General features: G+C 40.5%; 1 protein-coding gene, 2 long non-coding RNA genes and 1 other non-coding gene across 4 annotated transcripts; 1 reads left to right on the plus strand and 3 right to left on the minus strand.

The window, feature by feature from the left end:
- Positions 1-8116: 8116 nt before the first annotated feature.
- Positions 8117-71338, minus strand: LOC131240069 (phosphoglycolate phosphatase 1A, chloroplastic-like). The gene is made up of 11 exons (XM_058238090.1): positions 70952-71338; positions 54792-54859; positions 53487-53579; positions 53336-53407; positions 51577-51648; positions 50538-50597; positions 50342-50394; positions 48884-48981; positions 33965-34064; positions 8520-8623; positions 8117-8433 (listed from the first exon to the last, which is right to left on the minus strand). Exons 1-11 carry the CDS (start codon positions 71223-71225, stop codon positions 8327-8329), a joined length of 1101 nt encoding a protein of 366 aa, XP_058094073.1. The 5' UTR covers positions 71226-71338; the 3' UTR covers positions 8117-8326.
- On the minus strand, positions 31689-33943 carry LOC131240070 (uncharacterized). The gene is made up of 2 exons (XR_009168607.1): positions 32630-33943; positions 31689-32599 (listed from the first exon to the last, which is right to left on the minus strand). It is a non-coding gene; the product is annotated as an uncharacterized LOC131240070 (long non-coding RNA).
- Positions 71339-82350: 11012 nt separating the features above from the next.
- Positions 82351-82457, minus strand: LOC131241878 (small nucleolar RNA R71). The gene has a single exon (XR_009169444.1). It is a non-coding gene; the product is annotated as a small nucleolar RNA R71 (small nucleolar RNA).
- Positions 82458-110690: 28233 nt separating this feature from the next.
- On the plus strand, positions 110691-111270 carry LOC131238580 (uncharacterized). Its single transcript, XR_009167945.1, has 2 exons — positions 110691-110754; positions 110994-111270. It is a non-coding gene; the product is annotated as an uncharacterized LOC131238580 (long non-coding RNA).
- The last annotated feature ends 32846 nt before the right edge of the window (positions 111271-144116 follow it).

A 144116-nucleotide genomic window follows, 5' to 3' on the forward strand; every position in this document is an offset into this window, starting at 1 on the left:
TATAAGGTGGAGGATTTACAATGGAAGAATTTCTCTCGCACATGGCTTCTCCGGACGCTGTAACAGCGTGCAAAAGTTTTGAAAACTTTCAACTCGGTTAGGAGGGACAGGTGAGTTCCACTGTGGTGATTTCTCAGAAAATTCACTCCCTTCCTCAGTTTCGTAGGGTCACATTAGGCCATATGCCAAAAGATGGAGTTGATCGAAGATTTATCTTGAAAGTACTCCTAGTGGGTGCCAAAACGGACTTGTTCTTAATTAACAGTCGATATTCTATGATCGGGGCCCAATTTAGTGAGAAATGTATAGTCAAGATAGGTGAATAGTTGGACAAAATTTGGTGGTTGATCGATGGTGGGAGAAGCCTACATTTGAAATTTCACCCTTTGTGCCAAAAGGAAGGAATTGGCTTTAACGTTCAACGGTGTAGGATCATCAATCGGGATCTAAATTTTGCATAATGTTATAGTCATATGAAGCCAAAGTGTAGTCCAAATTTAATTTGCGATGGACGGCAGGAACTGGTTAGATTGGAAGATCCAGATTTATATAGAGTTGATAAGCCTTGTAAGGATAACTTCCCGCCAAGGAAAATGCTACCAAAGTGGGGTCTTCCTATTTCACACTTGTATATATGATGGGTAATTCAAGTCGTTCATATGAATAGAAATATCCTACTACGACTACCTATGAGCTTTTCTCAGTCGATGGACACCAAAATCAACGATTAAGGAACTGATTTGTCAATTGGGACACTTTTACAATGATATAATGGCTTAAATTCGACATGTATGGTTAATTTATGATACAAAGGAATGGTATGAAATTTCACCTCAAACGGATCTTGAGAACTATGTGATCTAGAATTCAATGGTCTAGGTTAATGGCAATTTTGTAATTATTGATGATCTAAGAGTTTTGAGAAATCTAATGGTTTTACATGGTTATAGGCACGTTTTAAAGAAATTCTTACAAAAGAACTTATATCTAAATCATTATGAATAAAGAGTTATTCACCCAATTAACTAAGAGACTGTACATATATCAAACCAAATAATGGATGGTCCTGTCTTGAAATTGACGGTCGGGTGGCTTGATCTATGGGTGAAGATTATTCCTAACGGTCAGATTCATGTTGGAGAATAGATGTAAGGTTAGGATAGCTAGATTGGTATCATACATATGTACATACTAAGTTAAGTTTTATGGTAACACTCGAGAACTTTCAATACTCGGGTATTGAAAAGTTTGAGGTGTTACACTGAGTCTGGGATCTGGAACTCAGACCTGATTCCAGCCAGATTGGCCTCTCTCAATATCGACCTAGCAGAACCGGCGACATCAATTTACTGCTCATCGGAGGCCTGAGCAGCCTCTCTCTCTCTCTCAGGAAACAGGCTCCATTGCCTGACTGTGGCCTAAAGGTACTGGAGACGGAGGATCGAATGAAGCCTTCAACCTAGAATCTACACTCTCTAGGTCCGAGTGTCCCCGAAATGCATAGATCTTGGGCCCTTGATCCAAAATATCAGACATTCCAAGTTGAGAAAAAAGATAACGGAGGGAAAGAAGAAGCTAAAAGCACCAGAGAAGATTATTTCCGACTTACCGGAAATCGCCAAGACTGGGAGCGTGAGAGGGCGGCAAGAGCAAATGACTTCGAACGCTGGAGCCTTCTCCCTTTTCATAGGAAGTAGGATCATAAGCAATGATTGCCCACATTAAATGCGGAAGTTGAAGAACCTCCTCAGCACGCGCACGCAGACACGCGGAAGTCCCCTACTCGCCCAACGATGCGGCTCCCCAGTCATCACCATGTGTTCACACCCCATAAGCTGGAGAGCAAAAAGGCGATCTGCTAGCACACGACTCGTCAAATGCGTCGTACCATGATTGCATATCTCCCTCGATCTCTGTGCCCACAGCCTATCTCCACATTAATGATGAACTGACTCAACCTTCTCCATGTCCAACCTCATCACACCAACTTACTTGCTGAGCTCATCTCAGTTAGCTCAAAAGTAGTAGGCTTTTGTTATGGGTTTAAATGAGTTGGGCAGAAATGCAAGGTTAGCTCGGATGCCTGTGATGAGTCACACAGCCGACCAGTGCCACTGAGGACCAAGACGACTCTAAATGATCAAAGTAACACTTGCCTCTAGATAGTGCAGAGCCCCACAAGAATGGTACAACTCCCAAGGCATGAGGTCAACCATGCCCTGCTCGTGAGGCTTTCGGAAGAACCCTAACACCGAAGAACAAGATGAAGAAAGACCAAAGGAAGGAACACGTCCTGCTTGGCCTCGGACATGACCTCAGCCCGGCAAGATGGCAATCTGCCCAATGTTAAGGGAAAGACCAACCACGGCTCGGGAGGAAGGGTAGGTCGGTACACTATTCCACGGGATGGCTGCTCGGTCCACCTTGAACCTTCTACTTGGCCTTAGCATTCGACCGCATATTACTTCTAATTCCAACTACTCGAATAATATTAAAAAGATTAGTTTGAGATCTCAGCCGAAGATCTCGGATGATATCTGCGACATGTCCGGGATCCCGAATCTTTCTATATTACGCTCATACTAAACGGGAAGATCGCAATCTACGACACCACCCGCTCCTCACATATAAATGGAAGCAACCCTAATTGTGAAAGGTACGCACAATCTCAAGCCTAAAACCCATTTACGATCAGACTCAGATTCCTTAATTGAATTAGGCATCGGAGGGTCCCTTGAGATAGCCAGGGTCTCCTTTGTCCATTCATTGTGCATGTACTTGAAGGTCCAAGGAAGGTTGCCCAGATATCTGCATCAACAAAAATGATGAAATTCCAAGTCTCGGATGAGCTACAAGCAAAGGATCACATCCGAGTGACTAACCAATGATTTTTAACCATTGATTTACATCGATAATGTTTCGATCGCATCCGAGTGACTAGCCAATGATTTTTAACCGTTGATTTACATCAATAATGTTTCGACGATCCATATTATCCTATTAAAGTAATTATAGTGATGTAGTTGATAATCTAATTATTTTTAGATATCATATATATTAGTAGCCTAGTGAAAAGCATGTTACTTATGCACCCCTCCCAAGGATTTTAGAAGTAATCCAAGTTCTTATCTTGAATTTCAAACCCCCTCTTTGAGTGGATTTGAAATTATCTGAATTTGAAATCCCTTTGTTATTTTTTTGTGCCAAACATGTAAAGGGATTTAAATCTCCTCAATCCCTCCAAATTTGTGATGCCAAACTACCATTAAAATGAAAAGGAAAAACAGATAAATAATATGATATACAAAAAATACTTCAAGGTAAGCCCAAACAGATGATATGATATACAAAAAAATACTTTAAGGTAAGCCCAAACAGTTAAGCTAACAGCTAATCTGTTATAATAGGAGTGATTGAACCCCACTATTAAACGCTAGTGACTGCCACGTGTAATGTTTACATGCCATTCAGCCTGCGCGGATTGGGTACTACGCTACCAATACCCAGCTAGAGACCGACGGATTTATAAGGGGCACTGTGAGGCCATTGTGATGTGTATGTTTTATCCATGCCATCCATCCATTTTTACGGATCATTTTAGATTATGGCCTAAGAAACGAGGTAGATTGAAGGCTCAAGTGGACCACACCACAGTAACTAGTGGGGATTGAAAACTTATCGTTAAAAACTTCTTTGGGTGGGGGAGGGTGTCATGGATGAAGCTGATATTTATATTTTCTCTTCACCCCGGTCTATTAGGATGGCAAATAAACAAATAAACATCATGGTGTACGCTCAGAAAGTTTTCAACGACAAGAATTCATTCCCTACTATTTCCTGTGGTGTGGTCCACTTGAGCCTTGAATCTGCTTTCTTTTTGGGCTCGTGCCCTAAAATGATCTGTCAGAATTAATGGACTGCGTGCATAAAGCATATACATCACTGGGGGCCCCACAAATACCTGATAGGACCGTCCTCTCTAGCTAGGTCCTAATGGGGATGGGCTTACTACCCATTTCCCGGCCATAAAATGCCACTGCCCCACCTAATCCGCGCCCTTTATCTAAGTTATCTTGAGGGTGGAACGTATCGTTTTCACTTTTCATGTATATGTACACAAAGGAGCGGATTTCGTACTGAGTAAACTAAGTAAACTTTTTGGGGTCCACCGTGATTTATGTATTTTATCCACTCCGTCCATCCATTTTACCGGATAATTTTAGAGATTGAGCCCACAAATAAAGTATATCCAAACCTCAGTTGGACCACACCACATGAAACAGTGTGAATTGAGCATCTACTGTTGAAAATTTCTTGGGGGCCACAGAAGCTTTGGATCAAGCTTGTATTTGTGTTTTCAGTTCATCCATGTTTGTTTGATCTTATGAACAGGTTGGATGAGAAATAAACATCACTGTGGGCCCTATAAAGGTTTCAACGGTGGAAATCATTATTCCAACTTTTTTTGTGTATGGTCCACTTGATCTTTGGGTATGTTTAAATTTTTGTCTCAACCTCTAAAATAAGAAGAAAAAATGGATGGACGGCGTGGATAGACCAAATACAATCACGGTGGGCCCAATAGAGTTTACTCTCTACCATAAGAGCCAAGAGAGTTACTCAGTACCCTTTTAATCGTACTGAGTATACTTTTTTGGGCGTACTGTGAATGTACGTTACTTATCCACGTCGTCATTCTTTCTAAGTCATTTTAGTTTATTCCCACTGTTTCTTGACAACACCACAAGAACGAATAATGATTTCTATTGTCTACACCTTCATAGGGTCCATGGTAATGTTTATTTGTCATCCAACCTCTTCATAATATCACACGCACATGGATGAAGAGAATACATAGTTTGATCCAAAGTTTCTAGGGTCCTCAAGAATTTTTCAATTGTAGTCTATTATTTAACACAGTTATCTATAGTGTGGCCCATTTGAGATTTGGATATAATTAATTTTTAGAATCAGGCCTTAAAATTATCCGGTAAAATGGACAATCAAAGTGGATAAACTACATAAATCAAGGCGGGCCAGTGATCCTGCCAGTAGCTGATGGGTAGTGATGGCCCAGTAATGATGTGTATGTTTCATCACACTATCTATTCATTTTCTAGATCATTTCATGTTATGAGCTTAAAAATAAAGTAGATCTAAATCTTAAGTGGATCACATCACATAAAACTTCAAAAGTTTGAATCAAGCTTATGTTTGTTTTTTCTCTTCATCTATATTTCTATTATCTAATCAACAGCTTAGACATCAAATAAACATTACAAATTAATTTACCGTGGGCCCTGAGAGGTTCTTAATGGTGGACATTTAAGCCCTAAAATGATCCGGATAATGGATGAACGATGTTGATAAATAAATAAATAAATAAAAGCATAAATTATATTAGAGCCCACGGAGCACCGATCATTAGCCACCTGGCTAGTGGCAGCGTCACTAGACAAACCACGTCCGGGAAAAACGTACCGTACCACTAGTCGTGGGTACCTTGCCTGGATGTGTCGAAATCAGTGCTGCTTTCAACGTAAAGGAGATGGGACGGAGGAGCCGGTCAAAATGGCAGAGCAGATGGGACGATCATATCAATCCAACCCCTCGTCGGACGCGGATTGCGTGGTGAACCCAACACCAACCTGTGGGCCCTACCGATCCACGCCGTCCATACGTTTCGCCAGCTCACTTGAGGGGCACGAACCGAAAATTGAAGTATATTCATAATTAAAGTCGACTAGACCACAGGAGAGAGTGGGGATAATGACGTAGTCCATTGAAACTTTCATACGGCCGACGGTTATAGTGATATTTATTTGCCATAACAAAGACCTGTTGTATGGAGGGAAAACACAGATATCAGTTTCATCCAAAACTTCTGTGTCCCCAAAGAAGTTTTCAACTGTGGTTGTTCACTCCCCCCTGTTTCCTCTGGTGTGGTCCAATTAAGCTTGGATATTCTTAAATTTTGATTTCAAACTGTGAAATGATCTGTAAAAACGGATGGACGGCATGGATAAAACACATAATTCACGGTGGGCCCCATAGAATCCTTACACCAAATAGCTACGGGATGTTGGATTCACTACGCAATACACGTCCGTGGTTCCTGTCTGTCTGGCATTTCTGAAAGGATTTTCTTTAATCCACGCTCGCATGGCACCTTGCATTCTGGCCCAATTCCACACCAGGTGGCACGCATCTAAGGAGATCTGGGCCATCCATTAGGTAATCTGCACTATGAACATGACACACAACAAATTTAACTCATCAAATGAGCCACGTGTATGTTGAATTGGACCGACTTCTTTTTTAACCGCCCATATTTCTCGTGCAAGTTTGACCCACCTGATCAGCAGACATTCATTATTATTTTTTATCCATGGTATGTTAACAGTCCATCCTACCTGATGAATGGCCCGGATCTTTGTTATGTTTACTGTATTGCAATAGATCCAACAGCAATTTTCACAACCTTTCTTAAAAATAAAACCCTACCGACAACCATTTAAATCGCTTTTAAATAGTCTACACTCAAGATATCTGCAAATGAAGTCAGGTGGAACGATCCAGGCCATAAGAATGACATATTTCTAGGATAGAAGATATCTACCAATGAAGTCGGGTGGGCCGTTCTAACCCATCAACTTATTTCTAATATCATGGCACAGCTACTGAATGTACCACCTTTATCTTTGAGCAGTAAGATCTACATGGAGAAGTCCAACTGATGGATGGCTTGGATATTTCACACGTTTGTCATGTTGCCATATGTGGCAACGTGTGTAATAGCTGATGGTTTGCGGTAGTTTGAAGCTGGATATTATCCATCAGACTCTGCTAGAGTATCAAAGTATTTCTTATTAATGCAAATCTTAAATATGAGTCGGTTTCACCACACTTCAATGAATTTAGATGACTGATGTTTCACCATACTTCAATGAATTTAGATGACTTGATGTTTTGCGGTAGTTTAAAGCTGTTGTATCTGTCATTGAATTTTCTACCTGTTTGGTACCCAAAATAAATAAATATTTCATATCAGTTTGACTTCAATGATTGACATTTTGGATCGAGGGGGCACTTTGCCATCAGATGGGTGGAAGAGAAGTAAAAAGAGAGAGAGAGAGAGAGAGAGAGAGAGAGAGAGAGAGAGAGAGAGAGAAGATGGCTTGCAGAGAATGCCTCATTGATGCTTTTCAAACAAAGTTTTTTTTTTTTTTTTCCAGAAAATTCACCATCTGCTTTCTTTGGTGTTGATGGGGATAGACAAATGCTGCGAAGCAAGATTACGAGGCTGATAAACTGTCAACTTTTAGGAGTGAATTGCAACTAGGATTACATTTTGGAATATCTAAGAGAAATACTAGGGAGGGAGACCACTGCAATCCTGGCTGTTCATCTAAAGGGTTCCACGTAGATGGGACAAATGAGAGAAATCTCACTGATTGGAGATCCTTAACAGTCCATAATGTTGAGCTATAAAATACAAGTCCATATTTCAACGCCTATATGTGGATGGTGAGGATTTTTAATCAGCAGGCTTTTTTGCATTTATAGCGGAGCGGGCTCTAAAAGGTTGGTGCTCCCAGCAAACCTCACATACAAATAATCATATTTGCTGGCAGCACATGCACCTTTACACAGAGCACACCTTCCATACTGATAAGTGCATAGAAAATCTGAGCAGTCTATAAGGTGGGCCATGCTGTGTACACTGAAAAATGGGATGGTTCACTCATTAGGCGGGTCACCCTGTACGAAAGAATGGACACTTATGAAAAAATGCCAACACATGCTTGTGTCCCACCTGATGAGTGGATTGCCCTGATTTGTGTACATTCATCTTCATAGTGACGGCCACTTATACCCCACTCAGATGTCGCACAAACTGATGTGTACTGTCTATAAAGCTGTTTGTGGAGGGGTGCATGTTGGGCTAGCAAATATCACAGATTATAAACTTTGATTATTTTTTTCTTTTCCAATTGAAGTTAATGAAATTTATCTTTAAAAAGAAAAAGAAAAACAGGACTATCCGTTGCAAATCTTCGGTAAGAGATGGTATGAAACTTGTCACATGGCATACATCTGTACTACATTGCATGTGTCCAAAGCCATTTATAATTATAGGACTATCATTAACAAATGGGCACTGCTTAAAGCGTAGGAACGTATCATTCGCATTTACATTAAAAACAAAGTTGAGAATCTCCACAGCCTCAGTATATACATTTCATGCTGAAACAATAGGAGAATGGCTGTTATAAATAATATAAATAAGCCTAGGCGTAACAAGAATGCAAAATGCTTGAAATGCTCAAACAGTAGCAGCTTTGAGGGAAAGGAAATCTGAAATCTTGTTGGTGTAGAAATCTGGTTGTATGGAGTTGTTGGGACTTTGAAGCATGGAGAGACTAGTGACACCTACAAAGGAGAAAAACCCCCTTGAGTTCCTTTCTCATGAATGTCAGGAGATGAAAGAGAGATGGGTGGGTTAATACTTCAATTACCTGAAAGTACAAGGAGGGTCTTGCAGCCACCATTTTGGCCGAATAAAATGTCAGTATCCAATCTGTCTCCCACCATGCATATTTGAGACTTGAGGATGCCGAATCTGTTAGCAGTGATAAACAAGAAACTGATATTAGAGAACATTATCCAGGCACCTATCCAACTTATATTGTTAATATATCATCACTGTCATCATCGTCATCTTAGCCTCTCTTCCATCATTTTGGGTTTGCTTTTAAATGTGAGACTGGCTAAATGTTCTATTATGATACACTGCCCACCAGACATCAAAGATCCTCTTTTACCCAGGCTCTTGGAATCGGCCATGCAAGAGGCTCACATCGAAACCACTCATATGCCAACACGGTCCTGCCCGGTATTGACACCCAGCTGAACTATTGCATCCACATCCCGAAAGAAATAGAGGCTTGGAAGGTCAGTCACCAAGCAAACCGCTGAGCATGGGCACCCTGATACATGAATGATCATGTCGAGAAGTTGGCTCCACAATGTAACAGGGAACCATTGATACATGATACTCAACATGACTTACATGCTAATAGACTCATGCCCCGCATGACACCTTAGCACAATTGACACACTACCAACAAAGGGAATTTCCCAGTAGCTGATGTCCAGAGCATGAAGTGCTAGACAAGCCCGCTGAGCAAGCAAATTAGTACCCAACACGTGTAACCTCCACTACAAAAGAAAAATCATCACCATCATCATCATCTGAGCCTTATCCCAACTAATCGGGGTCAGCTACACGAATCCTGTTATGCCATTCCACTATATCAAGGGCCAGACCTCAAAACATAGGTCATCAAGTCTTTTCTTACTATCTTCATCCATATCCTTTTGGGCCTTCCCCTTGCCCTTTCAGAGCATTCAACTTGTACCAACCAATGTTTTCCTTATTGGCATCGACAGATGTATTGCACCCTTGGGATACGGAAGCATATCAATTATCGCATGAGAAATATGTATCGCATAATGTATGATTGTTTTTCGGAAGAATTAGGAAATTGGTTGAATTTTTCAATGAAAAATCAGGGGATTCTAAAAAAGACATCATTATACACTTGGAACTCGTAATATTACAAGAAACAAGAATGAATAATATATTTCCTTTGCATAGGGTCATAAGCTGTACGCCATTTGACAGAACACAAAAGTGATGCGGTTATATCGAAAATATGTTCATCTCATTCAAATATCCTATAACTAATTCAGATTAAACCATCCAAATTACAGGTCCCAATTTAGATGTATGGTGAACAAAAAACTTACGCTTATTTATTTATCTGACAATTAGATAAGTGGGCTAAGAATCTGGATGATCCAAAATGCCGTACAACTATGCCACACATATGATCAAAGAGTTACCGCCATTTTTATACAATGCTAAACTAACATGGCAGTTTATTCTAAATGAGAAAACAGAAAAACTTTGATACTCTAGCAGAGTGTGATGGATAATATGCAGGCACATAGAAATTGCAGATGTGGCATTCAAGTAGTCAAATGAAACCATCCAAATTATAGTAGCCAATGTGGATGTATCATTAACCAAAAGTTAAGCGTTTTTTATTTTCTGATTAACAGATTAGAGACATTTATTGGACGGGTAAAAGTGAAATATATCCAATGGTCTTATTTCCACAAGCAAGTATGCATGAATTAGAGGTTAGGATTATTCAACCAATCTTATCTTTGGGTTGTGATTTGGCAACAGTGGGCTGCACAAACTAGTCAGTTTTATTTGAGTTAATATATGCCACGTGTACAATGTGAGAGTGCATATCATATAACTCATGAGAACAACTTTGATACTCTATCAGAATGTGATGGACAATACATGGCCATTTAGAAATTACTTAAAAATTCCAAAAGTGGCATACAAGTATTAACCTGTCCAGATTAATCTTTTGTAGTTTAGATGTACCATAACCCAAAAGGTACGCTTATTTCATCACCTGACAATCAAATGGTGGACATTTATTGGATGGTTAACAATGAAAATATCCAATGGTTTTGTATCAACAAGAAAGTGTCCATGAATAGAGCTGGGCATTTCATACCCGAACCGGTGAATCCGGCCCGATCAGACCCGATCCGACCCGATTCGAATAGAACCGATGGTCAGGATTGGTCAGGATCGGGTAGCGTAATTCAGATCTGAATTATTTTCGGGTCGAATCCGGGTAAGCCCTGTTCCGAACTGACTCGATCCGATTGGATCTGATTCGGACCGACCCGATCCGGACCGTGTGTGTGTGTGTGTGTGTGTGTGTGTGTGTGTGTGTGTGTGTGTATAATATAATATAAAACTTTTACTGCCTATACTTTAGGTTCGGCGCCAAAAAATTCCGCCCAATGTATTCTCTATCTCTCTCTCTCTCTCCATATCTTTGATTCTCTCTCTGCATGTCTCTCTATTTCTGTTGAAGAAGAAGACAAGAAGAAGGTTTTGGAGCTTGGATATCTCCGCTGGAGAGAAATATATTGAGAAATGATATTGTGTATGGAAGAGAGAAAGAGGGAAAGAGAAAGAGAGTAGCAGGTATGTTTTATATCCAAACTGTCCATCTATTTGGCAAGCTCATTTTAAGGCTTTGGATATTCATCAATTTTAGGTTCAACTACTAAAATGATATGGAAAAATGAATGGACGGCGTGGATAAATCACATACATTCAGGGTGGGCCCCAATAGAGATTACTCACTACAATAAGAGGATTCGCCGGTGTACCACGAAACGGATTGGCAACTCCCCTGACACCAGACAATGGCTGGTGGTCGGTGCTCTGTGGGCCCCACCATGATGTATTTGTTTCATCCATGTCGTCCATATATTTTTAAAGATCATTTTAAGGCCTGAGACCAAAGATGAGGTATATCTCAATCTCAAGTGGACTACATTAGAGGAAACAGTTTTGAATGAGTATCGACCATTCAAAACATTTTTGGGGCCATAAAAGTTTTGGATCAAGCTGATTTTTGTTTTTTACCTTTATCTGAGCCTGTATGACCTAATCAACAAATTGGATGTCAAATAAACAGTACAGTGGGCCTTAGGAGGATTTTAATGGTGGATATCCAATCACAATTGTTTTCATGTGGTGTAGTCCACCTGAGATTTATATCCCTCTCATTTTGTTGATCAAGTCTAAAATGATTTGTAAAAATGGATGAACGGAATGGATGTAAGACATACATCATGGTGGGGCCCACAGAGCACTGACCACAGCCACCTGGCTGGTGGCAGGGGGAGTAGCCCATCCGTTTCCGTGTACCACCACACAAGCTAGCTATAGCTAGCTGTAGGTACGATGACGTGTCGTGCCAAGACGAACGCGGATTTCCTACGAAAGGAAGTTCATGCGCTGGGAACCCATGTGGGACCCACTGCGATGTTTGTGCGAAATCCTCCCCGTCCATACGTTTTGTGAGTTCATTTCAGTACATGAGGCTAAAAATGAACCGTATCCAATGCGCAAGTGGGCCGAAAAAGTGATAATTGAACGTCCACAGTTGAAATATTCGTAGGGCCACGGACGTTTTGAATCATGCTAATATTTGTTTTTACAGTTCATCCCAGTAGGAATGACGTTATTAACGGTATGGATGTCATGTAAAGATCACCGTCGAACCCAGGGAGGTTTCAACGGTAGGAATTTACCTAACCACCTTTTCCTTTAATACGGCCCACTTAAGTCTTGGATGTTGCTCACTTTTGGTCTCATGTTCTAAAATGATCTCAAAAAACGGATGAACAGAGTGGATTCCTGAAAAACATCACGGTGGGCCCCACCTACGATCCCAGCACACGAACTTTATGTTTCGCAGGAAATCCGCGTCCCTGTAGCGTGCCGTGCACGTCAATACGGCCAGTTGTATTCTCGAGCTCCGAGTTGTACGAACGGCTCAAATGAGATCCATGTTACATGGGCCCCACAATGATGTATTTAATATATCCATACCGTTTATCCATTTTTTATGATAATTTTAAAACATTTGGAAAAAAAAATGAATCATATTTAAAGCTCAAATGGACCACACCGAAAATAGTAGCGAGGATAATGATTTTCACCGTTGAAAAATTCGATCCTTAGCCAATCCGATCCGACTTGGTTTCCTTGACCGAGTCGGACTCAGTTCGGATTAGGCCAAGCATGTAACGGATCTGTTCGAGTAGGGTCTTCTGGACTCGGTCGCGGATCGGGTCGGATTCGGATCAGTCCAGACATCTTTCGGACCATACCGAGTTGGACCAAATCCGATCCGAATCGGTCCGATGCCCAGCTCTATCATGAATCACAGGTTTTGGATTGGTCAAACAATCTTATTTTGGGACAATGACTCAGTGATAGTGGGTTCCACAACTTAATCGGTTTATTATGGGTTTTTTGCTTCTTTTTTTATACACATACACCCCACATCGGCACTCGAACCGATGATCTCAGTGTTGAAACGCAGTGTGTCTATGACTAAGGCATGCATTGAGACCCCAGTTTATTATGAGTTAATATATATGCCACGTATACAATTTCTGGCCAGTGTATCAAGCATCACACGCTGCCTGAGTATCAAACAATTCCTTTCTAATGATGACAATAGCAAAGCCTTTTTAGGCTCATTTATTTAAAATGAGAGAGAGAGAGAGAGAGAGAGAGAGAGAGAGAGAGAGGCAAGAGTTTTTACAAGTATGTGGTGTTTTTTGTTTCCTTTGGTTTTTAGTTTTTTTTTTTTTTTTTGGTTAGCTTGTTAGTACACCCATTGTCAGTTCACACTTCACTGTTAGCCACCCCCACTAGGGATTGATACCAAGACATCAAGTGTTGAAACGAGGTATCTTTCACTCAGTCTACCACTTGAGCTATGGATCAGGGTGTTCCTTCGGTTTTTAGTTTTTTTACCGATTTATTCAGAAAATGGGTCTCAATTTCCGCAAAATCTGGATGAGATTAGAAGTGGAAGAAAATATAAAAAAGGATAACTTTTTGGCTTTATCAAATTTTTTGGGAATGGGCCATCAGTATCGCACAGTATCAAAATGAATCGATGGTATTGTCATCAGTGCCTGGAACATTTATGAAGGGGTTGTGCCGATATATTAATATGTATCGCGATATTGGCAATAAATTGCAATATCCTGTGATACAATCACCGATATTAGGAAAAACGGCAACCATATGGGGGTATTATATCGCTGCCTTGTGATACCGATAATATCGGCTGATATTATCAATACAGTAAACACTAGTACCAACTCACTCCTAATTGGCGCAGTCTTGGTCTCCATTGCACATGACCAAACCATCCAAGTCTACTTTCCCTCATTTTACCTATTGGTGCTACTCTAAGCTCCCTCAAATGCATTCATTTCTAATTCTATCCTTATCTTGCCTCTCATCCATCTCAACATTCTCATTTCAGCTACACATCCCATGAACATGTTTTTCGTCAACTGCCAACATTTTGTTCCTTAACCGCTAGAAAAGAAAAATTATCTCATGTCCAAATTTAAAGGGCCCAGTCACAACCATGTTCAAATTAACCATGTCAAGTGAAAGCACAATGGTAATCCATCTACTAAAAACATATAAAAGACCAAAATTTTGGCCATCTTGAAGTGAAAGGAATACCATCTGCAGGGATTCATTAATAAGTCTAACCTATATTCTCAACCATTTCCAAATTTAGATGAATAAAGTAGCTTCAACTGAGTCATTCCAAAATTCAGAGACCAACAAAGATCTTCTTCATACTGTTTTTTTTTTTTTTTTAAAGATCTTTGCATTAAGGGAAAATGAATTCCTTGATAGAGGTGGCACAAATTTATCTATAACATCATGATGATTATAACTGGGCCATGAAACGCAAGAGGTGAAGCAAGTCCTTATTTGGAGTAAAGAAAGCAACATGATCTATTTAAGTCTCACAAATATGTACGATCTAGAAATTTTTGTAGCATTGACAATGCTTAAAAAGTAAATTATAAAACTATGTACGGCTTCAAACAAGTCAAGCCAGACCAACAATCCTTGGCCTGTACTTATATGCCTTGACATCAGACGTGGATTTTGACCAATCAATAAACATCAAGCAAAATCAACAAGATGCAACTTAAAAGCTTATCTTGTCTGTGTCTTTAGCTTGTGAGACAAATTCTAGCAAAGCCTTGTGCTCGGTGCTTGCATGCCTAAGCCCATTTGTACACCCCTAGAATTATGTTAATTAGTATCAATGTATTAAAGAGGATATGGTCCTTGATAGAGTGGAATGGTGGAACGGGAATCATGTAGCTGACTGAAATTGGTTGGGTTAAGGCAATGATGATAAGTATGTATGAACTAAAAAGAAGGCTTACATAGCCTGCCCAACTATCAAGTTCAATAAGTAGCTATGCCAATGCATGTTAATACATGCAGAAATCTTCTTGTTAGAGTGCTAGCATTGCTTTGGAATCTTATAATTATTGTTGCTCCCAATCCCTCATTTCCACATGCTTTTGGTGCCCAAGGGCTTGTTTGATGCAAACATCAGTGGTGCACCCTTTAGAGTGTACCAGAGGAGGAGGCGTCGCCGACAAAGTACCGGAGTGGAGGACTTGATGTGGATGGATGCTGGGTCCATCAGACCCATTTTCTAACGCGCTATGAGTGTAGGAGCAACATGACTGCCTCCTAACCGCAGGCCCATGGGGCGGATTTCATACCCTGTCATGCGGGTATTTTTAGTTTTAAGCAAATTTTTTTTTTGTTCTTTTCCTTGTTTCCAGGGGCTTTAGTGCACTTTTTACTTTTTTCGTCTTTTTTGTTATTTTCCCTATTTTCAGGGGCTTCGATGCAGGATATGAAATTTAAGTATGAGATGCAAGAATTCAGGCTTAGATCATACCAATTCAGAAATAGTTACACAAATTCCACATCCCACATGACAATCCAAATCATTCAATTAAAAAGGGGAATCTATGCGGGTCCAGGCCGACACAGGCTAGGACTGGACCAATAAAAATTATAAACCAAACGATGTCAAAGGGAAGTAGAAATCAACCACACATGCATAAAAATCAGTCCCCAATCCAAGGGATTCCCCAATTTCAATTCAAGGAACCCTAGGGTAAAAAAAAGGGCAAATAAATTAGGGCTAATGCAAACTAAGGCTAAGGTTTAGGAAATATGAATGAAAAGAGGAAAACCTGAGGAAAACCTGACTCGGAGAAAGCTCCTGTATGCAGATAGTGACCCGGGGCTAACGCACGTGCATGGTGGGCTGGCTGCACGTGTGATGGAAGCCCCTCCCTAAAGTGACATCTACGCCTTAGTCGGCCCTCCAAGTTTGATGACCATCCGACGTAAGGTCGAGGCGTAGTGCTTCGCCGAAGTTTCAGCCCTCCTACGGGTCCAGATTTTGGAAATTGGCTGTAGGGGGATAAATAACTGCAAAAGTTGGGAAATTTAAAGCAATAATGATGATAGAAGATGAGAGATATAGATGGAAGAGGGTAGGGGCGGATGGGGATAGATATGGCTTCGCATCACGGTAGTTAGCCCTTCGAAGAAGGGAGGGCTTCACACCCACTTTTGAATTCTTCTACAACTCATGAAGAGAGCATAAAAATAAACTAGGAATTTTTATTAAACTTGAATGAATGAAAAGAACTACAAGGGGTACCTATTTATATGGAAAACCCTAAACCCCAAAAACTCGCACCATGTGCGTAACCTATTACTTGGCGATGAAGTAAACTAAAATAAAAGCCAAACAAAGAAATCTAAAGTGTTCACGATATTCTAAATAATAGCAATAAGCAAAACCTAAAATATGAAATCAATCCGACGAGTAGGCCACGATCATGAGATCCCATGATGGGCTTTTCTTGACTATCGGGCCCACTTTTTTGAACCAAAACTTGTCTTCTAGCTAGGAGGCCCTCCCTGGACGTCGTCATTGAGCTAGATCGATGGTGGGGTCATCCTTCTGCGTACGTACGTGTGTAGGGGTGGTGGTGTGCGTGCGCGTGTAGGCGGCGTGCGGGTGTGCGTGTGCACGATGTCTTCATCAACTCTCCCCGGCTGCAAAGATTTCGCCACTAGCGAAATAAAACTCCTGAACCGCTCTAGGATGTCAGAATTAAGTCTCTGAAGCTCTTCTTCAGTGAGTCACGTGCTGTCTGAAGCTGGGCGTGACTTCCATTTAACTAGGTACTTCTGAAACCCGCCATCCGACATAGAAATTATCTCATGGTCCAGGATATCCTCTATTTCCTCTCTAGGTGTGTGAAGGCTAGGTATGGGAGACAGAGGCTGGGATGAAAGGTCAGGAAGAGGCCATGGATCAAAGGGTAAATTTGGGGAATCAGGATGGGTGGGCGAAGGGCCTGGCAAAGTATCAGTGGGTCCCTGAAAAGCAACTAGATCCTCCACATTGAATGTGGAACTAATTCCCATGGAATGTGGAAGATCTACCTCATACGCATTGAGACCGTTTCACTTTATAATTTTGAAGGGCCGAGCGCTACGCGCCTGTAACTTACGAACGGCCCTTGGAGGGTACCGCTGGAGCCTGATGCGGACCATCACAGAGTCCCCAATATTGAACTCTTTGAAACGTTCAGTGTTCGAGTTGTCGGTATCGCTACAAGTTTCGCTGGCCGGAGATAAAGATATAATATCGTTATCGCCGATAATATCACTGATAATCGGAAATGTAGGGAAAAGGGGGGAAACATGGAGAAAATGGTGGAATTTTTTAGTAAAACTTCAGGACATGCCTAAATACACATATTTACATATCCAGGAATGAAAAATTTACAAAATAATGCATTAAATAATAAGTTTCCATTTAATGGGGGCCAAAAGGCATACGTTGTCGTAAGAAATCACTCAAATAGTAATCAAAATGAGTTTATATAATACAAATGCAAACTTACAAGAATAATTAGATAAATTTAAAGTTCAAGTGGACCCACTACAAAAAACTGTGGGATCAGTCAACCCATCGTTGAAACATTTATAGGGCCCACCATGATGTATTTTTTAGATCCAGCCTATTCAGTTGAAACATTTATAGGGCTCACCATGATGTGTTTTTTAGATCCAGCCTATTCACAAGTTAACATAGAGATAGATGAAGCGAAAAGAAAAATATAAGCTTGATTGGAAACTTCTGTGGCCCCTTAAGAAGTTTTGAACGGTGGATGTCACTGTCTCCACTGTTTTCTACAGTGGGATCCACTTAAGCTTTATATCTGCCTTATTATTTTTCTCATGTGTTAAAATAATCTCTCCAAATGGATGGATGGTATGGATACAACACATGTATCATGGTTGTACGGAGGTGCGCAAAGCGGAAGTGGATTGGCTGGTGTACCACACACCAACTATATAGCTGTTGTACGTATGTGTCATGCGAAGATGAGCACTGACGCTCCTCTTGTACGGACGGTTCAAAGTAGATCAAAGTTACATGGGCCTACAGTGATGTATTTATTATATGTATACCGTTCATCTATTTTTATAGATTATTTTAGAGCATTATCCAAAAAATGAATCATATCCAAAGATCATCTGGTCCACACCACAAATAGCAGCAAAGATAATGATTTTCACCGTTAAACAATTCATAGGGCCTGCCATAACATTTATTTTCCATCTAATCTGTCCATAAGATCACAAAGGACAGAATGAAGAGGAAAAACAAATTTCATATTGATCCAAAACTTCTGTGACCCCAAAAACGGGTTTCAATGGTAGACGTTTAATCTCCCACTGCTTTTTTTTTTTTTTTTTTCAGTGTGGTCTACTTGATAGCTAGATTTATCTTATTTTTCGTCTCAAGCCTTAAGACGAGCACGCCAAATAGATGGATGGTTTGGATATAACACATACCTCGTGATCAGATCCAAAGAACTTGTTGACGTCAATGCGCCAGATAGATAGCTGGTGTGAGGTACACCAGTACCGGAACCGGATTGCTTACTGAGTTATTCAATAACCTTAGTGCACTGAGTAAACACTGTGGGGTCCACCATTATTTATTTATTTATTTTATCCACTTTGTTCATCCATTTTAATACATAATTTTATGGCTTTACCACAAAACGAAAGAATATAAAACGCTCAAGTGGATCACATCACAGGAAACAATGTGATTGAACCTCTACCATTGAAAAATTCGTGGAGGCCACAAAAGCTTTTCCTCAAATTGATATTCGTGTTTTTGCTTCATCGAGGTCCGTTCAACCTTATGAACAGGTTGGATGACAAATAAACATAATCGTGGGCCCTAACAAGGTTTCAATGGTGGAAATCATTATTCCACACTGTTTCCCATGGTATGGTCCATTTGAGCTTTGGATTTACTTAAATTTTGGGATCAACCACTAAAATTAGCAGAAAAAATGAATAGAAGGTGTGGATAAATCACATGCATTAACAGTGGGCCCAAATGAATTGACTCACTACCATAAAAGCGTATTGAGTAGCTCAGTACGCAGTCCGATTTAAAGCCTCGCCACTGGTCCATGCTCTGTGGTCCCACCATGATGCATATGTTTAATCCATTCCATTGGTCCATTTTTCTAGATCATTTTATGATAACCATCCAAAAATGAGATGGATCAAAATCTCAAGTGGACCACACAATGTTGATTGAACGTATTCGGTCTACAATTAAAAACTTCTTGCGGGCTACGAAAGTTTTGGATTAAGCTGATATTTCTTTTTTCCCTTCACCCAGGTATTTAAGACCTAATCAACAGCTTGGATATCAAATAAACATTACAGTGGGCCCCAAGAGGTTTTAAATGGTGGACATTTAATGACTACTGTTTTCCCGTGGTGTGGTCCACCTGAGTTTTAGATCTACCTATTTTTTTGTATCAAGCTTTAAAATTATATTTAAAAATTAATGGACAGAATGGATACAACAAATGCATCATGGTGGGGCCCACGGAGCACCGACCTGCACCGTCAAAACCCAAACCCCCGATTTAAAATGAAATCCCATCCCCAATTTCCGTAAAAACCCTGAAAATCCTCTCCTTCCCACCAAAATCTCTGGATTTTCAACACAAAAATCCCTCTCCCTCATCCCAAATTTTAAAAAAAAAACACTTTATTTTCCAACAAAAACTTGAGATTTTCACAACCCGCAAGCCGATTTTTTCTTGGGAAGCTGCCGGAGGATTTTTCAATGGAAAAGCCGATTTTTTTGGGTTGAATCTTACTGGAAAGTTGCCGATCCGCACTCAACAACCGTGAAGCTGTTGAAATTCGTGTTTTCAACTAGATCCGGCGAAAAACAGGTATTTTCTTGCGATTTTTGTTTTTGATTTCGACGATTTTATCGCCGAAAACATCTCTCGTTGGCTACAGTTCCCACCCTTCCAAAATATCGGTGATATTTCGAAAATATCGGCGATATCTGGCAGCAATTCGAATAAATGGGTTTTCGGTATTGCTAAGCCTGCGATACCGATATTATCGGCGACAATTCGATATTGTCACCGATAATTTAAACACTGGAAACGTCTATGTTGGTCTGCAGAAAATTTGTAATGTTCATTACTAGTAGTGATCTTTCACCTGATTTCTTGATGTAATGAATGTATGTGATGTGCAAAAGACTTTGCAGACTTTGATGGCCTATGGGACCTGACATGGGGATAAAATTAATAGGCTTCCTAGGTTTGTAACCAGTAACGACTTCAAAAGGACTTAGACCTGTGGACTTATTGACAGAACTATTGTATGCAAACTCAGCTATGGGTAGTACGGCATCCCATGTCCTGGTATGCTCCCCCACTAAACATCGAAGTAAACTCCCTAGACTCCTATTAACCACCTCAGTCTGGCCATCGGTCTGAGGGTGGTAGGCAGAAGAAAATTGGAGCCTAATATTCATCATGTGCCAGTGTCTTCCAAAAGTAACTCATGAATCTCACGTCACGGTCAGACACTGGTTTTTGGTAACCCATGCAGTTTGATGACCTCACTAAAGAACAGCTTGGCAACATGAGATACGTCAGATTTCTTAGAACAAGGAATGAAGTGGACCATTTTAGAGAAACGGTCCACGACAACAAATATGGAGTCATGCTTCCGAATAGTTTTGGAAAGTCCAAGCACGAAGTCCATACTGATGTCTTGCCAAGGGATGAATGAGACTAGCAAAGGTGTATATAATCCTGTATTTTGTTTCCTTTGCTTTGCCAGTTAACAAGTACGACATTGTCCTATAATTTTGGCCACGTCCCGCTTGAGACTTGACCAATGAAATTTATCCTCCACTAAGGCAATGGTCTTGTCATGACCGAAATGACCCGCAACCCCTCCTGGATGTAACTCCCAGACAAGAAAATCGCGAAAGGAGGTGCATGGTATGCACAAGCGCTCACTCCTAAACAAATATCCGTGCAAAATCAAATACTCACTGTTAGCTCCTGACAGACTCTCTAATAAAGACGCATACACAATCCCAAAATCTGGACACTCAGAATACTCTTCTTTGATGCGCTCAAGGCTCGTAACTTCAACGCTTATTGAGTTGAGTAATGCAACTCAACGACTCAATGCGTCGGTAGGCTTATTCTCTACACCGGCCTTGTGCTTAAGCACAAAAGTATACTCTCGAAGAAATTGAACCCAATTGGCGTGCCTGGGGCTTAATTTCTTCTGAGAGTTCAAGTATCTCAAGGCCTCGTGATCTGAGAACAAGAGGAATTCTTACGGTACTAGGTAATATCGACAATGGCGTAGTGATTGCACTACCGCGTAGAATTCCTTGTTATAGGTGGAATATCTTTGTTTCGCCTCATTCAGTTTCTCACTAAAAAAGACGACAGGGTGCCCTTCCTGGCTAAGTACTCCTCTTATGCCGACTCCTGACGCGTTACATGCGACTTCAAAAACTTTTGAAAAATCTGGAAGTCGCGTGACTTGAGCTTCAGTCATCTTGACTTTTATCTCCTTGAAGGCCTTCGAGGCGGCCTTTGTCCATTGAAACTCTTTTTTTTTTTTTTAATGCAGTCCGTGATGGGAGCCACAATGAAATTGAGGCTTCGAATGAACCGCCTATAAAAAGTGGCTAAGCCATGAAAGCTACGCACCTCATGAATATTGCGGGGTTCAGGCCAATTAACGATGGCCTTGACCTTCTCGGGATCCGCCGATACGCCCTCAGCTGACACAATAAAACCTAAGAAGATCACACTACTAGACAAGAACGCACACTTTTTTAGGTTGGCGTACAACTTCTCGGCCCTAAGGATCCCACAAACCCGCCTCAAATGGTTGAGGTGTTGCTCTTTAGTCATGTTAAAAATCAAAATATCATCAAAGTATACGACCAGGAACTTCCCCATGAAGGGTCTCAACACTTGTGTCATCACACGCATGAAAATGTTTGGGGTATTAGTTAACCCAAAAGGCATAACTAGCCACTCATATAGCCCATCCTTCGTCTTGAAGGCCATCTTCCACTCATCACCAGGGCGTATACGGATTTGGTGATACCCACTTTTGAGGTCAATTTTTGAGAAGATAGTAGCATTGGCCATCATATCTAGCATGTCATCAAGACGCGGTATGGGAAACCGATACTTGACTGTGATTTTGTTAATGACCCTACTACCAACACACATCCTCTATGTGCCATCCTTCTTAGGTGTAAGAAGGGTGGGCACGGCACACGGACTCACGCTCTCTCGAATGAAACCCTTCTCTAGGAGTTCATCAATCCGCCTCTTCAACTCAGCGTGCTCCTTTGGGTTCATTCTGTAATGCGGGAGGTTTGGTAGAGTCATCCCAGGAATTAAATCAATGGCATGCTGTATATCCTTCATAGGAGGAAGCTCATTCGGTAGATCATCAGGAAAGACATCACGAAACTCATGTACTACCTGAATGGCCTCAGTGGGTAACTCTACGCTAGTTTCTGGTACACTCTCCCTAGCCACAAGAGCGTATATCATCGAGTCCGCCTCCGTCTCTCGCTCAAAGTCTTTGGCATTCAAAATATGGAGTGGTTTGGACTTGGACTTTGACTCCTTCACTTCTTTTGGGCCGCTCACACCACTCTGTGTGGTGAACTCTTTTCCAATTGTATTCTTGGGTGGCAGAGGATTTACCTTGACCTTCTTGCCCTCAAACCAGAACGTACACACATTTGAACAACCAAATATGGTAACATCCATGTCATAGAGCCACGGCTTACCCAGAATGATATGGCCCACATCCAGAGGAACAACATCACACCAAATTGAGTCTTTATATGATCCGAACTGAATAGGGATAAGACAGCGGTGCAAGACAGGAATGGATGTTTCATCAACCCGGGAGACTCTATAGGGCTGAGGATGGGTTTCCAGCTTCAAGCCCAAGCGACTCACAGTACTAGTCGATGCCACGTTGGCACAACTAACACTATCCACGATCATCTTACAACTCTTTTCCCCACATTTTGCATAAGCCTAGAAGATAGTGTTGTAGTGCCAGTCATCAGCGTTCTTGGCTTGAGTCAGGGCGCAACGCATAATTGCGAGGGTCATAGACTCTTGTGCTCCCTCTTTCTCATCACTAGGGGTTTTGACTGGCTCATATTCCTCCTCCTATCACTCTTTGGGGGCACTACTTCTATTTGCCCATCAATAAGGAGTACTTTGGTGCCCTCTCTCGTGCCACACTGGTGAGCAAAATGACAAAACCCCTGACATCTAAAACACCTAGTGGCCCCACTTCCACGTGAACTAGACTCGACAATCTCTTTACCCTTATCATCCTTAGGTCTGGGCTGAACATTAGGGGAAGGTTTGTTTTGGAATCCCGTGTTAGGTCTAGCCCCAGAGGGGTTGGCCTTAGCACCGGATTCGCGAAAGTCAAACCGCCTTCCCACAGATGCTTTAAGGTATTGCTCGACATCTAACATTACTTGGTACAATTGTTCAATAGTGTCTATCTCTTTGGTGAGCAATTCTCTCCTGATGTCAGGACGGAGGCCCGTTTTGAAACGAGCAAGGTTAAGTACTAGGTTCTCATCAACCTCACAGCAGGTTGAGTATTCTTCAAACTTCTCGATATAGTCCGCAACACTCACGGAATCCTATCGAAGAGACTACCACTCCTCAATCAATCGTAAGCGATAAGAGAAAAGGAGGTACTTTTCTTTAAGCGTTTCTTTCATCTCCACCCAATGAACTATTGAGAGTTCCCTCGTTCTTTCTTTCTTTCGCTCAACCGTCGCCCAAAACCTCTTTGCTTGACCCACAAGCGTCATCTTGGCGAATCGGACTCGTCGAGCAACATATCCGCTAGCTAATCTAGAAAGGCTTTAGGGTCCAAGTGGCCATCAAATGTAGGGGCATCTACCCTAACTCCCTTGAGGAGTTGTGCATCTAGGTCATATTGATCATGATGTCTCTCACGGGGTGGGTGCACAGGTATGCGCCCATGACCAACTCCTTGGCCGCCTCTATGGTCTAACCTCCTGACCAACTGCCTGAGATTGGGCATCCTCCCCAGTGGTGGGGTTTGCCCTGAAGGAGGCCTCTATTTATTCAAGACATTTATCTATGCGTTGTTCCAAGTGCTTATTCAAGGACTTAACCTGCTGGGCTAACTTGGCCACTGTTTCTTGCAGTTGCTCCATGTTTAGTGTGGGGTGCAAACACTGACTTGCTCAACCTAAGGACCTGCTATGGCAACTATATGCGTCTAAAAATTAAATGACCCTACGAGACTCTATATGAAGGAGACAACACACTGTTACTAAAATTCAGCTATATATGATGGACTAAATGCATGAAGGACTTAAACAAACTAAACCCTAAATATGTAGTGAATTCCCCTACAAGAACCCTAGGCTCTGATACCAAATTTGATGCAGGACATGAAATTTAAGTATGAGATGCAAGAATTTAGGCTTAGATCATACCAATTCAGAAACAGTTACACAAATTCCACATCCCACGTGACAATCCAAATCATTCAATTAAAAAGAGGAATCTAGGTAGGTCCAGGCCGACACAGGCTAGGACTGGACCAATAAAAATTATAAACCAAACGATGTCAAAGGGAAATAGAAATCAACCACACATGCATAAAAATCAGTCCCTAATCTAAGGGATTCCCCAATTTCAATTCAAAGAACCCTAGGGTGAAAAAAATGGCAAATAAATTAGGGCTAATGCAAACTGAGTCTGGGGTTTAGGAAATATGAATGAAAAGAGGAAAACTTGACTCAGAGAAAGCTCCTGCGTGCGGATAGTGACTCGGGGCTGACGCACGTGCGCGGGTGGGCTGGCCGCACATGTGATGAAAGCCCACCTCCCCAAAGTGACATCTAAGCCTTGGTCGTCCAGGGGAGACCTCCATTCCCTCCAAGTTTGACGACGATCCGACGTAAGGTCGAGGTGTAGTGCTTCGCCAAAGTTTCGGCCCTTCCACAAGTCCAGATTTTGGAAACTGGCCGTAGGGGGATGAATAGCTGCAAAAGTTGAAAAATTCAAAGCAATAATGATGATAGAAGATGAGAGATATTGATGGAAGAGGGTAGGGGCGGATGGGAATAGATGTGGCTTCGCACCACGGTAGTTGGCCCTTCGAAGAAGGGATGACTTCCCACCCACTTTTGAATTCTTCCACAACTCACGAAGAGAGCAGAAAAAAAAAGCAGGAATTTTTATTAAACTTAAATGAATGAAAAGAACTATAAGAGGTGCCTATTTATATGGAAAACCCTATACCCTAAAAACTCGTACCATGTGCACAACCTATTACTTGGCGATAAAGTAAACTAAAATAAAAATCAAACAAAGAAATCTAAAGTGTTTACGATATTCTAAATAATAACAATAAGCAAAACCTAAAATATGAAATCAATCTGACGAGTGGGCCACGATCATGAGATCCCATGATGGGCTTTTCTTGACTATTAGGCCCACTTTTTTAACCAAAACTTGTCTTCTAGCTAGGAGGCCCTCCTTAGACGTCGTCATCGAGCCAGATCGATGGTGGGGTCATCCTTCTGCGTACGTACGTGCGCAGGGGTGGTGGTGTGCGTGCGCGTGCAGGCGCTGTGCGGGCGTGCATGTGCACGATATCCTCATCAGGCTTAAGTGAACTTTTACATTTTCCATGGCTTATACATTGTGAGAAACCCTATTTTATTATTATTGAATGAATAGAAATTTGCATGTTTTCTTCCTTTTTTATCAAGAGATTAGGGTTTCAGGATTGACCCTCGGGTGTTGAGGATTCCACCCCAGTTTCAAGTTTCTTTCTTTCTAGATCTTCGAGGTGCAAGAAAAGATAAGTATCAACCGTCTTTTTCTTTGATGCCCTAGAATTCTTACTCCCTCTCATCTCGAACCCACCTCTCTTCTTCATCCATTTCGTTCCTCTCTAGATATACCCTTTTAGTTTGAACAGAAAAGAGGGATGGTTAGTCAGGAGAATTAAATCCAAACTTGACTGTGGGTTGACTTATGCTAGATCTGGGATATCCTCATATCCCTAAGTCATCCTTTTTTACTGTTTACATGATTTTATGCTAAGAGGCATGATCCTGACAAAATGATCTCATCTATGTGTTGAGATTTGCAAAATTCCTTTGATTGAAAACAGTTAGTTGATTAATTAATTTATTTGAATCTCTTCATCCTGATCATACATGCATCTAGGGTTAGGTCATCACATGTCCCTGCATTAGTTTTGGTATCAAAGCCTAGATTTTAGCGTAGGTCAGTTTATCGACAATCCGTCTTTTTGATGAAAAATTTCTAAAAAACCACTTTGCCAAAATCGAAAAAAATCATAGAGCTTTCGGGCGCTCCACCCCGAGCCCCGAGCAGGGATGCGCAACCCCCTGCACCCTTGGCAAGCTACCTGCGTACTGACTTTGCAGAAGGGACATTTTGTTGAGTTCAGTTAGCCCTTTTTCCTAGGTTTTATTAAGTCTTCGTATAGATCTAGGCCATATAGGGTAGTTGTATTGCATTGGTATCATTGTTTTTACCCCTTCTCACACATAGATCTAAGACCATTCACTTGTTATTCCTGGTGTATGCCCACGCGCACTGGTCGAGGATTTGGTCTCCATTACACCATGGACTCTGATCAATTTGCCAAGGCCATCGAGGGCCTAACTACGAGAATGGATCAACAGTTTTGAACCTTGAGAGATGATATCGCGCAGCAGTTTGCGGATCAGGATGGTAGGTTCACACGTCCAGAGGAGAGAGTTACACGTCTAGAGGCTGGTATTCCAATCGCCATTGTAGGTGGTGCCCAAGTGACCCCCGACACCAAGGTTGTCGATCAGTCCCAAGTTGTGGGCCCTGATCCGCCTAGGGATGGTTTGGGCGCAGGCCAGGCCCACGCGGACATAATGGGGTATATCCATTACCACCCACACACAATCGTGGTCCTGTTCTTCCCGCCTAATGGGAGGGCCATGGTGAGGTGAGTCATCAGCAACCCCAGAGATATCATGAGCACGAAGACCCTGTTGTTAGGGTCATGAAGGGCATTAAGGTTAACGCCCCCAGCTTTGATGGGAGATTGGACCCCAAAGTTTTTTCTCACTAGTTAGCAGACATGGACCACTTCTTTGAGTGGCACAGTCTACCAGACCCACAATAGGTCGGGTTCACCAAGATGAAATTGGTGTGCCAGGCAAAACTATATTGGGGAAATGTGGAGTGTCGCCGCGAGCGATCTTGAGAGGGGTCAGTTCTCTTTTAGATTAAAATGAAAGAGTAGTTGCGAGAGAAGTATGTTCCCCTTTCTTATAGGCAAAAGTTGTTGGATCAATGACACATTTTGTGCTAAGGATCCATGACGGTGACGGAATACATCACCAAGTTCGATGAATATATGATGAGCTGCGATGTGGATGAAGACCCTGTTGTGGTTCTCTCCCATTTTCGTATCAGCCTCAGGCCTGAGCTTCAGCGAGAGCTCATGCTTCACATGGTTACCAATCTGGAACATGCTTACCAAGTAGTGCGGGAAGTGGAGCACTGTGTGCGCCAGTCCAATGTGAGAGGGATTGATTTTCGACCTACTATGCCTAGAGTAGCTCTGCAGGGAGCGAGACCCTAGGTCGGAAATCAACCCAGAGCTCAACCTGGTGCCTAGTCAGTCAACAGAAATCGAAGGAACAACATGGCTGGACCAAGTACTAGGCCCGCGATGCCAAGGCAGTGCTACCGCTGTGGTGGCATGGGTCACATTGCTACCGAGGGTTCAAATAAGGGTGGGCGCATGCATTGCCTTTATTTCCAAACACCCCACAGAAGAAGTGGCAGATAAAATTGATGGTGACCAGATAATGAGGAGATCATTATCCCCTCCCTTGAACCGGCTAGTGATGCCGAGGATGATACTGCAGAGACTATCCCACTTGTAATGGTGAGGTGCGCCTTGAACCAGATGAAGGAAAGCGAAGATTGGCGCAGAACCACCGTTTTCCACACTTACGTCAAGTGCGGAGAAAAGAGCTACAAAGTGATCATAGACAGTGAGAGTTGTGAGAATGTAGTTTCCCCAGTTACTTTGAGTCGCCTGGGGTTAAAGCCAATCCCTCACCCCAGCCCATACAGAGTTTCTTGGGTGCATGCGACATCCCTCCTTATAACCCAACAATGCCTTGTTCCGATTGACTTTGGACCATACAAGGACAAGTTGAGGTGTGATGTAGTCACAATGGACATTGGTCATATCATCTTGGGAAGGCCATGGCTCTATGACAAAGATGTCACAATATTCAGGCGTACGAATAATTATGTGTTTAAGCATGAAGGAAAGAAGCTTGTCTTGAGCCTGCTCCCTCCCAAATTGTCCACAGGAGCGAAAGATGTTGCGTCCCTAGGGGTCCTAAGAGTCAAAGGGTGCCTCAATCGAAGTCTCTCCACATCATAGATGCTAAGGAGTTTGAGAGAGTGACCAAGGTAGAGATTATGGTGTACGGCCTATTAGCTAGGGAGAGTACACCCGAGGTTGATATGGGGATACCCTAAGAGGCTCGTCCGGTCCTAGAGGAGTTTCGAGATGTCTTCCCTAAGGACCTTCCAGACGAGCTTCCACCGATGCAAGACATTCAGCATGCAATAGATCTCGTCCGAGGGGCGACCTTACCAAACCTCCCTCACTGCAGAATGAACCCCACAGTCCACAGAGCATGCTGAGTTGAAGAGGCGAGTGGATGAATTGCTTAAAAAGGGATTCATTCGTGAGAGTCTGAGCCCATGCGTCGTGTCTGCGCTTCTTACGCCCAAGAAAGACGGCACGTGGCACATGTGTGTTGATAGTAGAGCCATAAACAAGATCATTGTCAAGTATCGGTTTCCCATCCTGAGGGTTGATGACATGCTTGACATGATGGCCACCTCTACTATCTTTTCGAAAATGGACCTCAAGAGTGGTTATCACCAAATTTGTGTTCGCCTGGGAGATGAATGGAAGACTGCCTTCAAGACAAAGGACAAGCTGTACGAGTGGCTGGTTATGCCCTTCGGGTCAACCAATGCCCCAAGTACGTTTATGAGCGTGATGTCCCAGGTGTTGAGGCCCTTTATGGGCAAGTTTTTAGTTGTGTACTTCGATGATATCCTCATCTATAGTACATCCCCTAGCCCGCACATGAGCACTTGAGGCAAGTCTGCAACGCCCTGTGTGCAGAAAAGCTCTATGCGAACCTCAAGAAGTGTTCCTTCTTAACCTCCCGAGTTATCTTCTTAGGGTTCGCCATATCGTCAGAGAATGTCTGCAGACCCAGAGAAAGTCAAGGCCATTGTTAATTGGCCTAAGCCGCGTACCATACACGACGTGCGATGCTTTCACGACCTAGCTATGTTCTATCGGTGGTTCATCCGTGGATTTAGCTCAATTATGGCTCCCATCACAGATTGCATATGAAAATGGGAGTTTTGATGGACTAAAGTCGCGGCACAGGCTTTCTCAAAAATTAAGAAGAAGATGACGGAAGCATCAGTCATGCGTCTACTTGACTTTACCAAAGTCTTTGAGGTAGCATGTGACATGTCAGGAATTGCCATAGGCGGAGTGTTAAGCCAAGAGGGACATCTTGTGGCCTTTTTCAGTGGGAAGTTGAACAAGACTAAACAATGCTACTCCACTTATGACAAGGAATTCTATGTGGTTGTACAATCATTGCGCCATTGGTGGCATTATTTATTACCGCAAGAATTCGTCTTGTTCTCTGATCATGAGGCCTTGAAATATTTGAGCTCTCAAAAGAAGTTGAGCCCTAGGCATGCCAAGTGGGCACGGTTTCTTCAAGAGTACACGTTTGTGCTTAAGCACAAGGCCGGAAAAGAGAATCAGGTTGCTGACACGCCTAGCCGTCGTATCATGACGCTGTGGTCCATGAGCATTTAAGTTACAGGCTTTGAGCAACTCAAGGGTGAGTACTCAAACTATCTTGATTTTGGGATCATTTATGTGTCATTGTCTAGTGACCCGCCCTTGAGGAGTGCGGAGTTCGTCCTTACAGATGGATATCTTTTTAGAGGGGACAAGCTCTGTATCCCATGCATATCCCTCTGTGATTTTCTAGTTTGGGAGCTGCATGCTGGAGGGATGGCAAGTCACTTTGGTTGAGATAAAACAATTGCCCTAATGTCTGATCGTTTTTATTGGCCTAATCTCCAGCGAGATGTGGCTAAGATTGTAGGGCAGTGTCAAACATGTCAACTAGCGAAGCAGAGGAAGCAAAATACAGGTTTATATACTCATTTGCCAGTTCCACATGGCCCATGACAAGATGTCAGTATGGACTTCGTGCTTGGGCCTCCCAAGACTATTCATAAAAACGACTCCATACTCGTGGTTGTTGATCGATTTTCTAAGATGTCCCATTTACTACCCTGTTATAAGACCTCAGATGCCTCCCACGTTGCTAAGTTATTCTTTCAGGAGGTTGTGCGACTTCATGGAGTACCCAGATCCATCGTGTTTGACAAAGGTACTAGGTTCATTAGTTATTTTTGGAAGACTCTTTAGCATCTTTTGGGTAAGAGGCTCCAGTTTTCTTCAGCATATCATCCCCAGTTGGATGGTCAAACAGAGGTAGTGAACCGTAGCCTAGGGAATTTATTGAGATGTCTGGTTGGAGACCACCACAGGACCTAGGATACTGTTCTTCCCAAAGCAGAGTTCGTGTATAACTCTTCAGTGAGCAGGTCCACAAGAATGAGCCCGTTTGAAATTGTTTTAGGTCTTAGACCCCAAGCACCATAGATTTTATCCCTATGGCTACCCCACAGCATCCTTTAGAGTTAGGAGAGTCCTTCATCTAGCATATACATGCATTGCATAGTGAGATCAGGAGGAAGATTAATTTAAGTAATGAACATTATAAACTTTCTACTAACACTCACAGGAGATTTAGGGAATTTTAACTTGGAGATGACGTCATGATTCGTATTAGGTCTGATCGGTTTCCACCTGGATTCATGAAGAAGCTTCATGCCCGTAGCATAGGCCCACATAAAATTTTAAAAAGGTCGGGGTTTAATGCTTATGTTGTTGATATCCCTGTTATCATGGGCATCAGTTCCACATTTAATGTGGAAGATTTATTTCCCTATCACGAGCCATTACCTCTATCTACTGGTTCCCTTGTTTCTTCTCAGAACCCCCCTATATATGGACCTTGGCCACAACCTGACCTTCCTGTACCTATCTTACATTCTCTTCCACCTGCACCAAGAAGAGACGAGATAGAGGAAATTTTGGACTCCGAGGCAGTTTCCACTCGCTCCGGGTGTTTTCAGAAATTCCTAGTCAAATGGAGGAAAAGGCCCTTACAGATAAGTATTGGATAACAGAGAAAGAGCTACAGCACATCGACCCCGATTTGCTCGAGAGATACGGGAGTTTACTTTCGCCAGTGGCGAATTCTTCCTACTCGAGGAGAATTGATGCAGACATCAGTGGTGCACCCTTTAGAGTGTACTAGAGGAGGAGGCGTCGCCGACAAAGTACCAGAATGGAGAATTTGATGTGGATAGACGTCAGGTCCATCGAACCCATTTTCTAACGCACTATGAGTGCAAGAGCGGCATGACTGTACCCTAAGCGCAGGCCCATGGGGCAGATTTCACACCCTGTTGTGTGGGTGTTTTTAGTTTTAGGCTTCTTTTTTTTTCCAGAGGTTTTAGTGTAGTTTTTACTTTTTTCGTCTTTTTTGTTATGTTCCTTGTTTTCAGGGGCTTTAGTGCACTTTTACTTTTTCCGTGGCTTATATATACATTGTGAGAAACCCTATTTTAGTATTATTGAATGAATAGAAATTCGCATGTTTTCTACCTCTTTTATCATGAGATTAGGGTTTCAGGATTGACCCTTGGGTGTTTTGAGGATTCTGCCCCGGTTTCAAGTTTCCTTCTTTCTAGATCTTCGAGGTGCAGGAAAAGGTAAGTATCAATCGTCTTTTTCTTTGATGACCTAGAATTCGTACTCCCTCTCATCTCGAACCCACCTCTCTTCTTCATCCCTTTCGTTCCTCTCTGGATATACCCTTTTAGTTTGAACGGAAAAGAGGGATTGTTAGTCAGGAGAATCAGATCCAAACTTGACTGTGGGTTGACTTATGCTAGATCTGGGATATCATCATATCCCTAGGTCCTCCATTTTTAATGTTTACGTGATTTTATGCTAAGGGGCATGATCCTGACGGAATGATCTCATCTATGTGTTGAGATTTGCCTAATTCCTTTGAATGAAAACAGTTAGTTGATTAATTTATTTATTTGAATCTCTTCATTTTGATCATACATGCATCTAGGGTTAGGCCATCACATGTCCGTGCATCATTGTTTGGATGTCCCCGCAGACCACGATTGGTTCATTTTTTTTCCCGGCACAATGGATTCCGTGAGGAAAGAAAGGTTCTTCAGAAAATGAAAACCATCTTAGATGGGATCCCAAGTTTCCGATTTTTCACCTTAACTAATCAAGTTGAAGAAGTAGCAATCTCAATGCATGTTAATACAAGCAGAAATTTTTTTGCTAGAGTGTCAGCACTGCTTTGAAATAGCTTATTTGCTGATTTGTTGCTCTGTCTCTTATTTCCACCTGATTTGTTGCTTCCAATCTCTTAATGCTTTTGGTGACTGAGGGCCTATTTGGATTCTGCTCATAATGGATTCCATGAGAAAGGTTCCTCTTCTACTTCGCCGCCAGATTGTAAGTTTCTGCTTTTTGGCATAATGGATTCCATGAGAACCATATTAGATGGGTTCCTTGAATTAACCACTTGCTCTAAAAGCTCGAACTGTTAGAACATGGCGAATCAATCCCTTTATCTCATAGCCCAGGCTCCACATCTCATGGGTTAGGACCTCGGCCGAACCCCCCTCGTGGGCCCCAAATCACATGGGTATCACCTCACACGAGCCACCCACCTCACACGGGTGGGGCCCATCTCTCACGAGCCACCCACCTCACACGGGCTGCCCACCCCAAGTGTGTCCCCGCATCCCACGGGCTACCCCACTCAAGCCCGGTGTGAAAATGCCCCTACATTATTCCCACCCAAGTTTCTTCTTCTTCTTCTTCAAGATTATGCTTTTCGGCATAATGGATTCCATGAGGAAAGAAAGGTTTTGCAGGATATGAGAACCGTATTAGATGGGTGGGATCCAAGTTTCTTCTTGTTCTTCTTCTTCAAGCTTCCACTCTTCAACATAATGGATTTCATGAGGAAAGAAAGGTTCTCCAGGAAATGAGAACCATTTTAGATGGGTTCCCACCCAAGTTTCTTCTTCTTATCTCACATTCGATTTGAGCAGAGCCATTTTTCCCAAGAACATTTAAACTTAGGGACCTAAGTTTAATCCCTATACCAATCTCCTCAGTTTGAAACAAAAACAGCAGTTTTGAATGTCCACCCAACTATATCTCTGAAAGAAAGGACTGTGCTGTGTATGTACGAACTGCAAGATTTTAACAGTATAGATTTGAGTAGACCACTTGATGTCATCTGCACCTAGGACAACCCAAGTAAAACACGTCACCCAATGAGCTTGCTGATTAATCAATGTTCAAAGCCTCAACAAATGAATCCCACTTTCAAATTCCAAGTTCAACTGGCCCAATTGATAATCACCTGGACCATGTTTTCCTTTTAATTAAATCGATGTTTGGAGATGATACTTGGAGCATGGGTGAACTGACAACTAGAATGATTTTATATATAAAAATAAAAAAAATAAAAAAAAATCGTTTATTTTCAGAATTTAGAATCATCATTAATTTCAGTTCCAGACTCAACTAGACATGATTAAAAAAATCGTTTACTTTCAGAATTTAGATTCGTCATTAATTTCAGTTCCAGACAAAGTAAAATGATGAGATGTTAAGAACATGATAAGAACAGATAATAAGAAAGAATCAGTTTTGGAATCATACTTATTTGATAAGTAGTCCATCATAAAAGTTGAAGGCTTCCCCACAACAAGAGGTTCCTGTTTAGTTGACCCAAAAATTGCACCAACCATTGAACCACCCCCTGAAATCGAGTATACAAGTCCAAAAGTACCAAATTATGTATTTCCTTCAAAAATATTTAAGAAAACTAGAAAACAGACAACAGTTTCATTGGTGTAGAGAGAGATCCAAAGATAACAAAGTCCAATAGATCAACTAAGTCACACTATAACTAAGTGAAAAATGAAGTGAGAGGAGGGTAAAGGCAAAATGCCATCTCAACAATCACACCATGGTGCAAACTGATGTGTTGTTCACCACTTGAAAAAATGTGAGCCCATCATTATCATACTTGTGTTGTTCACCACTAGAAAAAATGTAGGAATTGATAGATTGATAAATAAAACTATGTAAAAATAACAGTCCACAAATTATTTTCACATGACACAGTTATCATATTGGGGGCAAACCTATCTGGAATGGCTACGGGATTATACTTGTGCCTGAGAATCCTGCCACAGGCCAACTAGCAAAACTCCAAACATTTAGGTGCTAAATTTCTTGTTCATGAGTGCTTACAAATTTACAATGAATGAATTAGAGTAACTGTTAAGATGCATTTATAGTCACTGAAACCTTCCAATAGAGATTTGGAAGTGTGGGAGATATTAGGTTATTTTGGTTGACAACGTTATTCAAAAAGATTGTAAGATGGAAGAAAATGCCAGATGAATGGAGGAAAAGTACCGTGGTACCTATTTAAAATAAAGGAGAAATACAAAACTGCACTACCTATCATGGAATTAGACTTCTGATCCATGCTATGAAACATTGGGAGAGGGAGATTGAGCAAAAGACTAAGGCATGAAACTAATGTATCAGAAAATCAGTTTGGTCTCACGCCTGGGAGGTGCACAACTAAAGCCATTTTCCTCCTCAGACAATTGATGGAGAAATATAGGGAGAGGAGGAAGGATCTCCACATGGTATTTGTTGACTTGGAGAAAGTATACAATAGGGTCCCTAGAGAGTTAATCTCGTGGGTGTTGGGAAAGAAAAGGAGTCTCAAGAGGATGTATTGACATAATTAAGGATATGTATGAGGGAGCTATGACAAATGTGAGGGTCACCAGTGGAGAGACAGGTGAGTTCCCAATTACTGAAGGCTCATACCAAGAATCAGCATTGAGCCCATACATTTTCGCATTTGTTATAGACGAGTTTAATGAGGCATTTGTAGGAAGAGATCCCATGGTGTATGTTGTTTACAAATAACATAGTTTTGATAGACAAGCAAGGGAAGGTGTAAACACAAAGCTAAGTTTATGAAGCAGTGCTTTAAAATCTAAAGGATTAAAATTAGTCGAACTAAAACAGAGTATATGGAATGCAATTTTAGTAATAATAGGAGTGGGAAACGAGGAATTAGTTAAGATCGTGGACCAAGAAGTTCCCCAAAATGACCCCTTTCGATACCTATGGTCGATAATTCACGAGAGAGGAGAGATTGGGAAGGATTTTGCTAATAGAATTCAAGCTAGGTGGAAGAAATGGAGATGTGCCTATGGAGTTTTATGTCATCATCGTGTACCACTCTAAATGAAAGAGAAATTTACAGGATAGCTATAGGACCAACCATGCTTTATGGGACAAAATGTGATGCAGGACATGAAAATTAAATATGATATGTGAGATTTCAAGCTTAAGATCACATTAGTTCAGAAACAATTACATAAATTCCATATCCCACATGAAAGTCCAAACATTCAATTAAGGGGAATCTATGCGGGTCCAGGCCTACACATGCTAGGGCTGGATCAATAAAAATTATGAACCAAACAATACTCAAAAATAAAAAATAATCATCCACGCATGCATAGTAATCAGTCCCTAATCCAAGGGATTCAAAAATTCCAATTCGGGGAACCCTAGGGTAAGAAAATTGGCAATTAACTTAGGGAAAACGTAATCTAGGGCTAGAATTCATGAAAAACGGTTATGAGAGGATAAAAGAGGATAAAAACCTGAGCCAAAAGACGATCCCGCGTGTGGACAACAACAATGGCCAGATGGACATGCGTGTGATTCCGGCCCTAGTCGGCCAGGGATGGTCTCCAAAACCCCCAAATCTCAGCTCGATCCGATGTACGGTTTGTGCGTGGTGCTCCGCCGAAGTTTCAGCTCACTTGCGGGCTGAAATCTGGAAACCTGCTGTAATGAAGAAATCTGATGCAACAAAAGGACGAATTCGAAGTACGAATGGTGGGGGAAGGTGGAAAAAAAAAGATGATGGAGGACGGGGGTGAATCGGGATCAATGTGGCTTCGCACTACGGTAGTTAGCCCTTCGAAAAGGGAGGACTTCGCACCCACTTTTGAATTCTTCCACAACTCATGAAGAGAGCAGAAAAATAAAGCAGGAATTTTTTTATTAACTTCAATGAATCAAAAGAACTACAAGGGGTGCCTATTTATAGGGAAAATCCTATACCCCAAAACTCGCACCATGTGCGCAACCTATTACTTGGCGATGAAGTAAACTAAAATAAAAACCAAACAGAGAAATCTAAAGCATTCACAATGTTCTAAATAATAACAATAAACAAAACCTAAAATATGAAATCAAACCGACGAGTGGGCCACAATCATGAGATCCCATGATGGGCTTTTCTTGACTATCAGGCCCACTTTTCTAAACCAAAACTTGTCTTCTAGCTAGGAGGCCCTCCCTGGACGTCATCATCGAGCCAGATCGATGGTGGGGTCCTCTTTTTGCGTACGTACGTGCGTAGGGGTGGTGGTGTGCGTGCGCGTATGCGCGAGATGTCCCCATCAAAATGTTGGGCAGTTAAAGAACAACATGCTCATAGGATGAGTTTAATTGAAATGAAGATATTTAGATGGATGAGAGGCAAGACGAGGAAGGATAGAATTAGAAATGAATGCATTCGAGGGTACCTAGGAGTGGTACCGATAGGTAATAAGATTTTTTTATTTTTATTTTTGAAAGGTGACACTACCAGGGATTAAACCCTGGATCACTCACACACACTACACTCTCTATTAGCTCATCTAATGAGTAGGAGAATGAGTTAGATGGTTTCGGCCATGTGCAACAAAGATCAAGAATTGCGTTGATTAGGAGTGACTTGCTACAAGTTGAAGGCTCTAAAATGGTAGGGGCAAGGCCTAAAAGCACATGGATAGAGGTAGTTAAAAAAGACTTGATGACCTATGGTCTAATTGAAGGTCTGGCCCTTGATAGAGTGGAATAACGAAACAGGATTTAATTTGGATAAGGTTTAGATGATGATTTTTTTTAAATTTTTTTTTTATTTATTTTTTATTTTTTTGAGAAGTTAGATGATGATGATGAATGAATGAAGATTTATTAGGAAAAGCGAGTGAAGAGAAGACAACCAAAAATGACTAAGGATGCTCAATACCAAGGCTTAACTTTAAAACTCAAACTCTAGCATTTCTATGTAACAAAATTGGCTCCTGTGCTTATATTATTTAATGAATGCTTAATCCAGAGGCAATATTATGAATATCATTATAGAACTATTCCATGCTTCAGTCCTAGTCACAACGTCCCAGTGGATGATGTTCTTCCGATCACCTCCACATTGAGGCGAAGCAAGAACCTTGAGGCCTTTGTTAACAACAAGGGTCCTTACTCTTACTACGGTGGTAGACTCTTAAGAGTTTCAACACCTGGTCGAGGGTTTGAGTACCCATAGGTGGTGAAATTCCACTCCGGCGTGAGTGTGTGGTGGTGTGTACGTGTGTGTAAAATATATATATATATATATATATATATAAAGAGGCCTTTGTTAACACTAAGGCTTCCACCAGAGTCGATATCTTTATTTTCTAGCTAGCCTGAACAAAAACTCTGCTTCCTCACACGCCTGATATATGATTTTGAGTTTTCCATATTAAAGCTTGGATTGAAATCCTTTGATAGTGACAGGTGAACCATGACTTGAAAGAAACAATAGTATAATGATAGAAACAATAAAGAATTTATTAGTTGCCTCCAATTGGATAGCACAACTACTTATGACGCATACTCTTCCTAGGTGTGACCACTGACCCTAGGTCAAGTCTCCATGGGCTTCCTATGAGGTGAGGTGTCACGCCCTAGACTCGGTAACCGGATTCACAAGGAACCCGATGGCCGGTTCTGGCCGCAACAGCCTCCGTAGTACCCCATTCTCAGCTCCTGAAGCAGGTTCCGATCCTGGGATCCTATAATGAGAATTTCCATAACAATATAACCATTTCCAATACGAGCACACCCAAGATCATAACAAGTAAATCTGAGAATAAAAAAGGCACATATCACAAAATTCACTATGAATTTGAACTTTTACAAGTTTACATAAGGTCCAAAAGGACATACATAAGATAATAGAAGAAAGAAAGGAAGGATGCAATACAGGGTCCTCAAGCTCAGCTCTAATCCAAACTCTGCCACTGCGACACTTGCCTAGGATCTCCTGCACGCATCAATCGTGCATAAGCTTATAGAAGCTTAGAGGGTGGTGTAAGTGTGTGATAATAGTGCACAGAAGAATAATAGGAGATACAAGAAGGAGACATGTTCAATGAGAATATCACTAGCCTTACCAAGGCTTATCATGAATATGATGCAATGAGTACTGGACGCCATACCAAGGCAATGCATGAAGGGGCTTACATAACTAATACTAATGCGATGCAAGTAATGCCAGTGCTCATAACCAAACCGTATGTCAAGTATATTTCCAATCATAAGGAAATCACCGGGGTCCATTACACTGCTGGATGACTGCCGCTCTACAGACCCCGCACAGTCAAACGAGCGTAAGAGACCTCACTACCCGCCTGTGGACAACCAATCACTAGCAAGGCCTGACGGTAGCGGACCCATTCCGAGCTGGTCAGACTCAGCCTAGCAATGCCCTCTTACATCAGGCGAGTAAGGCCACACCCCTATCCAACCGACTACACGACAGTGGGAGTCGCGGCCTAATGGTATAAGGCCCTCGTGCGCTCATATATTCCACCCGGTCACGGCGTTGGAGCAGATCCTTGGTACCATGGAAGTTTTGGAAATTTCACCCATGGGCATCCTATGCACCCGGTATGCTCAAGTAACATTTCCGGTGTCCAAACATGGCCATCCACGACGTATCTGTGGAGGCTACAACCCTGATGAAGCAAGGGTGATAATGCTCATATATTATGCAATGCCAGATGCATGAATCACACAATCAACTATGCATCAATTCCAAGCATCCAACATGCTCAAGAGGGAATATTACGTCCCTCGAGAAGACAGCATGCAATGCCCAATGGCACAATCATAACCACACACACAGTGTCATCCAAGCATACAATGATGCACATGGGCCATGAAGATGGGTCTAGGCGCATCATGCGGCGATATACAAAGTAAATTACATTCCTCCTATCCAAGAAGGAACCAAGACTAGGTACTTAGACAATATCCATAAGGAATTCCACCTCTAGTGGGGGCCCATTTACCTGGGGTAGCCCACGAGACTAAGCATACAACTACGGGTCTAAGTAATATAGAAATGAGCCTAGCAACTGTCTAAGATAAGTATCCAATCACTCTTAAATACAACCGGACCTAGAAGGGTCCATAATGGGGACATTTAACCACCATTCTCCAAAAAGGCATATCAACCATGAACTATATGGATAAAAGGCCCAAGGCCTACATTTAAAATAAAAATAAAAGTAACCACATACATATATTGCTCATAATAGGCCATAAAAAGATATAATACCACTTTTAACAACATGAGCTCTAAGAGGGGAATTAAGGCCTAAGGCCCAATTCCCAATGGCCATAGAATCCATACATTAAGTTGGACTTGGTGGGCAGCCCGCATACACAATATACGGCCCAAAAAATAGGTTTAAGTTTGGATGAAATGGGCCCCACTACATCAGCCCAATAACTAACAATTTAAGTAGGTAACCGAGGGCCCAATACTATCCTTACCTCAGCCCACAAGTCCATCAAAATGGTGGAAGTCGGCCCAATGTATGGTTGGGCCAAGCTGGGATGTCCCTGCCCAATCTGGGCTCACTGGATGTCCCAAAATTCTGATCTTAAGATGGGGTCCTCATAAGATCACTAAAAGTGACCCAAAAGAATGCACTGATTAAGCCCAAAGATTATAAGAAAGCATAAGCATGTAACACGTACACAAGTTCTCAATATGGTGAGCCCCACAGCCAAATAAAGTTGTAACCATAAAATTATACATCGAAGGCCCTTTGATAAACTTTTGGCCTGTTTGACTTCCTGGGCCTGCTAAGGTCCAAAAATTAGTTGAGTATGTGCAAATAATCTCATGAAGGCCAACTATACTCACTGGGGGCCCCCACCAGATGGAGAGTGTGTATATATCATGAAAAGATCAAGTGGGCCTGCTACTGGATTGTGAGTCCAGCAGCAACCCAAGGCAGAGAGTGCTTCCACAATCGGGCGATCCAAGGCTTGGACGGCCTGGACCAAACATGCATTAAGGTAGGTTCCACATACATGCACATTGAGCCTTAAATAAATGGCCTAAGGTCTATGGTGGGCCTTTAACCACCCATAGATAAACCTATGAGCTTACCTTAGGATCACCCAGGAGGACATCCAACCTCAACTGGTTTCCAAGAGGTAACTCGCCACTACCCATATAATGAAAGATCTAAGGCCTAAGCAATGTGTGGACTAGTAGGCCATACACCAAGCCCAACTCATAGGCCATATAGTGGGCCCTCAAGTAAGGTTTGGGCCCAACCACAAAGGACATAATTCCACATATTGTGGTGGGCTTCATGGGCAGCCCAGTAATTCATTTACTTGGGCTAGTTTCACATTTAACATAAGTGAGTTGGGCCTCACTTTTGGCCTAAGTACAGGGTCAGTTTAGTGGGCAGCCAAGGGCCCGACTTCTTGTGTATCATTGCCCCTAAGCCCATCACAATAGAGAGGAGAGTATAAGCCCAAGATCAATGGGCCTATCCAAAAGAACTGAGTCCACAAGGCCTGCTTGCTAACACAAACATGCATATACTATATCACATAATGGGCACTAAAGAAATGGCCCAAAACAAAAGTCATCCAATTCATGCATTATGGTGGGCTTGAGGGCAGCCCATAAACCCAAGAATACACATAGGCAAGGCCTATACTGACAGTGTGAGCCTTGCCACATTAGCCCAAAGACTTAGCAAGGCCCTCTACAATATACATTTATGTGGGCCCCGCAGGTCAGCCCATAATTAAGCATTTCATGAGGGCATCACGGCTAATAAATACACACGGTCAGCCTGTAGACGGCCCGTTGGGCCCATGAAACAATAAGGTCAGGCCCTGCATGATCTTGGGCTCAAGAAATAGGTTTCCAGCCCGTTGGGCCTATAAACTACCAAAAATCTGGTTAAAGCTAACCCCCACATCACCACAAAGGTGAGCCTTAAGAGCCACTAATTACGCCCAAAAATATCTAAGGAAATAAGGCAAGAAGTGTGTGCAATACTCCCTTAAATCTGGTGGGCCACAATAGCTTCAAAAAAATCAACTATGGAGCAACTTTGGGCCCCTTACTGGAATTCCAGCCCACCCACTTCCTGGGCCTGCTGGAATCCAGAAATTTATGTAATTCAGATGAGTTACTAGCCCATGGTGACCCACACATATCACAGTGGGTCCCATCGGATGAGAGGGGAATGCACAACACACATTAGAAGTGGGTCATGCCGCTGGAATACAGGCCCACCAACAGCCCAAGGTAGGGGCGTCCCGTGGTGGGTAGTCCTATGGGCCTGAGTATCTGGCCCAAAACTGACCCAAGTTTGCAGGCCACACCACGGTCAGTACAGGGGCCCGATGGCATGAAAATTTACAAGATGGTCCTCCCATAGGTGGACCAAGAATCCTCAAAATTTTGTGATTTTTGGACGGTCAGAAGTATTTTAATTAATTTAAATAAAACAGACCATCAAGAAAATCTGGTGAATCGAGACACCTGAACGTGGTGAGCCAGTCCAGCACTTGCCACGGTGTGCACGGGGCTCCATTGGCCCCAAAAATTTGTAGGTGAGTCCCACCATGGGTGGACCACCTCCCTGTAAATTTTCATGATTTTAGGATACTCAGAAGTATTTAAATTAATTTAAAGAATACAATCTATCCAGGGTGAAATATTGCTGGAATATAACTGTCCTGAATTTAGGCCATCCAATGGGTGGGTTCTGGGCCTCCAAAATTCCTGAAATTTGGACCCAAGGTCCGTCATTAAGCCTAAAACAAGGTGGGATCCAGAAATATGGCCCACCTTCTTAGAAATTATTTTTTTAATATTATTTTTATGGGACTATGCTGCTGGACTGCACAGCAGAAATTTCTGGCAGTCCAGTATGTTGGCCCACCCTTTTGGATGCCCAAATAAGATTCCTTGGCCCTGAAATTGTGTGGATAGGTCCTACCATGGGTGGGACACCTCCCTATAAAAATTTAAGATTTTTGGGATAGTAAAAATATTTTATTTAACTCATGCAATTTATGGACAGCAAGGTCCAGATTTTTATTTTCCTGCTGCAGCAATGCTGCTGTCCCTGACTTTAGCACCCCATTTGAGTGGGCCCAGGTCTATGTAAATTTGGAAAAATGCAAGGCCAACCTTCCTATACAAGTATACAGTAAGGTGGGGTCCACAAAGGTGGCTCACCATTTCAAAATCAGGCTGATATTTATGATTTTCCAGCAAACAGTGTGGCTGGACAGTCCAGAAAAATCTGGACCGTCCACCCTCCTTGGCCCACCCTTTTGGGCGATCAAATAGGGACATTTGAAGGTGAGGTTTAGCATACTTTTAGGTGGGGTCCACACCTCAAAGAAAAGTCTAAGAAATTAGGAAAAGGAGACCACAAACAAGGCTTACAACCCATACATTACAGCATAAAAAAAATTCCAGCAATCTGGACAGCAACATGTTGCTGTCTAGATCAGCCCAAAAAAAATTAATAAATGGAAAATAAATCATAGATTCCATAAGGTGGGGTCCACCCTGATGTGTCACACAACTCCCAGGCCCAGCCCCTCCCCAAGAAAATCCATAAAATCAAGCCCAAAGGCTTTCCAAATCAAGCAGCAAAACTAGGCAGCACAGTTGGGCCTGGGTGTCCAACAACTTGGGCCTGGATGTTCCAAAAATTTAAAAATTCTGGTTGCATGGCACATCAGGTGGGCCACATAATCATTACATCCAAACCACAGAAGGGGGAGAAGAGAAGAAGAAATGAAATCTCATCAAGATGGGGTCCATGGAGAATGGCCCCATCAAGATCACATGCATGCAAGTGATGGCTAAAAAAAAACCTTATCCAAGGAGTGGTGGACCTTCACCATTGATGTGGTGAGTCCTACACTCTCCATATGAAGCAACAAAAGATCTATGAAAATAAGAACCATGCAATCTATCCTACATGCTCACCCACTTGTTGGATCTTCAAGATTCTTCAACCACCATGCTCCTTAAGCTTCAAGGAAGGAGGTTCAATGGTGATGATGGATCTTTGATGGTTAGATCTAAGGGGAAAGAAGAGGAAAGAGGGCTGGAAAAGTTTAGCAATGGAGGACATTGGAGGGCATTTGCAAAGAGGAGAAGAGAGAAATGAAGAAAGAGAGAGGGAGATGAGAGAGTTTTTTAAGTTGAAATGATTACTTTCTAGAAAAAGATGAGTTTTTGAAAAGAGAAAATAATCATTGCTCATGGGATAGGGTGGCTCATCATTGCCTAAAGAAGCTAATCTCATCATGGTTTTCTTGAGATAAGAAGCCATCATTGCTAGGCTAAAGGTGGCTTACATGGGGAATAGTGCACATGGGGAAATGTGCAATCAGGTGGGTCCCACCAAAAATGCAATCAACGGTCCAAATAATGCGTGGCTTATAACTTTTGATGGACACGCCGGATTTACGCATGAGATGCGGAGCTGGAACCGCGGCGACGATGCGGTCGCAATGGCATAGGTCTTAGGTCAATCCGAGTCGGGTCTACGTGACCAAACTCAAGGGTGACCGCAATCATTATCCGAAGGTCGCGGGTCGCCGAAATTTGACCAGTAGGACCGCGGGACCAAAATACACGAGATGCATGTTTACACACACACATGCACACATGCGAACTCGGGTCAGGTCTCACATGAGGCCTCGTAAAAGAATTTTATTATTCATCTAGTCATTTTGAAAGGGATTTTCATGGAGTTTTGAGTTTGTAATTGATTAGAAATTGGAGCTCAACACCAATGAGAGGGAGCAGAAGATCAATTTCTAGATGGTGAGGATGATGAAGCCTCTAGTTGGGTTCTTGAGATCAATTTCTACAGTAGCTTATGTGGACATATAGGCCCTTTCGGTATTTGTGTGGTCTTCAAAAAATGACAAAGGGAAACAAAAGGAGGGGTGCAAATGGGTCGGGTCAACCTGACGGGTCATTGGACCCTCCCCGACAATTAGTGAGTCGATCCAAAATTTAGACCCATAGAGTGGGTTTAAGTCCAAAAGTTTAACCTGTAGTACTAAATGGGACGAGTCTAGGTTCTCTAGGAATCAACCCAACCCGACCCGACCCAACCCAAACCCTTTTTTTAATGGGTCCAATCAATGTTTTAAATATCGACGATATTGGCTAATGTATCCCACGATATATCTTGTATCCCACTTGTGCGAAACGAAATGCATAGGTAGTGCCAATATATCCCACATGATTGATCTAGTGAGCATTTTCAATTTCCGATCCTTTTTTTTTTTGTTTTTTTAAAGTTATGTTAAATCAGTATCAAATGGTTATAAATCCATTGGTTCTTCATGTTTTACATGAAAAATCATGGAGTTAGAGCTTTGATTTTGATATCCATTGGTTCTTCATGTTCTCCACGTTTTTTTCAAAATTTTCCTTTAACTAGCTATCAATTGAGACTAATTTCGAAATATTTAAGAGTATTTGATGAAATGATCATTACATACACACTAATTTTAAAATTTAAGTGTAGGTGGTTTGATTTGGGAAAAATTAGGTAAAATTCAAAATTACCCCAATTTCTCCCAAATTGCGTGCAATGTTGCACTCCAAACATGAAATCAAGCATGTATAAGGGTTGGTCTACTGATTTGTTAAGTCCTTGTCAATTTTTGGAAAATAAAATTTATTTTAATCAAAATTTATTAAAATATCAATTTGAATATAGTTGCATTAGTTCAGGAGTGTTTAGGAGTGTTTGATGAAATGATCATCACATACACTCTAAATATTATGCATTCTATTTGAATATAGTTGCATTAATTCAGTCAGACAACGCATATCTAAAGACCCTATACAAAGGAAACCTATTATGTGCACTTCTTTTTTGAAATGTTATGATTTAAAAGTGTGTATTAAGGTCCTTTTTAACCATTTTCATTGAAAATTTCAATGAAGTTTCATTGAAAAATTCAACCATTTTCCCAATGTTTCCCCATGTTTCCCAAAAAATGCTATAAATTACTCGATACAGATGATATATCCCATGTGATAACCGATACGCATCTGTATCCCAAGGATGCAATACATAACGCGATACCAATATTTCAAACACTGGGTCCCATTTGGGTAAATACTAAAATGGATCCAATCCAGACCTAGCCAAAACCAAAAGAAAATTAGTTAAGCATATGAGGTCTTTTCCCCCCTTTTGGGCTAGACTACAATGATGATTCACTACCTTTTTTACCTTTCTAAAACGTGGTTACCTATCCACTACTTGAGAAAATATAGACTATGTAAATTGTGTGCAAATCATGGGCTTATTGTTGATGGAGATACACCAAAAATCATACAAATTGGACTCACCTAACCATCTAATTTTTACATGTTGAATTTGGACTGACATTTTATTCTTTACATCAAAATTGATAGCCATCATCAATTGGATGGTTTAGAACATCAGTTGTGCGATGCTCAATTGTAATTTTTCACCCAACCTAGACTCGACCCATTTGATAAATGGGTTGGGTCTTGGTCCTCCAATTATTTTTTTAGTTGGATTTGGACCAAACCTAACCCAAATTTTAATAGATGGGGTCTGTGTCCAAAATTTTGACAATTGTTAAATGGATCGAGTAACTCATTGATTGTAATCTACCCATGTATTATATGCCTGATTGTAAATTTGCAATCAACCTATATAATAGTCTATTACATTACGCTTGTTGTAGTATTGTTCTCTCATTGTTGACCCTGAACCTGAATAAAGAAGGGTTCCATTAGGTTGGCAGCCGGTGTCAAACTTATGCCATAACTTCCATCATGAATCTGAACAATTAATTAGGATATGGCTTAGATGACAATGAAGGTGGGTCAAGCCAACCTAGACTCGACCCATCTGATAAATGGGTTGGGTCTCAGTCCCCCAATTTTATTTTTTTTTACTTGGATCCGGACCAAACCTAACCCAAAATTTAATAGATGGGGTCTATGTCCAAAATTTTGACAATTGTTAAATGGGTCGAGTAACTCATTGATTCTAATCTACCCATGTATTAGATGCATGATTGTAAATTTGCAATCAACTTGTATAATAGTCTATTACATTGCACTTGTTGGAGTATTGTTCTCTCATTGTTGACCCCAAGCCCGAATAAAGAAGGGTTCTCTTAGGTTGGCAGCCGGTGTCAAACTTATGCCATAACTTCCATCATGAATCTGAACAATTAATTAGAATAAGGCTTAGATGACGATGATGGTGGGTTGAGCCAGATGCCCCCCCACCCCCCCCAAAAAAAAAAAGCATTTGCACTCCTAAACATAAGTGGCTTGTTTTTCAGGGTTGATTAGCGTAGAAGATTCTAATGAAAAAAAAAAAGAAAAAAAAAAGGGATTTGGTAGGGGCAACTTGTCAATGAAAAAGTACAATTAATTCACTCCCAGTTACTTGTATAGATAAATGCTTCCTGCATATGGTGCACCTATTTTTGTAAAATAGATGTTTTTATTCTTGGGATAATTATAAACACCTCCCCTCCATTTTAGGACAATTGTGAACACCTCCTTCCTGTTTTGGATTATTACAAATACTTCCACTGTTTCAAAGATACATTGTGGATTCCCTCACGGAAGGAAACAACATTGTGATCTTTTAGCAATTGACTGTTTTACCCCTATCTCAGAAGTTAACTAGTTGTAAACATGTGGGCCCACCGTAGTGCGTGCATGTCATCCAACCCATTCAGCATGGTCATTCCACCATGAAAATGGGACACCCCAAAAATTAAGTCGATCCCACTATCTGGCCCCTCCACATGAATTTGGCAGTTTTTGGGTGGGTGGCCATTGTTTTCTATGGCATGCCCCACCCGATGATTGGATTAGCCTATTCTTTTGCCCAATTTTATGGTACATAACAGTGGGCCTCATAAACACAAAAAGCAAACTCCTCAAACAAGGGTATTTTTGTCATTTCATATAGATTCCTCTAATGTTTCAAACAAAGGGGAAGTGTTTTTTCTTTTCTTGTGTGTGTGTGTGTGTGTGGTGGGGGGAGGAGAGGGTGTTGTCATAAAGCAGAGGTGAGGTATTTACAATTATCCCTTTTATTGTTTCAAGCAAAACTTACGAACATGTTAATGTCTGAGAGGTATTTACATTTGTAATAAAGCAAATGGGAGACGTTTGCAATTATCCCTTTATTGTTCTAAACATGCATATGAATACTCATGAACATGATAATTACGCTAACATCTTACTATTGCATGAATATGGTGTCTGAGTTATCATAACAAAACCCTAATTTCTACATTCTAAACATCTGAAACAATTCGGATTCATCACTAAGGGATATAAAATGCAATATGGTGTCTGAGTTATCATAGTGTACATTTTTGGGTGGCCTCTTCTTAAAGGTAAAACTCAGTGTTTTAAAACTGGACTGGACCTCGGTTTCAAACTTTGAACAAGGTTGGACTAGAGTTTGCAATGCAACCAGTCCAGTTAGGTCAAACAGCTGGTGAAATTAGAGAACTGTTCAAATTGTTGCAAACCTGTACAAACCAGCAGTTGAACTGTTTTGGCTGACACATTATTTCTAAAACAAATTACAAATCACACGTGACGACATCACAGTTGAAGCTGATATGGATTGGTAGTCAAACCGGTTCGAATCCAACTGCCGAGCTCACAGGTTTAGCCCCAGGTTCAGTCTTTAAAACGTTGGTTTAGTTTCTTTGTGGTCATGGTGTGGACTGATTTTGGTTTGAAGAAGATCCTTCTAATATAGTTCTGTTCACTTGTACGATAATAAATAGGAAAGAATTGACAGAAAGCAGCCCTTTTACTCAGAAGGTATGAAAGTAATAAATATCTAAATAGTGATCAGAGGTTTTTTTTTTTTTTTTTTTTTTTTTTTTAAGGAAAACGAATTCAAACTCATAATGCTGATAAAACTCATTCAGAATGAAGTTTTACTAGCCGGCCATTGAAAGTTAGGCCATACACACCAACAATCATATTTATCCTTAATGGTTTTATCTCCTCATATTAATCTGGTATTAATTATCATAAAACAAAGGGAGGAAATGCAGAGAGTAGCCCTTTTACTCAGAAGGTATGAAATAAATAAATATGTAAATAACAATCAGAGTTTTTTTTTTTTTTGAAGGAAAAACGAATTCAAGCTTTTTTTAAAAGGAAAAACGAATTCAAGCTAAAGTGCCGACCATTGAAACTTAGGCCATACACACTAACAATCATATTTATCCTTAATGGCTTAATCTCCTCATATTAAACTGGTATTAATTATCATAAAAAAAAAGGGAGGAAATGCAGTAAAGATTGGAGAAGTTAACCTGCCCATTCTTGTGCATCTGTGAGATGAGTGACAGCATCTCGATTAGTTGCAATGAAAAGACAGCCGGGGTTTTCACGTATGCAAAGTGTGCCATACCTAACAGTTGAGAAAAAAAAAAAAAAACCATCATGAAAGGCTGCAGAATTATTGAGTTACACAAACTAGAAGCAAGCTGTTGTTACAGTGAAGTAATTCACCGTCTATCTGAAATGAAACAATAAGTGCATACTCGAAGCTAGCTTATTGGCGTCAAAGGGAGAAGTTGACTTAGCGTATGATAGAATTTCAAATTTCTTCCCAGTCTAGGTTTATTGAGTGGTCTGAAGCAAAGATATAATATGGATATTCAGGCAAAGGTTATTACAAAAGAGTAGAAAACATACAACAATCATAAGAGATAAAAGTTACAAAGTGAAAATATGTCCACAGCAAAATCCAACAAGGCACTGATTTATACATGAAAATGACAAAAAGCATGTGAACTAAATCACCATATAAAATAGTCCCAAGAACAAAATCTGTGGTTTTGGCCAACTGTTGTTGTCAAATATGTCTAATTCTCAATTTCAGTTCAAAACATATATAAACCAATAGTTGAAGATTACATCAATGGGCTTGCTGCACATTGCGGATCTTATTGGGCATGTATTTCTTTTTGTGGTTAGATGAATTCACTTTTCAAAAAAGAAAAAAAGAGAGGCTTGGGGCATCAAAATCCAAGATTTTAACTACTATTTGAAGGAGACCCTGAAGCAGGGACAGAGAAGTATACATACTACTGAGAATTTAAGATGAAAAGAACCATTGTTTGATACCCTAAAGCTCCACCTAAATCGGAGCTTGAAAGCCAATCCAGGACCTGCGAGTATGGGTAGTGCAGTCAGAAATGATAGAGGCATATTGATAAATACTGCTTATTCAGTCTTCTGTATCTGGTGATTCCTACTGCTTATTCAGTCTTCTGTATCTGGTGATTCCCACTGCTTATTCAGTCTTCTGTATCTGGTGATTCCCACTGCTTATTCAGTCTTCTGTATGATTCCTACTGCTTATTCAGTCTTCTGTATCTGGTAGCAGGAGTAACTATACTTTGCATTCTCTTTTAAACTTGAAGAAAACTACTCTTGCCAGGCATACTGACCATTTAGAAGTAACAAATCTGATAAATAGAATCGTATTACCAGTAATTGATGAAAGTTAAAACAAATTCAATTTCTTTAATGACCCCAATGTTGGTCATGGAAGCATATATATTTTTATGATGAGTATATTCATGGAACTAGCATGGATATAACAACACACACCATGTTCCTCTTATTTCTCTGACAGAACTGTGAGAAAGGTTGAGGTGAATAAATTCAGTGGAAATAGTTGAATTTTGCATACTGCCAACTGATCATTTTAAAAAATAGTCAAATAGAGTCAACAGGTTGGGAAGAAAAAATCGAAAACTTACTGAATTTTGTAGTAGTTGAAATAACGATCAAATCCGACCACAACAGCCCCAACCTAAATAAAGATGAGCAACATTTGGGAATATAAGAATTGGGGAGGTATAAGGAACTGTTGGTTCTTACTTCATTCTAAGCACCAGAAAAATAAAGAAACCCAGAAAGTGTTATGTTAGGAGCAAGAAAATTATAGAAGCGTACACTCTCATCATGCTCCATTAGGAAACCTGGTTTCAGCTCTATCTTTTTCTCACCATCTTCCTGAAAAAAAAATAAACGCATGCATAGCAATAATTGTCCAAATTTCCATGTCTTCTGATATATTATACGAATGAACAATTCACTAGACATTCTTCCACATTCATGGTTATACCTTTACCCATGGTCGATGTTGTCAAAATCATTATCGTATTGCAAATAGTAATAGGGGTTTAATCATATCAAATCGCAGACTGTATCGTAAATCATAATATTTTTAATGATTTTCTTAAAATTTTGAAAAATATACCAAAAATATAAATAAATTAGAAAAAATTTAAAACTCAACAATCATCCTTTTGCCATTAATATGCACCAAGTAATACCATGTCATGATAATGTTAAAGGATTCTCATATTACCTTCTTTTTCTTTTTCTTTTGTCTTTCATGATATTTTCCTTAAAACCCATAAAAGGATCCTTTAATAATTTATGTTCAAGTTACCTTCTTGAATGTAGAATCATGTTGGGGAAAAAAAAGAAAGAAGAAGATATTTTGATTTCTAACTATCATTCCACAATACATATAAGTCAACATGATCATAACCATCCATAAAACATTACAAGTCACACATCAATTTGGTGTTTTGACCAGTTAAGAAGTAAGAAATCATGAAGAAAAAGCTCTACCATTTAATGTTGAAGAGAATACATATCATTTAATCTCTTATAAAGAATAAAATAAAATAATTTACCTTTTCTAAATGATTAGTATTATTTTATTTTATTTGTTTTGAAAAGGTTTTTTTTCTAAACGATTCTTAAAGCCCCCACCAATTTAAAAACATAAAATGAAAGCCAAGTGAAGCTTAAAATAAAAGAGAACAACTATAATTTGAATCGTAAATCATAAGATTCATATAAAAAGGGATTCAAAGGTGGGATTCAAATCATTTTGCTTAAGATTCGACTCAAATCATAAATCGTAGGATTTTGACAATACTGCCCATGGTGCACCTATACTAATGGAGTATAAACATACCGGACCACCAAGGTACTGAAATCCAGCAAGCTCTAGCTCCTTCAGAATGCCATCCTCACCAATTACATAAACCTGAATTACAGTGAAGAACAGTTCAGAGAAGTATGGTGATTATCCCTTTTCATAATTTATATGTTGGACATCCACTTTCGGTAAATGTATTCAACCAGATTACAGTCCATAAGAAATGTAGTAATGCACAATTCCTTTTTTATTTTTATCTTTTCCATTGGCTAGAAGGCAGCATTTGATGATGTACAGATTGAAAAGCTTGAAATTATGAAAATTGCACACATCAGTAACCCAAAGTTAGAAAGATGATCTCTACAGACTATTTCCTCCAATAGAAAAACATTGTAAAAATGAAATCTCAAAAGTGTAATGCATTTTAGATTTTCTGAACATGTTAACTCACATTACAGTTCTTAGTGTGATTAGAAACGAAGGTAGAGGGATAGATATCTATCACCCATCTCATAGAAACAACAACAATATATATTCTTAATCTATCACAGAGGTCCAACTGCCCAAAAAAAAAAAAAAAAACTTATGGCCAACATTGGGTGACATGAATAAGGTTAAGAGATGCCATCATGAATAGGCAAGTGTTATTAGAAAGCAAGGCATAATACGGTTAAAGCATCCATAATGTATAACTTGATCTCGCCTGCTAAAGATGGTCAACATCATTCAGAAAACAATGCACGATGCAAATAGCATAGTGTAGGAGAAGAGAACTGGCAGGATATGCCACTAAACCACACAAAGTAGACAGCAGATTTCAGCATTGTGAATTCTATCAAATGAAAACAAAAGAACTCTTACAATGAAAATGAGGATAGATTGCACTAATGCCATAATGAAGAAAATTGATGTCTCATCAAGGCTATCTGAGTGGGAAGCTGGTGAGTGTTGATTACATCACAGATGTGGAGTAAACTTGGTGATACTTAAACCATACATACATCTTATAATGCATATTGCATGCCATATTAATCATGCAACCTGGTTATGAGTATACACATGTAATGGGTTAATTGGGTTTTCATAGGAGTGGAGCTGTCAACTGGATCCTTGGATTCCCGAAGTATCTGATCCAATTTAATTGGATCTGGATCCAGATTTTGGGCCAGGTTAATAATTTGATCTGATTCAGGTTCAGCAACTGAGATTCAATTAGAAAAAGGCAACACATTGGGTACCCAAATATATGATTTTCTTTTATCCTTTATAATATTATAATTATTAGTTAAAAACCGTACAGAAGGTATGTTTCTGGTATGAATTTTAGACCAGATTAGAATGCAAGTTCCATTCTGAATCCTAATTCATGTTTGAAATTAGACCCGACAGAACCCGATGGGATATCTGAATACAATCAGACATGGTCCAGTACCACATACAAAGTACCAGAATTCAAACCAAATTTGATCCTCTTAGTCAGGTCCGAGTACAGGTATCCCAGTATCCATCCCGAACCTGACCTGTTGACATCCCTAAATAGGAGACCATTGGCTAGAGTAGCCATAGGAAGCAATAATGCAGTCTCAATTATAATATTCCAAATGCTTGGAAAGCAAAGAGAACATGTAACCAAACCAATAACAGAGTATCCAATTCACACATTATAGATTCCAACTGACCACTAACTGAAACTGGGGATTTCTGGTGTGTACGTATTCACAAAGCCATTCCTTTTTTTAAGAGAGAACAAGAATTTTTATTAGACAGCTACCAAGAGAACGAGGTGATGCCATACCTTTTTATCTTTTGGGAAATTAATGGACTTCAAATAGGCAGCTGCAGCAAATGATGACGCAAAAATTTCCTCCTGAGATAAGTCAATCAAAATTAAACATGTGCAAAGACAAACATAAATGATTCTTGGAAATAACAATTATTGAGCTAACCTCATTCACGCTAAGACCTAGCGACTCAAATTTTTTCCCATATTGTTTCCGGGACTTTGTTGAGTTGTTTGTAACAAATACTAGTCTCTTGCCCTGAAAGAAAACAAGAAACTGGCACATAAGAACCAAAAATCCATATTTTAAAATCAACAGGCTACTGTAAATGGGAGTGACAGCTGACAAAGGTTCACTTTCACTACTCACTCAAGGAAGAGAATACACGGTGGTTTACGTTCATGGCAATCTCTAACAAAATGACCAACAAGACAAACAGTACGTGAAACATCTGTTTGTCCTAAGTTCTTTCAGAAGGAATATGATGAAACTGTAGTTGTCATAGAAAAATATGAAGGCTAGGGAACTAGCTGAAAAAAAAATGTTGTCATTACACTTCTTCATGCCTGAATTATAATATTCCTGTTGCCCTGCTTTGGATATTTTTTGCACTCCTTTCATTTATTAGTAGATCTAAAGTTATTATTACTCACACTTTTGAATCATCTAAGTACCTTAGGGCCTGTTTGGTTTTCCAATTTCCTATGAAATGCAAAGTAAATGAGCCATCATTATCATTTCCTAGTGTTTGTTTAAACAAGAATTATGGCTCAAAAATCAAGAGTCAAATACACTTGTAAAGGAAGTAGGTAAAGTAAATTGTAATCATTACATTTTCACATTAAAAACTACATTTTTACAGTGATTTCTGGGTAAAACAATGTAGCAAAATCATCATTGCAGTCAAATGTAAGTGATATCACCACCCAATTACAAGAGTAAAAATCATTACCCATTTACAGCCATTTACCATTGAAATTGTAAAACCAAACGGACCATTGAAATTGGAAAACCAAACGGGCCCTTAATCGAGAGATGGCATTTGCAACTGAAAGCTTGAAGTGTGGAACCCTGATAAGGGAACTCGCACATCTGAACTTGCCATAATTATTAGCCACACATGCCAACATGGAACATGCGTCAACATCAAGGCCTTTCATTAGGCAATCCCTACTTGCGATATGATCTGTTCCAAAACTTGGGCATATGCAGTCATCATGTGCAGAAGTGGTTCGTCAGAAAACAGGGCCAACTGTCCACATTAGATGCACACTTTTACCCTCCTGATGGGTGGACCAGCCTGACATATATAATACACAAACATGTATACAAACAGATGCATACATGCGTTTTATATAAATCTACACCTAAAGCAGAATACATGTAAAATATTCATTAGCCAATTTAACATTTCAACATCATACTATCAGTATAAATAAATCAACACCGATAATTCCAACCGATACTAACCCTTGAACGGAGCATGTCCAAAGTTTCGGGCACACCATCAATCAGACTATCCCCTTTCCATATCACCCCTGCGTAAGATCGGATGAATCAGATAAAAGACTCAAATTAATCAGAGATGATTTCCAAATTACAAAACTCCATCAGTCCTTTCAGCTTCATCCACTGATAAGAAATTCTGATACAAAAGATATTGACAACTTGATCAAGGAAGCAACTGAAGTAGCAAACAGAAATCTTGAACATGCTGAAATTAAATTCTAGAAGTGGACACATATATTATTTGCTTGAGCAATTTGCTTGGCCCAACAAACCATACATTTGAGCTCACCCTTTGCTGATCCAAACCATTCATATGGTGGTAAGCATAATGACTCACGAGTAAGAAAATCCCCCCATCGGATGATCGAACCATCTGATGGGCCCCCGTTAATTGTGAACTGTCAGCCATAATTGTTCCATTTGCAAGCCACCAATTGGATGGCTATTATAATCTGACATGGGAGGTACTGGAGCATGCCCTGTCCCATGGAGGACCCCACCAGCAACAGATTAGATTACCGAAAGGTGGGCTCCACCTCTACCATTGCTTTGTTGGACCTCTAGTCAAACATCATATAATCTACCTCATTCTATAATTGGATGAGGTATTATATGATGCTCAGGCTAAGGGTTTGTACAATATGCTTAGGTTTTCATTTTGTACAGGTAAGGCCCATGGTTATGGTTCAAACAGCTGATACAATGGGCCTCACTGTGGATGGCCCATGCATGTTGAATCTTGGCTCTCATACCATGTTACTTTGAGAATGGTTGGATTAGAGAGAAGAGCTCTCCCACACCATCTTTATTAGTATGAAAACACTAATATGAAACTAGGCCCAAGCCCTAGAACACAGGCCCACTAGACCAAAGCCCAAAGAGACAATACCCAACAATCTAACAAGGTAATCCTGGTCATACAATATTTGGTCTTTCTTTTTGGTTGAAAAGGGACTGATGTTGTATTTTATTTATTGACCATCAATATGTTACTACCAATTGAATTCTGAGGACTTCCCCTTCTAGGAGATTGTTGTTGCATAGCACCAATATAGGGCCAGAAAATATCAACAGTTCAGATATCTAAACCAAGGGCACACTGTACAAACTGAAAACCGGAGCTTACTGTTCAAAATTGTTGACCAAGCATTGCGTAATAGGTCCCCATTGGAATATCATCATCATCACCACCACCACCACCACCATCACCATCATCATCATCATGAGAAATTTTATGATACATATCCCACATCTTTGCACAGTATACAAGAGATTTTAGTTCTAACAAGTGGGGCCCATGACCTAGTGATCCAAACCATTGGTACACTATGCCCAACCATGGATGGGCTACTTAAAATTCTCGTTGATTGGAAAATCTTAAACCTTTGATCCATGTCAAGAAATACAGGGTACTTATATTGGTCTCTAGAATCTTTCAACCTGGTAGACTTTTGGATCATGCTCCATCCACATTGTGAAAAAAGAAACCAATGGGAAGGATTATTAGATCATGCACACAACTTGTCAAACTTGAGAACCAGAGTATACTAATGTTGGTGTATGTTACCAAAATCAATGTCACGTGTATTTAGTCCTTTCAGTGTGTTATAATTTGTAATATTGTTATGGAGTAGGGGTTTGTGTATGTGTACACCTTTGGAGGGTATTTTAAACACTTCATTCATTAATCGTTATTGTTATAAAGGGCGAGTTATATTGGGTTGAAGGGTGAAAAACAAGATGGGGTTTCGTAAGAGTGTGAGAGAGAAAAGGGTGACGTGAGAAAGGTTTTTCTTCTTGGTTGAATCCTAATAGCCAAGTGATCTCCAAAGCCATCTTCCGGCCGGTGAAGATGGCGATATAAGAGTTTCATAGGGTTTGTTTAAGAGAAGATGCTAGAACACGGTATCAAGTCCAAAAGATCTTGACACCCGAATCAAAAAGAAATGGACAAGAGTACACTCACAAGAATATTTGAGTAGAGAAGTGGTGCAAGCCGGTTATCGAGTCAATGAGATCTCGATACTCAAATTGCAAGAAATTAAATTTAAAAAAAAAAAAAAAAAAAAAACTTCAAGAAGAACCACACTTAGAAAATTTTCAGAATTAACTAACTCCTACACCACCACCACCCTTTTATAGATCTTAAAGAAATCTTTAATTGAAATCTCTACAACTAAGAGAATCAATCACAATTTATTACAAATTAATCTAATCTTTCTTCATATGGCAAAATTCTAATGAAAAGCAAGCATGGAAAGCAATTAAATATTTAAATCCAGCCCATATCTTCAATCATATCAATTACACCCTCACCACATCTTTAAATCAGTCCCCCATATCTCCAAAAATAGTAGATTATAATCTTTTATTTAGGCCCCTCTGTAGATAATCAGCCCAAAAATTAGCACAGGTTGGGCTATAGGCCTACTTCTTGCCCGGCCCTACAGTGGGCCTTGATGGTTCGTGGCCTAGGTGGGTTGCGGACTTGCATCAATTCTCCCCAGCTTCGAAGGAACTTGTCATCGAGTTGGAAACCAATCTCAACCTTTAGACTTGTAATACCTCTACGATGAATCATATTTTTCTATGGTGGAAGTTGATGGTGTAACCCTAAGCACTGGCTCGACACAACTTTTGTTGGAATCAACTGTAAATGATGCCTTTTTCACCTATGTTTTTGTGGGTGCAAACTTGTTTGTTGTAACTTTAAAACTCTTCATTGATCCTGAAATATTTTCCTCATTTTTCGTGCCACAGTCTTCTTTTGCAAAGGCGTTTCAATTTGAGTATTGAGACCTACTTGCATGTTTATCATTGTGATTGTCACTATCATTGGATCGATCAATTGATCCATTGGTGAATTCAAGGGTATGTCCAACGTTAATGTTTCAATCACTTCGGTTGCCAACTTTTCCTTTAACTCAGTGGATCTTTTCATCATTTCTAGAATTTTTGCTTTAATTATGGGTTCTTCGTCATGTTCTAACAAACGAAGGATTTGATCATTGGCATCTTCATAAGCTAGGGCCACCCGTTGTTGGTTAGGACTTTAGTAGGGGCCTTCCCCTACATGTCCACATGCTCCAACTTTAGTCTCCGGATTCCCTCCACGTTGGAGCTCCCTCACTTGATTAGCAAGGTTCCATACCCCATACGTGAGTTAATCTACCCGCTCTGCGAGTGTGCGGATCAATTGAGCTACTTGCGCGAACTCTTCCTATGCCACCTCTTTCGATGCCATTAGGAGATGACGTAGAGTCAAAAAATCCCCAAAGACGACCCACTCTGATACCAAAATAGTATAACCCAATTATCAAGTCAATGAGATCTCGATACCCAAATTGCAAGAAATTAAACAAAGAATACTCACAAGAACAATGGAGTAGAGAGGGAGAGAATTTTTATTGATATCAACATTTTGTCTTACAAAAAACTTCAAGAAAAAACACACTTAGAAAACTACTCGAATTACTAACTCCTACACTACCACCACCCTTTTATAGATCCTAAATGAATCCTTAATTGAAATCTCTACAACTAAGAGAATCAATCACAATTTATTACAAACTAATCTAATCTTTCTTCATATGTCAAAATTCTAATGAAAAGCAAGCATGAGAAGCAATTAAACCTCTAAATCCAGCCCATATCTTCAATCATCTCAATTACATCATCATCACATCTTTAAATCGGCCCATTATATCTCCCAAAAATAATAAATTATAATCTTTTATTTAGGCCCCCAAATCTATAGATAACAGCCTAAAAATCAGCACATGTTGGGCTCTACGGTGGGCTATGGGCCTACTTCTTGCCAGGCCCTACAGTGGGCCTAGGTGGGTTGCGGGCCTGCATCAAGAAGGAGAAATACTTTATTAATATCAAACTTCTTCTTACAATACTTAAGAAAAAGTCACAGTCAGAAAATTTTGGAATGCTTACCACCTAACCTCAACAAGGATCCTTCCAACTAAGATTTCAAATTAATCATAGTTGATTTCAAATCAATCTAATCTACCTAAAATGGTAAAAGCCCAATAACAGTAAAAGCAAATCTAGGAAATAATCCTCAAAACCTTCAATCACATCCTTAAATCAGCCCCACATCATCCATCGCATTCTCCCATATCTCCCACAAATAGTAAATTGTATCTCTTGATATTTAGAACCCAAATCTATAAATAAGTAGTAAAAATCAGCACATGTAGGGCCCTACGGTGGGTCGTGGGCCTGCATTAGAAGAAGAGGTAACTCATGCCACCCTTGTAATCTCCTTTTGATAATGGATTCATTTGATTTGCCATTTTGCCTATGGATATAGCGTGTCATGGTGAACTAGGTAAATCTTGCATCTCTTGTAAATTGTGATTATGTGCTGGTGCATTTTTCTCCAATTTATTTTCCTTCATTTTTTCACGGATGATTTTTGGCAGAATTGGTGGGTGTTGGTTGTGCATACAATCTGCGTGTGTGGGTTCGCTTGAATCGATGATCAGTTTTGAGTGATAGTCACGTGTTTTGTCAAATTATTTTATCACATGGGCCCAAAAATGAGGTAGATCCAAAGCTCAAGTGGGCCACACAACAGAAAACAATGGAGATTGTACACCCAGAGTTGAAACATTCATAGGGTTGTAGAAGCTTTGGATCAGGCTAATATTTTTATTCTTTCAATTCATCCTCATGGTAAGGAGTTTATGAGCATTTGGGCCACTTTATGAACAGTTTGGATTGCATATAAACATCACAATGGAGCCTGGAAAAGTTTAAATGGTAGGCAATTACTTTCCACTATTTCTAGTCGTGTGGTCCACTTGAGTTTCAAATCTGTCCAATTTTTTGTCTCATGTCTGAAAATTATCTTCCAAAATGAATGGATGGAATGGATTTTCCACAAATATCGCGGTGGGCCCAACATAGCTTATGGTGGTATAAACCACCTGGAAAAAGCTTTTCCCTCGAAATCAACATCAATGTAAACGCGTCAATATAATGTGACGTGACGCGGGTAGGGTAATCGGACCTATGTAAAGATGGATGGTTTTATTGGGCCCATTGTGATGTATATATTTTATCAACACCGTCCATTCATTTTGAAAGATCATTTTAAGGAATGAGCCCAAAAATGAGGCATATGATGCAAGACACATGATTTAATGCTAGCATGCAATGTGGAGATTATGAAAGAGTCCATAAAGTAATTCAATTAACAAAAGATGCTAACCTACCAAGTAATTAAGAGTAAACAATGGGAAATAAAATCTAATTTAATCTAAATCACATGCCCGCATGCTAAGAAATCACATAAATCAATTAAAACTAAGCTCGATGAAAGGATAGAACTTCCAATTTAGCATAGGCATGTTCCACACTCAAGGGAATGACTAGTAGGTTTTATGATTAGGGTTGGGAAGGGGACAATTTGAAATTTGGAAAATTAGGGTTCATGGGAATTGAGGATTTTGGAATTAGGGTTTTTAGAAATTGGGGAAAATAGGAAATTGAAGATCTAGGGTTTAAAATGTTGTAATGGAAGGGAAAAGAGGAAGACAAGAGAAGAAGAATACCTTTCGAAGAAGAGAGAGTAAGGATGTAAGACGAAAAATACCTTTCGAAGAAGTGGAAGATGAAGGATGTACCTTAGGGTTTTTAATAATAAAAAAATAAAAATAAAAACTCTAGAAAATAAGGACGAAAATTCTTTCACACAAGAGAGCTTCTCTCTTTTTCTTTCTTCTCAATAACACCACTAGGGTTGGAATGCAACTCCCCTTGTGGTTTTATAATTAAAAAATTCGAAATTAAAATTCAGCATAATTACAACTATGCCACTCACTTAAGTAAAGTGGTCCATCATCCAAAATAAGAAAACTAAAATATATATTATTAATTTCAACCATCAAATAACTCCTAAAAATAACAAAAATCATAAAGAAAGCAAGATCATAGTCCAAGGGGCCCAGATCTAAAAAGATTTGGTGGCCCGATGGCCTGATCGACAAGATTCAATGGTCGGATCGACACGAAATAGAAATCCTATAACTAAAATAATCTCCTAAGCAGCCCACATGCATCATCCCAAGGTGGGGTCTTCCTGATGCACGTCCAATGCATGTGAGGTCTTTAAAATAGCCTAGCAGGCCCCATTTGGAACTCATCTCCCATCCACAAAGAAAGTTGCGCTGACGTGGGTGGTCGTCTCCGTCTCTGGTACACCCGAGTAGGTCCTTTGATGTTCCCATCAGCATATCAAAGGGTCATGTGGACAACACCATAGAAAGCAGTGAAATTGAAAACCTTTTGGGGGGCCATAAATTTTTTGGATGTAACTCATTTTTTGGCCCATGACATTAAATTAAATTCTAAATCCAATGGATGGATTGGATTCGACACATAAATCACGACAGGACCCACAACCCTTATAAAATGACAACCTCGGCCCTTACTATGTAACAACCACGACCTCGACACATCACATGAAAACTTCAACCCATATAACATGACAAACACGACCCATGACAACCACGACCCATATAACATGACAACCATGACCCATGACAACCACGACCTCAACCATTTCCACATTACAACCACAACCTCGACCCTTATAACAAGACAACCTCAAACCTTACCACATTACAACCACGACCTCGACCCTTATAACACACAACCACGACCTCGTCCCATATAACATGACAACCTCAACCTCGAACTCAACCCTTATAACATGACAACCTCGACCCTTACTACATTACAACCATGGTACCAATGGCTACTGACTAAAACATTCTTTCACTACGGATTTAATCCGTAGCCTTTGATCCATTTTTGGTAGTGTAGGCAGTGAACAAATGACAATCTCAACCCTTAAGGTTGTCATGTGTTAAGGGTCGAGGTTGTGAGGGCCGAGGTTATCATGTGTTAAGGGTCGGGGTTGGGAGGGTCGGGGTTATCGTGTGTTAAGGGTCGGGTTGTCATGTGTTAATGGTCGGGGTTGTGATGTGTTAAGGGTCATGGTTGTCATATATTCACTTCCTTTACTCACCGAATGAAAGGCTAACCATTGGTACCATAGCCTAAGGCCCACAATGGAGGGATCCATTCCATCCACCTTGTTGGCCAGCTCGCCGTGGTCCCAAGAAGTCCTGACTTGGGCAGTGTCCACTTCCAACAAACATCACAGTGAGCTTGAAAAGTTTCAACAGTGGGTGACACTTTCACCATTATTTTCTATTATGTGGCCCACACGAGCTCTGGATTAGGCTAATATTTGAGCCATAGCCTTAAAATGACACGACAAAAAGGATAGGCGGCGTGGATTATACACATACATCAATGTGGGCCTCACGAGTTGGGCCTTGTGTAAGATCTCTATGAGGTGGGCCTCATCGATCAAAGGTCCAGACTATCCTAAAGGTTGGATGATGTAAACGGGTATACCAGTGGACCCCACTGCGTTATGATTTTAGATTAATATGCGTAAGGGGTTGGAATGCCATAGCTGCGATACGAAGGTAGCTGTTTGAATACTAGTAGGATTGTAATGTGTGCAGCCATGGGAATAGAGTTGTGATGGGTTTCAAAATCTCTTCATCCCACTAACTATATAATAAGGCAGGTTGGGTCCCCGATCCTACACCGAGTGAAGAGATAAGCTCAGTCCCATCAATTTCTTCTATAAGGGTGTGATGGAGAGGAAGATCCTGGTATTATATTTCTGGTGTTCAACTATGGCGTCTCAGATAGGTAAGCCATCTAAACCCTTTGATCTCTATGTCCTATGCACAGTTAGATTCTAGAGATTTCCGCATTAAGATAATGGAACACTTGGTATCAGAGCCACTGTGCATAGGTATGGATGATCGGATTCAGCTATTACGGATTCAAATTCCAAATTCAAGTAATTAGGGTTTTCCAATTCGAAACCCATATCAGTAATTAGGGTTTTCCAATTCGAAACCCATATCAGTAATTGGGGGATTTCCAATTCGAATCCAAATTCTATAATTAGGGATTTCTGATTCCAATTCCCTAAAACATGAAATTAGGGATTTCGAATCCCAGACCCAGTAATTGGGGATTTTAGAACCAGAACCCCAAATCCAGATCCAACGTTAGGGTTTTTCATATCTGACTGGGGAATTACGGATCCCATAACCCCAATTGGCCCTTAGGGACTTGTAAACCTCAAATCCGGTATAAATTAGGATTTTAATCCTGTCAGATCTTAACAATCTTATTACTTACCTTGATCTGTTGGACCGATAGCCATTGTCGAACCTCGAATATGCAAACGAAGGAGATGGCTCACCACTTCTTCTTTTTTCTTCCACCACCAAGAGCCATTCCGACATCTCGAGCTTCCATCTTCATCAATGGCAGCAGTAGGTGTAACCACTGTTTCCATTGATATCTACAGCGATAGTTAAATCTACTAGAGATCCAGCTGATGAGAGAAGTTGGATCTCTTCTCGTCGCATCGGGCGGACAGCGAGAGCGGCTCACCTCTCTCTCTCTCCCTCTCTCTCTCGCAATCCGAAATTTTTTTGGAATGACGCCTTTACCTGTTTAGGGTTATAGTCAGGTATGCAGACCCAACTTACATCAGTTCAGATCTGCGGATCCAACCTCCTGTCATTCGGGTCTGCCTTATACACCCATCAACCAATTCTCTTGGACCCATATTTGTAGGGCCTGACCGTGTATGTAGGCCCATTATGTATGTCCTGGTCATTCAACCATAGTTCTCATGCAGCCAGTGGGACCCATTCTTTCGGACCATTATATATACATTCAATTGAGATTAGTTGTAGGCCGAATGACTGCATCTCTTGAGTTATTCATGAAGGCCTCCTTTGAGACATTTTGAGATTTATATCCTAGATCTGGGTCATCTGTTTAGTTCATAATAAGCGTACAATCTGGCTCACTCACTAGATAAATAATAAAGACCATAACCTTCATTTAATGAATATTAAGATTATGGATTGATCCGTCCATCTTATGGACACCCATGGATGGATCTACACATCAAATTATAAAGTTTAATACTATTTATATTTTGTGAGTGTCAGGAGCTAGATAAGTAATGCTCATTAAAACATGTACTGATCATATAGAGTCTTGATTCGGCTCAGTTATGAGCCCATTACCCACCTTTAGGAATTGATATAGAACATTGGAACATAGAGAGCGAAACATATTCGTCTATTTCTCTCTAAGGTTCCTCTATTTTCCAATAATCAATATCAATGACCTTGTGGTCCATATCAGACTGATTTGGATATAATCCGTTGAGGGTAGGATTATGATCGCAATCCTAAGTCCAAAATTCATGAGATTGAATCTGGTTGTGTTAGCCACCATAGTAACCTCAATCAGTGAAAATTTTCACAAATTCAGACTTGTAATATTGGGATTCAGTTAAAGGATTGCATGTAGTTGTATTCACGTTTCATGCATACGATGACGAAAACATAGACGATTACCGTTTGACAGGAACATGAATGGGTGAAATAAATGGTGCTGATGATGTAAAACTGAAAGACTCATCTTACCCACAGGTATTGAGTGTCTCAGATTTACATAATTGACATCGTTTAGCTTCATGTTCAGGAGGACCACTGACATATTATCATTACCTCCCACAGGAGGAATGATGATGATGCAACAGATCCTTTGTAACAGATCCTCGCCAGGATGTGATGGTTGGGCCCATCTTCACCTTGAATAATTCAGTTAATGCCTCCCTCAGCAACTAAATTGATTAACTTTGCCTGATATTCATTTCTATTAATGAACTGTTTTATGTAATAATGCACTAATGTGAGTACATATCTCTTCCATTTCAGTCTCAATTCCAACTAACACACATCACGTTCCTGCCCTGACCGGATCTAATTATGCTCATTGGAAGGAATCCATTGAAGTTGTCCTGAGTTGCCTTCAATTAGACCTTGCCCTAGTGAAACCAGAACCTCTTATACCATCTGATGATACCTCTGAATCAGAGATTAATCGTTACGAGGAATAGTTTATATCAAATGAAACGTGCCTAAAAATCATAAAGTATTTGATTTCTGAGTCCATGAGAGGTGTCATGCCTAAAGTGGATAAGGCCAAAGCCTTCCTGACCAAAATGGGAAACCGATTCAAGAAATCGGATAAAGTTGAAGTGGGTTTTCTTTTGAATAAATTAGCCCGCTCATCCTACGATGGTAAAGGAATTATCCGTGAATACATTATAGAGAAGATCGAAGTTGTATCTAAGATCCGCTCTCTAGGTCTTGTACTTACAAATAATCATCTGATTCACTTGATCATGAACAACCTACCTCCTCAATACAGTACATTCCTTGTAAACTATAACACTCTGAAGGACACGTGGACATTGGACGAACTGATTTCTCAGTGCGTTCAAGAGGATAGGATTAGGCAGTCAGGCACAGTACAAAATATAAATATAGTGACCTCAGGACAAGGGCATGGACATGGGCAAAAGGGGAAAAGGAAAAGGAACCAAAGTTCTAATAATGAATTCTCAAGAAACAATGGGAATCAATCTAGAAATGGATCGAACCGCAAATGGGCTAAAAGCAGTAAATGCTTCTTTTGCAAAAGGGTGGGCCATCAAAAGAAAGACTACGAAAAGTATAAGAAATGGCTCATAAAGAAAGGTAATCATTTTGTTCTCGTCTGTTTTGAATCTAATCTAACCAATGTGTCAGCAGATTCCTGGTGGATAGATTCGGGAACTACTATTCACATATGTACTTCTATGCAGGAATTACTACAGGTTAGGCCACCATCTGATGCAGAGCGCTCGGTATACGTAGGCAATGGTGTCAAGGTCGACGTAGAGGCAATTGGAGTCTATAGGCTTAAGTTAGAGTCTGGTCATTTTTTGAATTTAGTAGATACATTTTGTGTGCCTCTATAAGGCGTAATCTAGTTTCTATTTCTCAACTGGCAGACTGAGTAGATATACCTCGTTTCAACACTTGAGGCCTTGGTATCGATCCCTAGGGGGGGTGGCTAACATGGAGTGTGTGTACTGACATGGGTGTGTACTAACAAGCTAACCCAAAAATAAATAAATAAAATCTAGTTTCTATTTCTCGTTTGGATAAATTAGGATATTCATTTCAATTTGAGAATAAAGGATTCACTATTTACTTTAATTAGATTATAGTTGGCACCAGCTCTATGGTAAATAACTTATATCGGTTAGACTTGATTGCCTCACACGTCTATAATGTTAATGCCTTGCATGGAAATAAAGTAGGATCTAAGCAAAAACTAGACTATAAGAATTCCTCCATGTCGTGGCACAGGTGACTATGTCATATATCTCGTGGGAGATTGGACAGGCTTGTGCGAGAAGGAATTCTTCATTCTCTAGACTTCTCTGACTATAAAGTGTACATTGATTGCGTAAAACGAAAACAGATCAGAACTAGAAAGAAAAGTGCAACAAGAAGTGTAGGACTTTTAGAGGTGATATATACGGACATTTGTGGACCATTCCCTACAACTTCCTGGAGTGGACACAAATATTTTATTACCTTTATAGATGACTACTCTCTTTTCAGGTACCTCTACCTTATCAGTGAGAAATCAGATGCCATTAATGCTTATAAAATCTATAACGCCGAAGTTGAAAATCAACTCGATAAAAGGATTAAAGTTGTCAGATCTGACCGTGGTGGTGAATACTATGGTAGATATGACGAATCAGGTCGCAATCCAAGGCCATTTGCTAGATACCTACAAGATTGTGGCATTGTCGCCCAGTACACTATGCCTGGTACTCCAAAGTAGAATGGTGTGGCTGAAAGACGTAATCACACCCTTATGGATATGGTGTGAAGCATGGTTAGCAATTCGACATTGCCAGAATCTCTATGGGGTGATGCAATCAAAACCACAGTTCATATACTTAACAGGGTCCCCAGCAAAGCAGTAAGCAAAACCGCTTTTGAGTTGTGTAATGGGAGAAAACCAAGTCTCCGATATTTATATGTTTGGGACTGTCCTGCTGAGGCCAAAACTTATAACCCGCATGAAAAGAAGCTCGATCCCAGAACCATAAGTTGTTTCTTTATTGGATATCTAGAAAGGTCAAAGGGCTTTCGATTCTACTGTCATTCCCACTCTATCAGGATTATTGAGACTAGGAATGCCAGATTCATTGAGAACACTGAAAACAGTGGGAGCACGAACATTAGAAAATTTGTATTTGAGGAAGAAAGGACTGTGACTCCGATCATAATCACTCAAGATCACATGGATGTAAATGCTGCAGTTGACCCTGCAATCACTGTAGAACACCACGTTAAACCTCAGATACAACCCACTCATGAGGAAAATCAAAATCACACCCAAGAGGCTGAGCCATTAAGAAGATCCGAAAGAGAGAGAAGACCTGTAAATTGAGACGATTACATCGTATACTTATAGGAGCACGATTTTGACGTAAGGGTGGAAAAGGATCCTGAATCCTTTGTACAGGTCAAATAAAGTGCTGATCCTTCTCGTTAGTATGATGCCATGAAAGATGAGTTGAAATCCATGAGGGATAATAAAGTATGGGATCTTGTTGAGTTACCCCATGGAATAAGGCCGATTGGTTGTAAATGGATATTTAAAACCAAGCGGGACTCTAAGGGTAATGTCGAAAGATATAAAGTCAGACTTGTTGCCAAAGGTTTTAACCAGTGTGAGGGCATTGACTTTAAGGAGACTTTCTCACCAGTATCAAAAAAAGACTCATTCAAGATAATAATGGCTCTTGTAGCTCATATGGACTTAGAGTTACATCGGATGGATGTAAAGACAACATTTCTCAATAGGGATCTGAATGAGAATGTATACATGTTACAACCCCAAGGTTTTGTAGCCCATGGCTCAGAACATTTGGTTTATAAACTAAAGAAATCCATCTATGGGTTGAAACAGGCATCACGACAGTAGTTTCATGAAGTAATATCCTCATATGGTTTTGTGAAAAACACTGCAGATGAAAGTGGGAGTAAGTTCGTTATGATGATTTTGTATGTCGATGAGATTCTGTTGGCTAGCAATGATATCAAGATGTTGAGCGACACTAAGAAATTCTTATCTCAAATATTTGAAATGAAGAATCTTAGTGACATCTCTTATGTCATCGGCATTGAGATTCGCTATGACAAATCACGTGGACTGCTCAACCTGTCACGGAAGGCCTATATTACCAAGGTACTCGAAAGGTATGGCATGCAACATTGTACTTCCAGACAGTCGCCCATTGTAAAGAGCAACAAATTTGACCTATTTCAGTGTCCAAAGAATGATTTGGAAAAGAATCGAATGAAAGAATTTCCGTACGCATCAGTAGGAGGGAGCATCATGTATGCTCAAGTCTGTACGCGACCGGATATTGCATTTGTTGTTAGAATGTTAGGCAGATACCTATCTAATCCAGGAATGCAACATTGGATAGCTGCAAAGAAAGTATTGCGATATCTACAAAGAACGAAGGACTTCGGACTCACATACAGAAGATCTGATCATTTAGAGTTGATTAGATATTCAGACGCAGATTTTGCAGGCTGCGTTAACATTAAGAAGTCCACCATAGGATACATCTTCATGATGGTTGGAGGAGCTATCTTGGAAAAGCGTGAAATAGTCTACCACAACCTCGTCCACCATGGAAGCTGAATTCATTGCTTGTCATGAGGTATCTAATCAAGCTTTATGATTACAGAGTTTCTTCTCAGGTTTGCAGGTACTGGAGCATATCCCGAAACCATTGAGAATATTTTGCGATAATTTAGATGCGATTTCCTTCTCTAGTAACAACAAGCATTAATCAAGGTCGAGGCATATCGACATCAAATATCTTGTTGTAAAGGAAAAAGTTCAGAATCGTCAGGTGTCTGTGAAGTTCATCGGCACTAAACAGATAATTGTAGATTCGCTCACTAAAAGGCTCCCTATCATGCCATTTTAGGAGCATGTAACATCCATGTGAGTCATTAATCCCACAGATGTTTTTAGTTAGTGGGACTTGAGCATACTTTGATTCTCATAGACATTCAAGAGATCTCATTTGATAAAGTTTTGATAATTTTGATATAAAGTTTAATTTCTACTTCTCATTAAGTATACGCAATCTAATTTAACTAAGTAGAACTAGAGTCATGCCTCATTGGAGACATTTAAAAGCTTCAGGACCTCTTAAGGATAGACACCAGTGTTTCGAATAGCGCTCATAGCGTAGCATGGCCGTAATGCTATGTAGCGTCCCAAATAGCATAAATCCCCTATAGCATACGCTACAGGGGTTGTAGCGTCCCAAATAGCATAAATCCCCTATAGCATACGCTACAGGGGTTGTAGCGTATGCTACAGGGGTTGTAGCGTACGCTACAGCTAGGTAGCGCATAGCGTCCGTAGCGTAAGCTACAATGTATTTTTTTTACTATTTTATTTTTTTCACATTTTCTTTGTTTTTAATGTTGAGGAATGTGACACTTGTATTATACTTGATACTTTTAACCTATGGAATTTTTATTTCTTTTCATAATTGTGACTTGTAGTTTCAATTAGACATTACTAATTAAAGTGGTTTGCTTAGAAAGTTGTTGATGTGATAATTATTTGATTTGGCTTATGTATGTGGATTGGCTTTTGATAAATGATAACTAATAACTTTTTTGAACATGCTTATAATTGATAAAATGAATCATCTTTTATGCATTTTTATATTTTTTTCCTTTTTTTTCCAATATTTATTATATTGGTCTTATTTTTAAATTAAAAAATAAAAGTATCGTGTAGCTTACGCTACACACTACATATTTATGCTACACGTTATAGAGGGTTGAGCACTACGCATCACGCTACTGCTATTTAAAACACTGATAGACACACATTATCACACTACGTGTGTAATCCTTATACCACACTTCCTAATTTCTGATTTATGTCATTAAGATTGAATGCATTCGTGATCACGCTTAGCCTCACTTCGCCTAGATTAAATGTGGTGGTGACTACCACGATTCGTCGCTGATAATCTTAATGGACTAGATTGAATGGCATTACCCGTATTATCCTCTAATTTCGTTGGTTAACCATTTGGATGTTTTCTCAAAACAAATATTTTTAAAACATTTTCAAAAGATTAATCATTGACATTTATCAATGTGGCCCAAGTGGGAGAATGTAAGATCTCTATAAGGTGGGCCTCATCGATCAATGGTCCAGATTATCCTAAAGGCTGGATGATGTAAACGGGTATACCAGTGGACCCCACTGCGTTGTAATTTCAGATTAATATGTGTAAGGGGTTGGAATGCCATAGCCGTGATACAAAGGTAGCTGTTTGAATAGTACTAAGATTGTAATGTGTGGAGCCGTGGGAAGAGAGTTGTGATGGGTTTCAAACTCTTTTCATCCCACTAACTATATAATAAGGCAGACTGCGTCCCCGATCCTACACCAAGTGAAGAGATAAGCTCAATCCCATCAATTTCTTCTATAAGGGTGTGAAGGAGAGGAAGATCCTGGTATTATATTTCTGGCGTTCTGTTTCTTCGACTATAGCGTCTCAGATAGGTAAGCTATCTAAACCCTTTGATCTCTGTCCTATGCACAGTTAGATCCTGAAATTTCCGCATTAAGATAATACAACCCTTGCTCAGGCCCAAAAGTGCTTCCGTCCACGTCACTTTCTCAACTTTGAATATGACGTAACTTCTTATTCACTCAAAAACCGTACAACTATGAACCAAGGACAGGGGTAATTTGGTCAAAAAATCTTCTCAAGACCTGTCAGATGGCTACCTTCGGAATATTTGAAACTTTCTGCCATTTCTAGAATTTGACCATACTACAATACTGGTATGGTCAAAATCCCGATAGAGAACAGTCCGCTTTGCATAATATATCTTCTGATCAGATTCAATATATAGCATCCAGAAAAAATGTTAACATTCCAACAAAATTAAGCTGAAAACAATCAAAGAATGAGAATGTGAGAGAGAGAGAGAGAGAGAGAGAGAGAGAATAGTCGGCGATAATATATATATATATATAACCAATTTCAAAATTCTACAGAATCATCTGCTCACCATCGCAGTCAAAGATGAAGGTTTCAACGGAGTCGATGAGTTCGTCAGCGTTCTTGAGCTGCTGAGCCGAGGCTCTGACGCTGAAATTCACAGCTGGAGAAATCGACATTCTAGAATTCCATGATTTTCTCGCAGTTGCTGCAGAGTAGAAAGGGTTTTGAATTCCAAGGAAGGAGATCTTCCGACTCTGCCCTAGAAAACGAGAAGAAGAATTCGTGAAAAACGGAGGGGAGAGAGATAGAATCGAATGAGAGATTTTGCCGCTACTAAGCATCTCTCCCTTCTTCTCTCTCTTCACCTATTTATTGTTTACACACAGGATTTTCTGTTTTCCTTTTTAGCGAGTTTGCTGGCTCTCGAGTTGCTTTATGCTGACGTGGATTATTTTATTGGTTCGTATGGAGGTAATAAAATAGGTGGAAATTTCAATGGACGTGGAGCTTTATCCATCCAGGACGCGGCTTGTCTGGTGAGGAATGAGGGCCGGTTAGGTGCGACCCCGGCCTCACCCAATACGCTGCCGGCCTTACCGTGACGCTGATATATTTATTCTATATCCAGTCTCTATATCCGTTTTTCCATATCATTTTAGGGTCTGATCCCGAAACAAGAGAAGATTCAAATCTCACGTCGACCATACTATAGAAAAATGTGGTTTTTAACCATTAAAATTTTATTACGGACAACAAAAGTTTTGGATAAATTTGATATTTGTTTTTTCCCTTAGTCCAGGTTTATTTCACCTTATTAACAGGTTGCAAACCCGTACTGGTGGAGCGTTCAATCACCACTATTTCCATAGTATGATTTACCTCAGATCCGGATCTGCTTATTTCTCTTACCATGTCCTGAGATTATCTGTAAAAACGAATGAACGACATGGTTATATAATGCATGCACAAGGACTAAGGAGGGCCCCACGGTAAAGGGGACTTAGGTGACGCCGGGCTTCACGGGAGCTCACCAAGCTGTGAGTAAACTCTGTCAGTCCCACTGATGCTTGTGTTTTATCCTACTGTCCATCTATTTTTCCATCTCATTTCATAGCATGTGTTCAAATTTAAAGCATATCCAAAGCTTTAGTGAATCACATATGAAAATAGTGGGAATGGAACGGCTACTATTGAAAACTAATTGGGAGCTCTGGAAGTTTTTTATCAAGCTGGTATTTGTGTCATCCTTTCGTCCATGTTTGTGTTTGTGTGGCTTTATTAACAGGTTGGATGACAAACAAATATCACTGTGGGGCCTAGGAAGGTTTCAACAGTCGACATTATATCCCCGTCATGTTCCGTGGTGTGGTACACTTGGGCTTTGTATATGCTTTGATTTTGGGTTTAAGTCATTAAATATATTGAAAAATGGATTGATGGTGTGAGTAATGATACGTAGATCAAGGTGGGCCACAACGATGGGGTTTCTTATTTGATGCTTTGGTTGCGCTTAATGGTTGATTCGTTGGCACTCAGAAATTATACACGTCGTTTATATTCACTCAAAGTGAACCTTAAATTGTGGACCCATTGTAAATAGATCAAAAGACCCAAATCAGATTGATTGAATATTTTTGTCAACTTGATCAGTTGATACTTGTTTGCTGAAATAAGACCATCTGATTTTTTATTTCAACCGTCTAATAAATGCCAGCTATGATTCAACTGGTGTAATTTCTTTCTATTTAAGAAAGTTATAAATGGGACATAATTTATTATTTCAATTTGAAATAGTTGTACTTAGAGCTAGGCATCGAGTCGAATCAGACCGAGTTATGGAACTGACCCAATCTGGTTTTGAAATATACCTGACCCAAACTCAACCTGACTCATTACCGAGTACAACATGCTTGACCCGATCTAAGTCTAGGTTTGGCCTAGATTAATCCGGATCGAGCTCGACCCAGTCAAAATGATCAAGTCGGGTTGGGTCAGCACTGAGTCGAGTCGAGTCGAGTCAGGTCAAGTTGAGCTTTTTTCCCATCTTTTTTTTCTACTTAAGTTGAGTTGTTTAGAATAAATATTGTTAAAGACTCATAAGTAATATATATATATAACCCAAACAAACAAACAAAGTAATATAAACATTGTCAAAAATCAAAAGTATGTTTAGAATCTCAGATGGAGTTATACATACAAACCAAAAACTCATTTATTCATTCAACATCCTCGGTATGATGAATGTCACTTGCAACGTATAACCTGAGTAACCTTGTCTGTAATAGTAGCCCCCTCCTCCACTGTCCTCGCTGGAATTATCCTTTGGTTCTCTTTTTACAGCTTGAACTGCGAGAGAACTCTGGGCTAAGTCCAAGCTAAATGTGTTTAAAAGATGCTTGTTTACTTCTTCTGAAGCGGGTGGTAGAGATGTCATTCCATCGTCTTCATTCATAAATTTACACAAGTTTTTTCAATATATTTTTTTGATCCAATTTGTATGAGATTCTCAACTGCTTATAAAATGTTGCAAGACTTTTAAGAAACTTTGATGATTTATTACTTGACTTATATCCCGTACTCATGCCTACTTCGGTATAATATTGTCTTGGAAGGAGTTAATGTTGTTTGGTCCTGGATGCTAATTTCAAACTTTGTTTTACAGCTTCTTTATAATTTCGTTCATCTTCTTCTCTTAATAGTTTGTTTTCTTCTTCTCTACTAACCATGGGGGTAGTTCCTTTGCTTGACCCTTCTTCAATTATAATAAGCCCACTTCTATAACTTTTGTAGTTGTTATATTGGTTGTATAGGAAGGGGTGGTGGAAGCCGTTGTATTTGAGTCGAGAATTGCTCGAAATAAATTTCAAACTTCTAGATGAGCTTTGCTATATGGGTAGTGTATCCTCCCTGACAAGCCAAATGTAATTTTAACCAATTTGTTTTGTTTACAAATTATTTTTCACGCAACTTGCATTTCAACTTTATCTTTTCATCCTATAAGTAGACTTGAGCTCCATAATCCTAAATATCTGCCGATGGATCATCTTCCGATGACATATCTATAAGTGTGAGTTTTGAAAGAAAAAATATTTGGTTAGGTTGAGGTAACATAAATAATTAAGGAATGAAGATAAACAAATACAACCATCTAACCATATAAAATTTAAGCAACATTAAGTCATCTAAAAACATAAATGAAAAGAAAAAAATACAAAAATAAACATTAAAATATATAAGTGATAAGTGTTCACGAACCCGAGTGCAAGGTTATGATGTAGTAATAACTCAGTGAGACTAAGGTTGAATTCACAGGGAATGAGGAACACGGCCTATAACTAATATAGGTCTAATGATTTGTCTTGGTTTTTAATCCAGTAAGAGAAAAAAAGATTTTTAACAAGAAGAAAATGTACCAAGATCTAGGAATCCACTTATAACAATCACAATATCTATGTTACTGATTCAACAATTATAACTCAATTGGAAATGAAGCATATCATATCTAATCAGAAGATAGAGTGGTTAAATCATCATTCATATACTTCAAAATAGATTTGATCTTCATTAAATTGGTTCCCTCATAAAACCTCAACATATTGATCGTTGGGAATTCAAAGCATCTATCATGCCCGGAGTCAATAATAGATCAATGAATTTTACAGATCCAATAATTGCAAAACATGCAAGATAATATCAATAGTCTCCTAAGCATCCAATGTGCCCGAAGTTGATAATGGATTAAAGTAAATTGAAAATACTTATTTATTCAAACAAAAAAATCAATGAATTGTTTAACATGAAAACCAAATAACTTAAATTAAAGTAAAATAAACATTAAAAAGAACCACGAGCTTCATCCCTTAGCCTTAGCTAAGAGATTAGCCTGACATGGCCAAACTATAATTGAGAAGTTGAAGAAGAAGAACGGCTTTGTAGAGACTCTTCTAACCCTTGGTCTCTCTCTCTCAACCTATAATTCGTATCTAAAACAACTAAGAAAACTCATTTAAATAGTAAAAGCTCACACCGACTTTCAACCAACTTCAATTTTCATACTTTTATTACACTTCAATCGCACCAAATTTCATCTAAAAAATCTATGCAGAATATGTCTAACTTAGGTCTCACCTAAGCTGTCTTAAGTGGGAATGAAGTTGGCTTCAGTCGGACCGAAGTCAAGTCGAAGGTCGAGCCGAATTAATTATGAAAATCATAATTTCTTGCTGGACTATTTTATGCAATTTCGGTGGGACCGAACCAACCTTAAGTGGGACTGAACAGTTTGTTGTTTATGTTGTGGGACTTGTGATTTCGCCAATCTTTTCTCATCATTTGTACTTGATTTTCTTGGATCATTAACATGTGAATTATTCATTAATAACTTCAAAATCTCCAATTCTTTATTATCTTCTTTTGAGCTCTAAATCCATCATTTTTGGCACATATTCATCTTTAGGTCCAAAACCACCTCGCATGATGAAAACATATATGATTTTATTGGATTAATACTTGAATGCCAGGAAAGCTAATGTAATTAATGGGATCAATATGCAATATTTAGGTCTCAACAATAAAATTATAAAATATCCATCCACCCATCAAATATTACAATTCAAGTTCACAAATAATAACTATCAAATTGTCGTAAGCAAATGTAAGGACAATAAAATGCAGTGTCTTATCACACTTCATGCAATTGTTACAGGTATTATCTCATCCAACTTCTCACTCTCCTATTCCTTGAACTCCTCATCAACAAAGTTTTTTTTCCCCAAATTGGTCACAACCAATCTTGTGTACAAATGAGCGCTTCAACTAGTTCCTGTGTAAGTTTTGATACTTGTTCACAACCCTACTCCCTGTGCTAAAAGTAGATTCCGACACTATAGTTGAAATTGGAATTGATAAGATGTCTCGTAACATCAACGAGATCATAGGTATTATGATTCACGAGCTTTCGACTTCCAGCAGTTTATAAGTATCAAATTCTTCGCCTTTGTACTTTACAAGTGGCTCCTTGAGATAGTGGTCAAATTTTTTTTGTCTCAAATTGTACCATGAAATATATGAAATCGTCGACCGTGTTTCATTGTGCAGTAACACCAGAACTAAAACCCACATGAGGAGTATGACATGCGATATTGTCTTTTACGGCTCTAAAGTTTCCAAATAGAAATTGTACAAATCTTTAACTGCATCACGAATCTTATCGACCTCAATAGCACTCTTCTCACCATACAATTTTTTTTAAAAAATAAATATATAACCATGAACATCTTATATTGAGGATCAAGAACGACTGCAACAACCATTACCAGACTGTACTTAGACCACTACTTATCAAAATTTAATTGCATATCTGTAGTCATTAATTGTACAAAGTTTGGGCCACCACAACTTATACAAAATATCTTTTACTCTCTAAAGCTCTGATATAAATATATCTGTTGTTGGATACTTGCTTTTTGAAAAAATCTTCCCTATGTCATAAAAAACTGTAAGGAATTTGTGAAATGCTTCAACTCTTGTCCAATCATCACCAGAAGGCAACCATTGATACATACTATTACGCTCTGTATAATGAGAGAATGCATTTCTAAAAGCTAATGTGGAATCCAACATTTCATAAGTTGAATTCTAATATGTCATGACATCCAACTTCATCGTTCTTTAAAATGAAAATTTTAAATGTTTCATGATCTCATTCCATGTATTTAATCCTGAAGGTGACCCTCGTTTGTACTTCACACTCTCTCTTATATTCTTAATTGTTGACTCAATTGTTTTAAGCTCATCTTGTATAATCAAGTTTATGATGTAGGCACAACACCTAAAATGAAATATTTTTCTATTAAAATACAAGTCATCGATGGCCCTAAATTAGTTTTGCAAATTTGTTATCACGCTATCGTTTGCAGAGACATTGTCTAAAGTTATCGAGGAGATTTTCCTCTTAATGCTCCACTCTACAAGGCATATGTAGATGCAGTCTGAAACTATCAAACTAGTGCGAGGAGGCACAAGATAATGGAAGTTTATAACGCTTTTACAGAGCCTCCATTTGGCATTAACGTATTAGGCAGTTAATGACATACACCCCTTACGTTGATTGAATGCCATCCACAAATCTGATGTCATGCTAATTCAAGAAACTGATGCCAATTGTCCTTTCAATTTGACCTTCTCGCTTGCATATATCTTCATGCACACTCTCTTTATTGTTATTCGGGAGACATTCTCTTATCTAGGGTTAAGGCCTCTAGCTAATTCGATAAAAGATAGACTCTCTACCATATGAAATGGTTTTTCATTTAAAATAATAAATTTGATCGTCAACTCATTCACATGTTCCCTATTATACTTATAGGTGGACAAGGTACCTTGCTACAGATCCACCAAAGATTGGGTAAATGAAAGTGTTTATTGGCCTGAGGTCTAGTTTCACGCTTTTTCATGACACTTCAATAGGTGCTTCTTTAGAGTTGTGGTCGGTGAATCTATTTGTTTAGCATATTGAGTCTTGTAGTACTTGCATTATATCTTAGACATACCGTTCTTTAGGGTTCTTCAAAATCTTCCTACACTATCGATCTTTTTTTCCTTTTACTGAACTCTGTGACTGTGAGGTACTAATCTCAATGGGCACCTCTTCATCTTGTAAATATAATCCTTCATCCAAGATCGTCGACGAAGTAACAAATAAATCGCTGGGGTATTGGGAATTTCCTCACTAGTCATCTACTAATTGAAATATACTAAATCAAATTAATACTATAATGTCTTAAAAGTTTATACTAAACCCTAAATTAGTTACATATCCAAGGTTGGATAGATTATAATACTTTCATATTCCTATTTAAAGCCCATGCCAAAATTCCAACAACATCTCATCATGCGTCTCTAGACAAGTTGATCTTTCATTTCATTCTCATGCTAAATATTTAAGTGATGTGTGTTGAGCCATAAAAAAAAAATTCTATCTTTCTCTATCTCTGTTGTATGTCCCTCCTCTTGAAGAAAGCCTTGTGTGCTATCTAGTATGAAGGAGAAAGTGGTTGTGTGCTGCCTGGTATGAAGGAGAAAGTGGTTGTACACTGTCTGGTATGATGGAGGAGTGGATGTGCATCACCTTAGAAAGAAGAAGTTTATGGAGGTTGTCTTGTACAGAAGAATGGATGGGCGTTGTCTTGTACAGAAGAATGCCTTATGGGCCACCTGGTATGAAGGATGGATGTGCTTTCTCTTACGGAAAGGAGAAATGGAAGTTGCCTTGTATTAAGGAAGGATTGGTTGAACACCACTATTTAAAGAAGAAGTTGGTGAATACCACTGGTTAAGGGAGAAGGTTGGGAGTTGTATAAAGGCAGAAGTGGTGGTGATCACCACTGTTTAAGGAAGGGAGGAACCTGGGAGGCCTATAAATACCCCTCCTTACTCCTCATTTGGACAAGAGAGAAGGAGGAGAGAAGTTGGAGACAAGAAAGTTGGAGAGAGCATCCTCTCGTGGTGTTGTGCGCTAGATGGAGTGTGGGGCGCACAACCTATGTGGTGCACAACGCCCACTTCCACGTTCAAAGGGTTGTGCGCCACTTCTTGTGGGAGGTTGTCCACATTCAAAGCTTTTGTCCGCCACTTCTTGTGGCTTCATGTCTTGAAGGTCTCCATTGTGCGCCACTTCTTGTGGCTTCATGTCTTGAAGACAGTCTTTGCGCACAACCACCTTCAAAAGGACTTGCGCACAATGTTCTTCCAAAGGGACTTTGTCCCAGCGCCATCTCCCTCCCTCCCTCACCATCTCTCTCTCTCTCTCTCTTGTCTTGAAGATAGCCTTTGTGCACACTTCCCTTGTGCGACATCTCTCTCTCTCTCTCTCTTGTCTTGAAGATAGCCTTTGTGTGCACTTCCCTTGTGCGACATCTCTCTCTCTCTCTCTCTCTCTCTCTCTCTCTCTCTTGTCTTGAAGATAGCCTTTGTGTGAACTTCCCTTGTGTGACATCTCTCTCTCTCTCTCTCTCTCTCTCTCTGTTGTCTTAACACCAGCGCACAACGCCACTTTTCAAGGAGAAGCCTTGTGCGCAATCTTCTCCAACGCCATTTCATATGGGACTTTGTCTTAACTCCAAGCTTTGTGTGTCCTCTCTTGTGCGCCACTTCAAGTGGGCAGTTGTCCTAACACTAGCCTTGTGCGCCACTTCAAAGGGGAAGTTGTCCTAACACTAGCCTTCTGCGCCACTTCAAAGGGGGCCTTGTCCTGATTCCAAGCTTGTGCGTTAACCCTTGTTCTGATACCAAGCCTTGTGCGTCAACTCTTGAAACCAGACTCCCTGCGCCACTTATAAAGGATCTTTGTGCGCTCATATCTTAAAGAGAGAATCCTTGCGCCACCTTTGAAGGAGGATGTGCACTCCTTGTCTGAAAGCTAGCCTTCTACTCCACTTTATATAGGAAAAGTGTTGTGTGCTTGTCTAAAGGAAACTTTGGTGTGCCCTCCCTCCTTATAGTCTAGTTGTGCGCTCCCTCTTCATAGGGTATTGTGCGCTCTTGCTGAGAGAAGTATTGTGTGTTCATGAGAATGAAAGATGAGCTGTACACATGTCTGAGATGGCCTCTACATGAAAGAGAGAAGCAAGAAAGAGAAGTAAGAGAAGATAGAAGTTGGAGAGTCTCAAAGAGCTTCCAGAACAAGAGAAAAGTAAAGTAAAAAAATAGAAAACCCGCACAACTCAAGTTCGTGAAGATTGCGCACCAGTATTCTTGCCCAAAATACCCCTTCCTTGATCAAGGGCGACAGTTGCTGGATTTATAAAGGGAAGGTAAAGGAAATATGAAGCACAAGGGGAGAGAGAGAGATCCAAAAGAAAGAAAAGTCCGTTCTTTGCGATGAACATCAAAAGCGTCGAAATGCTGCTGAAATTGCCATTAAACCACTGCTTTCTCTTTCATTCATTGTGCCTATTCATTGTAATCTATCTTAGAATTAAGAAAAATGCGAGGATGTAAATGAACTCAGAATGAATAAAATATCTTGTAATCATTGTTCTCTCATCCTTTCTTTGTTATCATTGAATGAAATCCCCTAAATCGAATGCAGTTGTTTCTTGTCGAAACAATGTGAAGGTATTTGACATGAGAAATAAAAAGAAAGAAACATATCCAAAAAGAAATGGGAAGATGGAGCGCAAAACAGGCATGTGCATTTAAATAGGTTGTATGTGTTGAGTGTCAAATAATGCATATTCTCCCCTATTTATATCTTGATTTTATGAACATGATGATGCTTAAAGGTATATTTTATACATGTTTGTGTTGCAAGGTGAATCTGAGAGCTTAGAATGTAAAGAATACTAAAAGCATGGATTTTATGATCAAGAATCACCAAGGAAAAAGATGGATCTTAGGAGGTGAAGATTGAAGAATTCACATGCCAAAGATCCAAGAAAATGAAGTGAGGAATGAAGAAAATCGAAGATTTGAAGTGAAAAAAAAAAAAGAATACGCGAAAAGTTTGACTATCCTAAGCTCTGGCTCGACTAGCTCAAGCTCTGCTTCAACTAGCCCAAGCTCTGCCTCGACTAGCCCAGGTTCTGCTTCGATCAGCTCAAGAAAGTTCAGCTCGAACTCCAACAACATTATCTTTAAAATTCACGTGACCTTCAACTAGTCGAAGATTCCACTCGACTAGTCGAAGATGACCTTCAACCAGTCGAAGATTGCCCTCGACTAGTTGAAGGTTACGCAGATTTTGCGCGAACTGTATAAATTTGAGGCAGTTTCCTGACTTTTCCAACTCAGTGCGAAAGTTGAAGTTCCCTAACTATAAATAAGAGTTCCTAAGATACTCCAAAGCATCTTTTAGGGTTTCAAGAGTGGAGCAAAAAGGTGGAGAGCCGCCGCCAAGAGTTTTCTTCTTCTTCTTCCTTAGTTTGTTTTTATGCTTTCCTTAAGATATTTTTGTTAAATCATGTCTATGATTAACTAAACCTCTTAGGGAGGGCTAAGAGGTGAAGCTTGTAGTGTGATTGGGATGTTTATTTTGCTTTGATTCTTATTTATGTTGAACTTCATTGATTTCTAGTTTGATTTTAAGGAATATTTTCAGTTTTCTATGGTTTATTGTGACTCAAATTACAATAGACGCTGCGATAGCTTTGAATATTTTTTTTTCCTATTTGAGATCGTGTGATTGGTAAATCTTGTTGTTCATCATTGTCTCCTGGGCATGGTAGGGTGATGGAATCCCTTCTAATTCTCATAATCCTCATTCATTGAAAATTAGGTCAATGAAAGTTAAGATTTGATTTAATTGCTATATGTTCCATTTGGATAGGATATGACTCCAATTCCAGTTGTGTCTCTTGAATCAAGTACGGTAGAATCTTAATTGCTACAAGTGGATCCTTGGCACCTAGTTCCCACCTTTAAATTCACAAGTTTCAATTACAAAACTCACAATTACTCTCTTTATTATTTCACATTTAGATATATATCTTCTTCTAGTTCTAGTTTTAGTTACTTTCAGAAACGTACAAGATTAGTCCCTGTGGATTCGACCTCGGTCTCACCAAGATTATTACTACATCGCGACCCTACACTTGGGGTTGTAAACAAATTTTTGGCGCCGTTGCCGGGGACTACGCTGCATTTTTCTGAATTTAATTAATATTAGAATTAGGTTAAGATAAGATTAACTTTTTGTTTTGTTTTTTTTCTAGTTTAAGATTTTTTCTGAACTTGTTTTTAGAATCTTAGTTTTCTGTTTTGTAGGATTCTAACATAGCAATTTCCAATCTGGTAACCTCTTTCTAATTCTCTCTTATTATTATTTTTAGATCTCTTATTTGTTTTAGTTTCCCTAGTTTTATTTCTTATGTTTAAGTTTAATTACTTAAAGGCTATGAGTGTTTCATGCCCAAGTGGGTTCGTGACAACACTCGACATCTCTTGAGTGAAGGAGGATTAGTCGAAGGGCTGCCTATCCATCATCAGATTAGACACCACTTGAGATCCTTAGAGTCGATAGAAGTGATGGTTGTAAATCAACCTACAAATCAACCTCAACCTCCAGTTGAGGAAATTCAGGATGAGAATGAGGTACACAATGCACCCCCACCTCATACTTTACGAGATTTCTTACAACCGGCGGAGGTGAGTACACCTTCCTGTATGATTTTTTCAAAAAATACAGAGAATATAGATATCAAGCCAGGGGTGATCCAACTCCTTCCAAAGTTTCATGGACTTGAATCTGAAAGTTCATATCTACACATGAAAGAGTTTGATGAGATAATAGTCGCTTTATACTTTCCTAATGTGTCTGAGGATACGATCAGGCTGAAACTCTTTCCCTTCTCCTCAAAAGAAAAAGTTAAGACGTGGTTGCATTCACTACGTCCATGATCCATTGGCAGATGGAATGACATGACAAGGGAGTTCATAAAGAAATTCTTCCCATACCATAAGACAAACACCATCAGGAAGTCGATCATGAACTTCACCTAAAAGGAAGATGAAACATTCTTCCAATGTTGGGATCGGTTCAAGTATATTGTCAGTTCATGCCCACAACATGGCTTTGAAACATGGCGTATAAAAAATTTCTCCTACAATGAACTGTTAACTTCCATGTGCCAATTGGTTGAGACAATGTGTAATGGAGAATTTATGAACAAAGATGTCGATGATGTATGGGATTACTTTGACAAACTTGCTGAAAATGCACAATTATGGGACATCTCCTCAAGTCCAAGCACCTCTTTTAAGCCTACTCAATCAAAGAGAGAGGTGGAATATATATATATATATATATATATATATATATTGAAAGAGGAAGATGATATAAATGCTAAAGTGGCTAACCTCATAAGGAAGATAAAGGCCATGGAACTTAAAAAGGATAAGGCTAAGGAAACTGTTTGCGGTATTTGTGCTTGCAATGTACATACAACTGAAAATTGCCCAACCATACCTGCTTTTTAAGAGGTACTGAATGAGCAATCGAATGCTGTGAATAATTACCAAAGACCTTTTAGTGGACCCAACTCAAATACATATAATCCCAGCTGGAGGATTCATCCCAACTTCAGTTGGAGGAATGGATAAACTACTACTCCTCAAAGATTCCCTAACCAACTCTTAAATCAAGGGAAACCTTAAGAGGATTAGGTCCTAAAACACATTAAAAAACCAAGAGCCATTCAACCAGAATACGACATAAATATTCTAGGATCTCAAAACAACAATGGGAATGCTTGCATTGTCTATTCAACGGATGGAGTCACACTTAATGAATAGGGAGAAAGGGAAGCTTCCAGCCCAACCTTAAAAAATCCAAAACTGCAATGTGAAATTAGTAACCCAAGCTCTTTAAATCAAATGGAGCAAGTCAAGTCTATCACCACTCTTAGAAGTGGAAAAATAATTGACAAATCTATTCCGGTAAGGGCTGAAAAGTTTAAGGACCTGAAAGAAGACACAAATGATAGACCTAACACTACACATGGATTAGAACCAGAACCTCTGAGCAAGTCGATTGCTCCATTCCCCTAGCGGTTGATTGCACTAAAACCTCTAGTTAACTCAGAGGATATTCTGGAGGTGTTGAAACAAGTGAAGGTCAACATCCCTCTTCTGGATGTTACGAAACAAATTCCTTCATATGCCAAATTTCTAAAAGACTTATGCACGACCAAGAGGCAGCAAAGTATCAAAAAGAAAATTTTCTTGATATAAAAAGTGAGTACCATCCTCAAGCAAAGTGTGCCATAAAAATACAAAGATCCTGGTAGCCCAATTATTACCTGTATAATTAGGAATCACCAAATTGAAAACACACTTCTTGACTTGGGGGCGAGCGTAAATCTGATCCCTTACTTGGTTTACGAACAACTTAGCTAAGAATGGGGTCATGAATTCGTCATTTGAAAATATGACATTGGAGCTCAATATCTTCTTTAACATGAGCAGACAGGCAGAGGATGATGACGGGGCCCACAACATAAACATGATAGACTCATTTGTAGAAGATAGAGCCCTGAAAACCTTATCCTCTGACCCTTTAGAGACGTGCTTGGCACACTCCCTTAATTTGGATGATGACACGATTAGGGGGATGGATGACATGCATGATACAACACCGGTACTTAAAGTTACCAGTGGAGGCCACAATTTGAGAAATTGCCCCAAACCGACATAGTGCGTCTACCGTTTAACCTTAAAGCACCAAAGCTTGACCTAAAACTATTTCCCACTGATCTTAAATATGTTTACTTAGGTCAAGATGAGACATACCTAGTGGTGATTTCTTGCCACCTTGAGCATGAATAGGAGAGTATACTTATCGCTACTCTCATTGAACACAAATGAGCCCTTGGATGGTCGATTGTGGACCTCAAGGGAATTGACCCTTTAATTTGTACTCACCGCGTTCATCTTGAGGATAATGCGAAGACCTCCCGGCAACCACAATGTAAATTAAATCTAAACATGAAAGAAGTGGTTAAGGCTGAGGTACTTAAGTTATTGGATTTAGGTATTATATACCCCATATTCGATAGCCAATGGGTGAGTCCAACCCAAGTGGTTCCTAAGAAGTCTGGAATCACCATCGTAGCCAATGCCAATAATGAACTCGTGCTAACTAGAGTTATTACTGGTTGGAGAATGTGCATTGATTACAGAAAGTTGAATACCGTCACAAGGAAGGACCATTTTCCTTTGCCCTTCATTGATCAAATCTTGGAAAGGCTAGATGGTCACTCTTACTATTGTTTCCTTAACGGATATTCAAGATACAATCAGATAGAGATAGCCCTTGAAGATCAAGAGAAAACAATGTTCACATGTCCTTATGACACCTTTGCTTATTGAAGGATGTCATTCGGACCGTGTAATGCTCTTGCCACTTTTTAGCGATGCATGTTGAGTATATTTTCTAACATGGTAGGGGAATATTTAGAGGTATTCATGGATGACTTCTCTGTCTTTGGTCCGTCCTTCAGCGAGTGTTTAGAGAATCTGAAAAATGTGTTGAAGCGATGCGAGGAAAAGAATTTGGTACTAAATTAGGAGAAGTGTCATTTCATAGTTTCTAAGGGAACAGTTATTGGACATATAATTTCATCCAAGGGAATTGAGGTGTACAAGGCTAAAATTCACCTTATCTTTAACCTATCTCCACCTAAGAACATACGTGACGTGCGATCCTTCTTAGGACACACAGGTTTTTATAGACGATTCATAAAGGACTTTAGTCACCTCTCTTATCTTTTATGCAATCTACTTCAAAAGGATGTACCATATGAGTAGACTAAGCAATGATAGGAAGCTTTTTCTAAAATCAAAGGCATGTTGACCACCGCACCTATTATACAGCCACTCGACTAGAGCATTCCTTTAGAAATTATGTGTGACGTGTCTGACTATGCTATTGGGGCAGTGTTAGGCCAGAGAAAAGAAAAGAAGCCCTATGTTATTCATTATGCAAGTAGAACTTTAAATCCTGCCCAAGTGAATTACTCTGCTACGGAGAAGGAACTCTTAGCCATAATATTCTCTTTGGACAAATTTAGGTCCTACTTGATTGGATCTAAAATCATCATCTACACTGATCATGTGGCACTTAAGTACCTTCTTTCTAAGAATGATGTTAAGCCCCGCTTAATAAGATGGATCCTCTTACTTCGAGAATTTAATTTAGAAATACGAGACAAAAAGGGAGTAGAGAATGTAGTGGTTGACCATCTTTCAAGACTTGACCTCCCTTATTCCCTTGAGATGACACTTATAAACGACATGTTCCCTGATGAACAACCGTTTAAACTCTCTCACTTACCTTGGTTTGCTGATATTGTTAATTATCTTACCACAAGTTTCATGGCAACATATTAGATTGTGTAAGATAAGAAAAAAAATTCTTTGCGGAGGTTCGTAAGTTCTTCTGGGATGTGTGTCAAACAATGAACACCAAAGTGTCATTTCCTTCTGTCACTCTCAGGCCTATGGTGGTCACTTTTCTGCTAAAAAGACCACGGCTAAAATTCTGCAGTGCGACTTCTATTGGCCCACTATGTTCAAGGACACTCATGAGTTATGCAAAGCTTGTGAGCATTGTCAGAAATTGGGAGCGTTGTCCCGTGGAAATATGATGCCTCTGAATCCCATACTGATCATTGAAGTATTTGACTGCTGGGGCATCAATTTCATGGGACCATTCCCCTAATCCTTTGGAAATTTATACATTTTACTAGCAGTAGACTATGTCACTAAATGGGTTGAAGCGATGTCGGAACATCATCGAATGATCATTAAATTCTTAAAAGAAAACATCTTTTTCCAGTTCGGAATGCCTCGGGCCATCATTAGTGATGAAGCTTTACACTTCTATAATAGGCCATTTGAAAGCTTAATGAAAAAAATATAGCATCTCTTATAAGGTGAGCACTCCATACTACCTACAGACAAGTGGGCAAGTTGAGATTTCTAACAGAGAAATTAAACACATTCTGGAGAAAATGGTTAACCCTGATCACAAGGATTGGTCAATCCGCTTGATCGATGCTTTATGGGCCTACAATACTACCTTCAAGACCCCAATTGGAATGTCTCCCTTTAGACTCGTCTATGGGAAAGCTTGTTATTTACCCGTGGAATTGGAACATAGAGCCTACTAGGCTATCAAAAACCTGAATTTTAACCTGGACATTGCTGACTTGCAATGCAAACTTAGTTAAATGAACTCGAGAAAATCCGGAATGATGCATACGAGAACTCAAGAATTTACAAGGACAGGATAAATGTGTTCCATGACAAGAACATCCTTCGAAAATCATTCTTGACTGGTCAAAAAGTCCTTTTATACAATTCTTGGATACATCTTTTTTCGAGTAAACTCCAATCTCATTGGACTGACCCTTTCACTATTACTAATGTCTATCCTCATGAGGCCATTGAGAAAAAGAATCCGAACAATGACAATGCTTTTAAAGTGAATGGACATCGTTTAAAGCCATTTGTTGAGAAATTTAATTCAAAGGACACATCCATACCTCTGATTGATCATGTTTACCAGGATTGACCTCCTAGTCTGATGAACGTGTAGTTAGGTTTATTGCTTTCATAGAATTTAGGATTAGGATAGTTTGCTTTCTGTTTGTTTAGTCTTTGTGCTAACCCATCTTTACATTGAGATCCTTTGAAAAAGCCTCAAAATTCCTTCTTCAGGTACTACATTTTCATTACTTCTCATTTCTTTTCATTGCCTCTTTTGCATTGCATGATTATTTCTTTTACATTGAGGACATTGTAGATTTTAGGTTAGGGGTGTGGATTAGGTAAACTAATTAGTGATTTCTTAGTCGTTGAGCAAAAAGTCTGAAAATTTTCAATTTTTCAAAGTAAAATCTTATTTTGAAATCGATAGTTTGTGCTCTTAAGAATGTTTTGAGTATAACGATAAGATAGAAATTGAATTTTGAATTGTTGGAGTTTGATCAACTAAGTATTCTATCACTTATAGTTCTTGAACTCAATTGATTAAGAGGAAGTATGAATATCATATTAATCTAATTCACAAGACACGTTCAAGCTACTTTCTATGTGTTGTGCTAGAATTTCTAATTGTTAGAATGAGAATCATTAATAGATGTTGAGAATTGAGTCTGGAGAATTTTATCCACCTTAAAAAGATGAAAAGAACCAGTTAAAAAACAGCAGATTGACAAAAAGGTCATGAATAATGAAAAGACTAGATTGAAAAAGAAAGAAAATGAAAAAATGTACAATTTGAAAAAGAAAAAAAGGGTCGTCGATATAAAATAAAAAACTGAAAAATGAGGAGAAGGGGATAAATTCGGAATCAGTACTTGAGTTATTAACTACTCTTAATATGATGAACATGGCTAACGTTATGAAATGATAGTATTCTCATGTGAAGTAATTTGATTTTCACTGAGCACATTGAAAAACTTGCTATAGGAACTTATGCACTGAAGAAATTGATAAAGAACAGATTTGATTGATTGCTTATATGATTTGGCTCTAGGTTTTCAAAGTCCCATTTTCTCATATTAATTCTACTTATTCATACTCAATTGTATAAAAGATTGTTTTTTGAAAAACGTTTGAACATTGAAATTGAGGTTCATTTCATGCATGTTTTGCTCGGGAGTACCAAAATGCTGGTTGGGGAGTGTATTGAGTATTAAATATTGCATATTCTCCCCTATTTATATCTTGATTTTATGAACATGATGATGCTTAAAGGTATATTTTATACATGTTTGTGTTGCAAGGTGAATCTGAGAGCTTGGAATGCAAAGAATGTTAAAAGCATGGATTTGATGCTCAAGAATTACCAAGGCAAAAGATGGATCTTAGGAGGCCAAGATTGAAGAATTCACATGTCAAACATCTAAGGAAATTAAGTGAGGAATGAAGAGAATAGAAGATTTGAAGTGAAGAAAAGGAATACGTGTGAAGTTCGACTAGCCTAAGCTCTAGCTTGACTAGACCAAGCTTTGCTTCGACTAGCCTAAGCTCTAGCTTGACTAGACCAAGCTCTGCTTCGACTAGCCCAAGCTGTGCCTCGACTAGCCCAAGTTCTACTTCGATCAACCCAAGAAATTTCGGCTCAAACTCCAGCAATATTATCTTTCAAATTCATGTGACCTTCTACCAATTGAAGATTCCACTCGACTAGTTGAAGATGACCTTTGACCAGTCAAAGATTGCCCTCGACTAGTCGACGGTTACGCAGATTTTGCACGGACTGCGTAAATTTGAGACGGTTTCTGGACTTTTCCAACTCAATGTGAAAGTTAGAGTTCCCCAACTATAAATAAGAGTTCCTATGATGCTCCAAAGCATAAGGATTGGAGAAAAAGGGTGGAGAGCCGCCGTTAAGAGTTTTCTTCTTCTTCCTTAGTTTGTTTTTATGCTTTCCTTAAGAGATTTTTGTTTTATCATGTCTATGGTTAACTAAACCTCTTAGATAGGGCTAAGAGGTGACGCTCGTAGCGTAATTGGGATATTTACTTTGCTTTAATTCTTATTTATGTTGAACTTCATTGATTTCTTATTTGATTTTAAGGAATATTTTCAGTTTTCTATGGTTTGTTGTGACTCAAATTACAATAAACGCTGTATTAGCTTTGAATATCTTTTTTTTTTCTATTTGAGATTGTGGGATTGGTAAATCTTGTTATTCACCATCATCTCCTGGGCATGGTAACATGATGGAATCCCTTTCAATCCTCACAATTCTCATCCATTGAAAATTAGGTCAATGAAAGTTCAGATTTGATTTAATTGCTATATTTTCCAATTGGATAGGATAGGACTCCAATTCCAGTTGTGTCTCTTGTATCAAATAAGGTGGCATTTTAATTGCTACAAGTGGATCCTTAGCACCCTAGTTCCCACCTTTAAATTCACAAGTTTCAATTACAAAACTCATAATTACTTTCTCTATTATTTCAGATTTAAATATAGATCTTCTTCTAGTTCTAGTTTTAGTTACTTTCAGAATCGTACATGGATTAGTCCCTGTGGATTCGACCTCGGCCTCACCGAGATTATTACTACATCGCAACCCTACACTTGGGGTTGTGAACAATATGAAAGCATATTATATATCTAACCTTGAACTGTTCAAAATGGGACAATTTGAGCAATTTCTATGCTACCAAAAACACATTATATCTATGTTTGGCTACATAGAAATCCTTAAATGGACAACTAGTTTTCTAATTCATAAAAAAAAAAAAACAACTACATTAGGCTAATAGTCTAATGCCCAATAATAAGTTAAGCAATAAGCAATGTGATCCATAATTCATAAAAATAACTCATAATGTAATCCATAATTCAAAAACCACTAGCCATTTAGGGATTAGGGTTTAGGTTTTAGGTTTAGGGATTATGTTCAAGGTTTAGGGATTAGGTTTAGGGTTTAGGTTTTAGGGTTTCGGAATTTAATTTTAGGTTTAGGGATTAGGGTTTAGGTATAGGGTTAGGGTTTATGGTTTAGGGTTCAAGGATTAGGTTTTGGGTTTAGGGTAGGGTTTAGTTTAGGGTCGAGGGATTAAGGTTTGGGTTTAGGGTTTAAGTTTATGGTTTAGGGTTTAGGGTTTAGTGATTGAGTTTAAGGTTTAGAGTTTAGGTTTAGGGTTTAGAAATGGCTCAACCTGAGGCAGCCTGGATGCACCATAGCTAGCCCGTCCACACCTGAACCAGCCCAAGCACACCACAGCTAGCCCAACCACACCCAAGCCAGACCGGATGCACCACACAATCCACGCCCAACCTGAACACACCACAATCACCCCAGCCGCACCCGAGCCAGCCAGGATGCACACCACAACCAGCTCGAATGCACCCAATTTCAATCATACATGACCCCAAATTCAAAAATCCTCTAAATTAGAAAGTAATAAAATAAAACTATAAAAATTAGTAAATTACCTTGATTAGGTAGAGTCAGGTGGTCGGGTGGGTGCAGATCGTCTGGACGAGCTACTACGACGCTGTCTGAGTCGAGACGAGCTGTTGTAGAGCTCGAGAGATGTAGGGAGTGGAGAGGAGAGAGAGGAGGAGGAGGGTGGCCTGGTGGATGGTTGTGGTGTGTGGCTGTCGGGCTTGGGAGAGGAGGAGGAGGGAGGGAGAGAGATTAGGGCGGGTGCGGTAGTGCGGCGAGTAGGGTTTAAACTTTAGATAATTAGGTTTACACACACACACACACACACACACACACACTAACCGAAGCCGAGTCATGTCGGGTTTCGGATCGAGTTGAGTCTGAACGAGTCCAGTAACTTGACTCGGTTTGAGTTCGGATTGGGCGAAGTCTACTTAATTCAGATTGACTCACCCACTCGATTGGGTCAAGTCAGCCGAGTCAAGTCGCCCTGTGCCCAACTCTACCTACAAAGCTTCTTTTCTTTGGCTCTCTGGTTTTTCCTTCTTATATGCTTTTCTAAACTTAGCATCTGTGAAAACTCTTTGGAGCTTGCCCTTCCTTCTCTTTCTCTTTTTCTTATTTTTTAGTGTAGGGAGTCCCTTTAAATAAGTGTTTTGGAGAGGGAAATGTAAGGAAAAATATATAAGTTCAATTCTTCCGAACCAACTGTCGAGTACTACCAACTAGGCTCGGAGCTTAGGCTCGACAAAACCGAAGTAAAGAAGTTAGGTGATGAGCTCTACAATTGGTCTAGCACATCAGTGACCAAAACCAACCACTAGGGAGGTGGATTTGAACAAAACCGCCCATAGAGTGGATAGTTTTGAACAAAATTGGCCATAAGACGACAAGTTCTGATCAAAGTCATCCATTTTAAGGTGGTTCTCAAATCCGGCCATTTTATGGACGGTTTTAAGCAAAATCGGCCATAAAATGGGCTGGTTTTTTAGCAAAGTTTAGGAATGGCCTAATTTAGACTGATGGAATTCTTCAAGACATGTTTTGAGCCGTGGATGTGCATTATTTGGTCCAACAGTGAAGTCGATAGTCAATTTTTAGCTTTTCTATTCGAAGTGGGGTGTCTACAGGGTACTTATACTTAATTCATGATAAATCATATTATCTATATATGTTTAAAACCCTTAAAGCTTAAATTGATACTAAACTTGATAGAAGAATTAACATCGTCAGATATTTTGTATAGTATTAAATTCTATGGTAGATATGACAAATTAGGTCAAGCCATTTGCAATTTTTTTAAAAGAACACGGTATCATCCCCTAATGTACCATGCCCAGTAGGTCAAAGCAAAATGGTGTAGATAAAAGACAAAACTTGATCCCTAAGGACATGGTCAGGTTCATAATAAGCAACTCCACCCTTTTGAAATTATTATGAGGTGATGCATTAAAGACAATGGTTTATATGCTTAATTGTATCCCTAATAAGGCTTAAATATTCAGATATTGTATTGGTGTCCTTCTTCATTTGATGGAGTTTCATTCGAAGTTGTATAATTAACATCTTTGAATGATTGGCAAATGCAACAACAAGATGATCCCACACTTCTCGAGAAGTAGTTAGTCCTACGATTTAGGCGTTAACAATTCAATCAAGGAAAAGATGATCAACTTAGCAGAAGTTGGTCTTATTGTTACCATGTGATGAACTCAACATTGATGATGAGGAAGTTGTTATACTTTGGATGTGAATTGAGATGGGCACTATTTAGATCCATCCACAAACCCCCATCTAATAATATGTAACACCCTGTACTTTTAGTACTCGAGTGTTAGGATGGAAGCCTAATTTAGGATTTTAATAACCTTGCTAGACACTTGAATTTCACATTAGTTATCGCAGGCCTTAGACCACACGACCCACTAATTGTTCGACTTATGCCATGATCATTAACAATCCAACCATAGGATTATAAGAGCAATCATAGGTTTAGATTATACACCTGTGCAACTGAAAGATCGACCATTTGTCTCAGTTTACGAAGCACTAGCCAGCTGACCCACTAAAACCACTAGAGATACCTATTTTTAGGATTCCAATTCATTAATAGACTAAGGATAGTTCTTATTATAACTACGAACGATGACCCTTAAAGGGTTAATCGTTCGGTAGCTTACTTGAACTTATGTCTTAGACGTGTTTAGATCATCTAATTAGCTCTCTTAAACACATGTCTTAGAATTGATTTGATTAGTTAGAATACTTGCTTAGTTACTTTAACAAATGTCTTGGGATTGGTTAGTTACTTAAAACAAATGCCTAGAGTTAGTTAGAATACATAATTATTTTACTTAACAAATGTCTTAGAATGGATTAGAATACCTGATAGGTTAACTTAAATACATGTCTTAGATTGATTAAAAATATTTGATTAGTTTGTTTAAGTACATGTTTAAGGATTGATTAAAAGTTTTTGGCTAGTTACTCTAAAACACATGTCAGGGCATCTTATCCCTAATTCAACCACTAATTCTCAACTGAGTGGTCCCTAGGACCCTTTTAACTGTGGATGTCAAATTTCAGAATAATTCGACCCTTAGATCAAGGTATATCCATAACTAGACCCTCCAATTGGTTAGCATGGCCCACCTAAGATTTGGATCTGACTGATCTTTGGTCAGAGGCCCTTATTGGGACCTCTAAAGGGCATGGTCGGTATGGATCTCGCATATGCATCATAGTGGACTCCACCTTGAAGTGTGAGTGCACAGAAGGGGTGTGCACTCGCTGTGCATGGGGCAGGGCAGCTCGGTCAAAGCTGCTTTGACCGACGAATTCCCGAAAAGGAGAGGCTCTCTCCCTCTTTCCCGCCGACGGCCGTTCGAACGTGACGCCAGTGGCGTCAAGATATGGCCCACCTACATCATTCAAAAGGATGATCTGAACCGTCCATCTGGTGCGTACGCCTCTTCTGACTTTCACATGAATATGTGCACGTGTATGGGCACAAATCCAGACGCAGCTAGACTGTGTGCAACCACATTTCCAGAAATAGAAATTTCACTCTGCTGCTACCAGGAGGGTGATCCGCATGAACCTAGTTCCCAAAATCTCGGCCCTTCAATCAGAAAAATCCTAGCCGTTCGTCCCATTCACATGGATTATGGTTTTCCTAGAAAACCAGCAGCCGAAAACACTCTTCTTAAGCCATTTTTAGAAACCGGACTCCGGGGTGAGATCCTAGCCATTTGTCGAGCATCCAATGACTCTGGGGAGTTAGGGTACGTATAAAAAGCATGAGGAGATCGAGCAACAGAAGCTCACTCTCCATTTTTGCAGCCGCACTTGAGAAACGATTTTCTCCTTCCCTCAAACACACCATCTAAACCCCTTGGAAGCTTCGAAAAAGCTTATCCCCGAGCTTCCAGGGATCAATCTAAACCAGCCCATGTTGTCGGAATGAAGAAAGAAGCATAGGGGAGGAATCCGTCATTGTCGCCCGGTCATCTTCCTCGTTTGGAGCTGCACCGAGTCATCGCGAGTTTGGGGCGATGCCTGTTCGAGTCTGGACCTTGTGAAAGTCCAGAGAGTGGGAGAATAAGAATACGAAGAAGGAGAGAGGGGATGGAATCGAGTTGGTGCCGTACCGCACCATGACTCGCTACCAAGTTGAGCAATGTGGGTTGGATCGACCCTAGGCAATCAGTTACCGTTGCTAGACCTTCAGTGGAGAAAGAAAATGAAAGGAGAAAGAAAGAGAGAAGCAGATAGAGAGGGAGACCGAGCCTGCGCCAGTGCCGAGTCGAGCTGAGTCACCTCACTCGAACTGCCGAGTTCGGCTCGAGTTGGGCTTGTTCCAGTCCGGTCGGGCCTGGTTTGGTCCGGTTCACCCCAGGGAAGAAAATAAGGAGACAAAAACGGAACAAAGAAAGAAAGTGAGAGGTCTAGTCCGTTGTTACACCAGCTCAAACCGAGCCCAGTTCAAGTCCAAGTTCGAGATCAGGTCGAGTCAACATGGATTGGTTGGGTCATGCCCACTCCAGGTGCAGCATTCAATTGGAAAAAAAAAAAGGCCCTAACTCATATTGGTTTCTTGAGATTTTTTTTGTTCATGTTCTCAGTTTGTACAAGCGTGGTCCATGTCTCAGCGATTTAAACCGATGGTTTCATAGTCCTCATTACAGATAGGTCGTGCACTAAAACTCCCTTTGAATTAGATGACCATAGCTTAGAATTTTTGGCATTTTCTTAGTTGATTACAAATCGTTAATTTATTATTTTTTTTCTTTTTTTTTTTCTTTAGTGCTTAATTTCTACCACCTGATGAAGGTTTTGGATTTTTCCAAGGAGATTGTCATTGCATAGTTCACTCACACTGAAGACGTTAATATCAGCGGTTGAGATACTTGAACAATGGGTTGATTGCTGTTGTAAGGAGTTACTTGACCATATAACCGTAAGTATCCTAACCATGCAATGGAACGATGGCCAAGTTTCAGATGGATTGGACCATCGTATTAGCAAAAATGTTACCCGGTGGCCCATTTGATGAGTGGATGGGCTTACTTTTCACGCTAATGGATTAAACTGATGGGACCCAACTTTTTAATGGCTTGGCACTTTGACTTATTGTGGAAGACCACCCATACATGGGATGATCATAGCCGTCAGATAAGTGGATCATGAATCCTAACATGAACTCAACCCTAGACTCATTACCCTTTGATCTGTCCAACCCGCTGCTAGATCGTTGGTAGAGACAGGAAGAAAGAAAGGAAGAAAGAGAGAGAGAGAGAGAGAGAGAGAGAGAGAGAGAGAGAGTGTGTGTGTGTGTGTGTGTGTGTGTGTGCAAAAGTGGGGGTGGTTGTGTTGAGCCGAGTCGACTTGGCTCGAACCAAGTCAATAAGGTGAGAATTTTCATTTTAATGCTATTGACTAGCAATTATAATTATTTTTACAATGTATTAATTAATATTGTTGTTATTACTATCATCAATTGTAATTCTAATTATTAATTACCATCATAATGATTTTTATTACCATGTTAGCTAATATAAATCATAACACTAATGTTAATAGTTTTCTTGTATTATTAAGTTTATATTGTAATTAATGGTACACTAAACTAGAAGAATTTCAATTTACAATTACCATCCTTATTATTATTATCATAGTAATTTTTAATATAGACATGATTAGCCATTAACAGACTACTTCGCTAATATTAGTTATTATAAACAAAGCTATAATTATTAGATACTTATATTTTATCCATTACTCAGAAATATTACCATTAATAGCAGGTCATACCATGTACGACCATCATAATGATTATTATTATAAAGATGGGCTAATATTAATTATATCAGTAATGTTAATAATTATGTTATAGTTACTAAATTAACATTCCAACTAATTGTACATTTACCTAAAGTTCAAATCCTAAGACCTAAGCCTAGACCTAGACTCTGGGGTGAAACCTTAAACTTAAGTGATCCAAACCTCAGGATATAATCTTGACCATAGATAATTTGTGAAACTTTGATTTAACCATACAATCTTATGATTCATGGTAGGATTCGACTCTAAGGGCGTCCTAGCGACAATGTAGGTAGTTTAAATTATAAGGTGATGATTTCTTCCCCTTAAGCTTTCCATTTCCAAATTAGTTTAAGTAATAGTCTTTATTAAGAATCACAATTGTTATCTCATGGCATGCGACCTCTTACATTAGTTATAAATTCTTAAGACATGGCTCACGTCTAATTTTTAGTTGATAATTGTGAACCATGATTGCATGCGATAGTTATTTATATGATAGTTCTCATTTAAAGTTCAATTGATAGTTCATACCATTATTATAAATCAAATGCTTAACGTATGTGCTTCATGCTCTCCTTGAATGCCCTCACATGAATTGTTATAAGTCGCTTCGAACTCATTTCACTACACCTTCTAGTGAAAAATTTCCACTTGTGTATGTGAGGCCACTCTTAGGGTGTAACAAAACTGAATGTGTAAAAATAGACCCTTGACTTGGTGGTTGCTTTGGTGGTGGGTTATCGATGTGGATTTACAATTCATGAGATGTTTTCGCCTATGTGGCCTTGAGATAAACTCTTTACCACCCTGATTTAATGTTGCCCTACCTATGCCCTTTTTACCGCATCAACTTATTTTATCCTAAGATTTGGTATTTGCCCTTGTGGCTTCGATGATTCATTCCCATATATCCATGCGATGATATTTTCCTCTATATTGAATTTGATTGACCACTAGTCGATGGGTTCTGTTAAACACCCTAAGATAGGAAGACCTCATGAGCCGGGGATGGTGGTCATGGGACACTATGCCCAAGCTGTCGGCCTACTTTGGGTGACGAGCCCCCCGTAATGACCATTGAGTTACTTAAAATGGCTAATTGTAATTGGAATAATAATGGTTTGACTAATCATGCATTCATAATATATTGGTGATGACGGGTGGCTAATTCTGGATGTTGTAGTACGTGCCCTTTTATTAGGGTATCGTTTCACTAGCTCCCAAACCACCGACTATCGACACTTGGTCACTATATTATACGAGATATGTTACGCTAGTGACTTACGTACGAGATATGTATGATGACTTGGCACCATGCTATACGAGATATGCTATGCTGGTGACCAGTCCTTTGCATGGGTGACAAGCCCAAGTCCAACTGGATGAGCATCCGCAGGTCGATGTGTATTCATGCATCCATATATTTAAAAAGACTACATCATATATTATTTTGACTGCCTTGTTGTTTTTAACTATACTTAGCTAAGGCGGCGGTATGTAATCTTGAGGGAAATTCATACTGAGTTGGCCACTCATCCATTAAATATATAACCATACAGGTAGCACAGGTAGCTTAGATGATATTCTTGTTTAGACTGATGAGGAGCCGAGTGTAATTGTCAAGGATGCATCGTTGAACTTGCAAAAAGAAGTTGCGCGACTTTGCGGCTTATGTTTGAATGCGTTTTAATATTTCTCATGTATTGAATTTTGTAAATCTTGTATTGTTAATATCGAGACATTGGTTTGTATAAGTCATTATGGGTAGTCTCTTGTATATTCTAAATGTAAATGCAAATTTCCTTCATGTTGATTTGTCCATTCTACACTAAACTGTTAACTCTGAATGATAAAGAAAAAAATACATGGAATTTAGCTCTATATAAGTTAACACTCAGGTTTTTGGGAAACGAGTCATATACTCAGGTCTTGAAAACACGGGCCGTTACATAATATCCTTTGAGTATTGGTAAAAATTGTGATCACCAAATGAGGTAGTTCGTTGGTGAAAGTATGATTAGACAATAGTGATGGATGTTGGTCAAAATGGTGGAAAGAGCAGAGGTGGTCATGTTTAAATACTTAGGTAGGGCGTGGTGCTCAAATGCCATGTAAACGCATAGAAATAAGAAGTTTTAGATACTAGGTATTTCTTTCATGCCTTACTAAGAGTTGTTTATTAAAATAACCCTCCGTTATAATGTACAATTTAGATTATTACAATTGACAACATTTTAGTTTTTATATATAACTTGTTTGCATATATTTACATAGATATGCACACGGTTTGCTTCTATGATTTGCTGGTAACCAAATCATTGGTACATCTAGCTATACGATTCGGTCAGTTTTTCTTAACATGCTTCATGCCTCTATCTAGTGGACTCCTATTCCCATGCCTTGATTTAATGGACTGCGTACCCACACCTCCAACTATTAGACTACGCACCCACACCTCCATCTAGTGGACTGCACATTTGCCCCTTGGTGGGTTGCACACTCCCCTTCTACTTTATTAAGAGGTGAGAGAAGGAAAAGATGAGACATGTAACGTATGGCCCATCCACTCACATTTGACCAAGCCCATGTTGTCAGCATTACCATCTTCGTCTTTATATCAAGGGGTGAATTGACTTGTCTTCCTTTATGTGGTTGAATTGAGTGGGCCACTAGGTTCCATATTTCGACTCCCCAATTTAGTTGTGTAATTGTGTCACTTGGTCAATAATAATAGTAATAATAGTATATAACGTGTCTCACTATTTGCATGCGTCAAAGTCACGATCGACATGGTTCTAACGAGAGAAAAGATGAAGTTGTTGATGCACCTCTTCATCATCTTGTGCAAAATGTTCGTACTGAATTCAATAGATGTCATATTCTTATGTGAGTGTTGCTCCAACACACGAGCCTATAGTGTTGTTACATTAGTATATTGCAAAGCTATTGAGATTTGTTATGCATGGCAATTGCACGTGAATATTATTAACATTAAGTTTCTCGGATGTATTTTCCAATTGATTAATATAAGACCATCTCTTACTTGATGTGTGACAAAAAATAACTTCTAAATTAGTTGTAGCAATCTCTTAGAAGGAGATAAATTTGACGGGAAGAATTTTGATGATTGACACAGATCTGTCAAGGTCCTATTGGACAAAGAAAATGTATTGTAAACATTAAAAACTATTAAGTGAAAATAAGAATATTATGATAAATAGCCTAAAATTTATGCACCAAAAAAATATAAAGAAAAAGAAAAACAAGAAAATAACTGGAAAGTTCTTTGTTAACTCTATACACAAAAAATTGATCTTCAAGTATGAAATCTATGAGACTGTCAATGATATGCGGGATGCCCTAGTTGATGTTATCTAAAATATTAGATGCCAAGATAAGGACAATGTAAATAAAATTTTATACATAGAGGATGCTTCATTAAGGATCACATTAGAAAGATTGAACAAATGATGACAGAGTTTTGAAATGTAGGGTGCATCTAAAAAAATTAGAAAATCATTGCGATGTTTTGATCTTTGCCAAATTATTAGTCTTGCATCAAAGACATTTTATATCATAATGAAACAACTAAGATTTTAAAATTTTAATATATCATTTAGAACATAAAGTTGAGTCCAAAACAATTAAGTTTAATAGTGTGGTTTTTGTTGCCAAAAGTCAAAAGATGAATATTCCATCAAAGAAAAAGTTTAGGAGAATGGATAAACAGAGTACTCCCACTAATCAATACAATCCTCCATACTGCCCACTCAGTCCTCCTCGTGTCTCTCATGCCATTCTCGTTACCAGTATTGACCACTCTAATATCAGCTATATCTACCTCAAAATCAACAGTATCCTTTTAGATATCACATGAAACTTCTACAACCACCACGGTCCTATGACATGTATATAGAATGTGCAACTAAGAAGAAGCACTATGCCAAAATTGCGAATTTGTGAATGTGCAAAAATCTCTTGGTTTAACGACGGATTTAATCCGTCACTAACGGAAAAAGTCCGTCGCTAAGCTTGTCTTTCTCGAAAATCTGTAGTTCGTACGTCATGGAATTTCGTGACGGACCAAAATCCGTCACTAAAATCTGATTTACGACGTATTTACGACAGATATTTGTCCGTCGTAAGTAGGCGACGGACGAAATCCATCGCAAATTTTGATTTTGCGACGGAATGTGATCAGTTGCAAATTCCCGCCCAAAATAGCAATTCCCGACGTTTTCTAGTTGCTTTTGTGACGGATCATGGTCCGTCGTAAAGGGACTTTTGCCTTCAACATTTATTTTTTCAATTTTTTTAGAATATGGTGGAAAATTATGTTTTTTTCTAGTCTAAGAATTGTTTTTTTAATACAAATTCAGTGGTTTAATTGTACATAAATGTATCTAATATTATTTTTTAACAATTGATTGAATGCAAAAAAAAAATATATTTTTTATTTTTGTATCAAATGAGTGGAAATTATTATTTTTAAAAATTTTAAAACTAATATTTAAATGATTTGTAATATGACATGAAAAAAATATATATTGAGAAGTTAAAAAAATTTAACAATGTTTAAGAAAAAAAATGAGATTTAAAAAAAAAAAATTGTGATTTAATAAAAATCTATTTTGTGGGGGAAAAAAAAGAATATTGAATAAAGTTGATAATTTTGAAAAAAAGAATTTGATTTCAAGAAAAAAATAATATCCTAAAAAAGAAAATTAAAAAGATTTTAAAAAATAGGAAAATTTTGACGATGTTGAAAAATAAAAATATTTTGAAAAAGAAAATAAGAGTTTGTGTTTTGAAAAATAAAATAAAATTGAGAAATTCGAAAAAAATTGACAAGTTCGAAAAAAATGCTTTAAAAAAATGGAGAATTAAGAAAGAATTGAAAATTTTAAAATTAAACAATATTAAAGAATCGATAGTTTAACAAAAAAACAAACATTTTGAAACGAAAAATAAAGAAGTTGAAAAAATTTGTGATTTTAAAAAATAATTGAAAATGTTAAAAATTTGAAATTAAAAGAAAAAGTTATTTATAAAAACATTGAGATTTTGAAAAAAAAAAATACCATTTTAAAAAAGAAAATTGAAAAGTTGAAAACAAAATGATGCTTTTGAAGAAAAAAATCGGCATTTTGGAATTTTTGAGAAAAAAAAAATTTTGAGAAATTTTTTGAGATTTTGAAAATAAAAATTCAGAATTTGTATTTTAATTTTTTTTGTTGAAATATTTTATAATAAAAATGATATTTTGTTAAAAGTTTTCTAAGAAAAATTAAGCGTAAAAAATATACATTTTGAAAAAAATGTTATTTTTAAATGGAAATTGAAATTTATTTGTGAAAAAAAAATGTGGCCTGATCGGGGCGAGTAACTAGTCAAATTGAGGGTATTGATCCGTAAAATAGAGTGAATGGACCAAACATATAAAATAGGCCAAATATTCTGATCAAAATTGTGACCCAACTTATTAACCTCGCGAGAACCTAAGAATTGATGTTAGTAAGTTTTGTGGGCCCCATCATGATGTGTGTTGAACATCAACACCGTGCATTTGATGTGTCCCCTTTAGGTTATGAGATATATAAAAAATCATCCGTATACGAAACTCAGGTGAAGACCATCTAAAACCATGTGAAGACATCCTAAAAAATATAAATGCACTTGGTGTGGCCCACATGAGTTTTGGATGCGGCTGAAACTTGGTCTAACCCCTCATCTAAATGAGACACAAATAATGAGTGGGTTGGATATGTGAATCACATTTAGGCAGGCCCAATATATGATTATGAATGTTTTAAGGAAACCCCTCTCCACTCCATTTAGGTGAGTTACTCATTTCCCTTAGCATACTGAGTAAACTCTATGGGGTCCACCATTATTTATTTATTTTATCCACTCTGTTCATCCATGTTAACAGATAATTTGACGTCTAAAGAACAAAAAGGAAGCATATCCAAAGCTCAAGTGGACCACACCACAGGAAATAGTGTGATTGAACCTCTACCATTGAAAATTTCTTAGAGGCCATAGAAGTTTTGGATCAAGCTGATGTTTGTGTTTTCTCTTCATCCATATTTTTTTGATATTATGAACAACCTTTAACCATTTTTGGACAATCTAATCAGTCCCGATTGAAGAGTAAATAACTTCAGATGTTTAAATCAAATTTCACTCGAATTATTGATCAATCTTATGTGCCCAATATCTTTTTTATATGTAGCCTGATCGGGGCGAGTAACTAATCAAATTGAGGGTATTGATCAGTAAAATAGAGTGGATGGACTAGACATGTAAAATGGGCCAAATATTCTGGTCAAAATTGTGACCCAACTTATTGACCTCGTGAGAACCTAAAAATTGATGTTAGTAAGTTTTGTGGGGCCCATCATGATGTGTGTCGAACATCAACACCGTGCATTTAATGTGTCCCCTTTAGGTTATGAGATATCTCAAAAATCATCCGTATACGAAACTCAGGTGGGCCATACCATCTAAAATTATGTGAAGATATCCTAAAAAATTAAAAAGCACTTGGTAGGGCCCACATGAGTTTTGGATGCGGCTAAAACGTGGTCTGACCCCTCATCCAAGTGGGACACACATAATGAGTGGGTTGGATATGTGAATCACATTTAGGCATGCCCAATATATGATTGTGAATGTTTTAAGGAAACCCCTCTCCACTCCATTTAGGTGAGTTACTCATTACCCTTAGCATACTGAGTAAACTCTGTGGGGTCCACCGTTATTTATTTATTTTATCCACTCTGTTCATCCATGTTAACAGATTATTTGAGGTCTAAAGAACAAAAAAGGAAGCATATCCAAAGCTCAAGTGGACCACACCACAGGAAACAGTGTGATTGAACCTCTACGATTGAAAAATTCTCGGAGGCCATAGAAGTTTTAGATCAAGTAGATGTTTGTGTTTTCTCGTCATTCACATCTTTTTGATATTATGAACAGGTTGGATGACAAATAAACATTACTGTGGGCCCAAGGAAGGTATCAATTGTAGAAATCATTATTCCACTATTTTGTGTGGCATGGGCCACTTGAGCTTTAGATTTACCAAAAATTTGGAATCAACCCATACCGTTCATCCATTTTTCGAGATCATTTTAGAGAATTATCCAAAAAAATAAATCATATCCAAAGATTAAATGGACCACACCACAAATACCAACAGGGGTGATGATTTTCACAATTAAAAAATTCGTGGGGCCCACCATAATGTTTATTTTCCATCCAATCTGTTCATAAGGTCACAAAGACCTGGATGAAGAGGAAAAACAAATTTAATATTGATCTAAAACTTCTGTGACCCCAAAAGGGTTTCAATGGACATTCAATCCCCCACATGCTTTCAATCGTGTGGTCCATTGATAGTTAGATCTGTCTTATTTTTTGTCTCAAAGCCTTACGACAAGCTCGCCATATAGATGGACGGTTTGGATATAACACATAACTCATGATAGGACCCATAGAACTTGCTGACGTCACCCAGCCTCCTCTCTTAAGGGCGCGGATTGGCTACTGACAAGTTGAGTAGGGAGATTGCTATTGAAGTGACGTCACCAAGTTCTGTGGGCCCCACCATGATGTATGTTTTGTATCCACGCCGTCCATCCATCTAGAGAGATCATTTTAGGGTAAGATCCAAAGAATGAGTCACATCCAAAGCTCCAGTGGACCCCACCAGAGAAAATAGTGGGGAGAGTGACACCACCGTTAAAAACTTCTAATGAGGATTGGTTAGGGCGCTGGCCCTAACCAACCCCTCTCATCCGTCTCTCTCTCTCTCTCTCTCTCTTGCCTCTCCCTCTCCCTCTCCCTCCATCTCTCCTCTCTCTGCGCCCCTTCCTCTCTCTCTACGCCTCTCCCTTCCCTCTCCCTCTCCCTCTCCCTCTCCTTCTCTCTGTCTGTGCCTCTCCCTCTCTCTCTACGCCTCTCCCTCGCCCTCTACGGTCGAGCTACGCCTCTCCTCCATCTCCCTCTCTCTCATACAGTTTGGAACCGACACCGGATTTCCTCGTAAATGGTGGCAATGAAGAGGCCGAAAAGGAAACTGATTCAATGGCTTCCAGATTGGAATACAAAGAACGGGTAAGCCCTTTCTCAGATCCATCATCTTCATCGCCTCCATGCTTCTGATAATCAGTGACCGGAATCAATGGTTGTCATAAGCGGCCAACTCATAGTAAAGGTATTAGTCTCAGGATTGTATGAAAGAGGGGTTTTTTTTTTTTTTAAAAAAAGAAACCCTTACTCCTTAATGGATTCCAAAATCCATGATGCAATCTGATTTGATTACTGAAATTGCTTATTTTATTTTTAAAATTTCAATTCTCTGGACGGAATTCGAAATCCCTGATTGGATTATGAGATTCCCAATTCCAGATATGCCAATTTAGAAAATCCCTAATACCGAATATTTAGGCATCGAAATCCCTAAGCATCGAATTTGAGAATTAAAATCCCATCATGCATGTGAAGGAAGAGAGTTCAATCACCTTTTTCGAATCGAGTCCCAAATCAGATTCCATTACAACACCCATACACGTGTCCATGGAATTCGAGCTCTTTACTTTGGTACGAGTGACTTTTGTGCCACGTGTCGAGAGAAGAGAAAGCACTTCTTCGTTTTCGAGCTCCACAACCTTGCACGATGTCATGCGATCTTTAATGATCTTGTCCTTTTGGCTACGTTTCACAAACTTGTTTGGAAATGAACAAATTAGGATTGGAGCCCCCTGTAGAAATGAACAAATCAAACAATATGATAGTCTGACAAAGTAGACAAAAGATCTGAGATGGGTGCATTTGGAAGTCTTGCTTTAAGTAGTGGATGGGATGCACTCTGCCTAAATCTAAATTGATAATAGTAGCTAGACATTCCCGTTCGTATTCTGATTCAGATTTGGGGTGGGAAAAGTACGAAATGTAATCAAACTAAATGTGTGGTCTCAGTTTCCGTGCAATCCCAAATGCAAAGAGAACAAGGCACCACACAGGTCTCAAAATTAATCCTGAGTCAGCAGTACTTCCAAACAGGCCCTAGATGAGGTGAACATACCAAGAAAATCTCTGTCATTCAGTGCTTCAACCCATGTTTCTGCAGCTTCATACAAAGCTACATGCTCATCGGTGATATTATGTTTCTTCTTCAGTTTCTTGGATACAAAATACATTGCTATTTATTGCTCAGTTGGAGAGTTGATAGAGAATACATCCCCATTTATTGTTATAAGATATTTACTTGTGTACATCCTAACACACTGCTGGAGGATATGTCGAGATTATAGCAGTCAGATCTGTGGTCATGTAATGATTTGTGCAGTCAGATTTGTGTTAGCCCCAAATTCATTTAGGACCTGTTTACTTGGGTGGGCCTGATCAAAATGGATAGGATAGACCATCCATTTTGTTTCACGCCTCAATGAAAGGCAGCAGATTGGAAATGGGTGCGTTTTCAATGTTTACTTGCTTTCAAATAAAACATTTTGATAGACCAAACATCTGATTCTTTTGGATAGAAATAAGCCTGAATTCTCCATCCAAATGGACCCTTGAATGATGAGAAAAACTTTGATATGTTACCCATACATTGATCACTCGTATAGGTTTCCTGAAGTTACCCAACTACAAACTTTGAGAAATAAAGCAGGTATCTTTATTTTGTAGCAGTAAGAGGTGGGCTATCATTGCCATTTGCAGATGCATGCTAACAGCATTCCTACTGTGCATTGTGCATTGGCCAGCTTTTTGCAGCTGTCAGCTTGTTTTGTGCATTGTGGCCCACTTGATGAGCTGACCACCCTGATCCTTGGTTTAGGACATCTACATGAGGGCCATCTGATGGATAGCTTGGATCTTACCAACATTGCCACATCGACACATGCGTGTGTTCTTAGAAAAGCTCTCAAGTCCAACTTGTAATGTGTGGCATTACAAATTAGAGTTCGATTTTCATTGTAAGATGAAATGGCACCCTCCACTTCCACATTTCCTCTTCAAGTAATCGCAGAAATCTCAATTCAATTCAATTGATCATCCAAACATGAATATGCAAATTGCTCCATTTTGTTTCGTTTGATGAATTTGTCCATTTTGGTTAATGTGCTTCCTCCACAATGTTACATCCTTCATTTTGGTCAGCTCCGGCGCTCTATAGCCCTGATCTGCTGAATCTTCAAGCATTTCTTGGGCTGAACTTGGTTTCAAAAGGAGATGCATGCCAAAATCCGACAAGTGAGGCTGGTAATATGAATTGAGAAATGTGTTTTCTGACTTAGAGATTTCCTATCTGAGCAAAATGAAAGTGAATTTAACTTGCATACCTTGTGTCTAAATGTATCAGTTGTAGTGTGTTATTTAGTAGAGATTTCTTGCTAAACCACAATAGCAACGGTTTCCAAAAGAAGCACTAAAATTGAAGTGGAGGCCATGGGGCATGTAGTATTTATGTAAATTCTGACTATTGGAAGCAAAGCCTCTGTAAGCCCCGTATCCTAGACCATACCGTTCCATAAGCTTCCGCGGTCTTTCCGGTTGAATTTCGGCAACCTTCAACCCTTAACCGGTATTTAAGCGTGACCTTGATTCTCATGCCGTCAACCCGAGTCGACTCAACCCAGGACTTGTACCTTAGCGACCGCGTCATCGCCGCGGTTCCAATGCCGCGACTCGTGCGCCGATGCGATGCTCTGCCCAGGAGATGTGGGCCAGCGTTCGGTGCAAGGAAAACGCCGCGCGTTGCAAAACCCGAGAGAATCTCTACAAGATGTCACATCAATCAATCAACCCATCAATCCCATCATGTCAAGTACACATCACCTTTCACCCATCCCCAAGCAATCCCCAAAGTCAAAAAATTTCTTACAAACCCATGCTTTTCTTACAACTTTTGCCACAAAAGTCAAAAAGCTCTTACACACCCATCATCAACACATCCATCACCCATCCCTCTCCCTTTTCAGATCTCTCTCTCTCATTCATTTTCAAACTCATTCCCAAGCAACCCAAGAGCACCATCCGTCCAAGCTCTTCCACTCCAAGAGAGCTTCAAGTGTGGCCCATTTCCATCCCTAGATCTCCCATCCTAGCCATCCATTTCTCATCTTCCTCCATCAAAGAGAAGCTCAAGGAGCTAAGGAAGCCAAGGGAGCAAGAAGATCAAGCGGTGGGTGCTTTGATAGGGTAGTTTTAATGTTTTTAAGATGGGCCAAGTGAGGCCAACTGATCAATGGTTTGGATCTCACTTTGGACCCTAAGATGTGGCCGATGGCCTACTTGGATCATCATGATCATTCCATGATGGGGCCATTCTCCATGGACCCCATCATGATGTTTATTTTCTTTGCATATTTAGGGTCATCTAGACCGTTTAATTTAGTGGAGAAGGGATCTCCACCGTTGGATTTTGATTTAATGGGCGTATGTGTAATGGGACCCACTTGATGTATGATTTAGTGCAAGGGAGGGCCCATAGTGCCGGGGTCCCTCCATCATGCGTGTCCCACTCTCTATCTCTCCCTTTCCCTTTCTTTTTCTTTTTTTCTCTTCTTATGTTAATATGGTCATGTGGCCCATTAGGTTGGACCCCACCATGAGGTAGGTATTTCATCCAAACCATTTATAAGTGGGGCCCTCCTTATATGTGTAGTACCCACACCATCCATCATTTGGTGGCCCACCTAAGCAGGGCCCACCCTAACGCATGTGGGCTGCTAGAAAACACAAATGTTAGCTTGTTAACAAGCATTTGGGGTGGCCTACTCTTATAGGCCCCACCTTGATGTAGGTATTTAATCCACGCCGTCCATTCCTTTTCCAAGCTCGTTTTAGGCATTGAGCCGAAAGATGGGACCGATCAGACTTTCAGGCGGGCCATAACATGGCAAACAGTGAGTTTACCATTGAAATATCCCCTATTGTTTCTATACACCGAAACAGGCCTAATATTGGGCTTGTTTTGCTTGTCTTGAACCATGGAGGGCCATTGGACGGAGTGGATTATCAGACGTGGACCCCACCTGTGAAAAACCACAGGAAAACATCATAAAAAAATAAAACCCAACAGCAGCAGCAGGCGCTGCTGTTGTGTCAGAAGGCAGCAGGCGTTGCCTGCGCACGGCGGACGGATTGGGCAGCGGCCACGGCTCTAGTCGTGGGCCCCACCTTGATGTTTATTTGTCATCCAACCCGTTCACGAGGTAGGCCACTCCCAGAAGTGGGCCCCCTCCAAATTTCAGCTCCATACGGCACTCAGGTGGCCCACATCGTAGGAAACAGTGGGATTGAACCTCTTCCTTTGAAACCCTTTTTGGGTCCACAGAAGTTTTGGATCAGGGTGAAATTTGTTTTCACCCTTCATCTAGGTCTACTTGACCTTATCAACGGGTTGGATGGAGTATAAACATTATGGTGGGCCCCACATGGAGCCCACAGTGATATATGTGTTTTGCCTCCACCGTCCAGGCGGACGGTGGAGCCCACTGTGATATTTGTACGGTGGAGCCCACTGTGATATTCGTGTGTTCGTGTGCATGCGTGTGTGGGTGTGTTCGTGTGTGTATATATATATATATATATTTAATATTATATTATATATAATATTGTATGTACTATGTATATAAATTATATATTATATTAAATATACTGGCGGTGGGAGGCCCATCTTAGTTTACTTATGGCCCATGGTTGAGGCCCACTTTGATATATATGTAAGGCCCATGGGTCGAGGCCCATTTGATGTATTAGGGACCCATGGTTTAAGGCCCATTGTATTGGGGCCTATGGGTTGAGGCCCATTTGATGTACATTTGGGGCCCCATTGGTGTGGCCCATTTGATACACATAAGGCCCATGTGATTAGGCCCATTGTGATGTATTTTAAGGCTCATGGGCTATAACCCATTGCAATGTACATAAGGCCCGTTGGTGAGGCTCATTAATGTGGCCCACTTGATGAATATAAGGCCCATGTGATTTGGCCCATTTGATGTATTTAAGGCTCAATGGGATGTACCTAAGGTTCATTGCAATGTGTGATCCCAACATGGTTTATGTAATGATGATTATGACAGTGGTGCCTTGGGAGCAATGTTGGTATGGCGTCCACATTGCACGTTTAAATGTTGGTTAAACATCCACATTACGACTCTCCCTAGGGCCCATTAATAGGCCTGTACTCGTTGTGTGTAGGTCGTCTAGGCCATCTGCGTTGTAAAGATAATGCATTACTTTTAACATGTGTAGTATAGCTCCATAACTCATGATCATACGCATCATATGTATGCTTGATATGAGAAGTGACTAATCATGGCATATGCCTTCGGGCAGATTGTTTAGGGGCTCCCGGATAGGGGGTGTTGCTCTACATGAGCGCATGATACGCGTAGGATTGCTGCATGACTGGATAGTGTGATTCATGCATTCACATTGTGTGATATGGTTACTGTACGCCCTAGCGACATCAGGGCCGTAACCTCCACAGGCGTATCGTGGTTAGCAGGATTGGATACTGAAAATCTTGTTCTACATGGGGTGCTCTAGATATCCCTGGGTGAAAGTCCCTAAACCCTTATGGTACCAAGAGGTTACTTCAACGTCTAGACCGAGTGGTGCATGAGCGTCTAGTGCCAATTACCAGACGGTTGCGCTTTCCACTGTGTCGTGGTCGGTTGGGAGGGGGTGCGGCCTTACCCTCCCGAGAGGAGGGGGCAATGCTAGGCTGAGTCTGACCAACTCGAGGAATGGGTCCGCTATTGACGAGCCAAGCCCGATATTGGCAGGTGGATAGTGAGGTCTTTTCCACTCACCTTATTGCGCGCGATGGGGCGGCAATCTGGCTTGGAGTGTACTAGACCCCGGTGATATTCCAGATTTTGAGTCATATTGACATGTGGACTTAGATAAGGATTTGTATGCTTGAATTGCATTTCGCATTGCATGGCCTTGGTATGGCCGACATCATTCATGCTTTGCACCGTATGGCCTTGGTATGGCTAATAGTATTCTTAGCTTTCATCAGCATGTTCCGCATTACTCTGATACTACATAACTACATTACCACCTTGAGCACACACTTTCACCACCCTCTAAGCTTTCTATAAGCTTATGCACGACTGTTGCGTGCAGGTGACGCTGAGGCTTGAGCACGTGACAGATTATTTTGGAGTTTTGTTCATCATCATTGTATTTCCCTTTATGCTCATTGTACTTGTAAAGTTTTTGATCATAGTGGAAATGTGATAGAGTTTTTGGTTATTGTTTGTGGGTTGTGCCTTTGGTTATGCTTATTACAAATCAAACTGATGTTGAAAATCCTCCTCGTAGCATCCCAGGATCGGAACCTGGCGAATGGGCGCTGGGAGCCGAGAATGGGGTTCTACGGAGGCTGTCGGCGCCGGATTCGGCGATCAGGAATTTTGTGAGCCCGGTTTCCGAGTTTGGGGCATGACAGCCTCTGCTTCTTCTAGATTGGTTATCCCAGGGAATGAGAGTTTGGCCTAACAATAATGGAAACTATGGATTTTTCGTGCAGTCAATGCCTGCATTTCCCCATTGCGCATTGCCCGAAAAAAAAGAAGAAAATCTATGGATAATTAAGGTCTAGAGCACACCGCCAAGTTTAATTATCATGCTTACCTTGTTAGGTGTTGCATGCTCTAGACCTAAACTATCCACAGATTTTTGTTCTTTTTTTGGGCAATGCGCCATAGTCAAGCTAAAGTGCAGTTTTGGGCATGATTGTCTCAAGCCTTTTTGCCAGTTGTTCATATGAATCTTTTATTTTCTTTCAGTGTCATGTTTGTTGGGGCTGTTGATTCCTAATCTTTGCCTTTCCATTTTTCTTTCCTTAGTAAAGCTTGAGTAATCTTCCAGGAAAAAAAGAAAGAAAACCTTTTATGCTAACACAAGTTGATGCTTTTTTAAAGTTTGTTCATTTACATTGCCATTGGCTTATTAGTTGTATGATTTTTTGTTATGCATTTTTCCCAGTAACTCTCACCTTATTCCATTTTCCACTTTGTTTAGTGGAGCTGAGGAGATTTGTTGCTATGCTTTGGAATGCTTCTATTCTCAGGTCATGCGCTGCTTTTACTTTGCTACAGGTAATTGCAACAACTTCACTTGTCCAATCTTTTCTTTGATTTTTTTTTTTCAAACAATGCGTGGCATTCGCAAAAATTAGTGGTTTGTTTCTTGTTAACAGAACACTATTCGTTGAGCTAATCTCCAACTCTTTGTGACATTATGAGATCATATTTCCCTTTTTGATTTCTTCATGCACTCAGAAAATTAGTTGGTTAATTGTTTTCACAATCGTTTAACGTGAGATTCATATTTTAAGGGACTGATCTCGTGTCGAAGAGGGTGCATCCAATAGGCAGATCGTCAGCCGTAGTTCTACAACTCATCGAGTCTACCCAAAACAAGGCCATAAACTCAACAAAGTGACTCGACTAAAGTCATGGGACTCATCCTAATCATTTTTTTCATCCAATAGGTATTTTCTCTTGCTTTAAACGTTGTTCTATAACAGTGTTTGTAATTATCATTTTCCTTCCTATAGTAGATAGCTGAACAAGATTCATCTCAATTTTTTGAATAGGATTCTTATTAAACAATCGTGTGAATTATTTTTTGAATGACCATCAGGTGTAAGATTCAAAATAAAAAAATCTGGTGATATTTATTTTATTCACAGATATTGTAGCGACGGACTAAATCCGTCGCTAATTTTTGAACAAGTAGGAAAATGACGGATTTGAGGTTCGTCGGTCTACTCATTAGCGACGGACCTTATCCGTCGCTAACATTTTTAATTATACCTGTTTTTAAAATTTTAGCGACGGATTTTTTATTTTTTGCGACGGATCTTATCCGTCTCTATTATGCGACGGACCTTATCCGTTGCAGATTAAACGACGGATATTATCCGTCGAAAAAAGAAAACGAACCAATAAACGGTGATGGACGAAATCCATCGTTTATTTGGTTTTCCGACGGATTTCGTCCGTCGTAAATTCACGATTTTGGCATAGTGAAGTGACTAAGAAAAGACACGGGGGATAGGGAGATGGTTTATGTTTTGTACGTGAAAAACAAGCTATTAGGCAAGGTCTCACCTTGAATGTAAAATGATAAAATTCCCTCCCCCACTAGTTGTGTTTGCACGTGTTGATAGATGACTTGAAACTTTAATGAATGGTTTGTGGATTGAGGGGTAACAGGGCATGTAAAAAAGGATATAAAATGTTTTGTGAAATTTTGAATTATTCTATTCAGAAAGTTGTATATAAGAAACAATGCATTCATTATTGAGCAACTAACTTGTTCAATATGATAGTTAACATTAGTTTAATATGATGGTTAACATTAAGTGTTACCCCTAGTGTGGGACATGGATAAATCCTCTTTCATACTCATTGTGTTGTAGCTTTCAACTTTCTCTCAAAGAAATGGTGCTATGGCATTTTCATCATCATATCACAACGTTGGCCTTCAAGCAAGTGGTGCTGCATTTGGTTATAGAATAGCTTATGCCTCATGGATCTTGAGAGCTAAGCATGACCAACAATCTGACCTATTCAGATTACCTCATCTCAAGTCAATATAAAAGTCGGTTTGAAAATTAAGTAGGCTATGTGTGCTTAGTCAAAGCTTATATCATATGTCATGTGATCAGGTCTAAGTGCAAAGCGAGGTCAGTTTGTTGTAATCCCTACATCAATTGTTGCTCTTAATTAGTGTTTAGCTCAAATTTGGTCAGCATGTTGTGCGTATGTGCCAAGGGTGCCAGAGCTGGACACGGCTAGAATTGAATCAAGCACTTATGACCCCAAGCACCAAAATAGATCAAGAGACCGAGTTGTGAACAGATTGCTTGTCTATCCAGCCACCAATTATATAAGATTAGACAATTTATGAAGGGGAGGGCTCATCCTTTTGATGAGTTCTTTTTGCCTTCAAGTGATAGGAGTTTCAATTAAGCATGTGATAGCTTCCACAATTCAACGATAACATTATAAATAGAAAGTATAACATGGCATAAGTTAAAAGTACTTTTATTAATATTTATAATAAACACTTACAATCAACTTTGATAGACACAACGATCTGTTCATCGCTTGATAAGAAACCAAGTTTCGTAGAGGAGTCGGTCGTGGTTGTAGACGACCATCTGTTCATTGCTCGATAAGAAATCAGACTTCGTAGTCGAGACAGTCATTAGGTGTGAGATGTCATCTGCTTGTTGTTTGGTGAGAAACTGAACTTCGTAGCAAGACGATTGGTGGAGGTTATATCTTTAACAATTTGTTCGAAGATCTAGCTAAGGGACTAGGCACATAACGAGAAAATTGGTGTGGTCGACAATTTATATGAGGACTTGGTGAGAACCAAGGACGTAACAAGATTGTTGATCATTTAATTGTCCGTTTGTTGCTTTCGTCGAGAAACTGAGCTTTGTAGCAAGACAGTTGATGAAATCACTTAGAACGTAACAAGAAAGTTCACTGCCTTATATTTGAGACTCTGAAAACTTCCTAATGATTTAATGGTATGATCTTAAATGTAGGGTGGAGAGATAAGTGATCTAATCTGCCCATGCCTTTTTACATCATTGTATTTGCTAGCTATGGAGGACTTAGACCAAAATTAAACTAAGGGCGTTTGTGAGGGACAAAATATGAATAGCGTTACACTATAGAGTAGAGTTGTGTTAGTGTGGGCCCCGAGATATTCACTTTTTAACTTTATTTAGAAACATATGAGAGGGTTACTGGCAAATAATATTAGGAATCGCTTCCCACAATTTTCACCTCAATTAATCAGTTAATAACAAATATGGCCAATTACATTATATCATTAGGATGACTCGTTACGATCTTTGTGTATTTAACCAGTCATTAAGCAAGCATGGCCAATTACATTTTTCCATTTATAATGAAGAGAATCCACACCAACTAGCCATGCGGTCATGCATACTCTTTCAAGCCATAATATGAACTCTAACATTTCTTGTTCCACTGCATGTTTGTATGATAGTTGCTCACTCTTATTTATTTAATCGTGTGATGCATGTTCCATGGTGATGCCCATCTTGATCTTCCATAACCTTTTTTCCATCAATCGTATCAACTGCAAATATCTTGCCTTAATCTTCGAACTACAAGTATATTGCCTGCCCTCTGAATTGCAAGTATCTTGCCCTGATCTCCCTTATAATGGTGTTGTTGCCACTAGTTGTATGATTAGATTGGGTGTAAACTAGTTTGTAAATCTTTAGCAAATCTTTATTGTTCCTCAACACACCATTGCTAACGTCCATTTTCCCACCTCACTATTGTCAACACCTTCCCCCAGATCATCCGATTCTTCATACTTGTGGACGTTGGGCTCACTCGGTTGCAAACTCATATTGCACAATAAGTCATTATTTTGTGCTACTGGAAAAGCTTTACATTCCCCACCATAATGTACATGTTTTATCCATGCCATCGATCCATTTTTCCAACAAATTTAGGGCATGAGCTTATAAATGAGGAAAATCCAAATCTCAGGTGGACCACACCATAGGAAAGAGTGGTGATCAAATGGCCACCATTAAAACCTTGTTGGGCTTAAAAAGTTTTGGATGAAGTTGATATGTTTACTTTCCCTTCATCCAGGTCTATGTGACCTAATCATCAGGTTAGATGGCAACTAAACATTACATTGGGCCCTAGGAAATTTTTAATGGTGGGTGTTCAATCACCATTGTTTCCTGTGGTGTAGTCCACTTGAGATCTCAATAGAGGAACCCAACCCACACATACGGTTTTTCCTTCCTTCCTGAACGTATGCTCTCACTTTCAATGTTGCTTTCCCCTTATCTAAACTTGATTCTCGCACATTAGCTTTTAGAAACGTGACTTGGCTGCGACCCCAAATTATCAATGTGGGTGAGACTTGATTGTATGGCCCACCTTGATGTAATCATTGTATATCCACATCGTCCATCTGTTTGTCCATCTTATTTTAGGATATGGTCACAAAATGAAGCACATACAAATTTTAGATGGACCACACCATAAGAAATAATGGTCATTAAATGCCCACCAATAAAAATTTCCTAGCATCCACTTTAATGTTTATTGATAATCCAACATGTTGGTAAGACCACATGGACCTTGATGAAAGGAAAGAAAAAAACAAATATTAACTTTATCCAAAACTTTTGTGGCCTGTGAAAGGTTTGTAATGGTCAATAATCACCGTTTCCTAAGTGTGGTCCCCCTAAAATTTCTCTCTTTATATTTTTTGAAATTGTTAATCGAGTGCCTTTAATTTGGTGTGGTGCAATTGGGTCAACTGAAGGTCCAGTTAGGATGATTAAAGCACGTAATGATGTTCCTGGTTGATCGAGGTCTGTTTTGGTCAACCGATGTAATCTGTTGATATCTTGGTTGACTGAAGGTGCGACTGATGGAATGCATAAGTTTTTTTTAGAAAGTATGGGTTTTGTTTCTAATCTTGTACCAGAGTATATAAGTGTGTCTTTAAGCTTAATTAGGGTAGAATGAGGAGCGCCTGCACAATTTATAGGGTTTTGAAAGGAAAAAACTTGGGTTTTCTATTTTATATTTTGTTTCATCTCTTGTAAGTCATTGTTCATAGTGGATTGATCATTGCTTTGTGCCATGGTTTTTTCCCGCAAGGATTTTCCACATAAAATGTGTTCTTTGTGTTTACTTGTTCTTTTGAGTTCTCTATTGCTTATTCGATTTGTTCTGAGGTTACTTCCTCTCCCATTAAGGGATTTCATCGACCAACAAGTGGTATCAAAGAGTATGTTGGGTTATCATATTGAATATGGAAACATGGCCTCGAGGAGATTGAATGTGTAGTTCAAGACAAAGAAGTTCATAAGTAAAAAATAATTTTGAATTATAGAGGTTGAAGATGAAAGCCCTCCTAATTCAGTAGGGGTTACAACATGCACTTCTTAAGAAAGTAAACTGTCCAAAAATTATGAAGGAAGAGGATTTGGATGAACTTGATCAGATGAATATTAACACAATTCAATTGTGCTTGACTAATGAAGACTTTTGTAATGTTATCGATGAGATGATTATTATAGGATTATGAACAAAGATAGAGAGAAACTACTGTTGGAAAACCCCAAGTGTAGTGCTACGAAGTAGTATATACTCATTAAGACCGAGGTTGATCCACATGGATTAGGAAGAACACTTATAGAACTAAATTCAAATTTAAGAATTTAAGGTTGATTTGCTCTAGAGAATTAAAAAAGTTGTAGAAATAATAATTAACTAAGGATGTAGGAATCCACTTATAATCAATCTACAACACTAGCTCATTGATTCAACTTTGATAACTAAATTGGAATCGAATAATGATTCCTTCCAATTAGAGAATAAAATAGCTAATTCAAATATAATTCACCAATAAATCATGAATTTCAATTGAATGATTCTCTCATGAAGAACAAAGTAATTGATCACAGTAAATCCAAAGCATCTATTGTACCCGTAGTTCAAAATAAATTAAGGGATTTTATGAATCACCACTTTCATAAAAACTAGCTAATTGATTGCAAAGAATTTTAAACATCCACTGTGCCCGGAGTCTATAATGGATCAAATGATTATACAATTCAATAACAATTCAAACCAATTTAATAAAAAATTCATCATTCAAACCAATGTATTAAATCAAATAGACTAGAACATTGTAAATTAACCAAAAGTTTCACCCACTAGATTTAACTAAGAGATTAGCCTACCTTAGTTATATCAAAAATAGAAAAACAGAAAGATAAACTAGAACTGGAAGAAGAAATTGAAGAAGGAAGGCACTACTGACAAAGCTCCGTCCTAGATCTCTCTCTCTCTCTCTCTCTCTCTCTCTCTCTCTCTCTCTCTCTCTCTCTCTCCAACCCTAGGATGTTGCTTATTCACGTCCCAAAGGCCTCCTTAAATTATAAATTTTCCACAGACTTTGTGAAATTCATGAACTTTCACACCCACCGCTTCTATCAATATGAGTCTTCGATAGGATCGAGTTCTATCAATGGTTGTCGATAAGATCGAAGGAGTGGTTCGATGGAATCAAGGAAGTGCAAAATAGTCCAACAACCAAACTTGAAAATCTATGAATTATTTGATAAAATCGAGTCCAATCAAAACCCATCAAGGGACTGTCGATGGAATCGAGTCCTATAAAAGAATCCTGAAAATTGCACTTTAATTCTTCAAAGCTTTAAATGTTGGATTTTCTTTATCTTCCATCCAAGATACTTGTTTCATTTGATCTTCAACACTTCACTTTTTCAAATACTCATCTTGATCTCTTTTCGGGCCTTAAAACTTTCATCTTAACTCGAATTTCATCTTAGACTTCAAATTCTTCTGCACATTGAAAATTCATCTAATCAAGTCATTTTCTCTTTCGAATGTAAGGGAAAAGGATGAAAAATAGGAGATAAATATGAAATATTTAACACTTAACATCTACATAACGAGTCGCTCACAAATCGTCTATATTTAATTAGATAGTTCTATATTCTGAAGATGGCAGAAGAGTTGAATCTCTCTAAGCATATTAACATCTTCAACAAACTGGTTTGTAAACTAACGAGCATAGAGGTGAAGATCGATGAAGAAGATAACACTATAATCTTGTTGGCGTCTCTCCTGGAGTCCTATGAGTATTTGGTCGATACTTTGTGCTATGGTAGGGATACCTTGGACGCTGAGACTGTTATCTTAGCCCTTAAGTCTACGCAATTGAAAAAAAATAATAGAGGCAAATGTACTTCTATGGATGTATTGTTTGCTCAAGGAAGGTAATTTGAGCTAGAGAAGGGAAAGTTGTGATCTGGATTCAAGTCGAAGGGCAAGGATAAGTTGAAGTATTAGAATTATAGAAGGATGGGACATGAAGAATGACTGATAAAATCCCAAAACCTATAAGGAGGAGAAATCAGATAATTTGTCAAAGGAAACCAATTCAGCATAATTTGATGAAAGGAAGAGTGGTTGTGACATATTGTCAGTGTTCAAGGTCAGTCACTTATATCATGAGTGAATTTTGGATACGGGGGCATCGACCATATGTGTTATCATCAGAGTTGGTTCAGCACATATAATGAGTATGATGGTGGCCTAGTTTTTTGGGCGACGATCATGCTTATAAGATGGTTAGAATTGGTTCAGTTCGCATCAGGATGTTTTATGGGTTGGAGCATACTTTGATCGATGTGAGACATGTTCCAGATTTAAAGAAGAATTTGATTTCTCTGGGAGCTCTAGATGCACTCAGGTGCAAATTCGTTGGCTATGAATGTATCCTGAAGGTTTATAAAGGGATGCTCACTTTATGAAGACATAAAGGAGCATAAACCTTTACAGGTTAATCAGAAATACTATATCGGGTGGAACTGCAATATCTATAATGGAGTCCATGTCAACACATCTTGGCATGCACGCCTAGGCCACATGAGCGAGCACGGTATGAAGGTACTTCTTAATTCGTGTTTAATTCCTCATCTTAAAAGTTATGATTATAGATATATGTGAACATTACATATATGAAAAAAATTAAGGTTATCATTTAAAATTGAAAAACATGTTAGTAATTTTCAGCTTGACTATGTGCATTCGGATGTGTATGGGTCATCACCCGTTGTTTTTAGAGGATGCATGTTATTTTTTATCACATTTATTACCGATTTTTATATTTTTTAAAAAATAAGGTTTTGGTTTACTTTATGAAACATAAATCTGATGTTTTTGACAGTTTCAAGATGTGGAAGACAATGGTTGAAAAATAGATAGGGCGGAAGTAAAAATTCTGAGGGTAGATAATGATAGTGAATTTACTTTTGGGGGGTTTTGTGAGACCTGCATCTAGTGTCCGTTCTGTTCTGTCAGGTCCCGCAGTCCTACTGGTCGAATTCCGGTGACCCGCGACCTGTAGGTAGCGTTTACGATTATCCTTAAATCCCATCCTGTAAACCCGACCTGGATCGACCCGAAACCTATACCTTTGCGACCGCGTCGGTGCCATGGTTCCAACGCCACATCTCATGCGTAAATCCGATGTGTACATCAAAATTTGTAGGTCGTGCTTTATTTGGACCCTTGATCGTGTTTTGGTAGGATCCACCTAGCATGTGTGCACGCCACCCTAGGAAGCAAGACATCATCCATTCCATGATGGCCTAGCTAGCCTAGACCCCTAGCCCCTAGCAAGCATGGGTTCTTTCTCCCAAACTCATCATGACAACACCCTATCCCATGTGTAATTATCACCCCTCTTTTCAAAAAAACTAATCATTCCTTGCTAGCTATAACTCTCCATGCCCATCTCTTCTCCCTCATTCCTCTCTCTCCCCCTCTTGCTATAGCCTTGGACGTCCCCCATATTCCAGCAACTTCAGCCCCCTTTTCTCTTAAAAACCCCTCCATCTAACGCTCAAAACATAATCTTAACCATAGATCTATAACCCTTAGAGCTTAAGGAGCTTGGAGATAGGAGAAACTAGGAGATCTTGTGAGGTGGGTGCTCATTTATAATAGTTTTCAGCTTTTCTTTCTTAGATCTTCTTTTTCTCATTCAAGGGACTTTGTGGGGCCCATCAAAAGATGGTGGAGGTCCCTCATGTCTCCATGGGTGTGGCCAATGGCCCACCTTATGCATGCATGTTCCATAAATGGGGTCATTCTCCTTGGACCCCATCATAGCAATTTTTCTTTGATCCATAGCTTATGGGGTCATCTAGACCCTAGATCCTTAGTGGGGATGGCATCTCCACCTTAGATTTGATTTTTTGATCCATGCATATGTAAGATCTAGCTTGTAATATGTTATGATGAATGTTGTGAGGTTGTGATGATGGAGAGGGCCTCAATCATGGCGGAGCCCCCTCTCCTATGGCCGGATTTCCTTTCCCCTTTTTCTATTATTGCCTTCTGATGTGCATGGCCCACTTAGGGACCCTAGGATGTCTAGACCGTCCAGCAAGGTGGGACGCCCCTTGCTGTCCATTTTCTAGACATTGGTGTCCCACTTGCTGCCTATTTAATGCATGCAAGGGGTTTTGAGAAGGGGTTTTGGTCTGGATGTTTGTGGGACCCACTAAGGTGGACCATATCACCATTTTTGTGGAGTATTTCCCCTTTATTCAACAGTTATGGACTGATGTGTCCAGTTATATCTTGCTGTCCAGAAAATTTCTGGACTATTTTCTGGGTTGTTTTTCATTGATCTTGGCATGGAAGATTGGACTTATTGTAGGCATGTTTTACCCCTATTAAGAGATGATTCTTGGAGGTGTGGACCCCACCTTGATGTATGTTAAATTCCAACTCCAACTGTCCATGAATGGACAGCCAATGGAGCACGCCCAAGGGTGGGACGGTCCAAAATTCTGGACCACCCAGCCATGCCTATTGGAGGGAAAACACATGTATTAGCTGATTTTTTAGGGATAATTGGTCAATTTTGTGGACCCCACCTAGCTGTACTTTGATAGGAGCATGATCACCACCCCTTTTTCCCTCTTTTGGGTGGGCTTGGGCCCACTCCATTGGATGTTCCATGCAGGGACAACAATATTTTTTTTCCTGTAGAATTTTATTTCAACCTTGTTGTCCATAAATTTGTTTCATGCATGTATGAGATTGAGGCCTCCCCTCTTACCCATTTTGTCGTCCATCATGTTGGGACCCTCCTCATGTGCTTGGGGGCCATCAGAACCACTCATTTTTGGGTCATTTTGGAGCTGAGCTAGCAACCCAACTACTGGACGTCCAGCAATGGGCCAGCCGTCCTCCTCCTTATGGCCCACCTTAATGTATGTTTTATCCAAGCTGTCCTCCCCTGTGTGTGGCTCACTTGGATGGGGACCATCCCTTGGTGAGGCGTCCACAAGTGGGGCCCACCTTGGTGTTGTTTTGGGGCAGGCCGTCCAAGCCATTGGACCGCCCAGCCCATGTGTGACGCCCAGATTTTTAGGATGTCCAGCCTTGGCCTAGTCCTTGTGCATGGACTATTTTCACATTATACTGGACTTAGTGGGCTGAATTGTATGTGTGATTGGGTCCTTGATTGCCCACCTATTTTACACAGATTTGTGCTGATATTGAAGGGCTCATTTTGTCACACCCCAAACTCAGAAACCGGGCTCATAAAATTTTTGATCTCCAAATCCGGCACCGACAGCCTCCATAGAACCCCATTCTCAGCTCCCAACGCCCATTCGCCAGGTTCCAATCCTGGGATGCTACGAGGAGGATTTTCAATATTAGTTTGATTCGTAATAAGTATAACCAAAGGCATAACCCACAAATAACAACCAAAAACTTCATCACATTTCCATTATGATCAAAAACTTTACAAGTACAATGAGCATAAAGGGAAATACAATGATAATGGACAAAAGCTCCAAGATGATCTGTTATGCGCTCCTGCCTCAACGCTGCTGCGGTCCAACGTCACCTGCACGCAACGGTCGTGCATAAGCTTATAGAAAGCTTAGAGGGTGGTGTAAGTGTGTGCGTAAGGTAGTAATACAATTATGCAGTATGAGAGTAATGTGGAATATGCTGATGAATCCATGAATACCATTAGCCATACCAAGGCTATGCTATGCGAGGCATGGATGATGTCGGTCGTACCGAGGCCATGCGATGCGAGATGCAACTCAAGCATACAAATCCTCATCTATGTCCACATATCAATACAGCTCAAATTTGGAATATCACCAGTGTCTATTACACTCCAAACCAGATTGCAGCCCCATCGCATGCAATAAGGCGAGTGGAAGAGACCTCACTATCCACATGCCAATATCGGGCTCGGCTCGTCGATAGCAGACCCATTCCTCGAGCTGGTCAAACTCAGCATAGCTTTGCCCCCTCCTCTCGGGCGGGTAAGGCCTCACCCCCTTCCAACCGACCATGACACAGTGAAAAGTGCGGCCTCCTGGTAATCGGCACTCGACGCTTATGCACCCACTTAGTCTAGACGTTGGAGCAACTTCCTAGTACCATAAGGGTTTAGGGACTTTCACCCAGGGATATCTATAGCACCCCATGTAGAACAAAATTTTCGGTATCCAATCCTGCCAACCACGATACGCCTGAGGAGGCTACGGCCCTGATGTCGTTAGGGCGTATAGTACCATATCACACAATGCGAAGGCATGAATCACACTATCCAGTCATGCAACAATCCTGCGCGTATCGTGCACTCATGTAGGGTAACACCGCCTATCCGGGAGCCCCTAAACAATCTGCTCGAAGGTATATGCTATGATCAGTCACTTCTTATATCAAGCATACATATGATACGTATGATCATGAATCGTGGAATTATACTAAACATGTTATATGGTGTTAGATGCTGTTCATAACGAAGATGGGCCCAGATGGCCTACAAGTGTGCGCCTAACAATGGGCCCTAGGGAGAATTATAATGCGGACATTTAACCAATATTATTCTTACAATGTGGACGTCAAACCAACATTGTTCCCAAGGCACAGCCGTCATAAACATCATTACACAAACCATGGTAGAGTCACACATTGTAATGGACTTGTGTACATCCAATTGGGCCTCGACCCATGGGCCTTAGGTACAACAAATGGGCCGCATAACATGGGCCTTATGTATATCAGGTGGGCCTCAATGGATGGGCCATAACTACATCAAGATGGGCCTAATCATATGAGCCTCATATATATCAAGGTAGGCCTCAACAACGGGCCTCGTATATCACATCAGCCTAACCAACTGAGCCCCAAGTACATCACATCGGGCCTAGTCAAATGGGTCGAATCAATGAGCCAATTTAAATGGGCTGAGTCAAATGGGCCAAATGTATATCAAATTGGGCCCACCCTTATGTATTTAAGAACCGACATATTCATAAGTTATCAAAGAGATAGATGAAATGAAAACAATTATCAACTTAATTGGAAACTACCGTGGCCCTTAGGAGTTTGAACGGTGGATGACACGGTCCACTATTTAAATGGTGGGGCCCACTTGAACTTTAGATCAGACTCACCCATTTCCCATGCAGTAAAATGATCTCACAAATGGTTGGATGGCATGGATACAACACATACATCATGGTGGGCCCCACCGTTTAAACAGTGAACAGTGTAAATAAGGCACATACATCGTTGAGGCCCATGCCAGAGGGGTGAAACACATACATCTAGGGTGGGTCCCACTGTCAGAACAAATACACACGTGCGTCATGGTGGTACCCACAGAGCTCTGGACGTTTAAGGGAGAGAGAGAGAGAGTAGCACATGGCTGCTTTTTTTTACTTTTTCTTTCTCTTTTTTTTCCTTTTTCTTTCCTCCAACAAAACAGAGGCGGGTCCCACGTAGGGCTCACCACAATAGCTATATATATTGGATATAATATATATATATATATATTATATAATATAATATATAATATATATAATATATATAATATAATGTATATATATAATACAATATATATATAACATACACCTGACGTCCAGGCTGTCCAGGGTCTGGACGGTCACACAAATCAGGGAGGGCCCCACACGTGGGGAGGGTCCCATCGTCCTTGGACGGTGGACATCACATACGTGATGTGTGGCCCACCAAAATGGATGGACGGCCCCACCGTCAGTTGACACTTCTCTACTAGCCATCCTCACTAGGGAGCGATTCCAAGGCCTCAGTGTTGTAACGAGGTATCTCCATTCAGTCCGCCAGTTGAGCTATGGATCTGGTGTGCACACGCACTAGGGAGGGCCCCACACAGACGTGGGTCCCACTGTCCTTGAATGATGGACGGTTCGGATAGAACACATGCAGTGATGTGGCCCACTGAAATGGATGGACAACGTGGGCGTTCCCATGGACCCCACCGTCAGTCCACACCCACGCCAGTACACCCATGTCAGTACACACTCCATGTTAGCCACCTCCACAGGGATCAATACCAAGTCCTCGAGTGTTGCAACGAGGCATCTTTCACTCGGTCTGCCACTTGAGCTCTGGACTGGGTGGGTCCCAGCGTTGAAACGAGGTACTTTCACTCAGCCTACCACATGAGCTGTGGAGCTGGGCCCACGTCAGATCACACTCCATTAGCAGCCACACCCCACCCTAGCCACATCAAGGTGGGCCCCCCTATGGATGGTTAGGATGTCATATAAATATCATGGTGTGCCCCACATGTATGAGGCCCACCGGTAGATGGCATGGATGATATACACACATTATAGGTGGGCCATAATCATAGGAAGAGAGATAGAGAAAAGAGAGACATCGGCGAAGATGGAGGAGCCCCGCCACTATGGGCCCCTCTTGATACAAAGCCTACATCAAGGTGGGTCCCACCATAAGTGAGCCCTTACATCACAAAGACAATAAAGGAGTGGAGATCTAAGATCACCCACTGTTCCTTCTTCTTGCTCCCTTGGCTTCCTTTGCTCCTTAGCTTCGATCCTAACGGAGGAGATGGAGTTTGGATAGTTGAGATGGGAGATGAGGGGGGTAGGAAGTGGGCCACACTTGTAGCTTAGGAGAGATGGGAGAGGCTTGGATGTGGGATTATTTTTGGGTTGCTTGGAATCAGTTGAAAAAAATGGGAGAGAGGGTTGTAAAGAGAGAGGGATGGGTGATGGATGTGGTGGTAATGGGTGTGTAAGAGCTTTTTGACTTCAGGGGTAAATATTGTAAGAAAAGTTGGGCTTGTAAGAAACTTTTTGACTTTGGGGATTGCTTGGGGATGGGTGAGAGGTGATGTGTACTTGACATGATGGGATTGATTGATTGATTGATTGATGCGACAAGTCATAGAGATTCTCTCAGAATTTACACGCGTGGTGTTTTTCTCGCACCGAACTCGGACCAACATCTCCTGACCAGGGTATCGGCTCGGCGCATGAGTCACAGCATCGGAACCGCGGCGACGGCGCGGTCGTTAGGGTACAAGTCTCAGGTTGAGTCGACTCGGGTTAACGGCATGTGACTTAGGGTCGCGCGCAAATACAGGTTAAGGGTCAATGGTTGCCAGAATTTGACCGAGAAGACTACAGAAGTCTACGAAATGGTATGGTCTAGGATACAGGGCTTACAGCTCTCCCCACCTAATAAAAATTTTATCCTTGAAATTTACACAATCATTACAACTAGGCAAAACTCTTGAGGAATAAGAAACATAATCATCATCATATAACATCAGAGAAAATATACAAAATACAACACATAATCAATCATCAAAGAGATGGGGATAACACTCTCGAATCTCGGCCTCGCGCTCCCAAGAATCCTCCTCAACAAAATGGTGACTCCACTGAACCTTCACCAATGGAATGACTTTGGTCCGAAGGACTTGCTCCTTCCGATCAAGGATGCGAACTGGCTGCTCAATGTAGGAAGCATCCTCACGAACCTCTAACAGCTGTCAATCAATAATAGGAACGATGTCTGACCTACACTTCCTCAACATGGAGACATGAAAAATATTATGGACGTCAGACAACTGAGATGGCAAGGCAAGCCGATAGGCCACGGCGCCAACGTGCCTAGTGATCTCAAAAGGTCTTATGAATCTCGTGGCAAGCTTGCCCTTCGCTCCAAATCGAACTATACCCTTTATAGGTGAGACCTTGAGATACTCATGGTCCCCTACATCAAACTCCAAGGGACGACACCGACGATCAGCAAAACTCTTCTACCGGCTCTGAGCTATGCGCATCCTCTGTCTGATGATATCAATAGCCTCTGACATCTACTGCACAAGCTCAGGACCTAGGAGACTGCGCTCTCTAACCTCGGTCCAATAACTCGGTGATCTGCATGGTCTGCCATATAGTGCCTCAAAAGGAGCCATGCCGATGGTTGCCTGATAGCTGTTATTGTACGCGAACTCAGCCAATTGCAGATGCACATCCCAGCTACCCCCAAAATCAATTGCGTAGGCCTGAAGCATATCCTCAAGGATCTGGTTGACCCTCTCGGTCTGGCCATCAGTCTGCGAATGGTATGCGGTGCTGAGTTGCAAATCAGTCCCCATCGCTCTCTGAAAGCTCTCCCAAAACTGAGATGTAAACCTCGGGTCTCGGGCAAAAATGATCGAGACTGGAATGCCATGCAGTCTCACAATATCCTCGAGGAATAGTCTCGCAAGCCGGTCGAAGGGCCAAGTCGCACGAATTGCAAGAAAGTGTACTGACTTTGTCAGACGATCAACGACGACTAAGATGGTGTCATGACCGCGCTGAGTCCTCGGCAAGCCCATAATGAAATCTGTCGACACATGCTCCCATTTCCACATCGAGACGCTCAACGGCTGTAATAGACTAGGGGGTCTCTGATGATCGGCCTTGACACACTGGCAGGTGTCACACTCGGCCACAAAATTGGTGATCTGGTGCTTCTCCCCGCCCAAAAATATTATCGCCTCATATCACGGTACATCTTCGTTGAGCCAGGGTGGATAGAAAACTGCGATCGATGTGCCTCGGTCATAAGATCTCTGCGTAACTTAGGAATATCCAAGACACATAATCGGCCTCTGAAGTGAAGTCCATCATCTGAACCAATCTGCCAATCTGTCTGACTCCTGGATGCCGCCTCAGCCATATAACTCTACAATGATTCATCAGCCTACTAAGCCTCGATCACCCTTGTGACAAGAGAGGGTTGAATCGACAGGCTTGATAACTGAACGATAGAAGACTGCAGGCCGAACTCAAAATCATACTCTGCTATATCCTCAAGCATCCGCCACTCCTGAATCATCATATGCACCACCAGGCCTCGTGGCTGACGGTTGAGGGCGTCTGCCACCATGTTTACCTTGCCTGGGTGGTACTGAAGATCGAAATCATAGTCCTTCAGGAGCTCCATCTAGCGCCTCTGCCTCATGTTCAACTCGGACTGTGAGAAGAGGTACTTCAAGCTCTTGTGGTCAGAAAAGAGCTCGAACCTAACCCCATTGAGATAGTGTCTCCAAACCTTCAGTGCGAAGACAACTGCAGCTAGCTCTAAATCATGCGTGGGTAGTTCAGCTCATGAACCTTGAGCTGACGAGACGCGAAGGCCACTGGTCTCTCGTGCTGCATCAGGACAGCACCCAAACCAATATGTGAGGCATCGGTGAATACAATAAATTCGTCACTCCCAGAGGGAAGAGTGAGGATAGGAGTGGACGTCAGACGGTCCTTCAACTCCATAAATGCTCCCTCACAGGTGTCACTCTAAATAAACTCTGCGCCCTTCCGAGTCAACCTGTTCAGCGGGGCTGCAATACGAGAGAAGCCCTTAATGAAACGCCAGTAGTAGCCCACTAAACCAAGAAAACTGCGGATCTCAGACGCATTCGTAAGCTGGCCCCACTGACGTACTGCCTCAACCTTCGAGGGGTCCACTGTGACACCCTCCCTCGTCACCACGTGACCAAGGAACTTCACCTCCTCATACCAAAACTCGCACTTCTCTAGCTTCGTATAGAGCTGGTGTACGCGAAGGGTCTGCAACGTAACCTCAAGATACTGCTCGTGCTCCTCACAAGTCCTCGAATAAATCAGAATGTCATCGATAAAGACTACAACAAACTGATCGAGATATAGACGAAAGACCTTGTTCATCAATTGCATGAAGACCGCAAGCTGTAAGACCCATATCCTAGCCCGTACTGTTCCGTAGGCATCGCCGGTCATCCCGGTTGAATTTTGGTGACCCGCGGTCGATTATCGGCGTTTATGCGTGACCCTGAGATGTGTCCCGTATATCTGAGTTGGCTCGACCTGAGACTTATACCAGTGTGACCACGCCGTCGCCACTGTTTCGATGTCGCATCTTGTATGCTGATGCGGTACCCTGGCTAGGAGATGTAGGCCTGCATTCAGTTCGAGAAAAACGCCGCACGTTGTAAATCCCGAGAGAATCCATCACATCAATCACCTCATTTGTCAAAAGTACACCCATTACTCTCCCCATTCCCAAGTACAAAAGGCAATTCCAAAAGTCAACTTTCCCATCACCTCACCATCCTCTCTCCCATCACTTCTCTTACACCTCTCTCTCATTTTTCAAGCTCCTCTCTCCAAGCAACCCACGTCCATGGCTTCTAAGAGGAGAAGCTAGTGTGACCCACCTTCCTTACTCCCATCTCCACCGTCCATGATCCAATCTCGATCGTTGAAGTTCGTCCATTGATGCTTTAGGTACTTTGGCGAAAGGAGGAGAAGATCATAAGTGGGTGCTTCTTTTTCTCTCTCTCTCCCTCTCTTTCATTTTTTATGTGATGATTTGGCCGTGTAGCCCACCCGAATGGACCCCACCATGAAGTATACATCTTATTTATGTTGCCCATCAAGTGGGCCCACCTGACATCCCATAACCCACAGCCGGGCATGGGGAAAACACAAATATCTGATTGATCTAATTAGGTGGGCCATGTCCATGTGGGACCCACCTTGAAAATGTGTGTAACCAAATCATCCAAAGTCCAGGGACGCTGGACACGGCCACGTTTTGGAGTGTGGGTAGATAGTGAAGTGTACTACCGGCAACAACACAAAAGAAAAAAAAATAATTTTTGGGTGGGCCACTCATACAGGCCCCACCCTTCTGTATCAATCCAATCCACACCATCTATTCCATTCTCCAGATCATTTTAGGCGTTGAGCCAAAAACTGAGGCCAATCCGATTTTCTGGTGGGCCATAGCATAGTAAACAGTGTGTCTACCGTTTAAATCAACCCCAGTGATGATCCCAGAGAGGAACTGTACTGATATGTGGACTTATTGATTAGGAATTGCATACTCATTCATTCATTCATTCACTATCCACTCAGGCTAGTGGTGCGCAACTATTTGTTACGTGTATCTTCGCAATGGACAGGATTTCAGTTGGGGCGCGCGACTAACCTGAGATCAGGAGTTTACCACATTGAGTCTGACTATCCAAATTAAGTATGGGACTAGTTTGGATAGAAGTCCAATGTGATGGACCTCATAGCCTGCGATACTACGTACTACTATCCCGAATTTACACTCCAGCATGGTCATTCCATTCGCACCACATGTTGCATTACATCCGCAACATATGACAATTTGGATTATTATATTTCTATATTTATATGGTCTAGGTACGACTGACGCTATTTATGTTACCTATTAAGAATGTGTATTGCATTGCATCCTCTGCATCTGATATTTGGCCCTCTATGACTCCTCATCTGCATAATTGATTTGTATCGCATATTCTAATATTGTATGACTCGGTATTTTCGCTTACTCTGTTATCGTATGATTTATGATCTTGTCAGTATTTCTGTATACTCTGATAATTGCTGATCATGTCAGTATTTGATCTTGTCAGTATTTCTGCTTATACCGACATTATACGATTTATGGATTACCAGTATTTCTAGTATTGTATGACTATGACATTGTATTGAATACTTGGCACTTACCTTGTGCACACACATATACCATCCTCTAAGCTTTCTATAAGCTTATGCACGATAGATGCATGCAGGTGATGTTAGGTTGCAGCAGTGTGGAGCTTGGAGCGTACAGTAGACTTCTGGAGCTTGATTTTCGATTTATATATTTCTTTTTCAGGATTGTACTCAAATGATTATATTAGTGAATATGTGATGATGGTGTTGCCTTTGTGAATTGGGTAATCTTGTGGTTATGCTTATTATGAGTTAAATATACATTAAAAAAAACCCTCCTTGTAGGATCCCAGGATCTGAATCTAGCATATGGACGCTACGAGCTAAGACTGGGGTACTACGGAGGCTGTCGACACCGGATTCAGCGATCGGGATTCTTGTGAGTCCGATTTCTGGGTTTGGGGCATAACAGAAGTTGGTATTAGAGCATAACTTGGGAATACCTGAAAATAACATCACATATCTGCTGATAGCTACCCCTCACCTTATGATTGTTGAGAACCTAGAATGGTTAGATCCCCAAGTTCGAATAACTTAGAGATTTTCTAACATAGCCCCCCTACCATTGAGATTGCGAGACTGCATAATCCGATGACTAGTACGGTCATCATAGGGTCAATGATGCGTCTTAGGGGTGCAAGGTTGAGATTAGAGACCGCTATCTTCATCCCTTCGCAGATTGATTGTGCCTTTACATATATATTTGATGATGTTTCCTTTTCCCTCGTCTGTTCTGTAAATTTCGAGGATGAAATTTTTATTTGGTGGGGAGAGCTATAAGACCCATATCCTAGCTCGTATTGTTCCGTAGGCATCGTCGGTCATCTCGATTGAATTTCGACGACCCGTGGTTGGTTATTGGCATTTGCACGTGACCCTGAAATGTGTCTCGTATATCTGAGTCGGCTCGACCCGAGCTTATACCAGTGCGACCGCGCCGTCGCCTCGGTTCCGATGCCACATCTTGTATGTCGATGCGATACCCTAGCCAGGAGATGTGGGCCCGCATTCAGTTCGAGAAAAACACCGCATGTTGTAAATTCCGAGAGAATCCATCACATCAATTACCTCATTTGTCAAAAGTACACCTATTACTCTCCCCATTCCCAAGTACAAAAGGCAATCCCAAAAGTTAACTTTCCCATCACCTCACCATCCTCTCCCATCACTTCTCTTACACCTCTCTCTCTCTCTCTCTCATCTCTCTCTCTCATTTTTTAAGCTCCTCTCTTTAAGCAACCCACGTCCATGGCTTCTACGAGGAGAAGCTAGTGTGGTCCACCTTCCTTACTCCTGTCTCCACCGTCCATGATCCAATCTCGATCGTTGAAGTTCGTCCATTGATGCTCTAGGATACTTTGGCGAAATGAGGAGAAGATCATAAGTGGGTGCTTCTTTTTCTCTCTCTCCCTCTCTTTCATTTTTTTCATGTGATGATTTGGCCGTGTGGCCCACCCGAATGGACCCCACCATGAAGTATACATCTTATCTATGTTGTCCATCAAGTGGGCCCACCTGACATCCCATAACCCACAACTGGGCGTGGGGAAAACATAAATATCTGATTGATCTAATTAGGTGGGCCACGTCCATGTGGGACTCACCTTGAAAATGTGTGTAACCAAATCGTCCAGCGTCCAGGGACGCTGGACACGGCCACGTTGTGGAGTGTGGGTAAATAGTGGAGTGTACTGCCGGCAACAACACAAAAGAAAAAAATGATTTTTGGGTGGGCCACTCATACAGGCCCCACTCTGCTGTATCAATCCAATCCACACCGTCTATTTCATTCTCCAGATCATTTTAGGCGTTGAGCCAAAAACTGAAGCCAATTCGATTTTCTGGTGGGCCATAGCATAGAAAACAGTGTGTCTACCATTTAAATCAACCCCGGTGATGATCCCAGAGAGGAACTGTACTGATATGTGGACTTATTGATCAGGAGTTGCATACTCATTCATTCATTCATTCACTATCCACTTGGGCTAGTGGTGCGCAACTATTTGTTATGTGTATCTTCGCAATGGCCAGGATTTCGGTTGGGGCGCGCGACTAACCTGAGATCAAGAGTTTACCACATTGAGTCTGACTATCCAAATTAAGTATGGGACTAGTTTGGATAGAAGTCCAGTGTGATGGACCCCATAGCCTGTGATACTACGTACTACCATCCCGACTTTACACTCCAGCATGGTCATTCCATTCGCACCTCATGTTGCATTACATCCGCGGCATATGACAATTTGAATTATTGTGTTTCTACATTTATATGGTCTAGGTACGGCTGACGCTATTTGTATTACTTATTAGGAATGTGCATTGCATTGCATCCTCTGCATCTGATATTTGGCTCTCTATGACTCCTCATCTGCATAGTTGATTTGTATCGCATATTCTAATATTGTATGACTCGGTATTTCTGCTTACTCTGTTATCATATGATTTATGATCCTGTCAGTATTTCTATATACTCTAATAATTCCTGATCTTGTCAGTATTTCTGTTTACTCTGATAATTCATGATCTTGTCAGTATTTCTGCTTATACCGACATTATACGATTTATAGATTACCAGCATTTCCAGTATTGTATGACTGTGGCATTGTATTGAATACTTGACACTTACCTTGTGCACACACTTACACCACCTGCTAAGCTTTTTATAAGCTTATACACGATAGATGCGTACAGGTGATGTTAGGTTGCAGTAGTGTGGAGCTTAGAGCGTACAGTGGACTTCTGGAGCTTGATTTTTTATTTATGTATTTCCTTTTCAGCATTGTACTCAAATGATTATATTAGTGAATATGTGATGATGGTGTTGCCTTTGTGAATTGGGTAATCTTGTGGTTGTGCTTACTATGAGTTAAATGTACATTGAAAAAAAAATTCTCCTTTTAAGATCCTAGGATCGGAATCTGGCATATGGACGCTACGAGCCAAGACTGGGGTACTACGGAGGCTGTCGACACCGGATTCAGCAATCGGGATTCTTGTGAGTCCGATTTTCGGGTTTGGGGCATGACAGGTGCATTGGTCAGTTCGAAGGACATGACCTGAAACTCAAAATGACCATAACTTGTCCTGAATGCTGTCTTTGGAATGTCCTCCTCTCGGACCCGAATCTGATGATAACCGGAACGCAGGTCAATCTTCGAAAAGAACTGTGCACCATGCAGCTGATCAAACAAATCATCAATCCTCGGTAGCAGATACTTGTTCTTGATCGTGACCTTGTTGAGCTCGCGGTAGTCTACGTAGAGCCTCAACGAGCCATCCTTCTTCTTCACGAAGAGTACCAGCGCTCCCCACGGTGAACTGCTCGGACGGATAAAGCCCAACTCGCGTAACTCGTCCAACTGCTTCTGCAGTTCCCGTAACTCCAAAGGTGTCATATGATACGGGGCCTTTAAAATAGGCGCGGTACCGGGCACGAGGTCAATCTGAAACTCGGTGAGTCTGCCAGGCGGTAATCCCAGAATCTCCTAGAACACATTGGGAAAATCGCAAACCACAGGCAACTGATTAATACAAGCGGCAACTGGCTCCTCGACGGCGCAGGACATCAAGCAAGATAATGGCTCTCTCCGGGGCTCTGTTAACTATGGCAAGCCTAGTATACAGAACGTGACTGTCCTCGCGGAGCAGTCCAAGATGGCGTGGTACTCGGCAATCCAATCCATGCCCAAGATAACGTCGAAATCTGACATCGGCAGCACGTATAAGTCGGCAGACAAGAAAATCTCTCCCACTAGTACGGGGCACGACGAACAGAAACGGCCTAATACTGTAGTCTTCCCCAAGGTCGTCTATACGGTCAACCCCACTCGAGCAGACTCTGTCGGTAATCTGGTCGAACGGCAGAATCTCTCGGATATAAACAAGTGCGAAGCACCGGAATCAAATAAAACCCAAGCGATGCATGCAGAGACTAGAAGTATACCCTCAACGATTCCTCCAGATGACTAAAGATCCTGCTGGGCCGCATAGAATCTAGACTGAGCCGGCTAGGGAGGTGCCTATCTCCTCTGAGCGTGCTGCTGTTGCTGCTGCTGTCGCTGAGGTAGTCGAAACTGCTACCTCTATTGCTGCGGCCTCAGAGGCTGGTGCTGATGCTGCTACTGAGGTAGTCTCGGTGGTGGGGGCTGCTGTCGCTGCTACTGTGGGGGTCTCTGTTGCTGCTGTAGTGGAGGCTGTTGTGGACCTCTCTGCTGCTGCTGCTGCTGGGGGCGAGGACACTCCTATATACGGTGCCCCGTCACACCACACCCAAAACAAGTGCCAATGAACTGCCTCAAAGGTGGTGCTGGAGGTGCTGCTGGCACTCGGAACGCTGGGCGACCTGTGCGCCTCTGCTGCTGTGGTCGACGCTACTGAGAGTCACCGGAGGGAGCCTACCTCTTCCGGTCTCTCCTCTGACCGCGATTAGACTGAGAACCAGCCCACTCAGCCTCATAAATCTGGGCCTTCCGTACCACCCCCTCAAAAGTCAGGAGCTCATGCCCAATAACACCGCCTCAAAGACTGTAATGCAAGCCATCCTCAAAGCAGCGGGCTCTCTACTCCTCATCATCTACCAAGTATGGTGCAAATCTGGACAGCGCTATAAAATGAGTGGCATACTGAACCACCGTCATATCACCCTGTACCAGGGCTTCGAACTCCAATGTTCGCTGTCGTTGGATGTAATCAGGAAAGTACTGTCAGTCCTCCCATGTCCACGCAAAATCGGTGCCTGCTGCTCGGGAGATTGATGTCCACCAATGCTCAGCCTCACCATGAAGAAGAAATACTGCTAATCGGACTCGCCACTCGATCATACATCTCATCGTATCAAATATCTTCTCCACATCGGATTGTCATCTCTCAGCTACAGTCGGGTCTGGCTCGCCCTGGAAACACGGGGAATCGAGCCATCGAAACTCTCGAAGGAGGGCACTCACGCACTCCTACTCTGCCTAGGCTGGTGAAACGACGGGTTGCCTGCCCTGGCCCTGAAGGGCGGCCATCACAGCCTGTAACATCTACTACAACTGAGAAGCACTCACAAATATGGTCGGATCCGCACTGGTCTCTGGTGGAGGAGCAGTATCCTCAGGATGAGCAGTAGGAACCTCTGGTGGTGGAGTGGGGATCGTAGGTGGTAGGGCGGGAGCCACAGGTGAGGAGTGAGAGTCTTAGGTGGTGAAGCGGGAGTCGATCGGGTCACTCTCTTACGCCGCATGTCCTGTAGGAAAGAGTGAAGGTGCCTATCAACTTTGAAAACTCTCGAAGGCACGCACGTTAAAGGCCTATAACGGAAGATCGCTAAGCTATCCAAATTTTGGGATTTAGTCATTCTAAACTCATACTAGACATGTAATGTTATTCTCAGTTATTCTCTAGTTATGCTCTGATACCAACTTCTGTCACACCCCAAACTCAAAAACCGGGCTCACAAAATTCTCGATTGCCGAATCCGGCGCCGACAGCCTCCGTAGAACCCCATTCTCAGCTCCCAATGCCCATTCACCAGGTTCTGATCCTTAGTTGTTATGAGGAGGATTTCAATATCAGTTTAATTCGTAATAAGCATAACCAAAGGCATAACCCACAAACAACAACCAAAAACTCCATCACATTTCCACTATGATTAAAAAACTTTATAAGTACAATGAGCATAAAGGGAAATACAATGATAATGGACCAAAGCTCTAAGATGATCTGCTATGCGCTCCTGCCTCAGCGCTGCTGCGGTCCAACGTCACTTGCACGCAACGGTCGTGCATAAGCTTATAGAAAACTTAGAGGGTGCTGTAAGTGTGTGAGTAAGGTAGTAATACAATTATGCAGTATCAGAGTAATGCAGAATATGCTAATAAATCCATGAATGCCATTAGTCGTACTAAGGCTATGCGATGCGAGGCATGGATGATGTCGGCCGTACCGAGGCCATGCGATGCGAGATGCAACTCAAGCATACAAATCCTCATCTATGTCCACATATCAATACAGCTCAAAACTGGAATATCACCGAGGTTTAGTACACTCCAAACTAGATTGCTGCCCCATCACACGCAATAAGGCGAGTGGAAGAGACCTCACTATCCGCCTGCCAATATCGGGCTTAGCTCGTCGATAGCGGACCCATTCCTCGAGCTGGTCAAACTCAGCCTAGTTTTGCCCCCTCCTCTCGGGCGGGTAAGGCCGCACCCCCTTCCAACCGACCACGACACAGTGAAAAATGTGGCTTCCTAGTAATTGACACTTGGTGCTTATGCACCCACTCGGTCTAAATGTTGGAGCAACCTCCTAGTACCATAAGGGTTTAGGGACTTTCACCCTGGGATATCTATAGCACCCCATATAGAACAAGATTTTTGGTATCCAATCCTGCCAACCATGATATGCCTGTGGAGGCTATGGCCCTGATGTCGTTAGGGCGTATAATACCATATCACACAATGTGAATGCATGAATCACACTATCTATTCATGCAACAATCCTGCGTGTATCGTGCGCTCATGTAGGGTAACACCGCCTTTCCGGGAGCTCCTAAACAATCTGCCCGAAGGCATATGCTATGATCCGTCACTTCTCATATCAAGCATACATATGATACGTATGATCATGAATCGTGGAACTATACTAAACATGTTATATGGTGATAGATGCTGTTCATAACGAAGATGGGCCCAGATGGCTTACAAGTGTGGGCCTAACAATGGGCCCTAGGGAGAATTATAATGCGGACATTTAACCAATATTATTCTTACAATGTGGACGTCAAACCAACATTGTTCCTAAGGCACAGCCGTCATAAACATCATTACACAAACCATGGTAGAGTCACACACGGTAATGGACTTGTGTACATCCAATTGGGCCTCGACCCATGGGCCTTAGGTACAACAAATGTGCCGCATAACATGGGCCTTATGTATATCAGGTGGGCCTCAATGGATGGGCCATAACTACATTAAGATGGGCCTAATCATATGAGCCTCATATATATCAAGGTAAGCCTCAACAACGGGCCTCGTATATCACATCAGCCTAACCAACTGAGCCCCAAGTACATCACATCGGGCCTAGTCAAATGGGTCGAATCAATGAGCCAATTAAATGGGTCGAGTCAAATGGGCCAAATGTATATCAAATCGGGCCCACCCTTATGTATTTAAGAACCGACATATTCATAAGTTATCAAAGAGATAAATGAAATGAAAACAATTATCAACTTAATTGGAAACTATTGTGGCCCTTAGGAGTTTGAACGGTGGATGACATGGAAGTCTATGGAACAGTATGGTCTAGGATACGGGGCTTACACATTTTCTAAGACCCTACCCCGAGTATGCATTCTGTTCCCGTAGGTCTCGCGATCCTACCGGTCGAATCCCACCGACCCGCGACCTACGTATAGTGTGTGCGGTCATCCTTAAGTCCGGTCACATAGACCCGACTCTAATCAACTCGAAACCTATGCCATTGCGACTGCATCGGTGCATTGTTCCAATGCCGCATCTCATGCGTGAATCCGACACGTGCGTCTTATGTTATTGACCCGTCAATTCTTGACCACTCATTATGCATGGGGCCCACATGTTTTTCCATGGTGGGTCCCACCTAGGTGCTCCTTTTTAGGGAACCTACACACCCAACCCTACCTAACCTAACCTAGCCCAGAGTAGCTAGCTAGAGAGGCTATCATTAGCCTTGGTTACAACCCCCAAGACTCATCATGGGGTTTCTCTCTTTTCTAGTAAGAGAAATCATTGCTTCTCTCTCTCTCTCTCTCTCTCTCTCTCTCTCTCCCCCTCTCATTCTCTCATTTTAACCCTCCTTAGCAATGGACGTACCACCCCCCTCTTCCTAATTCCAGCCCTTTCTTCCTTCTCTCCCCCACCATCTAACCACTAAGAACCCATCTCTAACATTCAAACACCTCCCTTTTGAAGAATAGAACCTAGATCTTGAGTTTTGGAGTCATCTCTTCAAGGTGGGTGCTTCATCAACATTCTTCACCTCTTCTTTTTCTTATATTTCTTCTCTTCTTTCTTGTACATGCATGGAAGCATGTAGGGCCCACCAATCCATCGTGGAGGCCCTACATGGCTCCTAGGATGAATGCTAAGGGTCTAGATCCTACATAATCCATTCCATGGTGGGCCATTTTCCATGGACCCACCATGATGATTTCCTCTTATTTCTTGCATCTCATTGCCCATCTAGGCCTTTGCATGCATGTAGAGAAGAAATCCCTACCATCCAACAATTTATTTTAATGTATCTCGCCATGCATGTAACTCATATGAATAGTGATGGTGTGAATTGTGTGCGGGTGGCCCATTAGTGGCAGGACCACCCACCTATGGCCGATTCTTGCTCCTTTTCTCTCTCCTTTCTCAGTATTTCTTCTATGTATGCTGATGAGGTGTGGCCCACTAAAGTTGGTCAGCAACCTCCCAGGCCCCAAGCAAGGTGGATGTCCAAGCCCACTTGATTGGACGTCCAGGCCCAACCATGCATGCATGGTTTGGGTGACCTCCAAATCACACTTTTCATGGAGGTTTGGGTGAACTTATGGGCGTGAAATTTTGTTGACATATCAAGGTGGACCCCACATGTTGAATCAGGGCTATAGGCCCTTTGATTATATTGTATGGGCCAAAATATGGACAGCACATGTTGCTACCTAGATTTCAGCCCAGTTGGAGTATGTGTTTTGGGTTGACGTTTAGATCTATTTTCAAACCCTTTTAACCCAAATTTCTTTAGGATTTTTGTAGTGTGTGGACCCCACTTTGATGTGGTATGGGACCCACACCATATCTCTCATGATTGAGGCCCATGGGTTGGGCCAAAGATGGCTAACTGTCTAGAATTTTCTGGACAGTTCAGCAATATTGTATGACAGAAATCACTATATTTACCTGACTTTCTGGAAGAAGTGGGCCACCCCAGAGGACCCCGCTTGTTGTCCAGATATAGGACCACCCTTCCCACAATTTTTTCAAGGGTTTGGGTAGGTCTAGGCCCACTCCATAAGGTCCCAAACATAGGGACAGTTAGAATTCTGTAGCAACCAGATTTCTGAAGCATATTTGGTTGCCATTTAAATTAAAAATATTTTTCATGCTTGTAAAATTCTAAACTTTATTCTGGTGGTGGCCCACCCTTTCTGAGACCCACCTACCAAGTTTTAGACCAATCGGGCCACTGGTTTTCCGGATATGGTAGTTGGACCGGCCCACCTGGCTGGACGCCCATGGTAGGGATGTCCAGCAAGGCTGGCCGTCCTACCTATTTTGTGGCCCACCATGATATGTGTTTTATCCATATGGCCATTCATTTTGAGGCCCTCTTGTATGTGGCACACCTTGGTGTGGGGCCCACCGTATGCATTCATGTAGGATTGGGCATCTAGCCCATTGGGACGCCCATGGTGGGACTGCTGCTGGACCTTTGGTCCAGCAGTGTGGCTCACCTATTTTTGATGCATTTGGGGTGTTTTCTATGTGGTGGGGCCCCTATACCTGATGCTGGACCACTCTAAATCCTTACTCCAATCAGATGGGCCATTTTCTGGGCTCCAACAGGCCCATAAAAAACTAGTGGAACAAAAATCCAGCAATATATTGTAATAGTACATTGCCTTTGGGCTGAGATTTTGAGTGGGGCCCACCACATTATGAGGACCTTAGAGGGATTAATTCATGCCCTTAATCCCCTAATTTTGGGCTTAATTAGTGCACCCTTAAGGCCCACCATAGTTGGGCTATTTGGGACCATGTATGTAGTTAGATTGTTGGACTCTTTAGGCCAAATGTGCTGGAACCTTCTTGCTAGGCCCAGTGGACTCTTGGGCTAATTTTACCATAATATTGTGTTGGGTTAGTGGGCAGGAAGGTGTGAGTGGTTGGGCCCTTAGTTGCCAACCAAATTAACTATATCCTTAGGCTAGGTTGTCGGCCCAACTTGCTTGACTAGAATATGATTATTGCCCATGTGGTTGTAGTAATGGGCTACCCACTAGGCCCACCACAACATATGTATTTGGTGACCCTTATGTTGGGCCCTAACCTTCCTTATGGGCCCATAGTATCGTATATAGGTTGGGTTCTGTGTGTTACCCTTGGACCCATGTATTGAGTAGGCCTTGGGCCATTTATTTGAGGCCCAACATGAATATATGTGGTATGTTATGGCTGCCCATTTCTTATTTATGGTGATGTGTGGGCCATGAGCCTTGATTCATGATGGATTATCTATGGGCTACCTTTTGGGGACAATTAGTGGTTGAATGTCCACATTTGTGGCCCCAAGGTAGGCCCACTTGCCTCTATGAGTGCTTAAAGGTCCACCATAGACCTTTGCTAAGCCCGTTTCATTTATTTAGGCCCATGTCAATATCCTTCCTTAGCCTTGTGGGCTACCCTAGACTATTGGGCCCCCATTAGAGGTTGTACCCCTTGTAGAATTTGTCTAAGTACCTAGACTTAGTCCCTGCTTGGATAAGGAGTATACTAATAGTTCTTCACTACATGTCGCATCTTGTTCATCCTCATGATCCATACGCATCATGGTGTGCTTGGTTGGCATTGTGTGTGTGGTCATGGTTGAGTCATTGGGCAGATATGATGGCTTTCTAGAGGGATGGAATTCCCCTCTTGAGCACATTGGATGCTTGGAGCTGGTGCATGATTGGTATGTGTGATTCATGCATCTGGCATCGCATTACATGGATATTATTCGCCCTTACTTCATCAGGGCCGATGCCTCCACTGGTATGTCGTGGATCGCTGTATTTGGACACCGAAAATGTTAGTTAAGCATTTAGGGCACGTAGGATGTCCTTGAGTAAAAGCTCCTAAACCTTTATGGTAACAGGAGATGCCTCAATGCCGAGACCGAGTGGAGAACATGAGCGCCCAAGTACCTTATACCGTTAGGCTGCATCTCCCACGCAGTTGAGATGTGGTGTGGCCTTACCCGCCTGAGTGAGGGGGCAATAGCTAGGCTGAGTTTAACCAGCTCGTGAATGTATTCGCTACCGTCGAGCCTTGCTGGTGATTGACTGTCCACAGTGGGTAGTGAGGTCTCTTACGCTCATTAGACTGTGCGGTTAGGAGAGCAGCAGTCGGCTGGTAGTGTATTTGACCTCGGTGGTTTCCCTATAATGGAATGTAACGTCCTGAAAATTGGAGGTCGTGTATAAACTCGACTCCCAAGTTCCCGGGTGTCACTTATGCTAATTTTTACTAATTTACGTTTAATCGAGTTTAAATGCGCAACATGAAATTTCTTGGAACATGAAACATAATCACAACTGATCTACTGAAATGGAAAAAGTCCAAATACATATACAAGTTCAAAAGAATATGGATGGGTCGCACAAGGCGTTGCCCATCAAAATCTCAAAAAAATGATATGTCCAAAAGAATAAAGCTGAGTCCACAACTCAACGATCCAAATCCCACCTGTTAAGCCGATGGAAAGCCACCCATCAGCTGGAAGTAAGATATCTCATCCTCCTCGTCAAGGCTCATGTCGTCAGGCTCCTCGAACTCATCGCTACATGCAGCTATTGAAGAGTCTGGTTGGTGTTTTAAAACACCGTCCCAGAGTGGGAGTGAGTGATCAACTCAATGGGTGCTATTAGTCTTAAGTTATAATAAGCATCAGTTATATTATAAATTTAATAAAAAGCAATCATTCATAAATACCTAACTAATCTTATTATTGCACATGCATGATAGATGATATGATACATGCCCTTACCACAACACTCCCTCGAGCGACTCCATCTAACGATCGCGTACGACCAACACTCCCTCGGAGCGACCTCGATTGCTGAGTCGCCAACCTAGCTAGTGCGATACGATGATAATGTTAGCCGAGTTCTTAGTTAAGTCCATTCATTTAGCAAGTTGGGGAATCTGATACACCCCACGTATCAATGCCCTCAACTGGTTACGATGCCTAGGCCCCTCAACGTGCGAGGCTAAGGCACCGCGATCCTTGATCCCGTCGGGTTCCCCATCCTCGACTTCAAGCACATGGGGAGTGCTAAGAAAGGGATTGCTAGCGGTCACTATGGGGAGGCGCGTCACCCCAACGTAGGCCGACAGCGGTTGTAAGGTGTTCAAGGTTCTATACATATGTGAGCAAACAGGATTAGCAATCAAGATTAGTCAGTAAGTAGGCTAGACTGTACAAGTCAGGTGAGCACGTGACGAACGACATCGGGTGCAAGAGACCCAGGTAGTCGGACTACTGCCACCCATACGCACCCGCCCAATCTACGGGTTTAGTCTTAGGATAGTCCTACTAATGGGGCTACCGTCTCTCCTCATGTTCCTGACCAATCCAAGGTTTTGATAGTGATCCATAACATGCTAACTATCATAGTTATCACTAGCATAACAGCATCATGCTTGCATACAACTCAACATATGATTCAGATACTCCTAACAAGCAAGCTACATTATCATGAACAAGGTGCATGTGAGTCGTGTGGGTTAGTGAGGAAGTGAAGCACTTCCTACAATCTCAAAGAATCAAAATGCATAAGGGCTAATGAATCATACATGTCATAAAGCAACACCATATGGGAAAAATCATGTGAGACATGAACATGTAATCATCCATTGTAACCTAATCATGTGAGAGGCACGAACAACATCATATGAGAACTAGACAAAACATACAATTCCATACATTCCAAAACAAACACCCAAATCCTAGGTTTTCTCTAGATTCTCCAAATATATCATCCAAGCATTCAAAATCATTAGACTCATGGTATAATTGGTGCTAGGCCACCTAAGGATAATAGTCCGCACCTATTGATCATTAGAGGTGTTAGGAAGCGATCGAGGGTTGTCAAACTTGCGGGTCGATTCGTAGAGATCCTGAGCCAAATGAACTTGCATGTTAGGATTACATGCATTTCCTAGCTTAACCCCAAAGATTACCAAAAAGGATGGGTGCTTACCTCCCTATTCGGATAGAAGTAGCTTGTAGTTGTGGATATGGGAAGGGGAAGGTATTTCTCTAAAGCTCCAAGCTTCCTTAGGCCCCACCTCCTACCACACACTCCTTTCCTTTCTTCTTCCTCTCTCTTTCTCCTCCTTTCTCCTCTTCCTCTTCTCCCTTTCTCTCTTTTCTCTCTTCTCTCTTTCCTTTCTTTAGGGCAAATTCGTATGGGGAGAGGGGTGCCCCAAAGAAGCCCTTTTTATAATGCCAGATTTGGTGCAAATGGCCCCAAGTGTTGAGTTTTTATTATACTAACCTTATAGGATGGTTTTACTAGCCTCTAGTGCTCACTATGGGGTGTAGGAGTCTACACCCACTGTTGGATAGTTAGCCCTAGTGATGATCTACATATGGATATGATCGGCTTGCCATTTGGATGCGCCGATTGACAGATATGATTAAAAGTCTATTCAATGGTCACCGATAGTCGATCAGGGCCGCGACTATACGGACATGAGAAGGGAAATATCCTTACTCCACGTGTGAAGTTTGGTCACAAATCGACGGTCCAAAATTCTTAATTTTACATAAGAGTGGATGACCCAATTCACTTAAGTCTTAGCTTCTTCCTTTAGGGTATTTGCACTTCTCATGCACTCGTCCTTTAGCTTAAGTTGAGCGGTTCTAGACAGTACCCAGGTCCGACTCCAGCGATGGACGTCAAGCCCAGTAAGATGGATATTTCTCTATAGTTTTGGAACTAGTGGCCCGCCAACAAGCGGTCTAGAGCTTGTTCAGAAAATCGGGGCATTTCTGGAATAAATTAAGTATTGAGATTTCTCGTGGAAAATGATTTGGGTTTGAATTAACTATGTTCATAGTGTGGCCTATTTATAACTAGTGAGTAGAGATTTGGTCATGATTATTCTAAACCGTCGGTTTTAGGCTAAAAGAGTAACGGGGTTGATTTGGTCTATTAGTCAAGATTCGGATCTTATCTGACTCGGCTTCGGTTAGATATTTAATTTTTAGTTATAATTGTCTTAATTAGTTAGCGATGGGTCGGTTAGATTTGGGCCCTATGTGAGTAAATCATGGGGTTGAACTTAATGTTCAAGTGATCGGGCGGATTCGTTGGCTTCCTATGGTTGATTAATCGGACTTGTGCGGTTCTTTACTAGTATCGCCCATGTATAAACTAACATTGAGTGCCAATGGTCAGTAATTGATAATATAAGTTAATTACATTTAAGAAAAAAATTAAGGATTTTTGAAAATTCAAAACAGTAAAAATCCAGGATGTTACAATCTACCCCCCTTAAAAATAATTTCATCCCCGAAATTGCCTAAGGGTAACAAGTAAAGATATTATCATTTCATTTGCTTAAGTTTTTTTGGTTTCAGGTTTATATACATTTTAGGGTATATAATAAATATACTACCCTAGCTCATTGTGATCTACCCCCTTAAAAGTTTTCACCTTTGAGGTTTGAAAACAAATGTCAAAATCATCATTATCCTACTAAGTGTTTGATGATAAGGTTTACCTAAGGGTGGCATATTCTACTCTTTATGATTGGGCTAATACGGAAAGACAGTTGTGGTAGGTTTTGTTCCCATACGTTGATCCTCTACCTGACCAGGGTAGAAAGATCATTGTATCCCTTCCTGGTCCTTGTAGATTCCGGCCTTCTGCTCGGTCAAAGTAGTGAGTCCGTTGGTATTCACCCAAGATCGAGAATTGAATTAAGCCACGAATACTTCGCAATTGTATCGTTCTGTAACTCCGTAATCCGATTATTCTTAACATTTGGAAGATATCAAGATTTATTAAAAAGTTCAAGTTTCACATTTATAATATTTTAATGGGTGGTGAGCCTCCCACGGTGCTTATGATTAAACGACTATCGTAGAAAGGTTTCCAGGAACTTAAGGTTCCTCACAACAAGGCCGCCGTGAGGTAGGCGAATATATCGATCTTCTCCCCACGGAGGCATTTCCTAGAAAGACGTTCCTTAGAGGGTTAGACACTAA

This window comes from Magnolia sinica, chromosome 3 (genome assembly GCF_029962835.1).
Source record: "Magnolia sinica isolate HGM2019 chromosome 3, MsV1, whole genome shotgun sequence".
Lineage (NCBI taxonomy): Eukaryota > Viridiplantae > Streptophyta > Magnoliopsida > Magnoliales > Magnoliaceae > Magnolia > Magnolia sinica.

What these genes read in the sequence shown, in the direction of transcription:
- LOC131240069 (XM_058238090.1), bottom strand. Translation starts at nt 71,225, where the DNA reads ATGCTTAGTAGCGGCAAAATCTCTCATTCGATTCTATCTCTCTCCCCT. An exon ending in TTCAACTACTACAAAATTCA is followed by an intron (nt 48,982 to 50,341) that starts GTAAGTTTTCGA and finishes CTCAACTGTTAG; the next exon opens with GTATGGCACACTTTGCATAC. An exon ending in AGATGCACAAGAATGGGCAG is followed by an intron (nt 34,065 to 48,883) that starts GTTAACTTCTCC and finishes ACTCGATTTCAG; the next exon opens with GGGGTGGTTCAATGGTTGGT.